A 114,286-nucleotide genomic window follows, 5' to 3' on the forward strand; every position below is an offset into this window, starting at 1 on the left:
AGCCATATCCAGTTGAAAAACTAAATTTGCAAAATTGTTCGATTTTTCAAAATTTTATAAGGGGTTAAAATTGTCAATTGTTTTTTTTAAATCTTAAATTGAGTACGCAGATTTATAAACCTAATAAAAACTAGCTTAGGAAAGCTTTCCGAATTGTAATTAATGCATTTTTGGCTTAGTTATGATATTTGGAAAACTTAGTTTTACCCAAAAAAAAATTAGCATGTAAATACATTGATTTAATATACATATTTCAGGCTTGTATTTAACCTTGTCTTGTGTTAAAAAGTAAATAGATAATTCTAAAAGATACAGACATATATAATACCTGTATAGAGATTCCACTTAAATATTTTAAATTAACAAGTAATTTCTAAATAACATACGAATTCATATTGAACCAGATGTCATAGTTATTTCCAATAAATTCGGAGTAAAACCACACCCTTTGTTGCCCAGTGTAATCGGATTAGGCTGCATTTCCCTAGCCAGCTGTAGTAGGGAAACAACAGAATGGAAAAATCATAATTTGCGAGAATTGTCACACGACACGGCCACGGGCACTTTGTTCTGACTTATTTGCAATTTGCGAAATGGAAACGAGGCCCAAAGGCGGATGAAGGTCACTGAAGGCTCTGAGGGGGGTGGAGAGGCGGATTTTAGGGGTGTTGGACAAGTGCAACCCGCCAGACGGGACACTAAATCATGCATGTCAAGTCGAGTAGTTGTCCCGTTTGCATCTCTCTATCAAACTCATCATAATCGCCAAGTGCGAGTACGCATCATTATCGACGGCGGCCCTGTTCCCTGGGGTTCATCTCCCTGACCCCGGGTTCGTTTTTCGCTTAGTTCCGGCATGCGACAGATGCAGCCGACGTGCAGACGTCCAGGATGAGGGGTACCAGGATATGAGGATATGAGGATGTGGGACCTGAGATCCTGGTTACCGAGCGGGGGTTTTGCGGTGCAACCGCAAGCGGCTCTTATACAGAGTTAACCCCCTGCCGTTCCTCAAGAATAAAAAGAACCCCCCTTTGTAGCTGTCACTGCTCATTGTCAGCTAAGTGTCGGGGGGTGTGGGAGTGGCAGGGGCAAGGGTGGGTCAACAAGCCACCGCAAAAGCCCTCGGAAAAGCAGCAGAGAACATTTTCATTTTCAAGGGCCTTAAACCAACTTTTTTGCACTCAAGCAACCTGCCAGATTACGTTGATGTGGGAAGGTGGCCATGAAGAATCCGTACATGCACAGTGGGTCCAAAAAATAACCAAAAGAAATCAAGGCGATTTAAGGGATGTTTTTGTATTGCTAACTAAGTTTAATAATATATATTATAATAAGAAACCCTTGAAGTGCTTTCTATTTTTGTTATGATAGAATATTTAGTTATGGATTTCTGTCAGATTAAACACATTTTTCTGGCTTAATTTAATCTTAAGTGATTAAGTGATTAATATCCCAAATATTACACATTTACCACAGTTTCAGTTGTAGCTTTTATAAAAACCCCCACTAACCACTGTGGTTTCGGTGGGCACCACCACTTCAGTGGCATCGGGGGGCTTTAGGAGCAGCGCTGGCGATGGCGGTGGCGACACAACAAAGGAGACATAGACGATAAGACGACGATGGCGGCAAAAGCAGCCGGCTTCTGCTGCTTCCGGTGCACTGCATCAGGTACACTGGCAGAAAATGGCGGGTAAAATCAAGGCAATTAAATAAATATATTAAGAAAGATATTCTTAAACTTGTATAAAATAAATATACAAGATAATTATTCTATACCGTATAGATAATTATTTCAAGAAAACGATTACTTGACATTGACAATCAGAATATTGAACTAAAAATTTTAAAATATATAATTTAAGAAGTTTAAAAGCAAAAAATATATATTATTTAAAGTGAGACGTAGTACACAGTTTCAAATGACTTCCTAAATATACTGGGTATTATAATTTTAGTCAGAAGCTTGAAACACAGTTAAGGAGTCATTTCCAACACCATAAATCATATATATTCTTGATCAGCATTAACAGCCAAGTCGATTTAACCTTGTCCGGTTAAAAAATAAAATTTCCAAAATTTTATAAGGGGTTACATTGTTAAAATTTTCTAAATTTGCAAAAATTTAAATTTTTTAAAATTGTAAATTGAGTATGCACATTTTTTAGCCCAATTTTTTAACTTAATAAAACTTTACATAGGAATGCTTTCCAAATTGAAATTAATGTTATTTTAGCTTAGCTATGAGATTTTTAAACATCGATTTGTCCTAAAAGTTTTTAAATAAAAATATTACTATACCTAGTGTCGATTTTTTCAAGTGCAGACGACTGGAGCGACTTAGGGGGAGGGGCAACCGATGCAGAGGGGGTGGAAAAATGATTTTCCACAGCGGGGTATGGCGGCGGGCAAAGGCAGCCGACACCCGACAACAACAAAAGCAAATTCAATGCGTTTTGTGATAATTTCGCACTACACGAGGAACGATAAACCCGGGCAGGAAAATAAGAGAGCTATGGAAAGAGAAAACGCTAGAGCCGTAAACGAGCAAATAATAAAAATTTTATATACAGCGAAAGGAGAGAAAAAAAAAATATAATAATAATAATACGGCGATGGTAGAGAAATACATGAGTGTGAATAGTCAATGAGGGTCGGAAGTGGAAGAGCCTGAGAGTGCTGGGGTGATGTCCTTGGGTTCCTGGTATTCCAAGGTGTCGAATTGCCCTTCGGAAGGATGTGGTGGCGGTGGTGGGTGGCATGTTCCTCGAGTGGTTGCAAATCAAACGGCAACAATGCAATCAAAAAATGTCTGTACCTTGGTCGGGTGCAAATTTAGTTATTGTCCCGAGTCCTGTTCCTGTGGTCCTTTGGGATTCCGCCGGCCATAATTTAATTCGACCGTCCCATTATTTCATTAGTTCAAGGATGGCCCCTGCAAAATTGTACAATTTATGAAGAGGTGGCCAGTGTAATTTTGGATAAACTGTAAATGGCAGCTAGACGCATAAATTAGTAAATTTCGATTTTGATTTTGCCAGTTTAATTGTTTGCCCTGCTGGCCTCTGTCCGATGCCCGACAATGGTAATTGTTCTTGGCCAGCCAGACATGTTGTATCTTTGTATCTGCATCTGCTAGATAGGTGTTCAGGCGTCTGTCCCTCCATTATTTACTATATATGTATGTATATTCTCTATGTAATTAACATTTATGGCCAAAGAAGAATCTGTGGCCAAGTCAACACCAGAAGCAGTAGCTCCTTTCCAAAGTATTTCAAAAAAAACAGCCTAAAAGTATGCCTTTGTCCAAACGGATGGCAAACTCCTCTTGCCCCGTCAGAGATTTGAGAGGTTTTTCTGGTGTTGAAGGGCCCATAGAATTATGCAAGCAACTCGCTGGAAAACGCACTTGAACTTCTCCACCGTCCGGCGAGTGCAACACAAATGCATAGGAACAATGAGAATTATAGTGAGTTGATGTAAGCAAATGCAAAACTTTATGCAAATCACCGGCCAACACACAACACAACGCACAAACAGCAGAAGCTGTCAGTCAGCCGGTCGAGAGCAGAGACCAAATGGGGAACCGATTCTGGCCGAGATGCAGATGCAGATGTACAGATGGAGATGGATTCAGCAAAACAAAAACTATATTAAACAAGTTGGTTAGTCAAAGGGAACTGGGAAAGGGTTGAGGGAATGCCTCCACGGATTTATTTACCAGATTTTTGAAGTATATATTATGAAAGGGATTAAGTGATTCAAGGGGTTCCAATTTATTTTGTTATAAATGGCTTTAAAATCAGCCTAATAATGTGTTTAGCTAACATACCAAAACACTTGATGAAAGCCTTTAAATTTTAGCTGTTTTATTAAAAAGAACTATTTGATTTGTTTTACAGATTAATAAAGGTTCACAGATATTGAATTGTTAACAATTATTAAAAATATCATAAAATGATTCAAGTTATAGGTTTGAACGAAAATATACTCAAGTTTACCTTAAATGAGTTCTTCTATACTAAACTAAATTATATTGTATTCGTATAGGATACCACAATCTTTGAGGAATTGTGAAAGAGTGTACCTTTATTATAATGCACAAGTATCCTACATATTTCCCCACAAGAATACGTAGAAATCTTCTTATAATTACAGCAATAGACTCTGCAATCTTTCCAAGCAAAATACAATGATTTCCTGCGAAAGCAATATAACCCCTGAACATGTCAGGTTGCCTCGACCACTCATGCCTTGTAATAAAAAGGTTGACAACGAAATCCATCTGTTTAATGGTTTCGCTCGAGACCCATCCAACCACACCGGTCCTCCTCCTGCCCTGCAGTCTAATCCCTGAGATTACAAAAGCTCTGCCGGCTAACCTCGCCACAAGTGAGGGGCAAAACTATTACGCTTGATAAATTCCAGATTAAAGTGCATTTGCAGCCGGGCACAGGATATGTTGGCCGGGCCCAAAAGGGCATACGATTTATGGCCATACATTTGCCAGAGGACTTCTTTTGCCTGCTTTCTTTGGGGCCACCCTAGAGAGAGTCCTTTTAATTATCACACGTAATGACAGCGGCAAATGCAATTGCTAATTAATTGCTTCGGACCAGGGGTTGAATGGGGTTCGTGGCTTATACAGCATTATTATTCCAACATGTGCGGTTATGGGGAGATCTAGATCCATATATTTTCTCTTGAGGAAGTGGTTGATTCGTGGGCGTTGCTAGGACAATGGGAAAAGCCTTCATTAGTGCACCACCACCCACCGAAATGCAGACCAAGATACGGATAAGAAAGTCCCCAAAAATATACATCCGATAAATAAATGAACCTTCGAATAGAACGCAATTTATTTTCAGATTCAGCTTGAACTTGAGACGCGATGAACTTCGTATTTCTCCGGGGGGGCTAATGACGATAATCGCTTGGCCGCTGTCAAAATTGCCACAGAATATAATTGCCAGCCATATAGCCATAGAGAAGCGCTCGGCATCCCATGATTAACGATGAGAGCATTATGAAAAGGCCCAAAAACAAACCACAGAACAACAACACAGCTAGATACAATGGAATCTCCAAGATACAGATACGGCGGAAACGGCATCAGAACAATCGCAAGAGATGCCAGCCAACCGATTAAAGCCAATTACTGGCAAGGGGATTGAAGGGGATTGAATCGTCGCAAGTCGGGTGTTCCGACTTACGCATTTCGTTACCTGCTCAGGTGCAACTGGCCCCACCCACAAGTGCACCAGAGGCAACTGCAACAACTCACTCCGGGCCGAGTCAAGATCTTATCCGCAAAGCCCTAACGAGCCGTCAACAACAGAAGCACACGTGGAGAAAAATTATTTTCAATCCATATTTTTAAAACAATTTGAAAAGGAAATTTGAAATTAAAATCTAAAATAGATTCTTTAAAATACCTTAAAGTTCTGCCTTTAAGAACTATCTATTATAAATTACATTAAGAATATTGCATGGTTTTAAATGAGTATCTTTTACAAATTGCATATTAAATAATGCTGAAAAAGTATCCTTTATAAAATGAATTAAATATATTACTATTTCTTAAATATCTTATGACTTAAAGACTTTAAGAAATTTAAAATACTAAGCTCTTACGTTTCTTTTATTTTTTAAGTTATAAATAATTAACAGAGAACAAACTCTGTTTCTCTTTGTGCACAAACCATCGACATCAAGTGAAACTGAAATAGAATTATAAACAAAAGCTGTTTTTTTCTGCTCTCCAGCTTCGTAAGTTAATTTTAATGAATCGCCGTTGATATTCGAAGTTAGCTTTGGTTGTTTTGCATCGCTTAGTTGTTTGTCGGCGGCTTTCAAGTGCGCACACAAGACGCGCTCCACACTCGAGAATTGTTCGCGAAACTCCTTGGGGAAAAGCCCATTATCGGGAAGAGCAAAAAGTAACAAGATGCTGTCAACAACGCGATCTTTCACCGCCTTCTGCCACTTGTTAATATTCTGTGGCCTGCTGCTAACTCATCACGGTGTCCAAGGTTGTTGAGAGCAATTGTTCAATAATCAATCACGCGGCGGGTGGCAGAAGCTCCTCCATGAGTTAGCAAATCGAACTCTTGAAGCCTTCCTTTCGTTCCGCACAATTTTTGGGGGAAATTCCATTAGCGGGGGAACTACTATATTTTGGGTGAAATTCAAGTTTCACGGTGATCTTAACTGATTGTTTATAATAATTAAATTACTTTTAAAGCTGAAACAATACAAAAAAGTGATCAAATCCAAGCCTAAAGTCTCGGAGAACTTTTGGGAAAAACACAAGATTTACATGGCATTGCAAGAGCGTTCCCTAATCATTAAATTCCTCTGGCGCACCTCTGCAAACTCTGCTAAATGTTTTAATATTCTTTTTGTTTATGTGTTAATTTTTAATATATAATTTTAGTATGTATTTTATAATGTTTGGTGACTCTCCTTGGCATGTGATAGTGTACTCTGTTCTGGTCTAGACTTCTCTCCCATCCCTAAGCAATGCCTTAATCGGGGATTCACTTTAATATTCAATTCCTTGGTATTATTGCTAATGAAAAAAGAAGAAAGTAAATATGAAATATACAAGATTGATTTGCTGCTGCTCACCTGCGATGGCTTGAGCAGCGAAAAACTTGACATCCACATCCCTATCCGTGATCAACTTGTCTAGAGTGGGCTTCAATTGGGCATCGATGACACTCTCCTCCAGGAAGGGGAAAATCTTCTCCAGGGTTTTGGCCACATTGAAGCGAATATTGGCGACAGGATCGCCGGCGAGTTGAAGAACTCTGGGTAGCAGAATCTTGGTGTTGATATCGATGCCGCAAATCTCGGCCAAGAAGTTCACGCAGAACAAGTAAGTCATTCTGTACGAATATTCCGGGTCGCAGGGCATGGTCAATATTCCAGGAATGACGACTTCCTCGGCCCAGAGAACTCCAAAAGCCGCGACTAGCTTCTTTAGATTGATAACAGCAGTCTCGCGAATCCCATAGACAGGATCTCTGAGGGAGCCCATAAAGAGACAGGTTAGGTTCTTGTCAAAGAACACCTGACCGAACTGACCGGCCAGAGTGGGCATTACGCCAATGATGCCCAGGTGGATCTCAATGCTAGGATCCTCGTATAACTCAACGATGGCCGGAAGCAGCGAGTTCGACAGCTGCTGGATGCCAATGATTTCATTGACGCTCTTCAAATTTGAGATTAAATTCAGGCGCACTTTCGGATTCTCGTCCTTAACCAGAGTGTAGAACATGGGCAGCAAGCGCTCCACGGTGTAAGAGGCACCCAGGATGGAACTCACGTTCATGATGACAGAGGCCAGAGCTGACCTAACATCCACATTCGGATCCGAGACCAGATCACGAGCACAGGGCAAAATAGAGCTTAGAATGACCTTCTCATGTTTGGCCTTGTACAGGTTGCCGCAGAAATCGCTAACCTTGGAGGCCGCCGCAGTGCGTACCTTGACCTCAGTGTCCTTGAGCAACTTCTGGAAGACTTTCACCAGCTTGAGTAGCGTCGTCTTGGGATAGACTGCCTTCTGCAAGTCCACAATCTTTTCGGCCACCATATAGCGCGCGGCCCACGATGACTCTTTGGCGCATCGCCTTATTGTGGGCCAGATCAGGAAATCCACTTCAATCTGGGTCAGGAATTGCGCAACCATGATATAAGACTCCACGGCCAGCATAGCAACAGTGTCATCCTTATCCATAGTCAGTACGGCACAGCTGGGAAGGAATTCCCACCTGCTCATTCCCTCCATTACCTTGGTGAACTCTACCATACTAATGGCCGCCTCCTTGCGCACAATGACCTCCGTGTCCTTGCACAGGATATAGAAGCTGCTCCGGAGCTGTGCCTTCACCTGCTCGCTGACACGTGGATAGCAGGTCGCAAAAAGGCCGCAGGCTGAAATGCGAAAGGTGAACCAGCTGCCGTTGGTGAGGCGTCGCATCATCGGAATCACATATTTCAGCAGGTCCTGGGCACTGTGCTGGGCGATCACGGTGCACAGAGATTCAATGGCCTTGCTCCGGACCACACAATCCGTGACGGTGGCCAGACTCTCGAGTATTGGAATCAGGTACATGGCATTTTCGGGACCGCCAACGAGACTGGTAAACTTGCCCAGTTGATCGGCCAGAACCAGCAACACCTCAGTCTCGTCGTAGATGGTCTCGTTAAGGAAGGGTATCAACTCGCCTAGAGTGCGTTCCTTGCCCAAACACAAGGCAATCATCGGCAGCCTCTTGATGGCATTTATGCGATGGTTCAGATCCTCATCATTCAAGTCATCCTTAAGAATGTCGATGGGACCCGTGGAAGTGTCTCCTAATGGCATTTTCTCTGCTGCTTCTCACTCGCACTGAAAATCGAACAAAATATTCTCTGACAAGTTATCAAGATGACGGAATTGATACGAATGACACACCATATATAATTTTTCACTTCAAGTGACAGAATTAATGTGTGACCAACTTTAAACTTACAAAAAGGACATAAACTTGTGATTCACTTGAATCTAATTAATGATTTAATATAACAATAATACTTAATCCCGGAACAGAATAAAACTTTCATAAAATTAAGTGAGCAAAATACAGTAATTGCAATCCGCAACTTAACATACATAGTAAAGACCTCAAACCCCCAGGGTAGTCACTCCCATCTAAACCGATTCTGATTGCAACTAATCCCATAATTGGGGCTATATTCAAGTGCGATTTCAAATCGGAAAACCCGCAGCTCAAGTTCCAGATTAGTTCAGTCATCTGAATCACTTGAGAGCGGTGCATATCCATAAATAAGTCACTGTGCGCTAATTGCATCACTTATACGCCATGGACTCGGTTACGCTCCAGTTCCTCCAATTGAGGTCCAAGCTGGAGATGGAAATGGGAAATGGGAAAGGGAACTGGCAGAGGGTAAAAGTGGGTCTGTAGTGCTTACATAACTTTAATTAAATTTCTGCTAAATCTAATTTCCATGCTAAACCGAAAACAAACAACGCTGGCGCAACCAGGTCAGGCGAATAAAGTGTCCTCCAAGCTGGATTTCGATGAGAGCAACGGGAGCAACAATCAGACGGGCTTAACCGGACAGCCGGGACAAGGGCAGGTGGGTGGAGTCACTGGCAATGGGAGCTATGACCAGGGCACAGGACGCAGCTTGAGCGGAGCTGGAGGAGGAGGAGGAGGCACCACCGGGGGAAATCGACCCAAGATCCATGGCGTTCGGGTGACTGTCGATACGGGCGATGGACAGCAGCAAACGAAAGGTAATTAAATCCGCTCACACCTCAGCTGGTCAACGAGACCCATTCCCTTTGGGCCCAAAACCAACAAAAAAAAAGAAAATGTATATATATATTTGTAAAAAACAAATATAGAGTCCAAGGAGAGCGTGGAAATTACGGATTTGGGCAAGCACAAGAAGCGTGTGGGCATCCACACGGACATCACGTTCGAGATAACCTCGGAGGCGGATGGAAACGAGACCAGCTCCGCCCAGCAGCAGGGCGACAAGGGTGAGTCCTGGCATCAGCCAGAAGGTACTTTTTAATTTCACTTTCACTTCAAACTGTCACTTTGGGAGAAAAAGAAGAAATTAGTGTGGCAGTAAATGTTTGAAACCATATTAATTATCATTTCTTTTATTTATACCATTTCTAAACTTTAATTCTTTGCATCTTCTTTCTCAGAGGACGCCAGTGTCCCCATCTACAAGGGTCGCGGTGGCAGCGACTCCAAGCACAAGACTCGGAAACCATATGATCCCAAGTCCCAGTGGAATCCCAACTTCTCTGGGGAACAACGAGGCTACCAGGGATCCTCCAGTCGAGGTGGCGGTGGCTACTATCCACACTACTATCCACAGAATGTGTACACCGGCGGAAGTTCAGATGCTGGGAGTGTCTATCGGAATGGTGAGACCTGGACACACTACGTTCCCGTGTGGACCACAGAGCGGGCACCGCAGGAGCATGGACAGACTTATCGTCGTCCCAGCTGGAAGCCCTGCTATTGCATGTCCTCCGGGGATTTTAGGCGCCGTCGGGACAACAAGTCCTGGGAACAGCATAAAGGTGTCATCAACAGTGGTGTCGTTCAGGTGGTGGATGGAAAGCTAGAGAAACCCTTTTCCTGAGACGTCTTGAATTATATATATCATTCGTTTCATAATAAAAAGTGAGTAGGATTGATTAAATAGAGGGAATTCAATGGTGTTTAACTAAAAACATTTATACAACTCAGTAATGAGAATCACTTGATTGTATTGACCCTTTTCGGGACCTAAAGACGTTCTTATCTACCTAACTAACTATAGAACTATGTGTGTTTCAATCCATTATTTTTAAATTTTCCTCAATGATACCTTTAACAATTATAGTCTTTCCAGGTTTTTTAATAAGTACAGTTGAGTCTTACATATTTTGTTTATATTTTTTATTTTCACATTATTTCACAATAACATTCAGATTATGACTCATTCTCTAAGAACACGAAAGGCTTCTAAAATTGGATTTAGATAAGGTTTTGAGAGCTACACCTCTTAGGAGTGGACACTGTGGGTGCCAATCTTTCCGTTGTCATCGACAGTGGCAGTGGCTGCATGGTAGCCGGCCTCCTTGCCATTGATGTTGACCTTCTCGCTCTCACCGGTGGCCAGATCCCTATAGTTCTTCACCTGACCATTGGAGTCGAACTGGAACAGAGGAAAGAATCAAGAAATCAACGAAATTTTCACTATAGAAAGTGTGCCTACGCAAATAATTTGGTTACACTTTCATTAATCAAGCTGAATCTAATTTTGAATTCATCAATTTATACAATGATGACTTTGATCCTTACGTTAATAATCTACTTAATCCAGAAAGTTAGAAAAAACTAAGAATATGTAATGCAAACTTACCTCCGACTGGGAGGACCACTTGGACTGCTTCTCCCACTGCTTGGTCTGGTAGTTGCTGCCTGATTGTCCGGCTCCAAGTCCAGCTCCAAAGCCTGCCTGCAGGCCACTGTTCTGTCCCAGCTGGCTGCCGTGCTGGCCAAATACTCCGCTGTTGAGCAGAGACTGACCTCCGAACAGAGATCCCTGGCTGCCACTGAGCAGGGAAGCACTGTTTCCGGCATTCAGGGAGCTGGCCGAGTTCAGGGAGCTGGCCGTGTTGAAGCCGTAGCCCGTGTTGAAACCGCTGTGGGTGCCCGCGTTGAAACCACTCTGGGTGCCCTGGTAGCCACCGGCCTGAACCTGGTTGCCGGAGACGGAGCTGGAGCCAGCCTGCTGACGAGCGGTCTGTTGAACCTGGTTGACCAGCTGCGACAGTTGGGAGTTGCTCTGCGAGCTGAAGCCGGTGTGTCCCGCATTTAGTTGGCTGCTGAATCCGCTGTTGAATCCGCTGTTGAATCCACTGCTCTGACCAGCGGTCAAAGCGCTGTTCTGTCCCGCAAAGAGTCCGCTGTTGGAGGCCAAGTTCTGACCGAAGGAGCTGCCGAGCTGCGAGGAGAAGGCCGAGTTGCTGCCAAAGTTGGAGGCCAGGTTGGAGCTGGTGCCGTAGGTAAGGCGGGCAGAGGGCTGCACCACCTGGGGAGCGGAGGCGGTGGTGGTCACCCTACGCTGGTAGTAGTGGGCGGTCTGTGCGGGAGCCTGGTAAACCTGGACCGTGGGCTGCTGCTGGACGGTACGCTCCTCGTGGCGAATGTACTTCTCCGAGGAGGCGGGGACGGTATAGGTCACGGGGGCGGCGGAGCTCACCTTCTCCTCGCGGTAGTACTCCACATTGCCCTGGGCGGCGGGAATGGAGTGGACGGACTGGACGGCACCCCCAACGAATTCGGCGTCCACAGAGTTCGAGTTGGCGCCACCGAAGTTGACCTTGGTGCCGGCATTGGAGTTATCGGCGAACTCCACGTTGGAGCCCAAACTGTGGCCAAAAGTGGAGGCTTGGTTGGAGCTGGACGTAAAGGCGGCGTTGCTGGAGAATTGGCTACCAAAGGAGGCGGCATTGTTGGAAGCGAAGGATGCAGAATTATGGGCTCCAAAACCGGCAGTGTTCTGGCCGCCAAAAGAGGCAGAATTCTGGGTACCAAAGGAGCCAGAGTTTTGGCCACTGGAGGAGCCGGTGAATCCAGCACCACCGCCCACCTCAGTGCCGCCAATTCCGGCACCCTCGACCGACTCCGTCACGCCCACGGAATCGTAGGAGCTCTCCAGTTTACCCAAGCTAGCGGAGCCATCGACCTGGCCAGAGACTCCTCCAGCATAGCCGCCACCCGAACCGTAGGCATTCTTGCGGGCCTGCTCCACAGCCTGGTTATGACTTGTATAGTGGCTAAGGGAAGAATTTGGGTCTTTATTAAATATTGTAAATAAAATATTATAAACCATTTCATAATTCAAGAATGCATTTCTTTGACAGTGCTTTACAATCCAATCTTTGAAATCATTCTGAAATTAGGAAGTAGTTTTTTTAACGATGTTCCATTAACCATTTCAGTAATTTGGATTAAAAATTTTGAAGTGCCATGCCAGCCAATGGGGGAAATTTCAATTTTAGCCAATACAAAATGAAAATTCTTCAACATTTGCCACATTTGCACTTACCGAGCATGGAAATCGTTCCTTTTTTGTCTAACCATTATACCAAAATTGAAAAACATATCAAAGGTTATGAGCAGAAATAAATACAATTTCCTAGAAGAACTTACCTATTCTGGAAATCTGAAAGTAAGAGAGAGAAAGTTAATTAGTATTTCAATTTAAACTTCTTTTAAAATATATTTCAATTAATTTATGAAGCTCTCTTTTGAACACACTCTCTTTTAGTTAACAATCTAAGTGATGTAATCCAAAGAAAATGTATATATTATTTCTAATACTTGAAAAAAATCACACAATCTCTTATCGCAACACGCGCCACAATTACACAATTTTCCAAGGTGTTGTGTAAATATTTTCATTGAGGGAAAATCCTCCCATGGCAATGACGACATCACACTTCCAACGGAGCTGATAAGGCTATCGTTGATCGATTCAGTTTGGACAGGATATAGCCGCCAGCTTGCATTACTTTAGTTTTTTTTTAAAGAATTTATAAAAATCGCGCACTACCTGCACAGACCACACCCAGGCACAAGGCCAAAATCAGCAGCTTATTCATTTTTTTTCTTTGGGTATTGATTATTTTCCTCCGGAAAAACGTTCGACGCTCGCGATTGAAATCGAACTAAGGAATCCGGCGATTCGGAGCGCGCTTTAAAGCCCCAGACATTGGCGATGATAAGGCTCTCGCATATAAGTCAGACTTGAACCGATTGATTCTTGACCTAGAGAGGATGCCACTCTGGGCCGCGGCACTGATAATGTGTACTATATACCCAGCGAATTGGAGCTCGCAATTGGTGCAGAAAGCCGAGTGATGAAAGTTAATTGCGACATCATCTCCCTATATAGATTACGGTTTATTTCGATTTATTGTTGTTCGCGGAGGAACCTTGCCCAAAGACATACCTAGTATATAGTTGCCATGTTCGATTGCGAGATTAATTATTTATATGTTTATAGGTGGAAGGCGATGGTAATGAGCTCACTTTGAACTTAGAATATAGCGTTGATCAAGGTGAAGGAATATATAATAGACCTTGGAACGTAAATTATGTTTCAGGAAGTATACATTTCGCTTTTCGCTCTATTACTATTTGCGGATTACGTTAGTTTTGTAAACAAACTTGGCATGAAATGCGATGTAGAAATTTCCAGGAATTTCATTTGAGATTATAATCTATTAAATCTAAACTGATTAAGAAGATTTTAGGCTAGTTGTGATGTAAGATTTATAGGTTTCTTAATTCTAGTTGTTTCAGAGTGTTTAAAGTTTGACAATCTGTATTTATTTTTAGAAAATGTGCTAAATTTGCATCTAATTGATGTGGAATGTATCTCAATCCCCTCAAGATGTTAAGATTATTTTTGGATGCCTAAAAATTCTTACAAATTCCGGATACACAATTCTCCAGAGCTCAACTTTGACTGAAGAATTCCTTCCTTGGAATTTAGCCATTTTATATTGAATCAAACCAACTGAGAGATAGATCATTTCCTGTCACCTTTGATAAGCTCTTCCATCCATTAAGAAAAGGAAATGTCAAAGCAAAACAAACAAATAAAAATAATCATTTAAATATATAGCAATATATTCATAAAATAAACCCCAAGTATATAACACTTTATCGCGAAATGATTTATTTATATACAAAATCTAATAGAGCACCAAAAATCAAGGTCAATATACAAAAAAGTTGCATATTTTGTGCGTGAAAGGGAGAGGGAACTTTCTAATAAAAGAAAGCTTCGCCGCTCTGGAAATCCCACAGATAAGAAAGTCGGCGAACATATAATAAAATACATGTATGTTTATATATTTATTTTATACAAAATTAATTGGGCTCGGTCAGCTTTGACAATCTCGGAATAGAAGTATTAGAGAAGTCAACGATTCCCCTAAGAGTGCACCGAGTACGAGGTAACCTTTCCATTGTCATTGACCGTGGTCTGGGCGCCACGTCGGCTGGTTCCATCTCCATTGCTGTGGCTATAGGATGATACTGAGACGCCCTTGTAGCCACCACCACCACCGCTGCCGCCTCCAGAGCTGCTGGAACTCGAGTACGAGGAGCCACCGCCGCTGCCGCCGCCAAAGCGGTTCACAATATTGGGAGAGGCCTGTAAATAAAGAATTATAATTAGAAAGATGTTTATATTATTTTTAAGTGTATTTTAAATACTTTTTGAATTCGGAATTATCAGGTACAAAACTAATATCTCAATTTAATTGATTGTATTAATATTTTGTACTAGTAAATGAATTACTTCACTATAGTGTGACTTATATTTACAAAGTTGGTACAAGAGTTATTTTGGGTTGTATAGTTCTATCTTTAAGAAGAAAGAAAATTAATTTCAGAAAGCCAAAGTTTATATACTCTAGCAGCTTGCCATCTAATTATAGGGTCGATTGGAAAATCGATAATTATCGATTTGTCTATATGACAATTTTTTCGAAATACCAAAGTTAAAAAACTCACAACTAAGCCAAAAATGCACCAATTTTAGTTCGAAAAGGTTGAATATGTTAGGTTTTACTAGGTTAATAAATCTGCATTCTCAATTTAAAATTTTAGAAAATTTAAATTTTTGTAAATTTTTGAAAATTTTACGATGTAACCCCTGGTAAAATTCTGAAATTTAGAAAAAATTTTGAAAATTTATTATTTGACCGGACATGGCTAGATCAACTGTGGTCGGAAATGACTCTTTCACAGTTTTACAAGCTTCTGACTTAAATTATAATACCTTGCTATAAAAATATAATAATATAATAACTGGATATACAGATCAATTAGTATCTATATATTATAAATTAGAGACCAAAACAAGCTACCATTTACATAATATTCTAATTAAATAACACTATGATCCAATTTTGATCATTCGAAGTAATAATTATTGTAGTTCCTCTTTGTATTTTATGGAGTTGAATGTATTAAAGCGAAAGCTAATATAGTAATCCTAATTCTTTTAGCGCAGAAATATATTTTGCCATGGATCAATAGTTTTTACATATTTGTTTTTAAATAGATGATCCCTTATTAGTATATTTCTTATAAAATAAACTATTTAAACTAAGATCCAAAAGGCAGGACTTATAAATATACATATATATAGACACTATATACCATAAACTTACCGGATTGGCTGGGTTAATATAGGCCGTCTGGCGGTGTCCATTGGGTCCGATGGATCCGGAAGCAACGGCATAGCTGGGAGCATAGCGATGGGAGTTGTATGACGATCCACCCGATGATCCTCCACGGTAGCGATTCTGACGAACTAGGTTGTCATGATAGGCCTGCTGGGCGGCAATCTGTTGCTGGATGCGACTGCAGAGGATATAAACAAGGATTAGTATATGGAAAAGATCAGACTGATCATTAGTTTCAAGTTAAGCTCAGAGATGCTCCTAAGTCTTCGAGAGCCTTGAGGCATCCTGCAAGCTGCGTGGCTCTTAAGGACCCTATGTGAGCAACTCTGATTAGGTTAGTAGTAATTACATATCATTGTCGTCGGTTAGAGAAGCATCTGCCGATGCAAAAGCATTGCCAGCCGTGGCCAGACCCGTTACAGCTCTACAAGAATAGACAGAGGTCAAGCGTTAAGTAAACCCAAAAGCCAAAGCCATCCATAAACCAGCCAAGACCCCAGGGACAAGATCAATGCTCACTGTTGGTTGGCATAGTTCTGGGCCAAAATGTGATTCGTCAGCTGCTGATGGAAGAGGTACGGGTCGATGATGCCAAAGTTGGGTGAGTTGCCATCATAGTCATCATAGTCGTAGTAGCCACCACCGCCGCTGTTGTAGGTTCCCGTGTAGCCACCAGTTCCTCCACCACTGCTGGCATATCCTCCAGCATATCCTCCGGCATAGGCCCGACGTGGTCGGGATCGCTGCCTGTTGGCTGAAAAGCAAATAAGATATTCATAAATTAATATTTTTGCTTAGTTTAAATCAAATTAAATTCATGCTAATTAAGAAAGGAGGGTTTAACTCATTTACAAAAAAAAAATCAAACATACATAAAAGGAATTATAGTTAAAATTTAAAAAGGGTTTAGGTCCTTAACCATTTAATAATTATTTATGCATCTAAGTAAGAAAAACTCGAAAGATTTAACCCATTAAGTGAAAACTAACAAAATACTAAACATCAAAGAGATGATGACAATAATTTAGGCTTCTTTGAGTCATTATAACTCTAGTCTCTTAATTCAATGTGGTTTCAAATCATTAATCTTTAAGAACCTTATTCAGGAGTTTTAAGAAAAAGTAAATCCAAAATAAATACAAAATTAAACTCCCAGTTATGTGCGCTTTAAAATTAATCTCATTCTGGTTTAACAAATAAGGAAATAATATATTTTTTTAGGTAGTCTTACCGCCAGATGACTCTCCATTTAGGGAACTCATCACCACACAAATCAGCAGAAGCTTCCACATTATATTTCACTTCGATTGAAGTGTTGATCTGTTGAGACATAAAACAAAGGATTCATTAAGAACTGGTTGGAAAATTAGTGTAAAAATAACTGGTTAACAGCCAGCGATGCATATTTAAGATACACAAATTTGGAGTGTAAATAGCAGAACGGAAATGTTTATACTAGAATGTAGAAGCCAAGATGAATTCTTTATATATAAGATCATGTATTATAAAGTCTGTAGCTAATGACTGAGGCCCTTTGTTTCCCCCAGAGTTCGCATCCATTGTCATTAGAAGACCCGGGGCCAGAATCCATAAATCCGCTTGCATAAGCCGGTAATCTGTGCGGGGAGCCACAAATCCCATGTAATCAATACCCTGGGTCATTGGCTTCACTGCATCCCTCCCCCACAATGTTACTTACTATGTGAATAATAATTCAAAGCCTGCAATTACAGGCATTTCATAAAATGTGCAACCCCCTCAGCTGAGGCAACTAATTGCCTTTACACGATTTTTCAATAATGAATTGGCGAAAAGAAATCGCGGCTATGAAAGCCGCCCGGCCTGATGCCAAATCGAAAGCGGAAACCCCCAAAATGTAAATTAATGGATATATTCCATATGACTCTATATATATTATGGACTCAATTTGTTATTGTCTAAGGGGAGAACAAACCGGTTTCTGCTAATTTTGTTCGGCGTTTAGAAATGTATATTATTATTATTTTTTGGTTTGCTTTTTTCCCTTTTGCCTTTTATATTCCATATGAATTTTGGATGCGCCATTTATATTCCAATTTGTTTACGCTTTTGCTTGTCATTTTTTTACAAAAAAGATCTTATCAAGTTTTGCCATCGAAGCGGGGATTTTTTGTTTTCGGCAATTGAGGTGTTCTAATTGAATGACTTTTGAAGCTGAGCAACCGGTCCGCTGTGGATGATTTACAATTTTCATTTTTTGGTTTCTTTTAATAATTAGCAACTTTTTTGGCACATTGCTCGGTTGAAACAAAGGAACCGGACTGAGTAGCATACACATTTTAATATTTATATTTCCCCTGACACGACTTTGATGATGATCAGTCTCTCATGGAGCATCATTATAAACACATTTGCTGATAAGTTAGAATGCCGACGAGCACTTTTTTACCACATACACTGCCAAATACGGAACCAAAACTGCGCCACAAATTGGCAAAACTATCAAAGTTATACACATTACTGGGAGAGAGAGAGATGCCTCTTTCTGTATACATATATATTTCTCTACATTGAATCATTTGTAGGGTTCTCTATTTCACAGATACAGAAACACTGTGAGCACGACTCACTTGATTTGTTTATGAATCAATTCCCGACCTGTTTTTGTGTATTTGTTTTTATTTTTTCGAGCTCGGATTTCGGATTCTCCGCGGTCTTCTTCACTGTGCGGCAACTGGGCAACGTCTGGGTCCGGTCAGGTGAGGACAGGTGCTCTTATAAACGATCTGGAGGCACCTGTGGTGGTGATGACGGCACGCTGGCTGCCTCGGGGATTTAATGTAAGAGAAGAGGAGGCTCGTTGACTAATTATAATAAAAAATAGTTTGGGTTTCTACTTCTCGATCGATGAAAGCTTTCAACTGTTTGATTGTTTAAGCTTGTTTCTGGGTGATTTTGAAGTCAAAAATTGACAGGGCATTTATGACTTATGGTTCATAAAATGCCAATTTAGCGAAAGTAATTAAGTTCACGAAAATTTCCCGAATTTTTAACAAGGGTTATCGAAACGTAAATTATTCTGGGTTTTTATCAAATCTCTTCATTCGATGCTTATTAGGTGTTTATCAGGAAAGTCTTAATTACTGACTGAGTTTAATTCTGACTTGATTCTGTGTAGAAATATAGAAAGTAACTGCTTGACTAGGTAAGGGATTTTTGTAAAATTTTTGATTTACAATCATTGTTATAGCTAATTGTTTTGTTCATCTTTATATCACCTTTGTACAAGCAAAAACCTTTCTATATAATTGTGATCTTAACTTACATAAAGTACAGAGTCTTAGAGGATTATAAAAACCCTCTATTACCATTTTACTTTACTTAAATACCAACAGATACTTTATCTTACAGGTAAGATGGTTCCTTAATTTCAAATTTCGCTGAATTTCCATTTATGTTAATCCTTTAATTTTAATCAAGTCTCTAGCGCTCTCTTCCATTTCAAACATAATTCAAAACACATCATTAAAACTTTGTAATCAACTGATATCATTTAATGTTTACACATAACTTGTTAACCCGTATGCTAGTAACAGATTTGATCTTAAAATACTCGAGTGAACGTTACAGTTTATGATGGAAAGTGTTTTCTACGATCTATGCGAATGCAATTTGCCTTTAATACCTGATAACAAATGTGGCAATCACAATTACAATTACAACTTGGCCAACTCCCTCCCGTTACCAAGTTCCAGGCACTAAATGAAGAAATCGGTGGGTATCCTTACAGTTTCGACTGGGCCTGCGGTATGATGACATCCCGCCACCAAGTGGGACGTTGGAATGCCCCCTCATTGGTCATAAATTCATTTTGCAAATTCTCGTAGAGTAAACCATCCGCTCGGGCGATCACCGAGTTCAGAGCAAAGTCGGGTGGCGATATGGCATCCGCCACACTGACAGCCACATCCTTCAGCTTCAGGCAACTGTCGAGCAGTAGCTTTCGCACTGCAGCCGCGAAATCCTTGCCAGCTGCAAATCCTCCCACATAGAAGGTGGTCATGTGCTTCTCCAGCAACCACATGGCATAAACATCGAACAGCAGACGCAGAACGGAGGCATATGGCGCCTCCACATTGAGCTTGCGAACATGATCGACATAGCGACTCAGAGCATAGTACTCGGCATAGGCCAAGGACAATTCCCGAGCTCCAGCCACCTGGGAGTTGTTTCTCGCATCGAACCGGCTGCCACCTGCCGCCAACTCGCCCTCAATGTGAGCCGTGGTATGAGCCATTAAATGACACAACAGCCACTCATAGCAACGGAGAGAGACTGCAAATTAAGGGAGGTATTTATGATGTTTCCTGTAAATTATTTAGATTAATATTCACTCACATTCCCAGCTAGAAATTTGAGTTTGCTGAAGTAGGGTGGCATATTTCAGAGCCAGCAAATCATGACGTCTCTCTAGGAACTTTACACTGCCAATGGGTGTCTCCAGTTCCTTGGCACTCCATTGACGCAGCAGCCAGTTGGAGGCCTGCTGTCCCAGCACATTGTTGTCACCCTCGTAGGTGCACAATGGATCATGATCGGTGCGGATTTGACCCAACTTGGCAGCTGCCAAGTAACCATGACCACCACATGCCTCACGCGCCTCCTGAATGGCATCCCGAGCGGCCCAAGTAATGAGGGGCTTCGAGGATGAGATCAAGGCATGAATCTCAGCAGCATTTTGGGTCTGAAAATTAAGAAATTAATCAATAGGAATATTAATAATTCAACCAAAGACATACCAAGATTTCAAAGCCATTGGAGTCTGCCTGGGAACGGGCTATGATCTCCATATAGGTGATGGTCAGCTCTTCGACAGCAATTTTCTGGACACAGGCAGCAGCAAGATAGGGGAATATGCGATATTGCTGAAAGATATTACAAAATCCAAGGTAATTAGTTAATAAATATTATATTTTCCGTAAACTTGACTCACATGCAACTGGTACTCCAAGATGGCCATCTCCTCACCCTGTCTCTCTGGACCAAATTGCTTACGAACTGCCGCATATCGAACAGCAATGACAGCAGCACTACACAGAGTATTGGCCGATTCCTGCATAATGCCAATACGTCCAGCTGAGAAACTCTCGAGAGCAGCTCCCAGGACCTTGCCGGGCTCCGTGAAGACACTTTCGTAGACACCTTCGGGTGACACATCACTGGTACGGTTCAAGAGATTATCCCGTGGAATGCGATAGTTGGTAAAGACCACAAATCCATTATCAATGCCATTCAGGCCGCACTTCTCACCAATGTCACCCACAAGGACGCCTGGGTAGGAGAGAAGGGTCTTCGGGTCACGTATGGGGATCAAAAACCCATGCAGTCCATGATTCTGACCATCAGCGGTATACAAATTGGCAAAGGTCATGGCCACAGTGGCCATTTTGCCCAGATTTCCCACCCAGCACTTGGCGGCCTCAAAGTCCGGTGTATTGATCACAAACTCCTGGGTGCTGGGATCATAGGTGGCCGTGGTCCGGATGCTCTTCGTGTTGCTGCCATGCGATAGTTCTGTGATGGCCAGACATGTGATCACCTCCCGATTCCAAGCCGCCTCAATATACTTCTTGTGCTTCTCGGTGCCCATGGCCCGGATGGCATTATTGAACAGGCCCACACCCAAGGCGATCTTCACCGAGAGACTGGGCGAATAGGAGGCCAGGGCCTCATTGATGTACATCAGGTACTTGGTCTTGGCCGAGAAGCTAAGATTCTCAATCTCCTTGGGCACCAGATCCAGGTGCTTCATGCGATTCACCTGCATGGCGCAGAGACGCTTCTGCTCATCCATGGGCAGTGTGCGGGAAGGATGAGCAAAGAGGGGATCGTTCTCCAGGCGACGCCAAACATTGTACTGGAAAAACAAGGGGAAGATTGAGTAATATTTTATATTTCAGATATTTAATAATCTTATATTTATTAAGGTTCAAGGTGATATGCTTAGGAACTTATTCCGAAGACCAATAAGGCTAGGACCCAAGGACCACCGATCAAGTGAGTAGTTCTGTCAAATACTTTACGAGATACAATATAAATCTTGTAAATATCTCAATTTTCCTTTTACAACTTAATTAAACTTTAATTTTATTAAAGCAAATTAGAGCTCACTTCAAAATCTGTTTCTCACAGTCTACGTCTGAAAGTTTTTACTTAAAAAAACGCATTGATCTCGACAATTACTTCAATTAAACTGACTTTTGGGGTCAATTAAGATGTCAAAGCCTGGTAATTAGCTTCACTGGAATTTCTCAATGTTCGATGACATTCGTGGGAACCCTTAATTGATCGCATTGCACTCACCTTAATGCGTAGTCCCTGCTCCTTTTCGAATATCAATCGAAGTCGCTTCCAGTCAAAGTTGGCCCTCTTGCGATAAACAGCCAGAGGTCCGCCGGTGGGTAGATCGGGAATGAAGCTCGTGTCCTCGTTGGCCATTGTGTGATTCGATTACTGTGAACGGTATGAATGAGATATTTGTTCAGTGAGTCACTTGAATTATACCAAAACATATACAAATAAATAATAAAATATTTATTAGACCCACTGGAAAGGTGATGACGAAGACGAACCCATCAAGTGGAGCACTCCAACTGCATTATCTGCAAGCGTGCAGTGAACTGAAGCCATAGTAGGGGAAAACCTCAAAAGTACGAGGTTTGAGAGTCATTATGTTCCACTAAAGGGTTTGCGTATTAGCTGTTACTTTCGGGTAGAGTTTTAGTGCAACTGGGAAGAGTTTCTGGGTTTGAGCATTTGCTAATTACAACTGGGAACGGATGCAAAGTATCTAAGTATCTTTGCATTGCAGCTTAAACTGTAATAAATGCAGTTTGAGAAAAAATAACCAATATAACAAAATATTTAAGTAGCTGTAATTATCTTATCTTTGCACAAATTGTATATCCCTAATATATTTAGTCTTAAAATTGCAAAGCTACTAAGAACTGTCATTAAAGCTTGGCAGTAAAAATAGAAAATTGTGATTTTTTTAAGGCAATATAAATACCTTAGCAACTATACCTAAACAGCTATATTAAGGGGCGGAAACCAAATGCTTTAACAAGAACGAAAGTGAAATAAACTATTGTACAAGCTCATAAGTCCTAACAAAGTATATGTTTTGTTTTCTCTTGGGAATTAATTTATAAACTATAATATTATTATTATTTTGAGTAATACAACTGTTTTGTTAAAGAAAAACACTTCATTAAACTTCGAGTTGAGCATTCTACGATTCGTATGTATAAAATATGTTATAGAATCGAGCCTAAAGATTTTCTCAACACCTGATAGACTTATAATATATTTAATAAACATTATATACGGCTTTAAAAATAAGAAACTATTCTAAGAAATCAACCAAATACGAATCTAAACCAAGTAAACGTTTCTTTTCCATCTGTTAGGTTTTACATCTGCCTTTCCAAAAACATCAAATATTTTCCACAGTGCACAAAGTAAACACTTTTACTCAATCCTGACCGAGGATCATTTATCCCCATCATGGATATCCAAGCTCAGAACGAGATGGTTCGGATACGGCGCCAGTTGAAGAGGAATCTACCGCACCGGACCTTCCGCGAGATCTGCTTCGATCGTGACATCATCCGGGAGAGCATTCCGCCGATCACCCTCGACGATGCCCGTAGGGTCAAGGGTCCCGTATACGAGGCCCTGGAAGATGAACTGCGTCGGGCGGGTTGCACAATGGTGCCAGAGTTCGTCAAGTGTCTGGCCTCCAAGGAGAAGGCACTCTTCGAAAGCTTGAACATCCGGGAGCGTTTAGCCGATGACAAGGAGCTGCTCTTTGCCATGGTGGCTAAACTCCAAGAGGCCGAGCTGGCCTACAAGGTGACCAAGCAGCGGGGTCTCAAGAAGCCCTTCTCCTTGTTCTACGAAACAATACAGCTGTTGGAGCCATACCGCCAGAAGTACCAATACGCATTGGTGCTCCTCAACGAGCACATCATCGCGTTGTGCCACAGGGTCTCGAATCAGGAGCGGGGCCGGGAGGCCGCCGAGTCCATCTCCCGCATCTATTACACCTATGCCCTCTACCTCATGAACACGGGTCAGCGGGCAGGAGCCCTCAAGTACCTCCAGATTGCCATGACTATGGTGCGTGGTCATGTCTGGACCGCCCAGATAGGTATGCCCGCCGGTAGCCTTACGTTGCACGAACAGGTGGCCCAGGATCTAGCCCGACAGTCTCTCATCCACGGCGAGACCATCGTGCGCCAGAATCCAGAGGAGGCCATTGCCATGGCCCGGAGGGCCACAGTTCTGGTGGCCGAAAGTGAGTATAATTATTCTTAGAAGATTAAATAAAATTAACGAACTATTAACTGATACTATTCCCCTTTCAGTTGGCAGGGAAAAGAACTTGGAACTCTTCTGTGATACTTTCCTTCAGCGTGCCAGCTTCCTGATGGAGATTGGTGACTATAACCTGGCGCAGCAGTGCCTGGATCAGATCAAGACCCAGATACTGGCCTGCAAGGAGTACCGCTTTGTGAAGCTGAACATCAAGTATTATTTGTTTCAGGGAGAGTGCTCGGAAATGTAAGTATCTTAGCAGTTAACTCCTCTTCGATTCTATCAATAGATAACCCTTAAACTCGCATTTCTAAATAGCTTTGAACATACAGAGAAAGCTATCTCAAGCTACAAGCGTGCCCTTCGCCTGTCCCGCATCTATTCCCACCGGGATCTTGAGGCAACCCTCCTTTTGCATCTGGGCAAGATCTTTGCCAAGGATCCAAAGATGACGAGCATTGCCAAAAAGTGCTACGAACATGCCAAACGCATTTACGTGGACTTTAATGACCAGCACAGCCGCAAGATGGCCAACTATCTGCAGGCCAAGTTAATGGCCGATGAGATCACACCGCTCTATATGGCCATGTTGAAGGCCTCCTCCAGCCGTTACTGCGCCTTCTTCAACCTTCGCCAGTGGAAGAACCGCTGTCGTCCCTTCTGGAAGCGTCTGGGCGATGAGATTATCAAACAGGAGACGGACAACATTTACTGTCTCCTGGACGAGGAGAAGGAAGATCCTGGCCACGATGTTGCTCTGTATGATAACGTCGATCTCAAGACATTCAAACTGGAGGACACCGACATATAAGCTGTGCTCTTGTGCGTTCTCAGTTGTATAAATTTTACTCGTTACATGAGAATCGTTAATTAAAATTCATTAAGTAATCAAGTAAGGGAATTAGTTATAAGGGAAGCTCAAGTATTTAGTGGGGACATTAAAATAAAATTGTTAAAGATGATTAAGTATTAAGGTTTAAACCAAATAAGAACAGTCTTTGTATTTCCATAAATTCTTTCTAAGATGCTTAATGTTTTATATCTATTAAAACAAATAGCTACTTTATTTGGTAGACTTTAAAGTTCCAAATATTTATCAGCTAACTAAAAGCACGCTTTCAACAAATGTGTGACACTTCTTCTGGCTCTGAAATCCCCTCGTTCAAGTGGAATCATAAAAACGACTCATGCATGTCAAAATATATCGAAGATTATCAAGTTCTTAAGGAATGCATGACTTTATTGAGCACCCAATATCTTAGAAATTCGATCACGCATTCAATGCAATGCAAACCTATCTTTGAAGTATAAATAAAAGTACCGAACACGGATCGATCATGCGGTGATTTGCCAGAAAAATATTATCTAACTCTGAAAACAACATGAAACATCAAAGCGGAAAATGATGGATATGGATAATCTCTGAATAATTTGGCTTTCAATGCCATAAGTTGTGCGAATTTTGATAGCAAATTTGGTTTAATTTTCTGTGATCGATGCTGTAATAAATAGAGTTTGGAGTTACTGATACCTATCTTAAAGCTTAGTACAAATATACAAATATAAGTTTTATTTACTCAAATGTTTTTTTTCTTAAGAATGCTGTGAGTATGAATAATTTACCTAAAATATACATATATGCATTTCAACAAATATATAAACTAGTGAGAATTATAGCCACTGATTTAATAGCCATATAAATTAGAAACTAACTTTGGCAGTTTTATGTTGATTCTGCTTGTCAGTTCATTCACAATTCCTCTACTGATATAAGAGATATTGAGCTATAAATTTGTTCAGATCTTTTCTATGGAAGCAGAACTTAAAGTTCAAAGATTGAACTTCAAACTATAACATAATAATTATATTTGATTAAGAAAACAACTCAAAAAGAGGAAACGACAAGAAATGTGTTATAAAACCCCATTGCCAGAAAACATGATTCCCAGATAAGGCCAACAGCGAATGGCCGATTCGGTGACAATTATCGGCCAATTATAACAATTAGTAATAATTATATATGTAGCACCGCACAAACAGTCACAGTGATAAGTTCGTATTGTCTAGGTTCGGGAATTATTCGGTCGAGTAAGCGACCATAAACTGTTTTTATTTTGTATTTTTATGGATTTCCCAGAACGTTAACTGCTTCACCTAATTAGCAACTCGATTCGCAATCTCAGATATGTACTCGCACCCAAGAGTGCCCACAATCAGTACATTCCCGTAATCACGAGGAAACTGCGATACACTCGAAACTATATTTGCTTACACTTGGCGGTGAGAGTAGAACCATTATACACTTACTGGGTACTTTAACTTTAGTCAGAAGCTTGCAACGTATTGAAGGAGTCATTTCCGACCCTATAAACATATATATTCTTGATCAGCATCAACAGCCGAGTCGATCTAGCCATGTCCGGTACAAAATTAAATTTTCAAAAATTTTTCAAAATTTTGTAAGGGGTTACATCGTAAATATTTTTAAAATTGATAAAAATGTATTATTTTTTTAAATCTAAAATTGAGTGTGCAAATTTATTTACCTAATAAAAACTAACATAAGACAGAATCCCGAATTAAAATTAAACATTTTTTGACTTAGATAAGAGTTTTTTAAACTTTAATTAGTCCGAACAATTTTATCTAAAAAATATCGATTCAAAATACACGAATATTTTGAGCTTAGTTATCGATTTCCTATTCGATCCCATAAAATAATTTTATACTGCAAGGGTATTTAAACTTCGGCTACCCAAAGTTAAGTTCTCTACTCGTTTGTTTATTTTTGAATATAGAAGATATAAGGGAATATTGTAAATTTACATATTTAGGAAAATATTTTATTTGATATATATAAAATGTTGCTAAAATAAATACTTTTGCATTTAAAAAAAGCTAAATACTTTTAGATAAACTTAGGAAAAAAATAAACATATATATCAAGAGGCGTGCCTGTCCACAGCCGGAAAAAGGCAAATAATTATTTTATATGGCAGAAATCTGAACAAACCAGCAGAAAAAAATATATATAAAACCCCCCCAAAAACTGATAAGTGTCCACCGAACGGTTGGAGCAGCACTGTGCAGCTGGCCAAGTGACTGCCAAACCCTTGGCTTACGTGATAAGCTCCCTCAAAACAAAATTGCTGCCAGGTGAGCTGTAATGGGCAAAAGCCATTACTCCCACCCTTCCCCCCGACCAATCGCCTTTGCGTGTCGCTGGAAATTGTCCCAATTTGTTGTTCCAGGCACTCCACAGGGTGTGCGCTGGCAACCTTGAACCTGAAAATAGCCGGGCGACTATTTATATACCCTTCCCTTCCCTTTCGATCAATTGGAGCTGAATGGGCAAGCGGGGTGAGTCTTTAAATGAATTACAAAGCAATTTGCGATGGCTAATTTCACTTTTATTTACAAATCGCACTGGCACTTGGACAAATTAGCGCACAATCAACACTCCCGCACATAGGGCCCTCCAATTGTGGCCACAATAAGACCAATTGGGGCTGATATCATGGCACAGTGAGTGCTCTCTACACCGTACACTTTGTACTTTACATGCCCTGAGTATTAATATGTTAATACATCTGTGAATTTTGTTTATCTATAAAAGAGATTCTTTGTGATTCAAAGAAACTTTATTATATGTACTGTATCTGTATCTTTCATACAGCTTCCTCTATAGTCAGTAGTTACTGTCACGGTTAGTGACCGGCACACCCTGTACGGGACATGTTTGGCTAAGGACTCGGGTTTAAACTGTGGCTCATATTACATCACCGCGGAGAGAGCAAATTAAGGCAGAAACAGCTATGTTTTGGCCCCAGATAAAGGCCAGAGAGAGCGAAAAGTTAGAATTGGAGTGAGGCACGTGAGAGATGCTCTCACTGATGGCCCTCAATACCCATGTATTTGTGTGTGTGTTTGCACCACCAACCTGTAGCGCTTCGTTTTGGACCGCACTTTTCCCCTTTTCTCTCCACACACGTTTTCACTTTCCGAAAAATGTTTAATTAAAAACTCTTAGCTGAGCTCATGGAATAATGGTAATTAAACGATATATATTAATACATACACACCCACGCTGAATCGGACGAGCACCAATAACAACAACAACAACCGGCACACGACCGCAAAGACAAACCGAGAGCGAGAGTATATAGAGAATCGGAGAAAAACACAGAACCCGGAATTGCGAACCGAATCGGCCAACGGATGAAAAATGAATGAGCGAGAATAACGCCGCCTGATTCATAGCTGTATCGAAACCCTACGGCGTTATATAGGGGCGAAGCGAACCTCATACGCACACGTGCCCACGCTCACACACACACACAGACACACGCACGCACGCCCCTCTCTCATGGGGATGGAATTTATATGACGAGGAGGGGGTGCGGCTGGTGGAGCATGCCGGTCGATGTCGCTCTTCCTCTTCTTCTGTTGCTGCCCCAATGTCAAGTGGCGGTTGTGGGAGCGAGAAGGCAAGCACACCGGCCGGCATCGTTGTTCAACTGTGTGGGTGAGAATCGTATCCAAGGTGAGAGAGCGGAGAGCGAGTGCAAAAGATGCAAAGATGTTGGTGAAATATTCTTCAAAAAAAAGATACACAAAACAGAGAGCGATGCTAGCGTGGGTTTGAGTCCCGGCTAACGGGTTAACAGAGCAAATATAAATGAGGCAAATATATATGAGGTATGTATTCTCTAGATACTCTTTGTTTTCTAGAAGGATCGGGATTCGTGCACTTTCGGATATGGTGTGGGTCAATTTCCCAACCATATTACTACTATCAAACTTTCTAAATTATTGAAAAATGCCTGTAATAATCTGGCAAACAAAAAAACCTTATTGAGCAGGAGTAGGAGAAGACACCATCGTTGTTGGTGACTGGGGTGTAGATTTCCAACAATTCTTAATCCTTCTCACCTATTAAGCTATTTGTATACTTTACCAGACTTTTCTTAAAAAGCCCAACAGATTTTTTGGACCAGTAATAAGACTAATATATTCTAGAAATAATTTATTAAAGAAAATAAAATTGATTTAAAGAATACCAACAAATATTAGCGCTGAACGCGCATGATTTCTGAGCAGGAAGGGCTTTATCGAGTAACATATCTATTGAATTAAATAAATACGAAGGGTTTAATTTTTTTGTAATATTATAGTTTAATATTGTTTCAAATAAAAAAACCGAACCGGATAATATTATTATCAATAAATTAAAATTTTTTTGCCATTGTGATCTTCTAAAGAAATAAAATTAATTTTCCTACATTTATGAACAAACCCTTGTTAACTAATTTTTTGTTTTCCTTTATCCACGACGCTTTTGCTGGACCAGTATTCACTGCACTCCGTCGAATTTGCACTACGAAAAAAAAACTGAGCTTAACTCAGTTTTATTGCTCTTTTTAATTCGGTAAAACGAATTCACTTATTGTCAGCAACTTTCAAGTGCTGTTCCTTCTAAGATGAACATGTATACAATAACACAAAATAAATAATAACAATAGAACTTTGGCCGTTTTGCGTGTTGTGCGTCGGATATATGTAAATCGGTACTGCTTACATATGTACATATATGTAACTTAAACATAAAATAATGGAGAGTGAACTGAAAAGCTTTGAGTCTGGAACTCTGGAGGGAGAGAGAGTATGCTGGACTTCGTAAAACGGGACATTTCGAGACGTTTAGCTAGATCACACTGCCTCCTGGAATTAAGCACCAATTTAGAGTGAATAACAATTAATTAGAATTGTTTAACTAAAGTCTAACAATATACACATAGCGTCGATATTTTTATCTTACAGCATTATAAATGCATCATAGTGCTTATCTATATTATCTTTAAATGTTGTAGAACTACAAAATCTTGACGTCATTTAACATTCCTCTATATGCCTAACATTACAAATAATACATTTCCTATTTGTTTTTTATTTCTCTTCAAAAATTATTTATAATAATAATTAATAAGTTGTATTTAACGTGGTATAAGATTTAGTTTCAAATAAAATTGGAAAAGTTCCTTACGCAATTGCGCAGCCCAGCATTAGGAACACGTTCATGCCTAAAAGTATGCTACATATTCGAAAGTTTATGCAATTTTTAATTGACAATTTTGAATAACTATTAAATTTTATATTTCTAAGACTTTTTTACAATACTCGCAAATGTTTTTGTTTGAAATAGATTACTAGAATAAATTATTTTAAAACTCGTAGCTTCTCCTTGTTCACTAAAGCAATAATACAAATTGTACAAATTTTATAATACTTGAAAATACAGGATATTTCAAACAATTAATTCCAAATACATTATCGTTAAATTGAGCACATAAAATAAAAAGTAATTTATAAGTCATTTGTATAAATAATTAATCAAGAAGTTCCAAATTCAAGAGGTAAAGCAAAACCCATAATCGCCATTAAGCTTCATACCATTTAGATGTGTGTTTTTTTGTTTATTTTCTCATGTTTATTTATCATTCTGTGGTCTTTTACTTGTTGAACGAGTAGCAAATACCAAAGTGACCAACATAATTGATTAGGATTAGTGTCCGCTAATTGATTACGATTGCATTTATTATCGTATCCTGTCGATAGGCGTTAATTAAATTACTAATTTGACTCGGTTATACAAAAGCACAGATGCACGGTAAGTAGGTGTACGTGTGGTGTTTCTGGGTCATGTGCTTCAATGGGGGGGGGGGGCTAGGGTTCGTAAATCGTATAAAAAACAATATTTATATCCGTAACTAGGGTTTGGCAGCTGCGAATTATCTTCATCCGAATATCTTGTCAAAGCAGACGTGGCAGTATGGCTTATCCTTTTGCTCCTTGAAGGTTCCCTTGTTCAGCTGCTTGAGGCAGAAGGCGCACACAAAGTGTTCCGGATGGAATTTCTTAAACATGGCCGTAATGCAGCGTCCAGTGATCGGCTTGGAGCAGCCGGCACACAGGGATCCACGCTTGGCATGGTAGTGCGTCTCACAATAAGGCAATCCCTCGTGGTCGAAGAAGGAGCCGCCCTGGAAGGGCTGTCGGCAGTCCTGGAAAAGATAAATAAGTATTAATTGGGTTCTGTAACTAAGGTGGAGTTATGGAGTATCTTAATTATGTATCTTATGTGTTGAGGTGAAGAACAATCAAACAAATCATTTTTAAGGAAGGATTTATCCTTTATTCAATGACTTAAATGCGGATTAAGAAGCCCAGTGCAGGATAAACTTATAAAAAGATGACTTACGCCATTTTATGTCTTTGGTATAAACCTACTAGAAATATTTACTACGCCATAAAAGTGAAACTACAAAATCTTGGCAATACTTGGACTGAGGTATGAATATGAGATTCGGAAATACTTATATATGAGAGGTACTTGGATGATGTATTGTGGGCCAAATGTTTGTGCAGCCTCCGTCTGAGGCTAATTACAACTATAAATTAGTTGCCATACAGCATGACCGGACCAGCAAAACCGATCGAGAATCGTCGGCAACATCATATTAGTGCTGTGCGAGATTTTACGCCTGGCCTGAGGAACCTAATTAGACTGACCGAAAGTGTCGAATGGACGGCGCAGATACCCTGGCAGAATACACAATGGCTGGCTAATTGGAAACGAAAATTCAAGATTGTCAAAAAGAGACAAGCGAGCAAAATTTCAAATATGATAAATACAAGGCAAGTCGCATTTGTTTTAATTTATTCGAGCTTTTGGAAAAACATTTCGCGAGAAGCAAGACAGCAACAATTGTCCCACGAAGACAATAACATTTTGCGCACGCTTTTGGCCAGCATCCAAGGAGAGAATGGATAGAGGGAGCAGGAGAATGGTATCATCCAAGGAAAGGATCATTGCGAACGTGATATCTGGTGCGGGGGAGAACTCTCACCCCTTTCCCAGCCCACGCAAATCAATCATTCCATAAACAACAGGTGCAACGATTTCCCCCGAAGCGTTTCAACAATTTTCTTTGTTGATTTAATGTATATGCAAAGGAAACTCGAAAGTGGGGCAGCCCAGCAACAAGAACAGGCGAACCGAAATAATCAATATCGATATGGACTAAAAATACACCACGACACGAATAATATTTTCACCAATCATCAGAGAATTTCAATTATTTAATAAGTAGCTGCAAGGCAAGTGCACTTTGGAATTTATTTTAAGCTATTTTTGGCAACAAATATTTTGCAAAAATACATAGATTAGTTTCCACCGATTGACGAATATCTATAAATTCATTTAGGCTAATCAATTCAATTAACACCCCAGGGAGGGGCTTCCACTAAATCTAAAGCAATAAACATTTTAAAAAGATATATCTGCTCTAGTACTTGTACGATCATAGTGAGAACATATAGACGCATCGTCAGCAACGAAAATAACATAGTCTCGACTAGGGAAATTATAGCTTTAGCTAATCGCAAATCTATATCCACAATATTGTAATTTGTTTATCAACCAAAAGCACAGAGCAACATGAACCAAACAGAGCGACGCCCACGCATGTGTCAAGGCCAGAGCACTGACACTGACCTTGACACTAACATATATGTAGGTGGCCCTGCGTGGGTGATAAAAGGGGGGGATGCGTGACTCTGAGGTGCCTCAGGGTCACAGCAGCCACCTTGAAACGATGAAAACACTTTTCAACGTTTCATTTACCTCCTTGAGTGTTCTTGTTGCTTGTTTTTTGGTTGTTTTCTTTTTATGTTTTTTTTACTGTTTTTTTTGTATGTGTAATTATTAAAATTTTATTTACAAAAACAAATTACAATATTGTTGGTCATTTTCATAAATGAATTTAAATTTAAAAAGTACCTACAAACTTAATCCTACAAAAAGGGGGCGCATAGAAAAGTTCAACAACAAGTCAGAGTGGGGGTCAGGGGCTCAGGGGCGAAAGACCATCATAGAGGGCTAAGAACCCTAATCCCCACCCAGCGGCACCTGCCCCTTCAAGGAGCGGGCCAGCCGGGCGGGATTAGAGTGGGTTAAACAAGGGTTTTGCTGTTGCCGATGTTGCTGTTAATGTTGCTGCTGCTGCTGCTGTTGCTGCTGCGTGTTGCTCCTAGACCCACAACGAAAATAGAACAAGACGGACGGCGGGCAGCTGGTTGCCGGTTCTCCTCGTGACGCTGTTAGTGGGGAAAGTGGCACGCAGCTAGATACAAAAATGTATCCGAAACCGCTGCCACCCGGGTCTATTTTCGTTTTTTTTTCCTGCTGATGAACTTCAGCAACTAGTTTTGATGCTGATGCTGCTGCTACTATGGTTGGGACTCCTCCACTTATTCCTCCTCATCAACGCCCACGCACTGTGGACATACTGGCTTGCCCTCCATGGCATAGAAGGATTTGCCGCGCACGGCCTTCTTGCAATCCTAAATGATAAATGTTACCAGGATGATCGATTAAAATGGGCACAAGTTTATCAAAACAGATGATTGTATGATTTGGTGGGGGTTTTGGTTCTGTAAAGCCAAGATTTTGTAGTAAAGGAGCCAAAGGTGTTCCACCAACTTGTTAATCTAGCTAAAATCCTTGTGTCAGTGGAACACCCTTTTTCAAATATGTTTTAACTTCCAAGTAAAAGGAGGGGATATTATTCTAAAAGAGTAATGGTAATGATAAACCTACCCTGCAGACGAAGCAATCCGGATGCCACTGCGAGTTCAGCGCAGAGATATAGTTCTCCATGATGGCCCTGTTGCAGCCATTGCATTTCGGGGCAAACATCTCAAAGTAATCGTTGCGGCAATATGGCTTGCCATCACGCTCATGGAAACCATCCTCGCCAAACTGCTGGCCGCACTGGGCGCAGAAGAAGTGCTCCGTGTGCCAGGTCTTGTCCAGCGCAGTGACGCACTTGTCCAGAATGGCGCCATTGCAGTAGGCGCAACGCGGGCTAAAGAGATTATGGTAATCCGGCTCGCAATATGGGAAGCCATCGCGCTCGAAGAAGTTGCGGGTGCCCAGCTCCTGGCTGCAGTGATTGCACGTAAAGTGCTCCGGATGCCAGGTCTTGCCCAGGGCGGTGATCACCTGGCCAACGATCGGCTTCTCGCAGGCATTGCAGCAGCCCTTCTGTACGGTATTGACTCCTTGGCGACTCATATTGGCTTGTAAATTGCCTAGCATAGAATCCAACTGATCCTCGCGACTGTCCTCGACGATGGTCGTCTCCTCGATCGTCTGGGTTAAATGGGCCTGCTGGCTGCCCTTGTTCGGTCTGGCGTAGTCGGTGACCGTTTGATGTTGCAACGTCGACGAGTGCTGCTGCGGATGGCTTTCGTTTCCGTTTCCGATTCCGATTCCTACACCGTTGGTTCCGTTGCTGACCTGCAAAATGGTAGGGGTACAATGGAGGCGTATTAGTCGAAATTATCCTTTTGCGGCTCCTGTGTGCTGGTCCCTACGTTGATGTGTCTGCCTCGACTGAATCAAAAGTTGTGCGAGCGCTAGCACAAAAACTTTTGCTTTTAGCCGTCGCCACCAACCAAAAAAAAACAAAAAATCAAAATCAAAATATCAAAAATAATGCTGCTCTTCCTCTTCCATCTTCGCACAGATTCTCCTGGCCGAAGAAGAACTACTATATGTGTTTGCGCACGACGCTCTCCTCATATGCAAAGCATTTTTCTTCAACGTTGACGTAGTTTTCGTTCATTGCCAAAAATACAAACGAAAGAACGAACAACTGGCCGGGAGAAAAGCTGGGAAAGTGTGGAAGGAGGTGTGGGCGGCGGGCATTCTCTCTTCTCTGTTCCACCACCTCTTCTGTATGTGTGTGTGTGTGTATATGTGGGTCTTGTCTGTCGAGTCTCCATTTCAATATTCAATTTTTCTTTCATAAACTTTGCGTTTTCATTGGGCGTGCTTGGGTTCTGCCTCCCCCCCTAACCTACCCACCTTTGCCCGCCGGCTTTAGTCTAACTAAGTAGACGCCTAATTGAGCGCCCGCTGCTTTGCCTTCTTCTGTGTAAGGTGCAGGATCAGGCCCAAAAGGGGTAAGGTCCATGGTAACTAGATAATTCTATTTAAATTTTCTAGTACCGAATACTTTTTATTAATATTTAAAAAGCCGAAATAAATATTTATACTTTCTTCTTCTTAAACATACTCTTTTGATTCCGTCAGAACGCTTAGGCATTCAATGGAAAACGTTTAAAATATCATTAATCAATAATATTTGCTCGTCAAATACAAGAAAGTATAATAAATATCAAGCATTATAAGAAATCTTTGAGCTATCATCGCACTCTATATTTTTTAAAAAGGGTTTTGAACGTGACTTGAAAAATATGTAAATGTGTTCCTTAATACCTTTGAATTTATCGACTCAAAAAGATAATACTATTAGAAGATAATTTTCTATTATTCCACTGACAGACTATATAATTATAGCCTTCCTAATGCTCCACAGGTATTCTAATAAGGTTTAAAATAAGAACTCTAAATCTGCCAGATGGAGTTCTTGTGTTGAATTCATTTGATATATTTCTGATCTATTTATAGTGGTTTTTAATAATAATAAAGAGATCTACACATCTCCAGAAAATGTATATATTCTAAGCATAGTATTATATACAGCGGGCAAAGATAAACATGAATATATAGATCCTAATCAAGACTATATATACAGAATACTAAAATACACTTAAGATGAGTAGGTACCTACACTTAATAAGCACTTCCTTTTGCTATGCTTTTATTCTAAAATATTTGGTTATTACAATAAAAAATATAAATTCGAGGTATTTATTTTAATTATATACATAGTATAAAATAAATTTACTTCAAATCGCTTGACCACTGCTCAACCCGTTTCACCAGAAATCCGCTCCTGTTTTAGGCCAAAAAAGAAACCAATTGCTTTGGCGTTGGCGGTCTAGCTTCTTATTTAATATTTTTGTTGTCTATTTTAAGAATCAAATCGTACACAATGCAGACCATAGACTATAGACCACAGAATAGAACCTCGCTGATATCGTCGCTTGACGTGGAGTATAAAACCGAACGTCGACCGACTGGCCAACAGGATTTCCCCATAAAAAGCGCATGAGCATGTTCGGCACACGCTTTTCCATCCAAGAGGAGGAGATATGACCAAGGGGGGGAGGAGACAGGACAGGACAGGAAGCGGGGTACCGAGGAAATCTCGATCAATGAAAATGGGGGGAAAACGCGACTGCGAGTGCGGTTTTAAGCAGCAGCAGCAGCACATGATGGCAATGAAAGCGCAAACAGAAATATAGACATCACAAAACGCACACACGAATGCCAAATGGATCGTTATGGTTATAGAAACGAGGGAAAAATAGAATAAAAAACGCCTTCTAAAATAGATATGCAAATGATTTGCAATGAAAAACTATAGCAAAAGCGGAACGTTGTGGAAAAAAAGAGCGTTGACAAGCAGGGGCGGGGGCGAGGAGGTCGGAAAATGGAAGGAGTGGGGGGCGGGTAACTGTCTGAACGCCAGGGAAAATCCGAAGTGCCGTGTGCAATATTGTTTATATCCGAAATATATTTTTATTTTGCTTTTCCTACACACACACACACACACACACACAGACTAACGACGAGGGGCAGAGAGATTTTCCTATTTAATTTTCGTATTTATCATATCAACAAAAAGTCACGGACACGCCTATACCCGTTCTGACGGCTGGCAGAAAATTGAAAATGATATTAAATAATTAACAGGCCCCGCCGAATATGAATATATACTCGCACTCATACTCCTTATAAATAAATATTCACGTCTGCCATTCGTCAATGACATTGAATTGCAATTTACTCAAAGAATTCAAGACTCAACTGGGGGGACTTCCCCGTTTTCTGTTTCTCTGCTTGGCCATTAAGTGTCTGTGAGCTAATTTTGTTGCAACGATGACCATCAAAATCAATGTGCAGAATATATTTTTCACTTAGTAATTAATTATTAATTAATGCGAGTCGAATAACTTGGCGACAAACTGACAATTTGCCGCATTCCGTGCTGACAGCTTGACATTTTTTCGAAAAAGGTCTTTTGTTTCTGGGTTTTAGATTGTGTTGAATAGCTACAAGTACTTTAAAAACATAAATAAATTCGAGTTAAAAAGTTGTCTTTAAATTCAAATCGTTTAATAAATTAACTAGTTTAAAACTTAAACAAAAATGTTCGTTTAAATAAAAACGATGCTAAACGTCACGTCAAAACGTATAATCAAATTAAAAATATTGCCAATAAATCTTATAGACTAAGGCGGCAAAAATGTATTTAAATATATTTGCTAAGGTGTCTGTCACAAAGTATTAAGATATACTAAATATATATTTACTAAATATACTTTAAGGTAAAATTTATAATTCAATAGATCCTTAATTATGAAAACAAAAATAATGCTTGGCATTGTCAACATTTTGAACTTGAAAATCTAGAAACTATTTTCAATAGAATTATTATAAGGCGTTTAAAAAACACTGAACTATTTTCAAAACAATTATTATAAGGTATTTCGTATTAGTTCCACGTATTTTTACAGTTTTCTCTCTATTTTTCTCGTATTAAAATTTATTTTCCATTTAAATATGATGCATTTTCCTAACCAATGATTGATGTATTCCATTAACGAACTGACCCAAGGACATTTTCAATAAAAGGAAACTTCCCCCCTGCACCCTTGGCACAAATTTATGAATAAAATGAAAAAACCCGGGCATCCGGAGAACTGCAGTATATTAAAACAAGCTCATAAAATGAAAGCTAAATAAAAAGGCATTAAAAAGACGAAATGAAATGCAAAAGACATCTGCTAAGATACATCATCCGCATAGGCGTTCTCTTTAAGATGTCCGAAAGTTCTAAAAACAAATGTCAGACATGCGAGAAAACGTGGCAGGGCCGAGTGCTCGAAAAACAGGCTAATCCAAATCAACGGAAACAATGTTTTCCTCTATATATACATACATATGTACATATTTATACATTTAAACGGAGATGTGCAATGAATATTTTGTTTACTCGATTTGCCATCCAAAATTGATCGATGGCTTAATGAGATCCGGATAGAATAAAGAAAGATTTGGGTATATGTAAATGGGGGTGGGATGGGGAAATCTGGTGTCTTTAAATATTTTAGCGCCGTGTGCAATAAATCGCTGAAATGTGACAATCAATGCTTTCCCCCATAATCAGACTTTGTTAGCCAAGTCAATTTATGTTGCCCATTAAACTATACCCAAAATTCATTCACCTTCAGACTGCGTTGGCAGATGTCAAAGTCAAGATCTCTCTCGGATCCTCTGAGACTTTTGCTCTAAGGGATCTTCATTGGGTCCCATGGGCCTGGGTACCGGGACCTACGGATCGACGGTGTCATTAGATTCGCACCATTGCCTGGCGTCACACGATTTGCGATGATAAATCTGTCCATTTTATGATTTTTATTACCAAGAACAAGCACAATCTAACCGAGAACATTGGGGTGTCGTCTGCTAAAAATACATATCATCCACGAAGATAGCACAATGGGCGAAATAAGGTAGGCGATGCTCAAGAAAAACTACAAAAGCAATTCCTTCTGACGCTGTTCAAAGTGAGCGTAACACTCCGACAGGTGGAAAAGGTAAATAATTTGTGAGTGCTCGATACAAATCATTGACAAATATTATATTCCAAAATAGACACAGAATGGGATTTAAGAATAACACGCAGAATAGTTAGATTATTGTATTTAGAAAGATAAAACAAAAGAGTTTTAAGCTAAATACGTTGCCAAATTACGTTATTCATTTGATTTTAGTCATTTTGGAAAGATCAACCCAAAAAGTTTTTTAGTTTTTAACTAAATATGAGTCCAGTGAAGAAGTAAAATATTAAAAGAACTATGGCGGCCTATATTAAATCGAATATATCGTGGTGATATATTAAAATTATAATATCAAAAATATTGAATTTGAAGCTAAGTTAGTGATATTGTCTATAAAATTGGACACATTTGCGAAGATTAAATATAATTTATTCGCATTTTCTACCGACTGCTAGCTTTAAAAATTAACTTTTTCGATAGGGTATTATATTTATATATTGTTTTGTATAAGCTTAGGCTCTTCTTTGACATATCAGTATATCAGTAAAAATGGCTATTTATCCCACACATATCGCAATGTTATAATATGTTTAAAGATAAAACTGTATTTAATTTAAATATCAATACACTTTCAATATATAGATATTTTCTGACATCTCAGGTCGAAATAAAATACTAATCCAGAGATTATATATCAGTATATTTAAATAAGCGAAGAACGCATAAATAAATATATATTCTTCTTTCAAATTCATAAAATAACATCAAACTATCATAACTACGACCTAAGAACATTAGTATTGAAATAAAGTAAATACCTTCTAGAAAGAATGCAATAATTCATAAAGAGACCCGACTAAATCGAACCCTCAATTAATAAAATTTTTAAAATTTTCCTTTGCTCTGCTATTTTCAATAAAAACAGTTTTGTAGTTTGAACCCATAAAAGTATTAGATCTTGATTAATTGATAGTAAACAAATTAAAGTTTCCCAACCCCCTTTTTCTCTTTAAATGACTCACCTTAAAATCAGATAGTGAGGCCATTAGGTCATCGAGTTCCTTGGTGGCCTGTGACGTGTATGCCTGATGAACAACCTGTTGACCGGGCACCGCATGGTTGGGTGTATATGAATCTTTTTGCTGCACGATCTGCTCCTCCACCGTTCCAACTGCAAACATAAAGAGGAGATCACCTCAGTTAATATCAGGGTATTATAGTTGAGTTGGTAAATATATACATACCTGGTCCATCGGGACCCGTCAGCTTCTCCGTCTTGGTTTCGCGCACAGTGATGGTGACATGGCGACCGGGCGTTGGTGATTTGTGCGCAGATCTGTTAAAATAATAAAAGTCACACAGTTAATCTTAACGTCCGCAGGTGGGATTATCATTGTATAGTGTTTACCCATTGGGCACGGCATAGATGTGAGCATTGTCCAATTCGTTTAGCAGGCTGTCCATGGTGGGACGCTCCTCCACGGTGGCATAGCTGTTGTATGTATTGTATTTCGAGACTGGCGTACTATAGTTAACCGGAACATCAATATCTGAAGAATAATAAACAATATGATTAATATTACCTTATTAGTAGTTAAAAGAATATCAATTTTAATAGAGTTAGGTTTTTAATTTGTTTCTCTTTGCTGGGTATTATAATTGTAGTCGGAAGCTTGTAAAGCTATAAAGGAGTAATTTCCGACCCTATAAATCATATATATATATATATATTCTTGATCAACATCAACAGCCGAGTCAATCTAATCATGTGTGGTCGAAATATAAATTTTAAACTTTTTTTTTTTAATTTTATAAGGGGTTTCATCGTTATAATTGTGAAAATTAATAAACATTTTAATTTTCTTAAATTATGAGTATGCAGGTTTATTAACCTAGTAAAAACTAACATAGGAGAGCTTTCCGAATTAATATTAAGGCTTTTTTGATTATGTAATGAGTTTTTTAAACTTTGATTTACCGAAGAAATTGTTATGTAAAAATATTGATAAATATCTGTTCAATAAAATCGAATATTTTGAGCTTAGTTATAATCAATTTCCGATTCAATCTTATAATTTAATTGCAATCTGGCTTCCCGAATTTAGTTTCCTTTCTTGTTGATTAAATGTTTTTATATAATTCGATTTTGAAAACGTTTAATTTCATGATAGCTAAAAGCCAAAAGTTTGTCTCCCAATTGTCTGGCCCAATGTGTATTAATATAGAATGAATAAAGTTTTAAAAGCTTTTTTCTTTCTTTTAAACACTATGAAAAGTATGATATTCTTAGCTCACCCTTCTTTTCAGCCCCATTGTATCGGGCATTTTGCAGATCCTGAAGCAGTGAGTCCAACTCTGACAGTCCGGAGCTTCCAGGTGCCGCCTGTCTTGGCAGGGATCCCTGGTTGGCATAGCCGGGAGCAGCAGAGGAGCCATTGAAGTCACCCGTTGCCGTTGGAGAGCGTGTTTCTACAGTGTAGTGATCTTGGAACTGCAAGAAAATATATTGAGTTGGTTTTATTTGTTAGGTATTATTTAAGTAGTGATTACTTACCACCTGAGGCTGGGCCTTGTCCCTGAGACTGCCATAACCTGGAGTATTGTCCACAAACTGCTGCTGTTGTTGCTGCTGTTGATGCTGATGCTGATGCAGAGGCGTCTGCTTGGGCTGGACAGTTCCATATTGCGATTGAGGTGGTTGAGGTTGACCTGGCACACTGTTCTGCAGATCAGCTAGGAGAGCATCTAAAAGAAGATAACAGATGAAGATAAGTTAGTGATGTAATGTACTGTCCTTCAAGATTGAAGAATGTTCCAAATTTTATATAATTGTTGTTTATTATTAAATGGTTTCCATTCACTAGGAACATTAAGTTTATCACATATATGTATTAATTTATTTGTAAAACCCTTATTTCAGTAGGTTATTAAATTCATTGCACTATTTATAAAGCTACCCAGATTATCGTAATCTCCATAGTTGGCCATGGCTATTGTTCTTCCGATTTTTCTCAGGTATTTTCTCTGCCAAAATTCCAAGCTATTAACAGCACCTGTCACTGCAATTGTGACGCATAGCTCGTTGTTAACTGAACGGAGATTCCGTTGCCATTTTACCTTCGGCTACCTGGCACATATCTCATAGCAAAAGTTTCTGATAACACTTTATTTGTTTTCTTTTGTCTTGCAAGATATAGCCCAAATAATACTGGAAATGATTTCATGGGTCTTGTCTTCGGTTTGTGTCCCGGCTAATTGTCATTTGGGGAAGAATTGAAAGCTTGTTTCGACACGATAATAAGCTTAAATTATGGGACATATAATTTGTTATCCAAGGCGGAAGAGAATATAGTTTAATGTTCTTGAAGGTTATAGTTGGAGACATTTAAGATAAAAAAAATATGTATTATATTTTGCAAAATAGATGTTTTTGCTGCTCTTTGTGTTTGTTTCTTTAACATTTTGGAAGGAAAGTTGGTATATTTTAGAATCTTGTTAAAAAAGGTCAAGGAAAATCTTATCAAAATATATGAAGAGAGTCTCAAAGAAGGTTCCTGAGATTCTTTAAAGTTGAGCATTATTTGAAATTAATTTTTCCTATTAATAAATTGTCTTTTCAGCATCCAAAGTGAAAGTTGCAATTGGCTTGCACTTGACCTTGCTGCCCAGCATGGTTTATACATATCTCTATCTGTAGAGACTCCACCATTAACCCTATAACGCCCACGCTGCACTTGCTCCCCCATCAAACATAGCGTCACGCGTCCAAAACTTACCCAAACGTCTCTCGAACTCGCCCACTTTGAAGCAGTCGCTGAGGGGCGAACTGTGGAACGACGATGATATCAGTTTTGAAGACATTTTCACGCACTAAATTTGGCCAGAATCGATGTGATCGAAATGTTTCGTTTGTCTGTCACTCGATTGCCTTCCTTTGTGGTGTGCGAAATTCGATTTTTTAAAGACCACTATAAACGGTAGTTAAGTTAAATATTTTTGACCGATACGGCATACAGCAAACGCACATCAGCTGGCTACAGGTGGTACATGGGTAACGAACTCGAAAGTTCAGTTGCCAACTGACCAAATTAAAGCACTAAAAACTCAATCCAAACAAAGTCAGACCAAAGAGACACCCACACTGCAGCCAAAACTAGCCAAACACTGACTGATCATAGCATATATCAATATATATATTTATATACACACAGTTTTTTTTTTGATTCAGTTAAGGTGGGACGAACTTGTCGAACGGGCCAAAAATCGCACCAACTCATGAAATATCGCATTCACTCGATGCCATAATAACTGCCGGTGTATGAGTATTTCTTTATAGACAAAAAATATTTCATCAAATTAATGCTATTTGCATTATGTTTGCTTTTAAATCAGCTAAAAGGGGAAATGGAAATGGGAAAGTATCTCAGAAGCATGATAATGAATAGAGTGGGAAAAATAATCATATATACTAGAAGAGTACTTAATATACATCTATAAGAAGATTTTCTATTCAAAATAAATTATAAGAAAAACATACGCATAAAGACCTGTTTTTCTGTTCTGTTTTTTATAAGTTAATTTGCGCTTATATGTATGTATATAAGCATACATAAATATTTGGAAGCTTTAAATAAGCTTTCGATTTATATAGTTTTTAAATTATCAGAACTAGAGATTTGTTGTCAAATATTAAATTCAAATTTAAATTACACAATTTGAGAAAGATTCTATTAATTATCACAAAATTAATTGCATAGTTCATCACTTTTTCTCTGTGCACTAGGCCCAAGGCTCCAAATCACTTTGAGGCTTGCCGAAAGTATCTTTCGGATGTCGTGCCATTTCTGCTGTCATATAATCGCACTTAACGCCATTCATTTGACCCGCCCATGAAGCATGGAACAACAACAAATCGCTAAACACACTAGGAAGACATGACAGCCGGCGATTAAGCCATAAGGCCAGAAAATAAATCAAACAAACTCGAACATTTCATCCAAAAGTTCAAATGTTCTGGGGGGTAGGGAAGTGCGGAAAAGACACACCTGTAACTGGGCCAATGCCAAAAAAAGAGAACGAGAAAATAGAACGTTGAGAGAGAGAAAAAAAAACTCAACATTATACTCAATAATATGTATATGAGTTATATAAAGCGAAATAAGGTGTGACGCGATTTATACATTTTGGCAAGCGAATTCATAACAACAAGTATGTAAGAAAAACATCAAGCAGGCACCCGAGGAGGCGATGCTCAATTTTATATTCGAATACATTTTGCATTATTGGGCAAGAAAATCAGCCAAATTATTTCGCAATATATTTAAAAATAGTCCAAAATTGAAAGATCGAACATGTGGTTGACGAGAAAGGCGTTTAATTCACCATATGTGGGGTCTCTACGCCCATTTCCCAAGAGTTCCCCGTCGGGGGGAAAGAGGAAGGGGACTGTCTATAAATAGGACAGGGCAGGGTTATCAGAACGTCACGGCTCAGTGGGTCAACGTCTACAAGGGGGGAAAGACCCGACAAAGAAGCGGAACAAGATTCTTTAATTTATAATCCCAAATCGGAAGAAATGTCCATTTTTCATCTTGGCTTTATCAAATTTATAACAATTAAATGTCAAAGCGGAACAATATAGAAATCAAACGATTTACTTGAGGATTTTGAAGATCATTCATACATATATACAGATGTATATGATCAAAAATCAATTCAGAATAAGGTAGTAAGGAATCATTCTTCTAAGAAAACAAAAAAGTTTTTTTAAAGAAATTAAAGAATGATGCATATCCTTACTTTTCTGGGAATTCTGATTATATCACAATATTTAATGTAGAAATATTTTAAAGTGTCCTTAGTTAATACTTGACATAATTGTTCGTGGAAAATTTTAATTTTAATAATATTTAAGGTATATTAATAAAATATTGCAAGGAAAAGCAATCAAGGAACTGAAATTTGATGAAAATCGTTTGGTATTTCCTAGAAATTTAAAGAAAATTCTTTAAACTGTACAATATCTTCAATATAAATCTATAAATAACAGATAACAAAATATGATTTTGATCATAAACAATTTTATAAAAAACATGTGCGCCTAGGGAATTTTTAGATACGGTCTCGAAATATTGAAATTGCTTTTCTAATAAAAAAATGTATATATTTAAGGGGTTTGTTCAATAACCAGAAGGAGACTTTTCATTAAAAAGCCATTTCACACATTAGATTCATAGAGTGCAGTGGCAGAGACACTTGGCTCTTGATTAAAATGCAATTAAAATCAATTAAGAGACACCAGAGAAATGCTGCCCAAACTGTTTGTCAATGGCGGAGTTGCAGTTGGGAAAACTGCAACTCAGACTCAGTTTTGAGTTGAATGCGAGGGGGTGGGACAGAGACGGGGGGGAGTTGCCGCTCGTGACGACAGCTGTTGAAATGGCAATGACAACTGCAGCGAAGGAGAGATAGAGAGTGCGAGTGGGAGCGGAGAGCGTGGGTGAGAGAGCAGGTCAAGTCACTCGCGAATTGTTGTTATTGGACGACGCTCTCCCTTTCGCAATTGTTGTTGACATTGTTACATATTTCTCTGCTTCTTCGCCTCTTTCTGTTTTGACTCGTTTTTGGGGAGCACTTTCGATTTTCATTTTGGCGGCTTGTTTGCGGTTTATTGCTGTTGCTGCTGTTGTTGCGATGCTGCGATCGATTGCGGTTGCCTTAATTAAATTCTTCACACACACACACACACACACACACGCAACACACATTCGCACGAATATCTCACACACGGGCAGCAGCGGCACAGGAATTATTTTTCGCTCGGGCAAAATCTTAAAAGCAACTGAACAAGACGCTCGACAACAAACGCCGCTGAAGCTGCGCGCGCTCGATTCCACTCCCGCGCTAATTCCACTCAAAGCATACTCACTCGACGGCGCACAGTGGCTTATTTCTTTAAACACTCGTTGCAACAGTGGATATTTGGGTTGTCCTTCAGTAAGGACTTTACCAAACTATTAAATACCTACAATGAAATTTACACATATTTTTTATATATTATATTTTTAATTATTGTTTAAATTGGGAACATTTTTTTATTCTTTTTATGGTTTTCATTTTCGTAATTTGGTTGATAGTTGAGGTGTAACTAACTTCAAAAAGAATTCGTTAATTTGAATTATAGCTCGTATACAATTAGAGGTAAACAAAAATTAATTCATTGAAACACTGTTAACTTCACAATTTAAAAATTGTAAATATTATCTATTTAATTTTAGAATTATTATTAGAATTATAAACACGAGAATCTATATTTAATCAATTTGAGCTCAATAATTCATAGTGTTTTGACTCAAAACATTTGAGCAAAATAGCCACTGTGCGACACCACTCGAGTGCAACTCTAGCGCTCAATTACAAAACATTTACAGTTTGAGCATGGAGCATGGCAGAGACAGAGGCGCAAACAGGAGGTGTTGAGTAATTATTGCCATTCGTTGTTGTGTGGGCGTTTGTGTCCCATTCTCGGCGGCGCCACCTGGCGTCCGCCTTTCGCAACACGCTTTTCACTCTCTATTTTTGAGTGCGTTGCTTTTGTTTCTTGTTTTATGTTTTTGTTTGTGTTTTTGTTTTCTTTTTTCGGTGGGTGAATGAATCACTTGACTTTGAAACGAAAACTAAAATTAGTAGTAGAACAACAAAAGCAACAAATGGCAGCAAATTGTTAAGGTTTTTGTTTGGAATTGTTTTGATCTTTTTCGCTTTGCGTCGTTGCTTTTAACTCAATTGATCTGTGAGCAAACACACAAGAGATTATCGGTCAACACAAATCGATGGCCACGACCTGTGTCAACTGAAAAGCTGCCTAACGGGTTCTACCTCGCCTGTATCGTTATCGTTATCGTTGCGGTTGCCATGGATCCACGCCCAACATCCAGCTTCCAACTTCCGTAGTATCCGCCAAGCCCGGCTTATGAGATCAACCACTAGAGCAATCAATCAATCGGGTTTCAGATGCCCTGAGGTGATCACCTCGGCAATTAGAATAACTTGCGTAATGCCAACCCAAACAGGTGTATACACCCAAAAGGTAACCTATGAGACGAAACTGAAATGCTTACAAAGACAAGCTAAAGGTGTGAAAATATTATTTGATCTTTTAGGTATTTATTGATTTATATTTCTTTGATATATTTATTAGCTAAAGGTCCTTAATATTTCAGATTCCTAAGATCTGTTAAACTTAGTAGGATTAAGTAGATCCTCAGTTTCAAAATGGTTAAGAAATTTATTCAAGAGTTGTATTATTTAAAAACACAGGTTAGAATAAATAAACCAAGATAAACATTATCACAAAACATGGTAATAGAAATATATTGGTACATATATATTTATACTGATTTTTCATAAACATTTTGGAAAATGGTTTTACCAACTCTAAAGTCTGCACCTATTTATAGAACTCTTTTATATATAAACATACATAAATCCTAGAGCAAAACACATATTCTTCTTGCTAGGTATTTGCTAATCTTATCATTGCGAAACGCACTTTATCCACACAGATTATACATATTCGCTGGCAAAGTGTCGCGTCTGGCAATAAATAGAACACGAATCGAATGGAAACCACTGACGCCCACTGCCGATACTCGGAATCTCAATGGGAACAATGATCTAATGATCTAATGAATGAAACGCGTAGTAAGGTCAGCGACTACCAACGATTGTAATGCTAATCCCACGCTTGACAGATTGCCGCTTACCGATTTTCATGTCACTTGTTCCAACTGTGATCACTTATTAAAATTTTTGAATCCGATGAATACCGCTCGACGGCGCAATGCAAACTGAATTGAAAATATTCAAATCGAGTGCTGACAACTGGAGAATCCGATGCTAATGCAAGCGAGGTGTTCGTCTGTGTGCAATTAACATCACTTCGGACAAAATGTAAACAAAGCAGTCAGGCAATTACACTTGGAAAAGTTGTTAAAGTGATTGCTTTAAGAATATGTTACAGATACTTTAAAGAAGTAAATGTATAAAATAGTTTAGTTTGCTATATAAAGATGGTATATTTTTTAAGTAAATAATTGAACTATATTCTGTTCTGTATGATGTATGAAAGGTGACTTTAAAATATTTTCCTTTAAAATATTAAGCTTCATTAAAGCATTAGCGACTAGTCTTATATTGGAGTCATATATTTTTATACCCTTGCAGGGTATTATAATTTCAGTCAGAAGTTTGCAACGCAGTGAAGGGGGCACCTCCGACTATATAAAGTATATATATTCTTGATCAGGATCAACAGCCGAGTCGATCTAGCCATGTCCGTCTGTCCGTCTGTCCGTCTGTCCGTCTGTCCGTCTGTCCGTCTGTCCGTCTGTCCGTCTGTCCGTTTCTACGCAAACTAGTCTCTCAGTTTTGAAGCTATCTGAATGAAACTTTGTAGTTAGCCTTCTATATACTCTCACTCGTATATATGTCGGAACGGGCCGGATCGGACGACTATATCATATAGCTGCCATAGGAATGATCGGAACATTTTTACAAAAAAAATTATAACATTTTTAGTTTTCAACAGAATTTGATCAAATTTGAGATATAGCCATTTCATATTATTCTACAATTTTGTGTTAAATTTTATGAAAATCGGACGACTATATCATATAGCTCCCATAGGAACGATCGAGAAATTAATACAATTAAATTTATAACTTTTTCAGTTTTGAACAGATTTTCATCAAATTTGAGCTATGGCCATTTTATATTATTCTTAAATTTTGTGTCAAATTTCATGAAAATCGGACGACTATATCATATAGGTGCCATACAAACGATCGTTTGATGTAGAGGAAAAATGCAAATCTGTGAATGTAAAACTGCAAATATAATATGTATAGGGGAATGAAATGAAAGCAGGTATTACTTCATTGTTTTTAACACAAATATATATAATTTATATTGTATAGATTCCAATTCATAGAAGTTCTATCTGCAAGGGTATATAAACTTCGGTGTGCCGAAGTTAGCTTCCTTTCTTGTTTTAAATTTATAAACCGAAAACATAAAAGGAAAGCCTTAGGAAAAGTGTATATATTTTTTTGAGTGACTCAAAGGTGTGAATTGAAAGCGGAAAAAGCAGCCAGGGAATAGCAAAGCATCTTGTAAGTTTATAATGTAAATGTGCCTGTAATGATTACGTCATCCGTTGCGATTGAGATAATACATTTGTTTACTTTGCCTTTTGTTGCTGTTAAGTTTTATGACGCTTTTCGAGGATGAACTTGTTGGAAATTCAATTTGCAAACTCAGCCACAAAGATAGCTACTTTTAAACAATTCTACCAATGTCGTTTTCTGTCTAAAAGTAGGCTTCATTATTTTAGATAAGGGATTTCGAATTTGCTAGCAAACTTAAATATCAAACTTGTAACCTTATTATTACCACAATTTAGTAAATTAATAATTATTATTTTGTAAAATTTAACGGTATTTGGTAATAAAAGATTTATCAAATAAATCTTCAATGAATTTTAGCTAAAATGAACAAATTTAATTTATATTACTTGCAGAATTCATAAGCCGGTTTATACCGTTGTACATATATACTAAATAAAAACAACCTTATCAATAACATTCAGTAAACTCAAATTAAACATTTTAAACGTTCAAAGAAAACATACCAAAGAATTGGAATAAAATATAAGCTACAAATTAGCAATGTTAATTGAAAACTCAGTGTCTCTACTATATATATAAAACCTTCTATATATAAAGCGTGCTAGCTCTTTGGGTGTGCTTCAGTGTTCACAACAATGATAAAGTCTGCAGTTCTATTTCTTGTATTGCTGGCCAGTGCAAAAGTTAGTTGGGGTCATGAAAAGTTCACCATTCAAATAAATGAAGGTAAATGTATATATTTCAAATCTATAATACAATTTGCAATTATTTTGGAACTTGCTTTTTTATAGGCAATGCCATTGATGCTATAATCAAGTCCGAACCCTTTGTAAAAATCAACGATGGATACTACTTTTTTGGAAGAGAATCTCTCAACTGGTATGAGGCCTATGAAAAGTGCCGGCTTCTAGATTCCGAACTTGTGACATTTGAGACGGACCCAGAGTTTGATTCAGTTTCCAGTTATTTAATGGCCAACGATTCGAGGGAGAACTACTGGACTTCGGGTAATGATCTGGGCAAAACTGGCACCCACAAGTGGTTCACCAGTGGCCAGATCATCAGCACCCTCAGGTGGGCAGTTAACCAGCCGGATAATGCTGGTCAGAGGGAGCACTGCATCCACATGGGCTACATATACCAGGACTCCAAGAAGTTCCAGCTCAACGATCGACCCTGTTCCCAGGACAACAATAGTTTGTTCAAGTACATATGCGAGGCACCCAAACTGGAAACCATATCCATTGTGGTGTGGAAGTAAATCGCGAATATTTACTTCAACTTAATCATCATTAAACAAATAATAATATCCTGGACGACATAGTAAATACACTTACTAATTAAATGTTTATTTAGCCAATATCAAATACCTTGTAGAAAACGGAGCCACCTTTCATCAAGTAACTCTTCTTATCACAAGTCATTTAACCCGTACAACAAGTAATTAGCAGCCAGATAATACAGAGAGTATAAATAAGCTGAAGGTACTTTTCAATCGCATCAGTTTGCAACGCAATGCAGAAGGTGGCAGTGAAACTAATTTTCCTCCTGGTTCATTTGAGCCTTGGATGGACAAGTGACAGATACAACGTCGTTGTGAGTCCTGGTAAGTACTTGTAGGGAATTTCTGTTAAGGATAAATACAAATCATTTAAACTTGTTTTGTTTTGAGCTTATTATAACAGCAGGAGTACTGAAAATCCTCTTTTTTATACACATTTTTCAAGGAAATCCTTTAAACATGGCCCTTGATTCGACTCCTTTTATCAAAATCAACGATGGTTACTATTACTTTGGAGCGGAGAAAGTGAATTGGTACATTGCATATGAGAATTGCAGAAAATTGGGTGCTGAACTGGTGACCTTTGAGACCCCCGAGGAGTTTGATGCCATTTCTGGATACTTGAAAAATAAAGGAGATCGTTCAGATCATTGGACTTCTGGCAATGATCTTGGAAAAACTGGAACACACCTTTGGTTTTCCAATGCTCAGCCTATAGACATCCAAAAATGGGCTCCCAGGCAACCCGATAATTCTGGAGGAAAGGAACATTGTATACATTTGGGTTACATCTACAAGGATTCCACGGACATTCAGCTTAACGATCGTCCTTGCAGTAACGATGGAAATAGTCTTTTTAAATATGTCTGTGAAGCTCCTAAACAAGAAACCATTTCAATTCTTGTATGGAAATAGAAAGCTTAAGTAAATTTGTTTTATATATTCTATAAAGCATTTAATAAAAGTGTTTAAACAAAGTTTGAATAGTTTACAAGGGTCTGTAGCAATCAGAGGATTAAAAAATATGAAATATATGTATTAGTATTAAGCGAAATCCCATTGAAAATAAAATATATAAGGTAATAAGGGAATTCCCCCAGATTTTTATTTTTAATTATCAGCCAAGAAGTCTTATCGGAGTAAAATATTAGTTATCAGAGATTGTTATCTTTTCAAGTCATTTAGTATCAAGAGAGACAAGACAAAACAATTTAATGCCAGTCGCCAATTGAAACTTGTAGGAAAATGTCTAGAGTTCTCCTTATCTGTCTCCTACTGTGGAGTGTCGTTATTTTAGAGGCCACTCCCTTGCAAAACAAAGGTAAAAACGAACAGTTTCATTGAAAAAAACTACTTTAACTATTAAATATATGTGTTTCAAAATACAAAAAGGCAAATTTATTACTGTATTACTCTCTCTCATGTTGTTTCCCAAAGGATTAGATATTATGATTAGTGGAAAAAATTACTACATTTCTTCATCTAAATGCAATTGGTTCGAAGCTTCCAATCGATGTCGTCAAATGGGAGGTTTTTTACTCAATCTGGAGAGTAAGGAAGAACTGAAGTTTTTGACCCCTTATCTCCACCCAGCCCTTAGCTACTGGATATCCACTAATGACCTTGGAGTTCGGCATTTCTACGTATCCGAGGCCACTGGAATCGAGGCACCTTTTTTGGACTGGTCAGTCGGACAACCGGACAATATCGAGGGCAATGAGCGGTGTGTGGAACTTTGGCCATCGACTAGCTCCTTTCAGATGAATGATCTTTCCTGCCAAAGACTGGTGGGTTTTATTTGTCAGGTAAACTAGGAAAATTATGCCCGATAAGAATTTATAGTGCAACAGGTAACCTTATCAGAAAAAAAATTGTAGTAAATATTGGAAGAATGTTTAGCGTAACAAGAGGCTATGGAATTCTTAGGTAATGCTTGCAAAAAATAACTATACATTTCATTGTCAGATATATCTTAAAATAAATGTATAATTTTGAAATCTATTCCCTTTTAATTTCGTTTTAATTAATTGTAATTATTAATTAATTATAATGCTTAACTTTCATTATTTTTGTAACATCCTTTTGGGAAATACTTACATCCTGGCAGGATGCCTTTGGTACGAGCCGTGCGGTAAGGTTGACGTGCACCTGGATCTATTTTTCCATACATTGTTCTATCCATAATGCCAGTTGAGATTCACTTCACAATTCTCACAAATTTTCTTATATTTTAAATACTAATGATTAATCAAGGAACTGTTAAGTGACATTTTAATTAATATTTTTTCAAAGTCTTTAGTTTTTTTTTTTTATTATTTCGCTGCGATCGACAATAAAAAGCAGTTTCATTTGAATTATTTATAAGCGCATTTTTATTTTTGGCATTTCGGGGCTCGACGACGGATTTGTCGTTTTTGTTTGCGTTGAGTTTTAGCCTGTCAGAGGAGTCGTTGTAGTTGTCGTTGTCGATGTCGATGTCGTCGTTGTCTTTGCCTGTCTATCAGAGCTTTGCCCCAGTACCCACCGAGAAAAAATAATAATACAAAATAAAAAGAAACTAGTTTCCTGCTCCCCAGTGGAAGTCCCAGTGATTTAATGTTGTAAAATTGTTGCCAAGGGAGTGCTTTGTGCCTTTGTAAACTGTTCTATTAATTGACTGGAATTAATGATATATGGAATTATATGATGGGGATGAGCTGATAATCCCCGATTGTATGTAAAACAAAAGGGAGGTAAAAGATATTTATAGGGAGAAGGTGGTGAAGTATCTTATCTTCTATCAATGCATCTATATTTTTACAGTTTTGTAAAGGTAGTTTTTTCCTTTTCAAACATTTAAGAGAAAGACGAAAACTTAGTAATCAGAAACTATAAATATATACTCTAAATAACGAAAGACAATTAGGCATTGCTATCATAACCCATCAAAGTATTCATTTCCTTAAACGGATACCATAAAACAGCCATCATTCAGTCAATGAAAACCTCAGACATGGACAATAAATTACAGGTAAATCACTAATTAAATCTTTCTGGCTTTGATTGTGATCTAAACTGATCAAACAGCCAAGATCCCTAAACAAGAAGCTCGACAAAGAAGTCTTTATAATCTATGTGATCTAAAGATCAAAAAGGCAGCAAACATGATCGATAAATTAGCTCAAAGATTTGAACCAAAACAGAGATGCCCGGAGATACATTCACTCTCCGACTCCCAAAATGTGTAGGTGAATTTTCAATGGATGATCTATGAAACAAACAAAATTTACGATGGCCTGTAGATATACTAGACCAGATCAAGTTGATCCAAACGATCTGGTGAGACAGATTTATGGAATCATAAAAATACCAAAATGAACATGCAGGCCACATTTCACATTTGTTTAAAACACATAACGACACATTGGAAAAAGAAGGTAAAAAATAATAAACATAAATTCACAAAAACTAAAAACAAAGCAAGCCAAGCCAAAAATACTGAAGCCGGCGGGAGGGAAGGGGAATCAAGGTTGCCAAATTACGTCAACACCATGATCGCCAACTAAAAATATCAGACTAACGAAAAAAAATAATAGGAAAAACAGAACTTTTAGCAAATCAAAGGCGACGTTTCAAAGGGAGATAGAGAGAGAGAGGAGAGAGAGCGCTGAGCTAGGGAAAATGGGGAAATTAATTGAAAATACAACGACGAGAGATTTCCGCAAGACGTTGCCAAAAAAGAAAACTCGCTTTCGTTCCAGGTCTGTGCATAGCAAATCAGTTTCCCTCCACACCTGAGGCATTACTCAGTCGGTGTATAGGATGACGTCGGGCCGAAAATTGTGGGCAATTGTTTTTATTTTCCTTCGCTATATTTAAAAGTCCAAGGCACGGATACGTTTCTTTTGCCAGAGGGAAATTCCAAGCGATCGAGCCTCGGCCGATCGCCAAGATCTCAATATAAATATTTTATTAGTAAGTAGGTAAAATGTGTGTGAAATGCGAGTGTTGACCTTGCTGAAGGCGCAAAGGTGAAAATGCGATGCGTGGCCAAAAGAAAGGCCAACGAAAATTTAAGCTGAAAATCCAATGTCTCTCCTGTGAGAGCTTCTTCAATAAACTTGGCCAATTTATGCCGCTGTAAGAGGTATATACATTTATCTTTAACACTTTGCCACTGAGTTTTGTTTAGGAATCTTGTGATAAGATAATGGGTCTCTTGGGAAGTGCTGCCTTACACGATGATCAAATTAAGTTTCAACTGATTAGAGTATTGGTCGAAAATTGGAAAGGCAAGACTATAGATTGGGTTAAGAAAAGCGCCATTGATTGATTACGTATGAATTCTAAAAGAAGTTTTACTTCTTAGAACAGTATCTTGTGGCTCTTTTATTGGGAAATCTATATGCTAAATAATTTCTAAAAAATTGTTGATGCCTAAGTATAAAGATATACTAAGCATATATACATACAAAATAAAAACCCAAAAATCCAAGTATCAAAATTGTTTTCTATTGTTTACTTTTCGGAACTTGTTCCCTTGCTCATCCATTAAATTCTGGGTTCTAATTACGCAACCAGACTCTGTCAGCAATTATAGATTTCGAAATCTTTCAAAAGCCCCGATCAGAAGAGCGCAGCGTCTTTCTCAAGACAATCGAAACAACACACACTAATTGAAATTATATGAGTTGGCGATAAGAATCAAACACTGGAAAGAGCATATTGCTCTTTATAAACTTAGGGGAACTTTGCGAACAATCGAACCTAACGATGAACTCATTGCACTGCCAAGCCAAAAGGTGCTAAGTAGCTGAGACTAAAATAAGCTTCGAGTTTGTGGTGGAATAAACCGGCAATCTTCTGGAGATCAGTGATTGCTATATAGTTTGTGGTTGAAGATGGCTTCGAGAGATACAAAGAGAGAAGCTGTTTGGCCGCAAACCAAGCATATCAGAAAGATAGAAAGATATTCGAATATAAAATAGAAAATAAAACCGAAAACGAAAGCGATTCTCATACAGCAAGCAAAATGTTCATTTGTGAGCACTTTGTCCGACGAGTTTACATCATTTTTCCAGCATTTCCATTTGGCTGTCGTAACCCGAGATACTTTTACGAGAAGGGGACGGAAGTCCCCTCTCCGCGAATGAATGCACTTGGTTTCGAGTGCTTGAAATATGTGAAAAATGTCATAATTTTAATAGATTAAGTGGGCACAATTTAATTGCTTTTGTTGCTTGTATTTATTGTTATTTTATTCCGAGCATTTCCCCTCCAGAAAAAAAGATGAGGAAAACGAACGAAACAACATTTCCATCACAACCGCCCACGACTTTAATCCGCTCGAAAATGAATGGGGCTAACCGAATTTCTTTGCTCCGCCAGATCGGGGCAAATACCTCATTTATTTGAATGTCTCAGTCCGTTGATAATTAGTTCCATAATTAGTGGGGGAAATGCTAATGAAATCGAAATGTTTTTCAAACAAATTGGCGCAGAGATTTGCCAAGAATTAGCAGAATCTTAAGGCGGGTGACATGGATACATTAATCTAGACAAATTCCACTTTTATCGTTTATCTGGGTTTCTCAGTTCCTTGCTATCTTTCAGCTGTTTGTCAACTTTTTTTGAGTTGAGGTGAGTTTTCCTGCTCGCAGTTTCCCACGCTCCAACCTGCCGCAAGTACATGTGTAATGTCACTAGCACAGTTCCACCGATTTTTCATTAGATTTTCCCGCCTCGATTTCGCACCGATATATAGTTTTGTTTGTTGCTGTCAGCTATCTCCACACTTTTCCATGCACTTTGACAGTCTGTTGCCTTGTCACATATTTTGTTATTGTTTCGCAGGAGAACGGAGCACAGAGACCCGAATCGGAATAGGAATCGGAGAGACTGATATATGCGCGCTGTGGTCGCGTCTCCCAAACAGAAACAGACCCAATAGACTGAAATCCAATTGGGGAACCAGCGTTGGGGCTCCATTAGACGACGACATGCGTCTCTCTGGCTCTCTGGATCTCTCAGCCCCGAAGAGCACAGAGCGAGCAAACGTGAGAGCTCCAATGTTTGAGAGAGTAGGTAAACAAAGTGCACTTAAAGAAATATTTCAATCGATTTTTACAAAATATTTTCAATATTAATGTGATAATAACAAAAAAGGGAAATAAGTTCTATTAAAAAAGAAATAGTTAATCTACTTCATATACACAAAAATTATTTAAATACATTTAAAGAAATAAATATAAAAATATACAACTTTTGGTTACTATTTTATTCTTTTCTAAAAGTTTAATAAGAGTTATGATGCTTAGATGCAATTTTAAGCCACAATTGATATACAAGTTTTAAAATTAATACAACTGCATACAAGATATTAAAAAACAAAGAAATTGAGTACATAAAAAAATGAGAAATAAGTAAACAAAATAATAAAAAAACAACAACAGCACATAACTCATTCTGAATAGAAATATTTTCTTGAAACGGATAACTCATCTTATTTTAAATTTATGTAGACTTCCTTTGTACCTTACTTTTAAAAATTTGATTAACTCAAGAACCTGTTATAGAATCCCTATTTGTTATTTTATTTTCTTAGCTGCTGATTATTTTCAGAGTGATAAGAAAGCAAATAGAGAGCGAAATAATCGCAACAAATGTAGCTTTTCGTCTTGCTTGCTGAGTGGCTTTTCATTTCGCATTTCTCAGCGGCTGTCTGAAGCATCTCGACCGCAAGTGGGAGGCACAAGGAAAAGAAAACCATCGGGGAAATATTTTCGCCCGTTTCTCTGTTTTCTTTTGTGTTTAAGTGAGAGCAGCAGTGTGCTTAAAGCTAACCGATAACAGCAGCTCATGAAGAGCTAATATAATAAAGGTAAGTCTAGACAAAAAATAATACTTTTAAGCTATTCTCATTTAACTCTGTATGGCATTAATAAGTATTAATTTTAAAAAATCATAGTACCAAGAAAACCTATAATGAATTTAGTACCTATACAAGGAAATGAATCTATTTTGGCGAAACCAAAGTTTGTTTACACTTGCAGTTTTCGATTTGATTATGAGATCAAATGGGGAAGTCTGTATACATTTATATCTAAAAGATATTCCTCATTTTAAGATAGTTTCCTGTAAAAATCTATAGAAATCGTAATGGCCCCACTGTGCATATCTGTTATCGCTGTCTTCAGTTGGAGCACAACCTTCAGCCGATCTCGGCAGATCTTCACATCTCCTTTCATCCCGAGCAGACAGCCGGAGTCAACCGCTGTTACAGTGCGCACACGCAACACGAACCAGAGTGGTTGCGTGTCGAGTGGGCAGCCACCGATGAAGTGGGCGCACACTCGCTAATAGCCGCAAAATTGATGCAATTGAAGCAGGAGATCAAGATGGAGCTGAAGCCCCAACTTCCTGTATGAACGAACTTGTTAAGCGTCGAATTTCCTTAGCTTCAAGCTGGAGACTTGGAAATCGAGATGCAAACAATGGAAATGAGGGTTTAGGTTTGAGTTTATCTTACTAAACTCTTGCACAATAACTTTTCAAATAATTTATTAAGATTTTTGAATTTAATAAAAATAAATATTATTCAATGCCGGTTAGAGAGCTTTGAAAAGTGAAAAGTTTTATCAAACCGAAAAAGAATTTAGAATGCTATTAAGCCCAGAATTGCTCTGCTAATCTAATACTTTTTCTTCTCGAAAAAGATTTGACAGACAGTCGAAACCCTCTTAATTTTGGCTGTTAAACTATATTTTCTTATCACAGACTTTGTTTTACTCTGCAATCATAAAAAGTATACGAGAAACCTGTACTAGCTTCAACCTACAAACGCAGGTAGATTTTTTAAACAAAAGTTTACATTATTTCATTTCAGCGACAACACAAAAATAAGTTCATAAATGCAGAGTACATTTGTTGAGGTTATTTTATAAATATAAGATAAGGAAAATAATCTAATAGAATCGCTACTTAAATGGGTCACAGACCACTGTGCTGAGGTGGAGTGCCGGTCAGCTGGCATTTGTCGAGGGTGTTTGTGACCGACCTGGCCTTTACTCATTTCTCAAGAATGTCTGATCAGAAAAAACAAAAAAACAAGATTACCCAAATCCACTTATATACATACAAAAATACGTTTATATGTAGATAGTTGGCTGCATTTGTGGCTTTATCAGAAGACGCTCCACGAATAACACGCAGTGGGACTGGTAAACAGCAAAGAATTGTGTCATAAAGAGAACGAAGCAAGAGATGGCAGATACACTTTTATTTCGCTGATGATGACTAAAAGTGTGCTGTGTGGCAGCAAAAGAAAGCAAATAAAGCCGGCTCGATCGCTCTCCGTGATCATTCACTGAATGTCCAAGGGTTCGCTCAGCTAAGCCACGCCCTCAGGCGTTGCCGCAATAGTGAATGATCTCACACACGGGAAGTGACGGCCTCGAAGTTATACATTCGGTTTCCAGGAATGCGAATAAATCATAAAGTGCAAGGAATGCAAATTGCATTAAATGGAGTGTGTAATGGTGTGCGGAAATCCTAAATAATGTACCCATATACTGAAATATGTGTGTAGTATTTACTGCTAGCGATAAGATGTCACTTGGTATTCATCATCGAGAAGAAAGCGGCACGTAAATACTATTTAAAATAGTGATTAATGCTTGTACATAACGTCAACGATAAGAATTGGGAAATGAGCAAATAGGTATTATTATTAAACATCCTTGAAATGTGTTTCTTAATTGTATTGTATTGTATAGGGTAATTAACTTATTCTCTAACATTTGAACATTCATAGTCCAAAAATATTTATTTTCAAGGGGTTCTCTTAAACGCTTTTTACTTTATGCTCGATTTATCAAAACAATTAAAATAATTCGGAAACAAAGGTGAATAATAACTAACCAATGCAACCATCTACTGTTTTTAGGTATAGTACTATAGTTTCTTGTAGTAACTTTTCACTGTACCGAATATTATTCATCCGTGAGATTTCCGCCCTGAGGTGTCGCCACCTGGCGGCCACACCAACATACATTCGCAGCATTCTAATTAACTCCAATTAGCGACCGACCTTGAAGTTGGAGCATAAGTTCGCGGTGTCACTGTGTGCGTGTATGTGTGTGCTGCGGAATGTTTTGAGGAAGTTTTCCTCACAGGAAAAGCGGACTCACCCAAGTCGTCCATGGCGTTGCCTTTCCCTCGACGGGCCGATGTGTGTGCGTGTGCTTCGGCTGCTCTCCAATTGGAATGCTCACGGCAGTGGGCTAGTTCTGGTTCAGTTCAGTTTTCGGCCCAGGCACACGCGCAGCTAATTGATGTTGATTGAAGAGGCGAACGAAAACCGTGGTCCACGCAAACACTTTTCACTCGTGGCTCGAATACGGATTCGCGGAGTTGGACGTTCGCTAGTGTGATCGAGACTAATTCGAGCAGTTGGCCAGTAATCGCGCTCTTCGCCGCGAATTGGAGACGAGTTTCATATGAATCACTTCGGTTTTGGAGCGGCGGCGGAGCGGCCATAAACAATATCCCCAATCTAGAGCTGGAAGTAACGTCGATGTCACATCGATACATCGATGTTTCTCCAGCTGTTGTTGGGGCCAGCTTGCATTAGATTTGCATATTTCCCGCGTTGTGCATCGTCAAAAACATCGTAAAGCCACAAAAAGGTGTGTTAATTTAAGGGTTATTCGTTATTTTAAGCACTATTTGTTTGAGAGTTGGCGAAGAGCTGAGAGCAAGCGCGAGAGAGCAACAGCTGATTGGTTATCGATAGGGAAACTATCGGATGGGCGAAGTGATACAAGCTAGCTATTTTCCCACTAGATTCAGTTCGTTATAGATTTGAATTCCACATTAACACAACTCTATCTATTACGATAAACTCCCGAATTAAATTTGTCGCAACTGTTTTTCACAATGTTTTGTGTATTTTAGGCTGTTTTTGTTCAGCTTTAGCTTTTTGTGTACCGAATAGTTGGCAACTCTGGGTGGGGAACCACAAGTTCACTAGTTCACATCTACAGTAACAAGTGGCTACAAAAAGATATTTAAACTTTTACAAGAATTTTACAAAATATTAAAATGTATAATTTGGAAAATTTTTAATCATCAGTATATTTATTTTAATATAATTTTTGTGTTATAACTAATTATAATTCCTGGCTTAATCTTGTCCTAAATTTTAATATAACACAGTTAGATTATCCTCAAACGGAACAATTAGATAGCTTAATAATCTTTCCAAATATATATATGTAAATTAAATTTTTGTAATTTCTTTTTTATTGACTTTTTAAATTATGTTTTAACATTTTTATGGAATACTTCCTTCAACAATTTTCATTTTAATTAACATACACTTTATTGTATTATCACATGCCATACATTTGGCATAGCTTATACTATATTTTGCTATATATAAACTAATTAAATATTCAATGCACTAGGAATTCTAAAGTTGAACTTATGGAAGTTTGACTGTAATTAATTGTTCTTACAAAATCCGTAACTGCTGCCTCAGTCTCATAATTTAAAACCGACTGGGAAATACTGAGAACTCCAATGCCAGTTTCGTTTATCTGTCTATAAATTGCCTTTTTATCTGCGGTAAACAATGATTAGTTAACAATCTGCAATATATCTCGCATTTTCAGTCTGTATAAAGATTAGGCAGCCGATCTTGACGTGAGAAGGAGACAAAATGGAACGAATAACTGATACACCGATCAAAAATAGAAAAATCCGGAAACTGAGCAATGTGGAAATGACGGAAGTGCAACTAAATGATGCCAGAAATAACGTGGAAACTGGAAGCTCTCATGGAACCGAAGAAACCAAATTCAACGACAGCAATGCAGAGGAGCCCCCATCAAAATGGTTTAGGTCCAGACTCTTCATCATATCGCTCGTCTTTTCGTGCCTCCTGATCACAGCCATGTGTATTGGCTTCGTGGTCCACTATGGGATGGCTGAAGATGTGGGCGACATGGATACGGTGAACTATTGGCCGGTGAAGCTACCCAAGGAGCAGCAGGAATGGTACGATCAAGGAATTAAGGAGCTACAGAAAGCCGTCTCGAGAGACTTTAATCGGCGCCGTGCCAAAAATGTTATTCTTTTTGTTGGCGACGGAATGGGTCCGAATACAGTGACCGCTGCCCGAATATATGGATTCAAAGAGGAGGGTCTCCTCAGCTGGGAGCACTTTCCCCACATGGGGCTACTAAAAACTTACTGCGCGGATAAACAAGTGCCGGATTCCTTCTCGACAGCTACGGCTCTCTTTGGCGGCGTGAAGGTTAATTACGAGACGGGTGGAGTGGACTCTAATGTGCCTCTGGGAAACTGCACAGCCTCCTTGCAGCAGGACCACCACGTACAGACAATCCTGCGATGGGCTCAGCTGGACGGAATGCGTACGGGCTTTGTGACCACCACCAGGGTAACGCATGCCACTCCCGCTGCTCTCTATGCCCATGTACCGGATCGTCGTTGGGAATGTGAGACTGGAATGACGCCAGAGGCCCGGGATCAAGGTTGCATGGACATCGCACGACAGCTAATCGAAATGCCCACGGGTCAAAAGATCAATGTAATTATGGGTGGAGGTCGTCAAATGCTTGTGTCAAATGTTAGCCACTCGGATGCCGATCCCTTGGACACTTGGGCAAGCAAGTCAGCAGATGGGCGAGATCTCATCCGGGACTGGAGACGGAAGAAAGAAGCTGCAGGAGAGGCACATGCCGTTATCCAAAACAATCGTGAACTATGGAATCTCAATGGCCAGGAGGTTGACTACCTTCTGGGCATCTTCGCCAATGGACACCTAATGTACGACCACGAACGGGATCGAGGCGATTCCGGAATGCCATCACTTTCGAATATGACCCTCAAGGCGCTCGAGGTGCTGGGAAACAGTGACAAGGGATTCCTACTTGTCGTGGAAGCCGGGTTAATCGATCAAGCTCATCATAGGGGTAAGGCTCGCAAGGCCCTTCATGAAGTTCTCGAGCTCAGTACGGCGGTAGAATCTACACTTAAGTTCCTCAAGTCAACAGACCGTCTGGATGAAACACTGGTCATTGTGACCGCCGATCATTCGCACAGTCTGACCATAAATGGACACCCAGATCGGGGCTCCAGTATACTGGGACTGGCGGGCAAATCAAAGACGGAACAGACACCCTATACCACACTCACATATGGCACCAGCTACGAAGGATTCCAAGTGGATCCCACCACTCAGAAGCGCAAAAATCCCACAGAAAGCAATATTCAGGACTGGGAATACACCCAACAGGCAGCCATTAATACAGATGAAAACCTACATGGCGGATCGGATGTGACAATCCATGCCGAAGGTGCCATGTCCTACCTGTTCCATGGAGTGCACGAACAGAGCTACGTGGCCCACGCCATTTCCTATGCCTTGAGGATCGGACGATTCCGAGACAGCTCCATAGCTGAAACGCTGGCTGAGCTGACGCCGCTTTAATTTTTGTAATATGTAAGCTTAATACTATCACTTCTTGCCAAGTTTAAAATCAGGGATTAAAATACTTAAGTTAAGAATTAGAAATGGTTATGGTTTTTGGTTTCTTCAATTGCGTGAGGGCTCCCATTATACAAAGAAATATATTATAATGAGAAATGTTATTGAATTACTTAATAAATATTTAAAATGAAGAGATTGAATTTTATTTAAGAAGAAATAAGTATAAGTAACAATATATAAATATGTTACATGGAATGCGGATTTTAGTGAGAGCAAAGATTAAAGCTTTCATTTAATTAGACTGCGGACAAATAATATTCTTATCTAATTGCAGTTTCTTATTATCATTTCCAACTTTAGCTGAATTCATTATCTTAACGAAAATAAATCAAAAGTACTCACAACTAATTCCTGGCGGTGTTCGATCTCAAAGGTTGGGTATTTTTAAGGGGATTCAACTGTTAGCTTTGAATAAATGTATTAATTTCTTTTATATTTTAGTTAAAAATGGACTTGCTGCAACTGCACGACGACTGTCTGGATCTTATCTTTGTCAACTTTAAACTGGATGAATTACTGCCATTATACAGGGAAATTCACAATCGCTTTGATGAAGCCATAGAAAGGCAACTCCATCGGTTTAGGGATCTGGAGTTTAGCATGAGGCTGCCTCCCCCTTTTCACGAAGATCTGATGATAGCCTTGGGTCGCCACCTGTACAGCCTTCACATCAATGTTGGATACTCAACCAAGGACCAGGACATTCTGCGATACCTGAAGCCGCTGTGCCAAGGTGCCTCCGAAAGCCGAAGATTGCGGGCTCTAAAGCTGGACCATGCCAAGTGGTCACCCGAAATATTGGCGACCGTTCAAGCTGTGGTTCCTTCGCTGTTCTTCTTGGACATGCGTCACTGTGATGTGCGGGACTACCAGATAGCACAGCTCTTGGAATCGGCCGATAAGTTAAAGGCCCTCGCTCTGCTCCATGTTAACAATCAGACTGGAGACTCTTACCTGCAGCCTAGTATACTCAATAGGTTGCCATCCCTGAGACTCATCCACATCACAATCCTTGGCCCATTGCCGTTCTCCGCCGAGGATCTCGCCCAGCAGTGCCCAAATCTGAGCCTTCTTATAAGTGATCTGATTAATAGCGAATTTAAAATATACGGACCTCCTGGTTACCTGCAAAAGTATTATAAATACTATCATGAGTATTTTAAGAGTCCTTGAGAAATAAATTGATTTATTTTGACATTTTTTAATTGTAGATATATAAAACTTTTTTATTACCAAATTATTTTAATAAAGCGTTTCTGTGACCCTCTGTATTTTTATAAAAAATCGTATTTTATTATAAATTTAGGAAATCATTGAAAGATAATTTAAATGATAACCAATTTAACTAATTTAATTTAATAAAACTTCAATTTTAAAAGTGCATTCGCTTGACAAGATATGGAAGGCGCCAAAACGATTGCAACTATCACGATAGTTTCAAATTTATCGAAGTTTGCCGGCCGGCCACATCTCTAATTGCCAAGTAAAATGTAAAAAAACATATGGGCAAATGCAAAAGCTGATGAAATAGCAAGCCAATAAATAGCATTTCGTGACAAAGAAGCAAGAAAAGTGAACTCCTAAACTCCTCACGATGGTCGTGCGCTCGTACAACGATGAGCTCAAGTACCTGGAGAAGGTGAGCGACCACTGCTGGCGGATCAAGAAGGGATTCCAGCCCAACATGAACGTGGAGGGATGTTTCTACGTGAACAGTCGCCTGGAGCGTCTGATGCTGGAGGAGCTGAAGAACTCCTGTCGTCCGGGAGCTGTAGGAGGCTTCCTGCCTGGAGTAAAACAGATCGCTAATGTGGCAGCACTACCCGGTATCGTGGGTCGTTCAATTGGGCTGCCCGACATCCACTCCGGCTATGGATTTGCCATTGGAAACATGGCTGCCTTCGACATGGATGACCCCTTGTCTGTGGTGAGTCCCGGAGGCGTTGGATTCGACATTAACTGCGGCGTCCGCCTGCTGCGCACAAATCTGTACGAGAAGGACGTGCAACCGGTAAAGGAGCAGCTAGCCCAGTCCCTGTTCGATCACATACCCGTGGGCGTAGGCTCCAAGGGCATCATACCGATGAACGCCCGCGACCTGGAGGAGGCCCTCGAAATGGGCATGGATTGGTCTCTGCGGGAGGGCTACGTCTGGGCCGAGGACAAAGAGCATTGCGAGGAGTACGGTCGAATGCTTAATGCCGATCCCGCCAAGGTAAGCATGCGAGCCAAGAAGCGTGGTCTGCCCCAGCTAGGAACTCTGGGTGCTGGTAACCACTACGCCGAAATCCAGGTGGTGGACGAGATCTATGACAAATGGAGCGCCTCAAAGATGGGCATCGAGGAGAAGGGCCAAGTGGTGGTAATGATTCACTCCGGAAGCCGTGGCTTTGGTCACCAAGTGGCCACCGACGCTCTGGTGCAGATGGAAAAGGCCATGAAGCGAGACAAGATCGAGACCAATGACCGGCAGCTGGCCTGCGCTAGGATTAACTCGGTAGAGGGACAGGATTACCTCAAGGCCATGGCGGCGGCGGCCAACTTTGCTTGGGTTAACCGCAGCTCGATGACCTTCCTTACGCGTCAGGCCTTCGCCAAGATGTTCAACACCACACCGGATGATCTTGACATGCATGTCATCTACGATGTCTCGCACAACATTGCCAAGGTGGAGAACCACATGGTCGATGGCAAGGAGCGAAAACTGCTCGTTCACCGAAAGGGCTCTACGCGAGCCTTCCCTCCGCATCACCCTCTCATCCCTGTGGACTATCAGCTCACTGGACAACCCGTCCTGGTGGGTGGAACCATGGGCACCTGCAGCTACGTTTTGACTGGAACAGAGCAGGGCATGAAGGAGACCTTCGGCAGCACTTGCCACGGAGCGGTGAGTCACTCTTTATTTCCTATTAAAATGCTTATCTGTAAAGTAAGATTATTTCGTATTTAAGTAATTAAATTGAATCAATTTTTATTTGCGACTTGTTATAATTTGTTTTAATATCTATAACTTAGTAATTGCTTTTTGTTTCCAGGGTCGCGCCCTTTCCCGTGCAAAATCTCGCCGTAATATCGATTATAAGGAAGTGCTGGAAAAGCTAGATCAGATCGGTATCGCCATTCGAGTAGCTTCGCCCAAGCTGGTCATGGAGGAGGCTCCAGAGTCGTATAAGGATGTCACCGATGTGGTCGACACCTGTCATGCGGCGGGCATAAGCAAAAAGTGCATTAAATTGCGACCAATTGCGGTTATAAAGGGTTGATAGATACTTCTACAGGCTGATTAAATCTTAATTTATTTAACGGAATTAAATATAAATAAAGATTTGTATGTTAACATAAATATTCCTAGAGAATATATTTTGAATATAATTTTTTTGAATCTTGAGACCACTGTATGTTTTAAAAATATTTTTAATGACCATATTGGTTATATTTTGAAATTAGGTATTGATTTTTTTATTTTTTTAATGGTTTATTCTTAACATTTTCCGATCGTTCCTATGGCAGCTATATATATGTATATATAGTCCACCGATTCGCCATGCTCCGATTTATATGCTAGTAAAATTATATAGAAGAATAACTGCATAGTTTCATTCAAATAGCTTAAATTTGTTTCAAAACAAATCTCGCACATCTGTGCATATGATTCTCAACTGGTTCTAACATCCCCGGAACGAAGTGACTTCTGCCGGCCAAGTCTCAGAAATGTGTTGTGTTACAAAAGTTGCAAGTCATTGTTTATTAGTGTTCAAAATTAGTAACTTATTATACATACTTAGTGATCATAGATACTTTCTGATCATAGTTAGTTGCTGGTCATAAATACTCACTGTTCAGAGTTAATTACTGATCATAGTTACTTAATGTTCATTGATACTTACTGATCATGTTACTTAATATTTAGTGATAGTTACTGATCATAGTTACTTACTGGTCGTAGATACTTAAAGATCATAGGTAATTGCTGATCATAGTTACTTTATGTTTTTTGATACTTACTGATCATAGTTACTTACTGGCCATAGTTAATTAAGTAAGTTACTGTTGAAAGATACTTTTTACTCTCTGGCAGTTATATAATATAGTATTCAAATTTTTATAAAATTAAAAACGATATATAAGATAGCTTTGAATCAAATTAGATAAAAAAAAAATTTTTAAAAGCTGTAAAAGTTATAATTTTTTTTGCAAATTGCTAATCTATAATATATATACTTTATATAGTTGGAAATGAATCCTTTACTGCTTTGAAAACTTCTGACTGAATTATAATACCCTGCAAAGGTATAATAAAGCATCTATCACTTTAGCTTTTTCCAAACCACAGGTTGGCAGCACTATCCATTAAAAAGCTTTCTGTTAGTTGTCAGCTGACAGCCCATCCAATTGGACTTGCTCCCCGGCGCGGATTTCGGTTGAGCCCATATTTTGCATTCAAATTCGTTCAATTAAATGCGGTTTTTGTGTAAAGTGCACCGCGATTGTAATTATAAAATCGCCAGTAATCGATCATTGTTGAGTCGTGGGTGAAATTAAAGCTAATCAAAGGCCGGGGAAGTGCTTAAGCAATTTTCAGCTGCGCAGTTTGGAGACAACTAAAGAAATACACACACCACATCGTTCGCCATCCGTCTTAACTGGAAGAGTAAACAAAACACCAAGCAACATGACAAATATGCGCCCGCAGAAATCCAAGTTGCTGAAGGTCGTCATACTGGGCGATGGGGGCGTCGGAAAATCCGCCCTTCTCACCCGCTTCGTTTCGAACCGCTACGAGGAGAACAATTTCCACACCATCGGCGTTGAGTTCATGAACAAGGACATAGTTGTCGATGGCGAGCGATACACACTACAGGTCGGTGGTGGTTCTTATTTGAGCTTTATTTAAAACTATAAAGAAATAATAAATATTACAAAATCAAAAGACCTTCAGGTTTAGGAAACTTTTGAAAAGCCTGCAAAAAACCTGCAACAGTTGGGCAAGACTAACGACTAGCCAAGCGTGATTCCTTCTACTCCTCCAACTGTCTGATCCTCTTCCCCTCCAGTTTTATTGCAAAATCATCAGAATGCACCGACCGGCATTTTGTTAATGTAAATACTTAAAAAGTGAACAACGATCTAGCTTTGTTTTTCTTTCCCTATCATCGGACAGTACAGTGGTCAATCGGAGATAAAAATCAACTAAAATCAAGATCAAAATCAAGCTAAAAGTAACTTGAAAAGCGTTTTACAAAACACCAATAGCGATCAAAACAAAATAAATGTACAAGATTTATATAAAACAAGAAAGGAAACTAACTTTATTATATAGCTTTCGAAAGGCCTTCATTTTAATATCTTATATTAAAACACTCATTATAGTTTACCAATCTTTGTGAGATATTCTAAACTTTGGTTTCAAAAACTTAATAAATTAAGAGAGATCTTATTTCTGCGATACCACTGTACTATTATTATATGTTCGGTATCTCTTCCATCTGCCCCCATACCCACTCACACTCACTCACAGACAGACAACAAATTTCTACTCAATTAACGTACAGCTTGGCATTGCAAAAAACAAAAAAAAAAACTGAAATAATAACAATAATGATAGTTTCTCTACCCGGTCGGTCGGTCGGTTGATAGTTGGGGCGAAAAGCGCAGAACTTTGTTTCATTCGCCGCCACATTTTCTGTTCTCAATCCCGTGTGTGTTTCGTAATTGTTTTTCATTTATGCTTGTGTCGCCTGTCTTCTAAATTATCGAAACCAAAACAAAATATTGTTCACAGTTCGCCAAGCTCGGATTATTGACGACGGGCTCATGAATATGTAGCGTCTCAGTGAGTAAGCAAAGTGAGTGCAATCGAGGTGGCGGCGACTCGGAATAATGATTCTAATTGAACCAACAGCAACCGATGCTCCAAGTTCTAGAAAGTGCAGGAATTCATCTTGTTAGGTGACTAATCCCCGGGGAATTTAACATTTTTTGTGAAAATATACACCGAATTGTCTATTTAAAAAAGGTGGTCATTTCCCCTAATCTCATAGAGGTTCGTTAGGCTGGAGAAGAACTTAAAAAGCAGGGAATTACCAAGCCAATAATAAACATTACTGGTTACTATGGGAAGCCCCATATATGTAAATAATTATATTATATATGCATTCTGCTCGATTTCGATGTGAAGCAAACGTATTTATTGGGTCAATGTTAATGAAATTTTCTTCTAAATTAAATTATATGGCCTTCAGGTGACATTTATAAATTAGCAGAGTGGGCATAAATACAATAAATTCATTAAACACAGAAAACTGAAATAATTAACTAGAGTAGTATGATACCATATAATGAATAAGATTCGTAACTCGCTGATATTTTGATTACCATATTTATTGTACATTCTATGTATGTATATTGCTTAGAGTGTGACCCAGCCTTAAGATTTAATAGAATCTAAGAATTTTATTATTGATTAGAGTAAGCCAACAGTTATTGATTTTTTAAAACCAAACACTTTTCTCTTTGAAAGTATATATGGTATACATATATGTACATATTAATATTTATAAGTCTCTTTAAAATTCTTTTTGTGACAGTTATTTACAAATGATTTTCCCATTCAATTATGAAAAGTTTAATGACAAACCTTGATTTGTTGAAATACTATCAAGCTTCAGCTACCTCTTTAATTACTTAGAATCCAAGTCTTAGATATAATGTTTGCACTTTGTTTTTATTATGGTGGAATGCCCTTTTTTTAGAGGTCTCTTGTTTGGCTTATTTGCTTATCACTGCCAACTTTGTTATCAGTTTTAAGCACTGACTACCTCTAGAACCAAATATTTACCTGTCCCACAAACACGAGTGTAAAGGTGCCGATGTAAGTGAGTCAGCTGGGTAGGTGCTATAATTTTGGATATATGCCCTGGTTGCCACTCTCAAAAGCATGCGAATTGCCCAGTTCAGCTCCTGTATATTCTATTCTAATAAAGCTTTAATTGAATCAAGTCAATTCAATAAAAATTAATTGCTGCATCTGTTTGGTTCTTCTCTGGAAACTAGATATGGGATACCGCTGGTCAGGAGCGTTTCCGGGCGCTGCGAACACCTTTCTACAGGGGATCAGACATTTGCCTGCTGTGCTATGCTCTCGATGATCGGGACAGCTTGAATGGATTGAATCTATGGAGGAATGAATTCCTTAACTATGCGGATGTGGATGCCGAAAAATTTCCCTTCATTGTGGTGGGCAATAAGGTAAGATAAGTATTGTATTTCACTAAAATTAATAATGTTCTTTTGTAAATATTCATTATCAAACATGTGGAGTACACTGTAAACCCTTAATGATTGATAACTGATATCACAAATTCGCTTCTTCTGTTTTCAGAACGACTTACCACAGCAGAAGCGCCAGGTGAGCTACGACCGCGTGCAGCAATGGTGCGCCGACCAGAAGATTGCCTCCCACATCGAAACGTCCTCGAAGGCGGCCACCAATGTCACGGATGCCTTCATCCTGGGCCTCCGCCAATGGCGGCACATGGAGTGCGTGGCGGAGGCGGAGCTGCGACAGCATGGCGACACTATTGACCTCACCCGCCCCATTCGTCTGGTACAGCGACGCATCTGTTGCACGGGTGGCGGTGGTGGTCAGGATGGGGATGGGGATAATGACAGCGATGCCGCCATGCGGAGTCCGGGTAAAAAGCGCAATGCAGCAAAGGCGCCAGACACCAATTATCGGCTGTGAGCAGACAGACTTTCAGTTGTTAGGGAATCTACGCTTAATTTAACCACTTATCGAGGTCCTGACCTTGAGCCTACTCCCAGCAAGTGCATTCCATTCTAAGCAGGAAAAGAGACAGACCAAAAAAAGTTAACAAACGATAAATTAATGGTACATACATAAATATTCTAAAGAATGTTTTCTATGATTCACTTTTTGAAGTAACTAGCAAACGAATATATTCTAATATAACAGCGAATATTAGGACAGAAACCAGTTTTGTCTTTAAATTTATATAAATTTTAATTTATGAATTGATTTAAGATTATATTCAACAAGTTGAATGAACCAAATAATATGAAAACGCTTTTCAAATAATACAAAACGAAATATATAGACTCTTGTACTGTAAAACAGTTAAAACAAGTGTCTTAAACAATGGAAATAAATGAGTTTTTTCCTTAAATAATATACAGAATACGCTAAATCACACTCGGGTTACTTTTAATGAACACTAAAAATGCTTTGATTGTAAAAATGTTAGCCTTTCGATGTGCCTTAGGAACTAAGACCAAATATTGTTTCAGTATATGAAAACAATAAAACACTCAGTACGTACAATTTAACTCAAACATCACCAATATTATTAAAAAAAAAAACAACATATTTTGACTGCTACTTACCCCACTGTTTATAAATGAATTATTTTATGAATATTTATAATAAATTGATGTAAATTTGGAAAATAAACCATGTTTGAAGTTCGGGCATCTCATCTTACAGTCACATTGACATTATGACTTTTTGTCAACAAGTGTTTTAAATTTGAAATGTATACTTTTTATAATTTTGAACAATTTGAAACCCTTTTAAAATTAGCTTGTTCTTGAAACATTAGGCACATTGAGAGACCATTTTTCTGCACAAACGTGAGGTTATATTTCAACAAATTTGGTTTAAAATGTATAATAGTAACATGATATAAATACGCTTACCCCGGGACTAAATATAATATGTGGGTATAACACTTTTGCTGGATTCGATCGAAGCATCGACCCTGATTAAGACTAAGGCAAACTCTAGGCGCTATTCACTAACAGGACAAGCGTATAACAGATCGAGTGCTTAACTATAATGTGAGTTATAAAAAACTATTGGGTAGCTGATTATCACTTGCTTCCGGCGGAATCTACACAATGTTTAGAGCGGATACAGACAGTTGATCACTTCTTCTTGTAGCCGTACGAATTGATGGCATCGAATTCGGAATCGCACTTGAGGAGCAGCTGGTACCATTGATCACTGTCAATCCGGCTGGACTCAAGGATACCGCCGTAGGCGGTGGGCAGGCACTTGGGCGACATATACTTGTGCAGGGACTCGCGATCTGTGCCATGGAAGATGATCCTGGAGCGCAGCTTCTCCCTGAGGAATGGCTTGAACAGAGCAAATACCACATTGAAGATCTTCGGCTGGTTCACAATGTGAATGGCCTTAATCCTAAGTGGTACAGAGTCCTGCAGCCAGTCCACGATCCGCTTGGCAAATGGCGGTGTAAATTGCCAGGTCTGCTGCAAGCTAAGGCCATCCATGTCGAAGATAACCACTGCACCGCAAATCTGTGTTTCCGGTTCCAGCATGGCCGCCTCCAGGAAAATCACAGCGCCCTTAAAGACCTCATCCAGGGTGACCTGCTTGTGCTTCCAGCGCTCTAAAATCGAAATTTGAAAAAGGATTAGTCAATGCTCGTTTTTAAGTGCCTCTAAATGCGTTAGTCACTCGATTATTCTAACTTTTAAATATATCTCTTTAACTGTTAATCTCTTATAAATGAATGATTTAATATTAAATTCCTTTTTGGTTATTTGCACTTACTGCCCAATTCAAGAACCAAAATACGTCGCCCACACTGATCTCTATTGGGAAAGACGGTGAGTATATTGTGCTTAAAAATGTTGGACTCTCTGGACGGCTTGAGGTTGTTGTACACATCCGAATGCTTCACCTTGAAGGCGTAGTATCGCTTGATCTAATTCAAAGTAAGATTTAATGTCAATATCTGTTATGAACTATCAATAATTTAAATTAAAACATACCAAGTCGCGGGCACTTTCTGGATAATACTTGCAGGGGCGCAGGTATCGGATCAGCCACTCGTCGTTGTCCTTGGGATACAGTAAATCGGTTTCCGCTAAAAATAGAAATACCAAATTACACATATACCATTATTAGTAATTAAAACACTAAGTTTAAGTAATTATCATTTAGATGCAATTATAAAGGAAATTGATTTAGTTACAGAGTACAATTGCACAATAACTCCCATCGAGGGCGTCTCGCTTTAAGCTTTACTCTATCATTAATGACACGAAATGTTTATGCAGTAGTATGAAATTATAGTTTATAGTTTAAAGTCTTCAAATCGATTTTCTATATTTAATGACCACTTTAAGTTTAAGATGTAGAAAGTTATATTTCATAACGAGTTATCTTCAAAGCAAACTACTTTGAGCTAATAAAGTTCTAGTCAAAAGTACTTTTTATAATCCAGAAATAGAATGATTATGGATTAGCTTTAAAATTCCTTAAACTATATAAAATTAAATTCAATTATTTTTAGATTAAAAGTAGAAACTATTATTATTATGGTAAACTATAAGTTTAAAGTGTCATTGAAAACGATTGCACTTTTAGTATATGGTATAATTATATACTGATTGCCTCCGTCACAGATAATAACTTAATCTTGAAAGGTCACAAGTGATTAAAATATTAAAACCGGGGAATTACTGAAATATTGCAACTTTTTAAACTCAAAGATCAAATTCATAGCCGGAAACTAATAAACTTTAAATGATAATTTTGTAATTAAGTATCTTTATCATTAATGTTATACAACACTTATATATCCCATTAATACCTAAAGATCATCGCTTACCCTCTAAGAGCCGAGCCAGCTCCTTGATGGCCTCCTTTTGGCGCTCTGGCGTTTCCCGAAGCTCCTTGATGGCCACCTCCTTGCCCTGGGCGGAAGGTTCCTGAAGGTCGAACTGGAGCGTGTAGTCCCCCACCTGGAGTGTGGGCAGCTGATCTAAGTCCGACAACATGGTGGGAACTCCTGAAAGGGCAGTCATTAATATTCAATTAGCGATAGGTAGCTTCTGTACTTTGAGCTCGCGAGATGCGGGTTTTTTTTGTTCACTAGATGCACTTGGAACTAAGTAACCTCAGTTACTGCACTTCACAATTACTTACTCATTTTGCAATTGTTGCTGACTGACTGCTCCTCGAACTAAATTATTCTGGTGTAAGTTTCAATTTGTTTTGTATAATATTTGCGATCTCAGCCTATAGAGCACTCTATTCAAAGGTAAATGGGTGGAAAATTTCAAGTTATTAATGAGACAGACGACAGACGCGCACCCATTAAGTTTTGATCACTTTATTTATCACCTGGCCAACCTTCACCTTGACATTCGCAACTTATAGCGGAAGGCGAAATTAAAGGTTTTGCAGCATCGCAAAATCGCTGACCATCAAAGACAACGGATCGCGACTAATGCAATTCTTGCAGAGAAGAGATGCTATTGAGCTGTCATCTCAGGTGATAAAAAGGGGGGAGGAAAAGGAAACCTTGAGCTGGATTCTCCAGACTCTTGACACGTTCTACTTGAACGAAAATGTAGCTGAACTAGTTTCGAATTTCAACACTAACAACATTTTCTGTGAGCTTTAGTTAACTTCAATACAATTGAGTAAAATCTGACTGCTTGATGAACTCAAAAAATTAGCCCCGTAAATGTTTCCATCTTGTTGCGCAGTCGCAATGATCCCAAAAAAACAAAAGATTTGGAAATTAACATTAAAAACATGGCATTGAAAATTTCTACCATTTTCGATAAGATCGGCCAGGTGATATGCTAAAGATCTCGCATATTTTCGCATTCATAAATGACACACACCCTACGACACCTTTGAATTGTTAATGTTTTTGACCGAGCTGCTGATGGCTGGGAAAATACGAAATCTAATCGAAGTACTACACAAGGAGGGCACCGCACAAACTTGTTTTGGATTTTGGCTAACAGTAATCCGCGAGGGCCAAGACTGCCGGAGACGGTTAAGAAGCAGCAGGGAGACGCGTGCAACAGAGCCAAAAGCTCAGATGAAACTGTTGCGGCCAAGAGCGCGCTGGGGAGATTTTATGCCAGGCCAAGAATCAAAACTGGATTTGGCAAGAGAGCGTCAACAGAGAGTGGGCGACGGAGACGCGCTTAAAGCGCAGTGTTGCCAAAACAGCGCTTTTTCCCGCACACTTGGCTTAAACATTTAGTTGATAAGTGAAAAGGAGCACAAGTTTTAAAGACAATCAATCCATGACAAACATATGTATCATTAGATTAGTCTTTTGGATCTTAACTTCTTTTTTTTAATGGATTTAAAGTAAACTAACTAACATATAGACACTTTCATCTTTAATTTTGATCATGTAGAATTCCTACAGAATTATAAAACTAAACCTTATTATTTGATATGATAGAAATAATCAAATATTTAGTTTTAAAGAAAAAAACAATACTATAATATCATTTAAATAAAATATCTCTTCAATTGAATACAAAATATATATAGTTTATTTATATTATATTATAAGATTCATGTTAAAAGTTCACAACTCTAAAGAAATCTGAACTTGAGCATGACATTCATGATATTATATCGGAGAGAGAGGGGCAAGAAACCGAGAGCGAGTGCATCATCATTGGGAAATTATGCCACATAAAGCCGGTTTCAGTTTCGCTTTCAACTCCAAAGTTTTCTCACCTGCCTCTAGCTAATTTATTCGGGTTTTCTTTGAGTGTAATTGCCCAGATCTGAGGGCGCTTGAAAATCCCTTGGCTTAGGCATTTCCTACAACGACCCTGAAACTCCGTGCTCTGTGCCATCCGGTTTCAATGCTGCCCCGCTCCACGCTCTATGCCAATTAGTGCTTACACCTGTTTGGCAAACATACACCTGGGGTCAAGTCAATAGTGATGTCAGTGAAAGGGATTTTGATATGTACTTTTTGGAAGAGACTGTCGGAATGTAGTTTATAATTCTGAACAGGTACAGGATTGGCTTAAGTCGAATTAAATCCCGACTTGTACAGAAAACACTAAATAACGTATAATTACTTTTAAAATAACTTTAAAAACAAACAAACTTTGATATTAGGGAAAGAAATAGTCATATCTTGATATATTTAGAAAGACTTCTGTCCCTAGAGAACTCTTAGTATTCAATTATTTTGGTTTATTTTATTTTAAACTAAAAACAATGACAAATACCATATGTGATAAACTTATTCCCTGCTTTTAATACCCTAACAACCACACTTAAAATCAAGTTCTATTATTATAGCCCCGTCTATAAACATCGAATATTTGGTAAAATTAACACGTCCCAAAGCTCAGCACCCTGTGTGTTGTGTATTGTGTTGTGTTTTGGCGTCCGGTTTTGGACAAATCGGTTTAATCGCACGATCGCACGTGCACAGACTTCGGGCCATTCATGGTTTTACGCTTCGTTATACTCTCGTTTTCATTTTGGCCAGATTTGGGTGCCTGTGAGTGTGGTCTAATATTAATAACAATCTTGAAGCGAACGCACACAAAAGCTGCGGTCTACGAAACCTCTGCGAGTAACCCTTTTTTTTTTGGTTGTAGGGAAAACCCCATTAGTTCCAAAAGGGAAAGCCAGCATTATGCTAGTCATTCTGGGGTTAAAACCCATTGCAATGTCAAGTAACGCCCTTCGATTTTTGCGAAACAGAAAAAACCTACATGAGAAACTGGATTTTGAAAAGCTGGCGACAATGGCAAGGGCGATCCCAATGTATAAAGTGCTTTGACCTTACTTTGTGCGGTAATAAAAAGTACAAGAAACATAGTTGTAAATATAAAATAAGAAACTTACAACATGTTAAACATGGTAAGGGAATTTATAGGTAAATAAATATCTCTAAAAGGTGTAACTTGAGAGGGGAATTATAATAATATGACTTTAATCACTTAAAATTATTGCTCAGGCATTGATCGATTTGCTTCAGTATTCAACTTGACTTGTGACTTTCCAATAAAAAAACAGCTTTATAAAACAATTAACAATAATTAGTTTTTTACAGTATCAGGGATTGTTGGATGCCTTGGGTTTAATAATACTTTAAAATCAGAAGGGAAGATATCTTAGAAAAAAAGCACTACAATATAGTCGTCCGATTCTATTAAAAGTTACAACTTTATGTTTAAAATCATATTAAACAAGAAATGAATTTAGCTTCGGTAAGCCGAATTAAAATACCCTTGCAATTTGAAATTAAATTATAGGATAGAATCGGAAATCGATATTCGCAGTACTTAAGTACTTATTTAAAAATATTCGTATTCTAAAAAGTTTTAAAAACTGATAACTAAGCCAAAAAAGTATTAATTTTTTTCGGTAAGATTTTCTGTGTTTGTTTTTATAAGTTTAAAAAATCTGCATACCCAATTTAAAATTTAAGAAAATTAAAATTTTTCTTTTGCAAAGGCAAGTAGAATCTGACGAACGCAAATGGCTAGATCGCCTCGGCTGTTAACGCTAAGTAAGAACATACATTTATGAATATGTTTGATATTTCTGACTTGATTTAAACAATACAATACAATACAATAAAAAGAGTATATAAATTATCACTCCAACAACTATTTGCTTGTTCTCACCCACATGGCATCGGTTCGGTGGAACGGAGGAGGATGAAATGCCCGGCTGCTTTGGCAGACAGGGCATGGCAGCAGCGGCGGCGGTCAACATAGTCACGATGGCGATATAAATGGAAAACCGATACTACACGGTCCGCGAAAGCGACAAGTACTGCATATATGCAAATGGCAATGCAAATCAAATGATATTTTCTGAACACTGCTTCGATTACGCCGGGAGCATCGGATCCCGCACACGGTAAATGGGTCAATGTCGGCAAGTTACTGAACTTTACATCGAATTCTCGATCGATCGACCAAACCGAGCAAAGCACGCAAAAATAATGAGGAAAAGGCACACCAAAAAAGAAACTTGGACAGTGATGAGCTTTGTTTTAGGTACATTTACAAGTCAAAGTGAAATAATACTCTCAAGGTTTTCTTTAAAAAATACATATGTATAGTATTTATACCTTTTAGATCATGTCATTATTATTTTCATCGGAGCTTTCATTTCTAATTGAATTATTTCATTATTTTGCATACTATATCTTGAAAATACCATGTTTTTAAGACTTTGTGTCTTAGCTTTAGCAATAAGTCGAAACAGGTTAAAATGCGAATTAACATCTTACCAGATGTCTGTACATAAGACATTAAAGCAATGCCTCAGAAATCTTGTTTAATTACTTAATTGCACAAAGTGATTAGTAATTCATTATAGTTGTGTGGTTTACTTCGATAGTGAACATTTGCAAAACTGAATAAGTTAAAATTCTGATAATAATTTCAATTATTTTTGCTACTTCAAGTTTTAAGAGGGAGTAATACACGTATTTCCAGGAAAAAATCTAAGCTTTCTATTTTCAATTTATTTTTATTACACTTTAAATTTAGTTGCGTCTGCTAAACTAAGTAATAACCGCATTTGCTTAAATTAAAACTCACCTTAGGTTAATGTGGGTCCAGCTAGTCCAAAATTGTCGTAGATTTTTTAGGATTCCCTTAACAGCTTCCTCTCGACTCCGATCCGACGAGTTTGGAGCAATTGTTTAGACTGGAAATATAAAGCTGCGCGTCAAATCGTTTTATACCCGCCCCTTTTATGTACAGAGAGTCCATATATATAAGAAAGTTATAGTGTATATAAGGTCAGCGCGATTTAATAGGTCATTATAACCGACCACAGCACAGACTGGTCAAAGAGCGTTAAAGAGCACGTTGCGAATTGACGGTGGGATCTTTCGATTCGTGGCTTCTTTAAAACATAAGCCAAGGAATTGTGTATTCAGCATAAAATTTATGCTTCTCTCACTATTTTCGTTAACAGGTTAGGCGACGTCGGAAATTTCTTACAGTGTAGCCTAGTTAATCATCAGTGTATAGCAATTAACATTATTAAATGTGTTATTAGATTAAGTACACTGAAGCACGATTCTCAACTTCAAAGTTACCTTTACTCGAGCTTCAAATTTTAAATTACATGATGTTCAGTTCTTTATAAGAAATTTTTAATTATTTGAATTTTTAAAAATGTTTAATTTTCTCAAGAGAAATAACCCGAAACTAAAAGCACTGGGGTATTTTTAATTGATCACTAAATATTAAATATTCCACTTTTACTCTGAAACTGAAGAAATTAATTCAGTTTTCGACACACAAATATTATTTTTTAATAAAAGAAATTCCACCCAAGTAGCACTGAAGACTGTAATTTTAAAACTTAATACAATTATTCACAATTCCGTCCAGTGTACCGCGAATAATCTTCTGTTGGATACTTTTTACATAAGTAAACGCCGACTTGGTCGTAATTAAACTTGAACTTTTGAACGCTCCCGACACACAACTAGTTTAGAGTCTAATCACCTGTGTGTGACTGAGTAAAAAACTTGTTATAAATCTCTCCGTCAGCAAAAAAAATCAAGGCAGGACTTGGACCCAGGCATCCTGCTAAAACGTTCTTTATACACACAACTTAGAGCAATCCGGATAGTTAATAATGCGGTTATCACACGATTTTCTGGCAGTAAGTAGCTTTACGTTCGACTTGCGTGTCCGCGATCCACGATCAAGTGATCAACTGACGGGGCGATGGATAATGGAAACTCATTTGCTTTTAGTTTCAAGCGCGAGCAATTAATTAAGTATTTCGCTGCTTACCGCCGTTTCCAAATGTATTTCAATTTCATTTTCTTGCACTTGCTTGCGCCCATTCTTCGTGTCGAAACGTCTGACGATCATTCAGTTACCTTCGCCCATGGAGAAGCTACGTCAGCCTCTAAAGTCCGTCCCGATTACTGCATTCAGCTGCTTAGTCAAAGTACAGCACGCTGAAAGTAAAAAGTCGGGTCTGTGGATCGAATTAATCAATTTGCGAACACGCAATCCCAGCGACAGCTGTTGATTCGAAATAGACAATCAATTATCCACTATTTACATGCATTTAATTTGAATGTCAAATTCATTTGATCGTTCTAAGCCTACCCTATTATGACAGTTACAATTATTGAGTGTGGTCTTAGGTCTATGTCAACTATCTGTGTGAATAAACTTATGCATACATCGAATTACTCCGTATTCATTATCTGTATTGTCGAGTATAAAACGTACATTTGACTAAACCAAGAGATATTGTGCAGACAATTGTTGCTAGATATTGCTTACTTACATTCAACTAGAGAAGCGTTTTCTCCGGTTTTACACTACGTATGTATGTACCAAAGGTTCGATTATTAAATATGCCAACGATATTCACTGCTAAAGTCTTTAGTGTCGCTTAAGAGTTAAGGTTGCCCTTTAAGTACAGGATCAAATCTCAGGGGGAATTGCGCGTATTTACAATACAAACATAAGAGCCTGTTCACTACACACGAGTCAGGGACCTGAGTCTGGGTCCGCGGCTCCGACGGCGACGCCTCTGCAATCATTTTGGCCGTATCTTTTCGTACATGAACCTCTGCAGGTGCTTGTTGTCCGGCTGCATTAGCTTCTTCTTGTTAAACTCGAACTGGGCGAGTGCAAACTCGTAGAGATCGTTTTCCATTTGCCAGATTTTTGTCTTTTGAATTGCTTGAATTGTGAGCTCGCTCGGTGGCAGCTTGGACGAGGTAACTCGGAGATGAGATTTATTTGAGTTTTGATAGTGCTCGCGAAAGCCATGGAAAATTCTAAAAATATAAATAGATAAGGTGACATGTTGCTTCGAATTAAAATAATTGGGAATAATAAATAGGCTATGTATTAATCTTTAGAGCAAAACAATTCTGGCTCTTACCTTGGAAGTGACCTCTCTAGGAGATCGACAAATTCGTACATTTGCTCGGTGACGCCGACTAGAAAGTACTCGTTGACCAGATTGTGCTTAGCCTGCTCCAGGGCCCAAGTGCTGCCGGGCTCCCAGCACTCGGCTGCATGGCCGCAAAAGAAAGGGATTTGCAGCCACATGTTCTTGGGATCACAGTCTGGTTGTTTCTGCACCACGCACTCGTCGAAGGTCTGTGAAAAGACATTAGCATTCCCTTGAAGAATTTCGGGATAACACTTACTATTTTATTGCCCGCCTTCTTGCGCACTAAATTCGGTCTGTAGTTGTCGCCGAAGCGAAGGAAGTAATAGTAGGAGACAAGTCTGTCCAGGGGCTTACGCACTAAGTTTATGTAGATGGGTTTCTGGGCGATTTGGAACCTACAACGAGTGAGCTTGCCTTAGAACTGGCATTAACAAGTGTTGGCGCTACCGGTTTCTTACTTGGAGAAGTCCAAGAACGCCATGTGGCCATGAAAGAGGGCTGGTCTCATCTCGTGCCACCGGGACACGTTGCGCACGAACTGTATCTGGTTTGGCAGCGACAGGACGTGCATGTTGGCAGTTACATTGATGTGCAGGACGTGGAATTTGTTTAGCTTGCACAGGTCGTAGGCAATGTTCACGAAGCTGGTGGACCCTGTCTTTGGCACGCGGTTATACAGCACCACTAGATCCGCATCGTAGTCAAAGTCGTCTGCGGGCGAAGCATGTCCATCTCCCAGGGTGCTGCCACTGGCGGTTAGCTTGGACAGTGGCTTAAAGGCTGCTTTCGAACGAAAGATTAGGCATTGAGACATCTCACCAAAACAGCACCGGGCACTTACCGTGTTCGAAGCGAACTTCCGACCAAAGCAACCAGTATCCAGCGCAGGTGAGCACGCACAGGGCAATCAAGAGCAGCCAGTGGGTGGGACGCAGCAGCACCCACATCCTGAGCAGTTTCCTAAACATGGCTCCTTATCTAGTTTGCACTACTGGCGAAGTCTGCAGCTCATTTTTAGCGGTCGCTTCGCCGCAATTCCTTGTTTTGCATTGTTTTCCAATTTTTCTGGAATTGCTTCGTTGTCAGTGTTGTCAAACGAGCGCAATCAGCTGATGACCAGTGTAACCAGTCCTTATCGGTTCTGGCAGATAGAATTTATCGAACAGTCACTACAAAATCCTGACTGCCGCCTTTTCTGACAGTACGCCGGTTTTAAAGAAGTTTAGAATAAAATCGCAATCCCTTGGTTTTATAACTTTTTTTTGTCTGTCAAATTAGCGTCGATGAGTTAGCGTTGAAAAGGAACGGTAGTTAAAAGGAACATGGAAGAGATCTTTAATTTTTCATTTATTTTGTAATTAAGGCACTATTCAAATAAAGTTTTTAAGTTCCAAAAAATGAATTTACTATTGTTTCTTACTGGGTTTGAAAATATTTGACATTTTGATATATTGAAAAAAGGCATGTAAAAATCGTGTTTTCACGGATTTCTTAATATCTCGGCTAATCAACCGCGTGCAGCAATACCCGATATGCCAAAATCAAGGACATTTATTGTAGTTTTACCTTACCATTTTTCAATTTCTTCAAACTTTCAGTTTTTGAGCAAATCGCATTACAGTGATCTAACCTTGGGGTCGGCTCAATACAATATAGGGTATCCAAAATTGTAAGTCTTATAACTTTGATTTACGAATGCGTGCACATATGCACGGTATATAGGCTTACTAGGGAAAGATAAACGAAGATTTGGTGAAATTTTCAATGGATTTTAACCCTCAAATTTCGAGAAAATCGAAAAATAGTGGGTGGTGTATTTGGGCTGATAGCTAAGGCGCGAACTATGAAAATGGAACCAGATGGGAACTATCAGAGAACCATTCGCTGAACCAGACCATGGAACCGTGTTAAGAAAAATACTAAATTAAATAAAAAAATCAAATTGTTGAATAAAACGAACGCGTGCAAACTTGCGCGTTATCTCAAACGATAGGGAATAATATTTTATAATTTCGATTAAAATTTTCTTTTTCCGATCTCATTCATAAGCACTCGCTTCATATCGATAGGGGCGCCTCACACACCCTATCGATAAATATCCCGCCAGAAAATATTCCTATTGACCATTTAAGCAATTGTATAAAATATGCGTGGCCGATGAATGGAATTGACATTCCAAGCATTTTGGTAGATGTTTCATCAAAATCCGTTCAGCCGTTCAAGAGAAAACATCACTTTCTCATTTATTTCCATAAATGTTCCTTTGAAGAATAAATATATCTGGCAGCACTGTCTGCCTAAAATTAAGTCAATTTGATTTTAACTTTATAAAAAAAAACATATTTAAAATGAAGATCTTACCATTAAAGGGATCGCAATTATGAACATTTTGATCCACGTTTCGTCAAAATCCGTTCAGTCTTTCATAAAAAATCCCGACTTTTTCATTTATTTCCATTTATGTACCGGTGAAATATAAATATATCCGGCAGCCCTGCCTGCCTAAAAGCAAGAAAACTTGATTTAAACCTTATGGTTAAACCTATGCAAAAGGAAGATTATCCCATAGACGGCATCGCAGTTCTGAACATTTTGATATATGTTTCATCAAAATCCGTTGAGTCGTTAATGAGAAATCCGACTTTTTCATTTATTGCAGTTGGGTACCAGGGGTGCACAGTCATGCGTCCTTAGTATATAAATTAGTAATTCAAATGTTAATTTCTCCAAAAGTACTGAATGGATTTCGATTAAACACCTACCAAATTGCTTAGAATAGTGATATCATTTATTGGGCAGACTATTAAATGTTATTTCGAAAATTTGCTTCTCAAATCTAGTGCTGCAATGCCCTTGCTTTGTAATATGATTTCAAGTCAAAAATTTGCAATGCAGTGAATAAATTATTTCCGACCCTATAAAGTATATGTATATATTCTTGATCAGCATCAACAGCCGAGTCTATCTAGCCATGTCCATCTTTCTGTCTGTCCAATTATAAGCAAAGCAGACCCTTATATTTAAAGCTAAGTAAATAAAACTTTGCAGTTAGTCTTCTATATACTCTCACTAGTATATAATGGATTAAAATGTTCAGAACTACAGTGCCGTTTATTCTATTTGCATACATACGCCCTACCATTAAGTTTAAATCACATTCTTTTATATAATATTTTTTCGACGAACATACACACATATGTACATACATATGTACATACAATTACGGCAGTAAATGAAAAAGTCGGGATTTCTCATTAACGACTGAACGGATTTTGATGAAACGTATATCAAAATGTACAGAATTGCGATGCCGTCAAGGGAACAATTTTCATATTGCATAATTTTTTTATTAAAGCTAAAATCAAATTAACTTTATTTTAGGCAGACAGTGCTGCCAGATATATTTATTCTTCGAAGGAACATTTTTGGAAATATATGGAAAAGTGATGTTTTCTCTTGAACGGCTGAACGGATTTCGATGAAACATCTACTAAAATGCTTGAAATGTCAATTCCATTCATGGGGCATGCATATTTTGTACAAATGCCTAAATGGTCAATAGGAATATTTTCTGGTGGCCTATTCATCGATAGGGTGTGTGAGGCACCCCTATCGATATGAAGCCAGTGTTTGTGAATGAGATCGGAAAAAGAAAACGCTAATTTCTAAAGAACTGTGAGTTAGATTTAATAGAGCTTTAATTCGAAATTATAGGATATTTTTCCCTATCGTTTGAGATATCGTCCAAATTTGCACGAGTTAATTTAAGGGCGTAAGATTTTTGTAAAAGTTTGCGTCGATTTTGCTTGTCTGGGGAGGGGCATAACATTCCACTGGGGTATATACTAAAATAATCTAAAAAGAACGAAATAGGTCATTTTCCCTAACTTGATGTTGAAAATCCCACCAAATTGATTTGAATGGCTTGTCTTAATGTTTTAATCAACAATTTGCTATTTTTATTTAATTTTGTAGTTTTTTCAACATGGTTCCATGGCTTGGTTCAGCGAGTGGTTCTCTGCTGGTTCCCATCTGGTTCCATTTTCATATTTCGCGCCTTATCTATTAGCCCAAAGACAAGAAATCCGTGAAAACACGATTTTTCACATGCTTATTTTTTATATATCCAAATGTCAAATACTTTCAAACCCAGTAAAAAAAACAATAGTAAATTCATTTTTTAGCATTAAAACAATTTTTTTTATTCGAATTAGTGCCTTTATTACTAAATAAATGAAAAATTAAAGATCCCCTTCGTGTTCCACTTTCCCGCCGTTCCTTTTCGACACTAACTCATCGATGTTATTTTACGTACAAATTTTTTATGTTATTTATTTATGTTTTTATTTATGTTTTTATTTATATGTTTTTATTTATTTCCGCAATAGTCAGTGTTGCCAAATGAGCGCGATCAGCTGGTTGCCAGTGTGACCAGTCCTTATCGGTTCTGGCAGATGGCATTTATCAAACGGTCACTTTAGAATCCTGTGCCGCCTTTTCTGACAGAACGCCGGTTTTAAAGAAGTTCGTGTAAAATAAAAAGTTAATCAGAACCAGAACAACTATGTCCATAGCCAACTTCAGCTTTGTCAACATGGCGGCCCAGCTTAACGAGGAGCAGGGCATTACATTCCAGGACAAGGCCCGCACCTGGGACACCGCGGTTGACGGTGAGTGAAGTGACGCCGCCAGGCCTTTTGAACAATTAACTTAGGAAATACTTTCTTCTCGAGCAGCCCAGGAAGTGGTGGACTCGCTCAACAAGCAGTCGACGGTGCACTACCTCAACCTCGATGGCAATACGCTCGGCGTGGAGGCTGCCCAGGCCATTGGCGAGGCGTTGAAGCGCCACCCGGAATTCCGAAAGGCGCTGTGGAAGAATCTGTTCACGCGCCGCCTCAAGACCGAGATACCAGTGGCGCTGCAGCATCTGGGTGCGGGGCTAATTGCGGCTGGGGCCAAGCTGACGGTTCTCGATCTCAGTGACAATGCCCTGGGACCAAACGGAATGCGCGGCCTGGAGGAATTCCTGCGCTCGCCCGTCTGCTACTCCCTGCAGGAGTTGCTGCTCTACAACTGTGGACTCGGCCCCGAGGGCGGCACCATGCTGTCCAAAGCTCTCATCGACCTGCATGCCAACGCCAAGAAGGCGGGATCGCCACTCCAGCTGCGCGTCTTCGTTGGCGGGCGCAATCGTTTGGAGAATGTGGGCGCTAAGGCTCTTGCCAACGCTTTCAAGACGCTCCAGACATTCGAGGAGATTGTGCTAATGCAGAATTCAATATACTATGAAGGTGTCCAAGCGCTGGCTGAATCCTTCAAGGAGAACCCGCACCTCCGAGTTCTGAACATGAATGACAATACCCTGAGGGCCGAAGGTGCCGGCCTAATAGCTGATATCCTGCCTTCCCTTCCCATGTGAGTCGAGTCGGTTAAAACGAACAATCACGTTATATTTAATGTATGTTTGCATATATCATCCGATTGTATTTCTTTGCAGGCTTCGGGAACTAAACTTCGGTGACTGCCTGATCCGTACCAATGGCGCCTATCATTTCGGCGAGGCTTTGGAGAACTCAAACGAGAAACTGGAGGTGGTCGATTTGAGTTTCAACGAAATAAACAGCGATGGCGGCCTGGTCCTAGTGGCGGCCATGCAAAACAAGCCAAAGCTTCGAGTATTCAACATCGACGGCAATTGCTTTGGCCAGGAGGGCTGCGAACAGATAAAAGCTGAAATGGCCAAGCTAGAAAATGCCGCTGCCTTGCAACCATTCGAGGAAGATGGTTCTGAGGACGAAGATGGAGCAGATGAGTCTGAAGATCAAAATGGTGATGATGATGGTGATCAGGATGATGAGGAGTACGATGAGGATGAGGGCGAGGAGTACGACGAGCATGAGCACGCTAACGATACCACGGAGGAGGCCGACGAGGAAGACGAGGAATATGCTAATCTGGCCGAAGAGACTGCCTATGTCACTACCAATCCCTACGCGACAAAGGTACGGGCGATTTTTGGAAAGAGCTGAATTTATAATTTTAATCATCTTTTAGAAAGCCAATTATGTATTCAATGAATGAATCTGTCACGATTTTGCTCATCAAACTTTTTTTTAGCTTTTCAACGAAACAACCAACTCGGTGACCAGCGATACCTTTTCCGTGGCCAACAAAACGATTAACACTATTATTACCCCCGAGAAGTTTTGCCTCAGCCAAAAGCCATGCTCCCTGGACGAATTCAACTCTTTGGACTCTGACAATAAGTTACAGGATCTGCAGGGAATCTTAAATGTAATTAAACTTGATTCGAGCTTGATAACCGAAACTAACTTTATATAAAAATCTCAATTAGCAATTCAATGATGATAACCATCTTCTGCTGCTCGTCTTCACCACTCTGAAGTGTGCACATCTGTCACAGTCATCGAAGGCCGCCTTGGAACTGGCCGTCTCTCTGTACCAGCTAACCTTTGACTACGCCATCAAGACCAAACAGGAGACCCGTGTCACCAACTATGTTCTCAGGCAGCTATGCCTACTGCGCTGCGAGGAGCCCTTCAAGTCGGACTACAACATCAAGAGCTGCCGATACGCATTGTCCGAGGCCCTCAGAAGTCCGCAGTTTGCAAACGACAACATAAAAAATACCTTCAACATGTTCCTAAAGAACATCGATGTTTAAGCTATAGTGGATACATTGCCCCGACCAAAAAGATTAATTACTAATTTATTATTATACGTTCCAGATTATAGAATGTAAAGTTCTTTGGCGTGGAAATATATCTACTTGTGGGCTTTCAAATAAAAGGCAAACGAAATTTATCGTTTATATTTCTTTATAGAATATATGACTTAAGGGATGTTTTTAATATGCCTTATTCGTAAAACTAAATACTACAAATTAATTTATCTTTCTATCTATCCAGATATTTTTGACCTTATAAAGTATATGTATTCATGATCAGCATCAACAGGCGATTCGAACTAGCCATCCGATTATTTAAAAACAAGTCCCCCGGCTTAAAAACTATCTGAATGAAATTTTGCAGTTAGTCTTCTATATACATTCACTAGCATATAATTCGGAACGGGCCGAATCGGACGACTATAAAATTAACTTTTCCAGTTTTCAATATATTTTTATATTATTTGGGATATAGACATTTTGTATTATTCTGGAATTTCGGTTTAATGTAATGTAAATCCGACTTCTATATTATATATGTAGCTGCCATAGGAACGAAAAAGAAATTAATGGAATAAAATAATAACTTCTCGAAGTTCTTAAAAAAAATGTAATCTAACCAGAGATGTAGTCTTTTTATAATATTTCTGAATTTCAGATATCATTTTATAAATTATGTATTGGTGACTGTAATAAAAGTATTCATTTCTTCGTTGTTTTTAACATAAATATATATAATTTATATTGTATTGATTATTAATTACTAATTGCTATCTGCAAGGGTATACAAACTTCGGCGTACCATTGTTAGATTTCTTTCTTGTTTTAAACTTTTGTTACTTATTTTTCAAGAATAGAGAAATTGTGCTATTAATCAGTAACCCAACAGAAGATTTTTAACCTTAGCTCAATATTTGTCCAAACAACATAGGATGTCTTCATACTTAGTTAGATCTACATATTTATATTAATAATAATAATTAACCCTTTAATGCAATGATAGCTTCAAAGCTCACGAGAAATAAGAGCTCTTAGTATATTCCACTGGCTTATACGCTGATTGACAAGAGAAAACCGTTTGATTTGGTTAAAATGAATTTATTTACATAAAAACGTTTATGAGAGGACTAAGAACTATGTTTATAAAACATGGGTAAGGGGGATACATCGATTTTATGCTTATGTATGTATTTATTCCTGTTGGTGGATTAACTCGCTGCTCTGGTCTGGGATACAGAGATCAACTACAGCAAAAGAATGTAGCGAAGTTGTTTACTCCTAAGGTATAAAATTAAAACACGAAATAGAAATAAACATTAATTGATGTGTGTGTGTGTGTGTGTGTGTGTGCTGCGAGAACATTTAAGGTGCGTAGGAAATAATAAACAATTGTTGCGGCGAGTTTTAAGCCTCCGAATATAATAGCGCCAATTCCGATTCCATTCCAATTTCCGATTCCATAGCTAAATATAATATAAAAATACTATAGGCAAAAAAGAAGAGCAGTTCGAGGCAGGCGAGACCCTGCTGATGTCGATTCAGTTGCTCAACATTCGAAATCCGAATCGTCATCAAGTTCGATAGGTTCGTCATCGTCATTGTCACTCTCGATGACGGCCCGCCGCTTCTTTGGCGGCGCCTTCTTTTTGGGTCCTCCGCTGCTGTCTTCGTCGCGAGTTCGCTTGACTGGGCGCTTGATGGGCGTATCCTCATCGTCATCAGCTGGGCTGTCATCATCGCTGGAACCCACATTCCTGCCTCCCTCTTCATCGGAGAAAAGAGAGCTGTAGTCAATTTTCTTGCTGGCTGCCCGACGTCCCGGGCGTTCTACCCGCGAACCAGCTTCTACCACATCGTCATCATCAGAAATATTGACACTCTTTGCCTGAACGATAAATAATAATTTAGATATTTTATGAAACTTCAGAGAGACGGATAATATCACTTACCTTGGCCTTGCTAAAGTCAAGTTTTCCCTGCTTCAGTCCGTCGCCATTCTCCTTCTTTTGGCGCGGCTTCTTCTCGGCCGGCTCCTTCTTGACAGCAGCAGCAGCAGCCTTCTTCGTCTTGGGCGAGGCCTTCGTGCCACTCTCGACCAGAGCGTCGAAATCGTCCATCTCATCGGCCTCGGATTTAACGGCCTTACCCTTTGGCTCTTTCTTCACCTTAATCTCCTTCGGTTCCTTTCCAGCCTTTGAAACCTTGGCCGCCTGAGCCATTTTCTTTATAAGATCATCAGTGACCTTAAATTCAACCCGCTCGCCCTCGGGATCGGGATAGACATCCCCGCCGCCCTGTGGCGCCGATCCCTTCACCTTTCGACCCTTGGCGGTTGTGGTGCCCTTCTGGTTCTTGAGTGCTTTGGATGTCTTTAAATTTATGCCGAGCTCCTCCAATCGCTCCTTCTCTTCGACCTCGTTTAGTTTCTGGTCTAGGGCATCCAAATCGTCCAGCCAGAGCAGTTCCGGAGTCTTTTTCACCAAATTATCCAGCTCGGCGAGCTTGGAATCGCGCTGTTTGAGCAGCTCGTTCTTCTTCTCCTCAGTCAGCATCCACATGGACATGCCCAAGAGATAGTCGAACTTCTTGACATCTGTCAGCTTCTTGAATGCCTTATCTGGATCTAGCTCCTTCTCCTTCTTGACCTTCGAGCTGGCACTGGGTGCTGCCTCTGCATCCGCTTCGTCGTCATCCTCCTCGTTGTCTTGTTCGGCATCTTCCATTTTGATCCGGCGCTGCCATTCCTTGACGGGATCGGCACGATAGCCACGCTTCACTAGCTCATCGCACATAGCCTTCCGCTGCTTGTTCTCCACCACCAGCTTCTTCTCACACTTCTCGAGGATAAAGCGTGCCTGATCACTGAGGCGATCGGCCTGCGCCGTCAGCATTCCCACCAAGTAGTCCTTACGGCGCGCATAGTACTCAAGCCGCAGCTTATAGAACTCGTTGAGCACATCGATGGCGGTGGGGAAGCGGCGTAGACAGTTGTTCTCATCGAAGGCGTGCATCTGGTTGGTGGACATCGTCGTCGTAAGCTTGAACACTCGGAAGAAGCCTCCATCCTCGTTGCGGATGCGATTGAACTCTCCGGGCGTGAAGCTGACCACAAAGCGCACTGTGGTGTCCGTGTGATACTCCCTGTACTCGGAAATCACGGCCTTGATCTTCTCAGTGCCATTTGACAGCGGCTCCAGTACATTCTCCTTGTAGGTCTGCGTCCAAACGCCCACTGGTAGCTCGGTGATCTCAATCCGATCGCCCGGCAAGATCTGAATGTTGCCACTGACCACATAGCGGCCATCCGAGATGTATTCCGTATGTCCTTGGAAGTTTTTATACCAAGGATGCATGATCTGTGGCTCCTCCCCGTTGATCATCCGCTTTAGATTGCGCATTATTTCGCGGGGATTGTGATTGGCTATCTTGGTGGACCAGCCAGTTCCAATGCCCTCGGCTCCGTTGACCAGCACCATGGGAATAATTGGCAAGTACCACAATGGCTCTATACGCTGGCCATCATCGGTTTGGTACGCCAGAAGCGGATCGTCTAGGGGATGGTAGATGAGACGTGTTAGTGGCGACATCAGCGTGAAAATGTAACGAGCGCTGGCCGAATCCTTGCCACCGGTCAGTCGCGTACCGAACTGACCACGGGGCTCCAGCAGGTTAATGTTGTTGGAGCCGACAAAGTTCTGGGCCAAATTAACGATGGTCATTTGGAGCGAGACCTCGCCGTGATGATAGGCGGACATTTCGGCCACTGAGCCGGAAAGCTGCGCTACTTTCACCTCCCGCTTATCGTTCCTCTTGAAGCAGGTGAACATCACCTTGCGCTGACCCGGCTTAAGGCCATCGACCAGGCTGGGAATGGAGCGTTCGTTGTCGGCATTGGAGAACAGCACCAGCTCCAGGTTGATAAAGTCCGCGTAGCTTACGTGCTTGGTGCCCTTGGTGTAGAGATAGCGTTCCGGCAGGCCCAGCTCCTTGCGTCGTTTGACTTCGTCCATGTGGTTGGTGAGCCATACCTTTCGCGACTCGATGTGCTTCCTAGAAAAGGCCATCACAATACTCTCATCGTCCACCGAGCCGTCGTATCTGAAAAGGATGCGATGGCGATCCATATCCTGGAAATACTCCTTCGCCTCCTTGGATGTGGAAGTACCCAGACCCTTATAGTACTTGATATTGTAAGTGTGATGATTGGCCGTATCGTTCTTCCATTCCTCGAACTCGGGAAGTGAGTAAAACGACAGCTCCTCGTTTTTCTTCGTGGCCTTCACAATCGGCGTTATGAACTCCTCGAGGAACGGCAGGCGCAGCAGCTCTGGCCAGTTGGTGTGAACGAAATTGATAAGTAGGCCCTTGATGTGGGAACCATCCTGATCTTGATCTGTCATGATCATAACCTTGCCGTAGCGCAGGGTCTTTAGATCGTCCTCGGTCAGATATTTCTTCTTGTACTGCAGTCCAATGATCTTGCATAGGTTGTTGATTTCAGCGTTCTCAGACAGCTGCTTGAAGTTGGCCTCGCGCACGTTCAGCAGTTTACCCCGAAGTGGAAATACACCGTAATAGTTTCGACCAATAACACCCAAACCGGACACAGCCAACGATTTGGCTGAGTCTCCCTCGGTTAGGATGAGGGTGCAGTTGATTGAGTTCTTTCCGCCCGCCTCGTTGGCATCCTCCAGCTTGGGAATACCCTTGATCTTGCTCGACTTGCGACCGCCCGTCTTTGCGATATCGTTTTGAGCCTTGAACTTGGCCCAAGCCAGCACCGACTCAACGATGCCCGACTTGGACATGCTGGAGATAAACTTTTCAGACAGCGTGCACTTGGAGCCAAAGCTCTTGGCCTGCAGAGTCATGTTCTCCTTAGTCTGCGAGTCGAACGTTGGGTTCTCAATCAAGCAATTGACAAAAACCCACAGATGGTTGCGCACCTGGAAGGGTTTAATGTTGATGCCACCTGCAATTGCAAACAATACAACTCGTAATCATTCTTATTCAAGGAAAGATTAAAACATCTCTAGAGGAATCAAAGAACTCACCCTTGTTCTTTTTCTTCAGAACCTCAATGAGCTGCTTGATGACATTGTCGACTACATGGTCAACATGCCGACCGCCCTTGGTGGTGGCTATAGAGTTTACGAAGGAGACCTGCTGGAAGCCCCGGTCCGACGGACAGCAGGCAACTTCCCACCGCTCGTTGGCCACCTCGTGAACGACCTTAACAACTGGCCCATCATCGTCTGTCTTCACATGCAGATCGATGTAGTCCTTGAAGTTCTTCACCGTGAGCTTGGTTCCGTTGAGGAAGACGGAAACACCCTTCGAGGAAGCGGCCACATCGTAAGCACGACGCGACATAAGCGCCACAATATCTTCGTCGAGGCGGTCCATCTTGAACTTGGCCAAATCGGGGCTGAAGGTGATGCGGGTAAAGTCAGTGCCATTGAAGTCCTTGATCTGGTATGTAAGTATTATAATATATTATAGCATTATTTAAGAGATTATAATATATGCATTCGAATGTACCGTAACATCGGAGGCTTTGCCCATGTTGTTGCCCCAGGTCTGCTTGAAGCTCTTCTTGTACTGCTTCGTTGCCGTCTCCACGGTGAAGCTGTTCGAGAATATGTTGCAGAGCTTCGCTCCGTACCCGTTCCTGCCACCAGTCACCTTCTTCTCGTCGTCGTTGTAGTTGGAGGAGGTCAACAAGTGGCCAAAGATCATAGTGGGAACGTACATCTTCTGCTCCTTGTGCATGGTCACTGGAATACCCTGACCATTGTTCCAAATGGACACCACATTGCGTTCCGGATCGATGTCAATCTTAATGGTGTTCATGGACTTGTCGCGCTGCTTGTTGTCCGCAGCATTCACCAGAATCTCGTCGAAGATCTTGTACAGGCCCGGCACAAATGAGATCTCCCTCTGGACCATCCGATGCTTCTCAAAATCGAAAACCCACATCAGCTCCTTGGTGAACTCCACGGATCCGATGTAGGAATCCGGTCGCAGAAGGATGTGCTCCAACTGCGACTTCTTTTGGTACATCTGCTCGATGGACATGCCGCTGCTACCGTTCTCCATGGTTTTGCTACTGCTGTGACTTAGCTGCCTCTTCTGAAAAGATCAAAACAAATTTCATAATTAGTAAGCGAGGCAAACTGTACGCAGTAAAACTAAAGCTTAGAATACAGCCTTAGGCGTTTTAAATCTATCGCCTTTTTCATTTATCTTCTACGCTTTAACCACAGTAGATATTGACACGTGAAAGTATCTATCAGATTCAAAAATAGAAAAATCCTAAATTATGTACATATGTATGTATCTGACTGTTTTTTCACTTTTTATCTTAATAATATTGTGACTCGAAAACGTTTTTTATATAATCACAAACTATTCCTTTTCTTCAATTTAAACTGTTATATGCATATTAACTTGTATAAAACATAATTATTCACAAATTGAAATATTCTAGTGATAAAAGACACCCTTATCTGATAGCTACTGTACCTCAAGATAAAATAAAAGAGAAAGAAACGACGCGCGCGCGCTCTTGGCCTCTCCACCTAATCCCTCGCGATGAGACTACCTCTCTAATGATTACGTTAACCTAAAGGGTATTGCTGGATGCACTTTGTGAAATCATTAAACTATACGATTCGTTTAAACAACTTAGATTTCCGCAGCTGTTACTGTACTCCGCACATAGTTCGGCGCGTCGCTTTTGAAGCCCCGACTTTGGCGGCATTTCGGCGTCTGTCTGTGCGCGTGTGTATCTGTGTGTTGATTTGCCGGCTCCTCGCGGAAACCCAAACTTGGCTCTATTTCTACGAGTTTCCCCCAGTTAAAATAAACAAGATCAAAGGCTTAATTATGTCAGACCTGACTAGGAACGCGTGGTTTTTTCCTGCAGCGAATATCAGCACAATGTGTTCTCTATACCGGTAGCGCCATTTTTAATTTGCATGCGAAAAAATAAACGAGGTTTGCGAAAAATCTAGCGGCGTGAAAAGAACGACGGGGCGGTTTTCCTGCACTTTTCATAACAAATACTTTGCGATTTCCCGGTTTTAATTACCTGGTTAAAAAGTTGCACACTTTTTGCGGTGTTTGGTGGCCTCGCAACAACAATGCACAAACGTAGGTGATTTAGCAGGCGACGCACTACAATTTTCAGTTTGTAGGTGCGTCCTTTTGCGTTCTAATGCACTAGAATTGATTGCCAAATCGCACTCTTATATATTTATTATTAACATTTATACCGGAGAATCTTTGGGGCGCAGTTGTTGTTGAAATCAAAAAAATTAATTTGTTTTTAGAAATACCAAAGATTCCATATTTTTCTTTTGCATTTTTTGATATTTTTTCTTTGGTCACTCTAAAAGCCAAGGCTGTTACTTATCATTTTACATCTTACGCGCCTAGAAAACCGTTCTACACGTTTACAGATATATGAGGTCGAATACTCGATTTTTGGGTAGAATGCTCATGTATAATGTGGAATTCCCTTGTATAATGTAAAATATGTAACATATCCTCTCTCTGCTCTCTCGCTGGCTGTTGGGTGAATGTTAATTAACATAATTCTCTCTCGGGTGCTTTCGGTTGTCAGGTCGTTGTTGGTTGCTGAAAATTTATCAAATTACCAAAAATGTATTTATAATATATATTTTTAATAATTTGTTTCTTATCACGGAGATGATATTTAATATTTTACGGGACAAAATAACATTTTTACAGATACATGTAGAATTCTCATGTAAAAATGTAAATACATTAACATACATTTCTGGTCATTTTGAATTCCAAAGCTGTTATTTAACATTTAAGTATCCTAGTTTGACAAAGCTGTTTGAATTTTCGATATTATTATAAAATAAATTATACCAATTTAAAGGAAAAGCTTCAAATTGTAAAGAATTAAACATCTAATAAAACAATTAATTTTATGTAATCGTGGATTTCACACATAAATCTATATTTTAACTTCCCTTACTGATATTTGTCATGAAGTAATCTTTTGTTTTGCAATTCCTGCAAATCCTGGATTTCTTTTAAAACATATTTGGCGTTTTTCTCTTTTCTTAAAATAACCAGCATTACAAAAATAAAATGTACCAGTATTTATATACATATACCATCTTCGTGCAAATGTGTCACAAATTGCCCATTTGGGTAACTTATGTAGCAAGTATTTTGATTAGGGTTGAGAATATATCTTAATACCAATTTATCGATAGTGATATTTTATATTATTATAATTATTTAAAAAAAAAGTTTATTCGATATTATTAAAAATATTCGACAACTCATTAAAGTTTTTGTGCCGTTACTAATAGGAGAAAAACCAAGGGAAGGGTACGTAAATTTTAAATAATTAGTAAAAACAAACTCGCTAAATTATAAATTAAACATTCATTAAAATAACAATAGTAATTTTTCAATGTAATATGTATATATAAAATATGTGCATGGTTTAAAAAATCGTAAAAACATCGGGAAAATAGATGGTGGAAAACATCGATCTATTGCCAGATCTACTGTCAACTTAACTATTTTCTGCCCATATGATACTATCGAATATTTTATTTTCGGTCGATCATCGATTAGGTTCTGTTCGTTACTAAAGGTTCGCAAATTTGAAATTACACGAAGTAGCCCTATTTTTACATTAAAAATAACGTATTTGTATATCCAACAACAGCTTTTGTTAATTTAAGTTTAACCATTCTTCAATATCTTTATAAAAATATACAATTACTATTTTTATATACAGACAAGTGCTTGAGTATAAATTTAGAGATTTTTCGCTATAATTTTAAATAAATTTTTAATTATATATTTTAACGTGTTTAACTATATTCTGTTCATTCTTTGTAGACAAAATTGAATATTTCTTAAGAATTTGATTTATATTTCCAATAGTATTAATTAAAAATGTGATGTGAAAATGTTAGGTGAGTATCTCAATAAACGCAATAAAAATGTTTTTAATTTAAAATCATTGCATTCAGGAATTACTGCTAAAAAACAATTTTAATTAAAGATGATCATAGTTAAAATTACAATGTCGGCATGTTCGTAGGAATTGAGTAACTTTGTAAAAATGGACTTAAGAATTTAAATGCTTATTCATTCTAAGCTCCAAGGGTTTAAAAGTTAAAATAACTATAAATCCCTGTACTATCACCTTTAACCAGAAAACTTTATGCATACAAAATAGCAGATATTTTTCACAACTGTTGCATATTTTCAAAGTAAAAAAAAAGTACTTCATGAGCTTCTGGCAGTTATTTACATTTTATTAGAGATTATAGATTGAGTCGCTTTCTACTTCTAATCCCATATGTTATGCAGATTGTTTTTCAATTAAGCAGCTGGTGATATGAAAATTTCAAAGCCAATTGCTTCAACGGTCAGAGCTAAGAGCATGGAAATAAGTGAAACTGGTTTTTTTTTCAGCTTTTTTGCTTGACCTTGCCCAACGAGAAAAGGGGCAAGTCTTTCCTCCCTCCCTGCCTCCCATTGCAGTTCGCTTGCAGAATCTGATTCAAGTTTAATATGACATCGAGTATATTCTGGACACACGAGATCCAAGCTCTGTTTCTCTGGACCGATGCCCTTGAAGCCTGTGAGTAGGGATCAGCGGGAACCCTTCAAGTTGTGACGTCACTGGAGCTCATTGAACTTAACCAGCAGATCTTGTTCAGAGTTGTTCATATGCTCCCGCATTTTGCTGGAGAATTAGCTGAGATCTTGCACTGACTCTGGACTGCAGTTTGTACCCTAACTCAAGTGGGGAATTTTGCCAAGCGGGAACACTTTAAGAAATTCAAAAAAGTATTGAACGAAACGCATAAAAAAGTAGATAATTACTTTTTTATTCTATATTAAGTATAACTTAATTGTAATACATTAAATAATATGATTTATAAAATAAGAGTTGAGTTGAAAATATATCTTTCAACTCCTACTTTCATTCTGCAAGGGTATTCATAGATTCGGTTTCAAAATATTGCCTGCTCCCGTCTGGGTTAGTCATTCTCCATACTGGTTTATAGTTATTACTGCTGCGTTTTTTCTCAGCTTTTTTTCATTAAGAGTTCTGAGCTTAAAACATTTTGTTCTAAGCGATCTGTAGCTCAGTTTCAGTACAACCTTCTGCACCGACACTTGTGTCAGCTGCGAGCGCGATCTTTGTCAAGTTTTCGGGTTCGGGTTTCCCGTAGAGTTAGCTCCAGTGCGTGATAACTGGCAATATCAGTGTAATACCAGGTAATGCAAGTGGAGACCCCGAACTAATGGGGTGCTAAAGCCAGGTGTTAAGGCGAACAAAATAATTGCTTATTACAAACACTAATGGAGCCTAGTAATTTCTTTGATTACCTCCAATTGTCTGGGGACAATTAATGACGCCCATTGTAAGGGGGTGTTTTGTTCATTAACTTTTGAACTGAAGACGAGCCGACGACACATTGGAGTTTTTACCACTGCAATTGAATAGATCCCTCGCTGGCGAACTGTGTAATTAGTCGGAATTTGTTGAATGTAATCAAATATTGGCCCCGGCACTTTGCACATCACTCCACGAGTGTGCTCTGTGTTTGGTAGTGGTTCTGTGGGTGCTGCACTTTGAGATCGCGGTGGCATCATCAGTGTTATCTCTGAAATTCGCAACCGAGCCAAGTCGCCGCATTGCACTAGACCCCAAGCGACCTGATTAGCCATTGACGATTCCGTGCCAAGCTTATCAGGAGAGCCCGGGGTCCAAATACCCACACACTAAGTAATATATATTTGTTTTGCGGGGTTCAGACGAGGGCGAGTCAGATTCTCGGGGATCAGGGACTTGGGATGGGGCCAAGGGTGCCACGGAAGCTAGGCAGAAGCACTGAACAACAAGCTATTGCCAGGAAGCGCTTGCTATTTAATATTTTTTGTTATACTTTTTAAAATTTGTATCTCAATATAAATATGCCATATTAACTCTCTTACTTACCAGAATCGAATGCAATTTAATTTTGTAAGTCGGAAAACACGGAATCCTACTAAAAATAACTTTTCCTATGTGACATACTGTTATCGCCCGATTAGCTGTCTCCCTTACGCTATCGCTATAGCTTTGTCGGATCCAGTGTTGTTCGGTTTCTACTTAATATTTAATGGTCGCATTCATGGGACTGGGAACATTTGGCCTGATTCCGTTCGGGGGCTCAGTTACACACTTGAAGTCGAGCGGATCGCAACCCATCCAAATGGTAACCAGAAAAACGTCGCCCATCAATAAATGTTGCATGCGAGTGTTTAGACTGGAAATTGCAATGTCAAAATCTTGAAAATGTGGTTAACAATGAGACGTGTGTGAGGTCGGGTATTTAGTGGATTGCCGTATCGGAACAGGTGCTATCTGCCACTGGTGATATTCCCTCCACCTGTGCTTTATGTGGGGTATTCTGGGGGAATCCGTGTGAAAATTGTTTGGCCGAAAACATTGTGTACATGTTTTTATATAGCCGCATAATAATTAACGCTGACTACGCCCACTCTTTGTTGTTATTCAGACGACCAGCAGCAGTCCCCGGACCCGCACAATGCCCACCGTCGAGCATAAGCTGAATATTTCCGAGGAGGAGATACCGGAACAGATACTCCGGCTGGCACAGGAGCAGGGCGAGAGCTCTAGCACCGAGGCAGCGGTCATCGAGCAGTTCCGCAGCTACATTTTGGGTGGGTATACTCGGCCACATCCCTGGCCTTAAGCTAGTGAAGCTTAGTTATCAAGTCCGTAACGAAATTCCGCAGAACGAAACGAATGCCAGCCACACCGCAGCGATGACAAGTATCTGAAGAAATTTCTGCGAGCCCGCTACTGGAAGATTGAGAACAGCTATAGATTGGTGAGTGAGATATACATATTTGATATTTCTGGAAATTTATTTAAGACTTCCTCTAGTTTTACGAACCAATTGTGTATCATTTTGGTATAGAACTTACAATTCATAAGATGTTTGTTTTAATTAAAATAACAAAATATGCTTACTTCTTAGATTTGTTTGTTTTCTTTACAAAAGAAAATGTGTGTTCCACTCATACAATAACAGTTGTTTGTCTAAGATTATAATCCCTTGTTTAAGATTATGTTCAAGTTAATCTGGCAATCCATTGCAATATTATATAAATACATATTACTCGATTTATTAATTGGAAGCAAAACGTTGTCTTTTAAGTTCATTTAGGTATAAAAAAACTAATTTAAATGGCACTAATTATTGTTTTACATATTAATCTTGCAGGGTATTATAATTACAATTAATATCTTGCAACGTAGTGAAGGAGTCATATATATTTTTTATCAGCATCAACTGCCGAGTTGATTTAGCCCTGTCCGGTAGAAAAAAGTTTCTTTTTACCCATTTTTCGAAAATTTTATAAGGGGTTACATCGTTAAAATTGTAGAAATTTCAAGAAAAAGTTAAATTTTTGAATTTGAATTTTTAAATTTAATATGCAGATTTGTTTGGGTAATGAAAATTAGCATATAACACTTGTCTGATTAGAAATTAATTAATATTTGGCTTAGTTATGATCGATTTTCACTGCTTGGGTGTAGAAATTTCGAGTCCCCGAAATTAGCTTCCTTTTTAATAAACAGTTGGTTTTCAGTAACATTTTAATTAAATTCCAATTAAAATCTTATTTGAATATTATTATTATAAACTAACTCTGGTTAGTGTGCTTTTGAAATTCATACTTACATTTTACGGCAGTGGTTAATTTTAATTTCGTTTATTTTTTAATAATAAAATGAATACTTTAACTACTCCTACTTAAAGTTTTTGGCTGCAATTAAATCTCATACAAGTAATTCTTTTATTTACATTTTCTAGCTCTGCAGTTACTACAAATTTCGGGAGCACAACAAAAGCTACTACGAAAAGGTTCGTCCTCTGGATCTGCGCCATGTTGGAGAGTCTGACATCCTGTCAGTGACGCCATATCGCGATCAACACGGTCACCGCATACTCATATATCGCTTTGGACTATGGCGACCCAATCGTGTGATAGTGGACGATATTTTTCGAGCCACCATTGTCCTGCAGGAACTCGGTAGCTTGGAGCCCATCTCCCAAATAGTGGGCGGAGTGGGTATCTTTGACCTGAAGGACTTGGGACTAGAGCACATATTTCACCTCAGTCCCAGTGTGGCTCAGAAAATGATTGCCCTGCTTGTGGTGAGTCTGTTTTGAATATTACTTATACATTGTTTATTTTAAAATGTAGTTTATTTACCAATTATTATGATGATTTTATTTTGTAGACCTCCATGCCCATCCGCACCTCCGCCCTTCATATTGTGAACCAGAATTGGGTTTTCAATGCAGCATTCAAGATTTTTAAGCCCTTTCTGAATGCCGCAATGCGAGAGAAACTGTTCATCCATGGTAGCGATATGAGTTCACTGCACAAACACATCGATCCTGAGCATTTACCTAAACGGTTAGTATTATTTATATCATCTTTTATTAATTTTAATATTAATTTAACTTTTACTCACTTTCAGTTATGGCGGCTTGCACGAAGATTACTCCTATACGCTTTGGCTGGACATGCTGAAGGAACAGTGTCCGACTAATGGGGTGCAAAAGGATATGGAGCAATTGGGCTTCATCTTTGACTAACTCTCAAGTTAGTTAGCTTTACAAAGTAAGAAAGGGAAATTTGAAACTGATAATAATTTTAGTCTGCTTGCCTTATTTTATGATTATTTAAAGTTATAAGGAAGGCGTCACAAGAAGGTTTTATTTGAAGAAAATAAAAAGTATATACTGTAATTTTTATCCTTTCTTTAATAATCATAGCTCGACTGTGTTATCGATAACCATTTCTGTATCAGGACTCCAAGTAATTTGAGATCCGGCATAAACAATAATGCTTCGCACATTTGCCGCCCAAAAAACAGATCGTAATGCGGCCACATCAACGACCACTGACGACCCGAGCGCTCAGGGTAATAATAATTTGGTCTAACCGAATCAAATGGCAAAGAAATTCCGTCCACCCAATATTTGTTCCGGTCAGGGAAAGCTAAGCATCTTGACCATATTCGTTTTATGCGATTTGTATGCAAAGTGCGGTAGGTGCCAGAGCGAGACAACTAGCTGGCAGGACCATTTCCCGTTATGGTAATTGAGTGTTGGACAACGCATAAAATGCAGTCGGCGGCCATAAATATGTTTGCACTCGGCCAGTTTCAGAATGTGAGGGATAAAGGACATCCTGGAGAAGGGAATTCTAGATGGAATGGGGAGGAAGATTCCTCGTTCTGACCGTTACGAATATGTTTGATATTTTTTATTGAATCCCGTTGTCTCACCCTCAACCCCCGGCCACCGGAAGTCGTTGCCGTCTGTGTCCTGCTCACAGAACCGTACTGTAAAAAACAACAGTATATTTTTAGGGGAAAGGTTGAAATCTTAGATACCCTTTGATAATTTGTTAATATAACTATTTTAGTGAAAAAAATAATAATAATAAAAGCTATAAAATATACATATGTAAAATTTATAAAATAATATTGGAAGTCCTTTAAGAATTACCATTAAGGCAATTAGTAATATATAAAATATTTAATAACAATGCATTTTTTATTGCTGTCTTATAGTTTCCTTTGATTATATCTTTAAATATTTTAAATTTGGAAATGATAAAGATTACGTTACGGATTCCTTAACTCATAGGTCTATACAGGATACTCCATATTCGTTATATTTCCCGCCGCTACTGGCCTCCAATATTCGTTCCTCGCCCTTTGGTCAACGATAGTGAAATTGATTTTGCTTCTGCCGAGGGGTCTAGGTTGACATTGTGGCAGCGGGCAAGGCTCCGAAGGGGGGAGACGGACATCCATAATCTGGGTACGTGTGTGTGTTTGTGCGCGTATAAAAGGCAGCGACATTTGTGCGATTAAAGCGACAAGATTAAAAAATTTATTGCGTAAATATTTATGGGGGACAGTAACAGTGGCAGTCGAATGAGTCGAAAAAAAAGGCAGGCGGTCCAAAAAAAACATACACATCCCATAGCCTACATTTGGGAGGCATGACCGCTGTCCCGTTATTAGTTGGCTTCTGGCCTTCTGGCTTTTGGCTTCTGGCAACACGTGTGTGAGTCGAAGTCGAAACTGGACATAATTTATTGCCTGCAAACTGAATTTATACGAATTTTATTGAAAAATAAAGAAAGCCCACAGCGGGCCAAGGGATTCATCTTCTGCAGCATGTTACCTCAAACTCATATATGCAGAATACATGCGGACTTAAGTGCCTAATGTTAAAATTTCTCGCATTTAAAGAGTATCTGAAAATGTATATAGTGGATCTATGTAAGGATACCATATATCTCTGATAAATTTAATGTTAATTTATTGTGTACCTAAATATAATCCATTTTGAATTGGTTATCGCTTTGCCTATTGTGTTCTGAAAATAATTTTGAGATCAATTTCCACCTCTGATTTATTATTCTAAGGACAGACAACTGCAATCCCCTTTAAGTAGTTCCTTATTTCCAACTCCGTTACACTTCACTCCCATTATTAGCCGTATTATCCAGAGAACACATTTGGGGGCGTTGCCTCGCCTGTCAACTGTCAGTTCGCAGTGTCAAACTGACAGCCGTTGACATCCGCTGTCAGAGGACCTGACCTTCAATTTTTCCAGCCGAAAGGGGTGGTGGCTGTGCTTGGAAGTTGCAACCCTAAAGGCCTTAAACGTATAATTGCTTCCTAATGAGCTGGCGAGGGTGACCCAACCATGTAAACCCCCGAAAGTCGCTTACCCTCAGTCGCTGGCTTATCGTGGAAAGCAGTTTATCATTCAGCGATTGGCAGGCACATCCAAAGCTGAAATCAAAACAATGGGAACAAATAAATTATGTCCAGCGATTTGTAAACAAACATCAACTGGTCTAAGCGGGGGTCACCATCTCCTCCCGCACAAGAACAAGGGAATGTTTGGGGATTTCCATAAATAAGGACCAAGGCAGAATAATTGAAATATTTGCTGTCAATTTGTTGACTACGAAAGACGCTTCCGGGCCCTGAGGCGAAGGTGTAAACGGTATAAATGGTGGCTCGTTATGGCCTTTGTTGGTGCCTCTGACACCGATTTCCACAGGTCCTGCCGCAGGACGATTCCTGTTTGCACAGAGACCACCCAAGTTGATAAATGGTTGCGAAATTTATTTTCCTTGCACTACCCACTGGGGACTGTGTGTGTGCTAAGAAAATCATCGTAGATTAAGGCGAGATTGAGACATCAAGGACGAAAAATAAATTGTTTGTTTTTCGTAAAATATAAAATAATACATTTTTCGATAGCTGCTTAATCATTTTAAAAATGGTAAATAATAGTACAAAGGTAATGCCATGCAATTTTTTCTTTTCGACAATTAAAGTTGAAACAACCGTTTCTATTGATTTACATTCTATTTAGCTTGTCCAACCAATCACAAAATTATTAAATATTTCCAGTAGTTAAACACTCGGTTCGGAATCATTTCAAAATTCCAAATGTCATTGAAAAAATCCTGCTAGTCTGATTCCTCTTCTCATGTCATTAAACTCATCGAGAAGAAATCGGGAAAAAATCCATGGCCTAGAACACAGGCGGCGACCCCCAGCCGAGGTGCACTCATGCTGGGTTTGCAAGATGAAGGGGCATGTAAATTGACTGCGACATGTCAACGTTTCTTTGCTTTCTTTCTTATATATTTTTTAAATCGATTTCCTGTAGATTTACCAGAAATTATTTGCGATAAAACACGATGCTACTTCGTGCTTTAAGTGCACTCCAACCGATGATCCTGGGGACAGGCAGGAAGCAGGGAGCAGGAGAACCCGGGGACAATCAATCACATCACCACATCATGCCAGACTGGCTACCGAGCTGAGCGCCTTTTTGCCGTAAGTTGTAATGCTGCCTAATCCGGCGTAATAAACATTGTCAAACGCGTTCTTTCGCTCGATGCGGGAGGAAATCATTATTGACATCATAGAACACACACATATCCGGATCCGCATCATCATCGTCGACAATTGAAATGCAATTGAAAGGAATCGCGGGCAAATATTTGCGCTTGGATTCAGGGATTGACAATGATGGCGAGTCCTTCGGAATACGAGTAGATGCAAATGAGGAGCTATGGATATCTCCTGCAGGAGGCTAAACTTTCAATAATACAACTCTGAGATGCTGGCATATTTCTGTAAGTATCGGTTTAACGATATAAGGTACGTTAAAAATCCTTTAAAAGGTTGTCAAGAATAATCCTTGTTGTTATACTGTTTAAATCGGTCGTTTATACCAATTATTTATCTAAGTGTCTTATATATGTATATCTCATAAAATTATATATTTTCTAAAATCCTTCCTGAAATGTAAGGATACACTTGTTCCAGGAACTTTAAGTTACCTTAAATCATTATTCCTCATCTGATTTCTCAAATTTACAGCATACCTTATTCATAGCATACTTTTTGGCATGGGGCTAAGTGCAAATAAAAGAATGGAAAAACTTGGCCAGCACGTGGCTGCCTGCTGATGACCCCGCTCCCCTGTGGATTGCCTCTCTCGAGTTGATTATTAAACATATTTTTAATTGGCCACAGATAAATATTTGCACACCTTTAACCCTTTTTAATATGCCTAAGTGCTGCTCCTGCTTCTGACCGCACTTTCGTCCTTGGCAGTCCGCCCACTCCCTTCCTTTTGGGGGGAACCCCCCGCATTGCTGGAAATCAGCACAGACAGCCAAATGGAGCATGCAGAGGATAATTCGATTGTGTTCAATTTAATTTTGACAAGCTTCAATGAAGCCTAGAACTTCCCCCACCGCCGCCGCCGCCGCCGCTGCCGCCGTCTTTGTTTCCCTGAATTTCCCTGCATTTCCCAACAGTTGATTTGATTTTGTTTTATGTTTTTCCCGCTGGCAGAGGGCCTAAGGAGAAGAGAAGAAGCATATAAAGCACACCCTCGCCCACGCCCACACCCCTGGTCACCCGCCCCTTTGCGATTCATTGCGACACAAAACCAAGAGTGGGGTAATGGGTGTGTGTGTGTGCGTGTGCGAGGGATGCTGCGGCATAGACTGGGAAGGGGTTTTAGGACTAGGGGTTCTCTTTAATGCCAAGTTTCTGCGGTCACTTTTGTGGCTCACAAAGCTGACCAAAATAGTTGGAACAGTTACTGCGGGAAACTGCGTTCACTAACAATGTCTAAAAAATAGGTGAGAAGGGAAAACTATGATCCCAAATTGTTATGGTTAGGTATTATCTTTTTTAGTCTCAACTCCATAGAATAATTATTATAATTATTTCAATTGAGGCTCTAAAGAATATATTACAATATGTTATTCAGTAATTGTTAATTATTTAAAATTAGTTACTTTAATTACATTTAAAAGCGATTGAATATACTGGGCTTTATTTTGATAATAAGCAAGAGATAAAAAAAGTCATCGAAATAAAAAAAAAACAATGAAATAAGACTTTTAAATGGTTAAAAGTAACATCGTCTCGAGGTACATATGTGTATTTTTTAAATATAATATAATATTTTTCTGTTATTCCTCTGGTACCTATGTAATAAAGTGGATATAATTTGTATACCTTTGCAGGGTATTATGTAGCTTGAAACGCACTGAAGAAGTCGTTTCCGACCCTATAAATCATATATATTCTTGATCAGCATCAACAGCTGAATCGATCTAGCCGTGTTTGAAAGAATTTATTTTTTTTTTAATTTTTTGATTAAAATAAATTAAAAAAAAAAAAAAAATTTTAAACTCAATATGCAGATTCTTTAACATTGTAAAAACTATTACTGAAAAGCTATCCGAATTGAAATGAATGCATTTTTTTCTTAGTTATGATCGAGGGTAAGGGTATAGACACATGACCTCCCAAAGTAAGCTTCCATTCTTGAAATTGAGCATTTTCTCAATTGATTCTATACTGTTGATCAAAAATATTTTATATAGATTTTCTTGGAGGGTATTATAATAATAATTTTAGCCATAATTTGTATTAACTTTATAACTTATTTACCTTTTATCCGAGTTACGTATTATAGATCGCCCAACTGGATTTATTTTGAATAACAATTTGAAAGACATTCTTTTGTAAAGTCTCATTTCAAAAGTCTTGAATTTCTTGTTTATGAAATATATTTTGTCCATTGCTGCCCCATATTCCAAAAATATGTATATGTTTATATAACTTGTTGCACAAACAAGGAAGACGTCTCCTGATACATATCCTGCCAGAAAGCCCTATTACATCAGAGAAATCTGTTTGGCCAACGAAGCCAAAACATTTGCCCAAAACAAAAAAATATATATAAAAATACGAACAAAAGGAAGCGAAATTAAAATAAACCAAGGGAAGTCCCGAGCCCAATCCCTTTCTCCTACTAAGACGGGAATGGCGGGTCCGTGTCCATTTTTGCTGGCTCAGCAACTACATAGGTGCACCTGTGCATCGAGGAATCCTTTGCTTAGAGCAAACACACAGATACACACAGATACATAGATACAGAGACAGAGGGACAGGCAGGCCGGCGTGTATTATATACGAGCCAAAACAAATCGAGCGACTTATCTCAGCTAAAACATCTCGCATTGACTTATGCACTGGAAAATGGAACAGTGGACGAGGCCAAACAGGCTGTCTACCACTCCTCCACTCCTCTCCACTCCACTCCACATCCTGCTCCAGTTCCAGTTGCGCTTCCAGCTTCAACTTCCCCCAGCGATGGCCAGCCAAACGAGACTGGAAGCTTGGCTTTGTAGGAATTTCCGTGGTAGTTGCTCATAAATATTCACTCGCACACAAGCTCACACACACACGCAGTGGGCAAGTGGGCGGAGCCGACAACAGCATGAGGTGTATCTGTGTATCCGTCCGGGCATCTATGTGTTCGCTTGTGGTTGTGCCATTTTTTATGCGCTCCATGGCAATTCAAAAACGCCTACTTCAAGAGCTCTGCCAAACTGAGCCGAACTGAACAACAACAACAGCGACGACGACAGTAATTCCACCACCCAAATGAGACTTCAGATGGCAAGGGGGAAAGCGGGCAAGGGAATCGCAGCATAACTTGGTGTTCCTGCACAGTGGCCAACGCTTTAATTAATCAATATCAATATCAGCATCACCAACCAATTTGATCTAGATCTTTCTTAATGGAGCAACATATTTCTGAGACTTAAGGAGCTAACGAACAAAACTCTTGGTGACAACGCCTCAGAATAAGTTTATTTTAAAACTTTAAACCTTCTCCTTAAATTTCTTCTTCTTTTATAGTTTAATTTATTATTTGCATATATATTTTTGTGAAAATAGTTTTAAAGTAATCCTAAAAGGTTGTAAATAAATTTTTAATCAAGTCCAGATCCTTAACTTATATGCCAACTGTTTCACTTTGAGTAATTTGTGTATCAATCCAGATATTAAATTTAAGTTAAGGTTTTAAGGTGTTAAGAAGGTTTGAGCTTCTAACCAAATATAATGGATAATGTAATACTCTAACCCAACAATTCATTCCACTGTGCAGTGCAGCGGTGTTCGAAGCTTTCTCGGCTTGATGTTTGTTGTTCTACGCGAGAGAGAGAGAGAGAGCTGTTGCCGGCAAGCTAACAGCTAACAACAACAACATCAGCACGAACGGGTGCTGGGGGCTCTCTCTCGACAAGTGCCTTCCAACTGTAAAGTTCCAGCAGGAGCCCGAGCCCCCCAGAGAAAAAAGCCATCAGCGAATGGCGTTCGAGCTTGAGCTCATTGTTGTTGTGTTGGTCGGTTTTTTCGGCACGTCGCTGTGGCTGTGTGGGTGAGTGTCGAGGGCGATGCGCGCGTCGCAGCCATTCTGCCAGGAGCTTCGGCCACCCTCAGGCGGCCATCCAGTCCATCCAGTCAGTAAGTGCGCCAGCAGCAGACCCGGATCCGGAGTTCAGTCGCCAGTCGCCACCGTTAACTCTTTGAAATTGGACGCAGCGAGCGGCGAATACGCGTTCGCGACCACAGTGAGCGAGAAGGGAAGAGATAGAGCGAGAGCGAGCCTATTGATAATGCCCTAGAGAAAGTGCGGAAAGTGATCTGAAAAAAGTTAATTACAATTGCAATTAAGTTGATAACAGCAAAACTATCTGAATCCCCCACAAACGAATTGAAATTCGAATAATCTAAACAGAAACTTGGGCTTGCAAAGCTTCCTATCCTAAAAAATAATCTACAAATATAATAAATATAATTATAATATTCAAACACTTAAATCATAAAATACAAACCAAGCAAAACAAATAATAAAATCAATTAGAGGATTATTAAGTAATATAATAATCCTATAACTCACCTCAAGTTCCATTTGAAACTTAATTAATAAATTAAACTAAAGCTTGGTCTCTGAAAGACAGGTAAAAGAAACTCAGTGTCCGCGGCCCCTGATCCTCGATCTCCCATCAACGCCGAATACCCACACACCTTGCATGTGAGACCCGCCACCGACCCTTTCCGGTCCTGGTCCTGGTCGATCCAATGAAAATGGAAGATCCCACCATAAACGACACGTACGTGCAGGAGTTCGATCTGCACCACTTGGAAGTGGGCGGAGCAGCCGGAAACGGAGCTCCCAGCACCAACGGCGGACCATCGGTGGCCCCCATTGGTCACGTGAAGCGCGAGGATCACAGTCCGCCGCAACCGGTGGCGGTCAAGTGGACAACGAATACAGAGGAGGGGCCGGAAGCGTTGCCCCTTTCTGGGCCCGAGCCCGCCGGAGCCGTAGAGGTTTCGCCGGCGCCTCACATCAAGCTCCGCTCCTTCTCAGGTCACCATCAGTGGCACATGGACGAGCGACGGCTGCAGCCGCTCTCTCCGCCACCAGAGCAGTACGGTCCGCTGCCCGGACAGGCCATTCTGGTCAACACATCCTCCGGAGCAGCAGGAGCACCAGGTGTACCCGGCGGGGTGCCCTCCACGCCGCCAGAGACGCCGCCTGTCGTGGGATCGCCCACAGGCAGTAGTAGTTGCCCGGCCCAGACCTATGCCCACCACTATGCCCGGACGCCGGGTGGCACTGCATCCGCTGCCGTTGCCGCCTCTGCCGCGGCAGCCGCTTCCGGAGCGGCGGCTGTGAGCGCCGGACTGAGCCACGACATGATGTGGCTGACGAATTCCATTCGGGCGGAGCAGCAGCCACTGGATCTTCGTCCTCTGGCCTATCCCGGGTCACAGGAGGAAGCGGAGGAGTGGGATCGGCAGCGGGACTATGCTCTACAGGCGGCAGCGGCCCATCATCACCACCATGGGCAGCCGCTGATGCAAGCACAGCACCATCCGCACGGTCACGGCGGTCACCCGCACCTGCAGCAGGCCAAGTACCCGCACCACCACCACCACCACTTCCACAACCTGGACCTGACACCCATCAACATGCACTCCCACGCGAATTCCTATGGGGGTGGGCTCGGCTCGGGATCGGTGACGCCCACTTGCTTGCCCCAGGTGCCGAGCAATGGCAGCGGCAGCAGCAGCGTTGGCGGTGGCGGAGGAGGAGGCAGCGGTGGTCCGGGCAGCGTCGGCGGTGGATCTTGCGTGATCACCCGGGCAGCACTCCAGCCCTGCCGCCCACTCTCTGCCAGCTCCACGAGATCCTCGAACAATATGTCGCCCCGAACGTGCTCCGGGGCCTACAGCACTGCCACTCTGGAGGACTGCATCAACGACGACATGTTGACCACGCTGACGGTGCGGGAACTGAACAAGCGGCTCCACGGCTGTCCCCGGGAGGAGGTGGTGCGTCTGAAGCAGAAGCGGCGCACCTTGAAGAACCGCGGCTACGCCCAGAACTGCCGCTCCAAGCGATTGCACCAGCGACATGAACTGGAGAAGGCCAACAGGCAGCTTAACCAGGATCTGCATCGCCTTAAGCTGGAGTACTCGCGGGTGTGCCAGGAGCGGGACGCTCTCATGCAGCGGTTGCAGCGCGTAGGTGGAAACGGAGGAGGGGGCGCAGGTGCCGGAGATAGCCAAAACTCGCCGGAGTTCTACCTCTGACGCCAGCTGGCGGCGGCCAGTGGCACCGGCTCCTCCACATCCGCATCCGTGTCTACATCGCAGCACCACCAGCTCCACATCCAGCATCGGGGTCCCCAGTGGAATCCCCAGCAGTTGGTCAACTAAGCGAAAAGCATTCCGGGTGTAAGGTATTTTCCCCAAAGAGGTTATTTCTAGGATTCCATTGAGGTTCTAGTGGTTCATCAGACTATAAATAATTTGTAAAGGCAATTGTCGGAAAGAGAATACTTTGAAAATCATTTGCTGAAAGGTTTTAGTTTCCCAAAGTAAAGTAATCTGAAACAATTAAAGAGCATCAATTTAGTTATATTTCGGAAATGAACAATATTATTTAAAAGTTAGTCTTACGTTCAGTAATGTTTTACATCTTTCCTCGCAAGGAGTAAGGTTTACTTTTCGAGAGTCCATTTTTGCATTCCCATTATCACCACTGTCGATATTTATTAAATCAATTTAGGTATATTAAGAAACTGCTTGAATTTTAAATTCATCCAACAAAGTTCATCTTAAAATGACATTCAATTTCTCGCATTTGTTTTTCACTTACTAATAGTTTTCAGGGAATTATTTACAGGATTATTCGGGAATTTTGAAATTCTGTTTAATTTTAATTGTGACAATAAATTTCAATTGAATTTGCGTTTGTGCACTTTGAAAGTGATCGACAGAGATTGATGATATAGTGGGACGGAACTATTGCTGATTATCAGTCTGACTAAGGCAAAAATCGATTATAAATAAATTTAATTCGAACGTCTATGTATAAAGAACAAACATTGTATAAAACAAAGAAACAAAAACAAGAACAAATCAAGAGAATCAAACTTGCAGCTTCTGATTAACGATCGCTACATTATTACAAATTACGAGTTAGTAACACACGCTTATTTGTTGATTAGTTCTAGACTTAGTTTCTCTTCTAGTTTTAAGCGAGAATGGATGAGCGTAAAATAATAATATCATAGAAGCAATAGTTGTACGCAAAGTTGTTCTTAGAGGCCGTGTTTCCGTTTCCGTTTCCGTTCAAGCCCCACTCCACTCCTCAGTAAGCAATAAAATTACTAAAACTAAAGGTTGTATTATGTTTAAATACTGCAGAAACAAATGAGCAAAAGATGTTGTATGTATAAAGTGAAGCTGATCTGAATCGAAGAGCAAACTCTACTGAAGTAAACTAAACAAACAAGTCCTATACAATGTAATAAGCACTAAAAGGAACGAAAATGTCATATGTAAATACACCCAACCAAATATATGAAAAAGCTACAAAGCCGATTCTGTATACTTTAAGGCACTTAATTGCAAAAGGATTTAAATCTCGTTTTGTAAAATCAAAAGGCCGGATCAGATAAGGGGAGACAACAAATTTAAGATAATTAATTACTAATTACAATTGTGAGTAGTTGATAAGTGTGCATAAAACAATTTAGTAATAAATAAATCTAAAATTAAAGTAAAATGCTGGATTTCTATTTATTTAAGAAAATTATTTACAATTGGTCCTCTTTTACAGAAAATGAAGCAAATTGAGTTAAGCTAGATATTCAGAGGTGGGTTAAATCGATTCTAAGCATTCATATAAAGGCGACTATGAAGAGTTCATCAAGCTTTTAAATGTTTTATGATCTTAGTTACTTTCAGATGATTCGAAACCTATTATATGATATATATATTATTATTATAAATTTTTTTTTATTATTAAATTGAATAACTTGTATATGAATCCCATAATTCCTTGAAGACTATACCCAGATGTAAGCCCAGACATAAAAAGGGATCTGGCAAACCCATAAATTGAACATATTCTTGATTATGATTCGCCTTCTTTAAAACTATATTTCTCATAAATTTATACGGCAATTTTGTCGTATAACCAAGATTTAAAATGCTCATAACTAAGACATAAAGTAATTTATTTTAATTCGAAAAGCATTTCTATGCTGATCAAGAATATATATGGATAATAGTGCCGGAAATGACTGCTTCGCAGGTTTTTGATTAAAATTTAAAGAAAGAGTATAATAATATGAATTTAATAATCAGGCTACTTAAAGCATCTTTTTAGTACTTTCTTTATATTCCTAAAAATATCAATTGAATTTTTCGATAATCAGTGTGGCCGCTATGTATCTTACATATAATCTGAATAACGTACAAATGGATCAAGAACATACATATATGTTTTCATATCTGCGGTATAAGCTGGAAATCCCTTAAAACTTTAAAAGTTTTTTAGAGATCTTCAAGTAACTTAAGAGCTCTACCCATATTTTAAATGATTCATAGTCATCCATAAAGAATTGTTTACTTATTTAAGCTAAGAAAACTACCAAAAGTAAGTGTCCCCTTTCAGCATAGATTTGGAACCAGGATCCGACATCTCTCGATCAATTTCAAAGAAATGGCCATGGGTGTGTGGTCTGTCGGCATGGATAAATCGGCTTCCAACTGCAATGGACCACCGCCAGCAACAGTTTAGGAACCAAAATAAACACTGCAAAGCCTCTGAAGAGCTGAGGATCAGAATGTCAACAAACATTGGTCGCGTAATGGCGCATGCAGGAGCAGCAAGAGGGCGTTGGAGCCTCGGCATTGGGTTACAATCATCAACATGGAGGAGATCAACATCGGCATCAGAGGCAATCACCATCTGCCGGAGATCCAGGCGGCGTAATTCGGTAAAGTGTCGATTCAACTGGGATCCACATCCCCCTCTCAAACCAAGTCCCTCTTGCGGCTTGTAAATGTTCATTAACAAAAACTCAAGTCCTCAGAGTTTGTTTGTTTTGATTGCATTTCTGATTTGATTTGGCGGCGGCTGCGGCGGTCTTTTCTGATTCTGCTCTTGAATTTATTATTTTTATTTTGATTATATATGAATTTCCTGCCCTACCAAGAACTTAAACCCCTTCCACCCACTCTTTTTGGGGTTTATGTAACGAGACGAAGCCACTCGATCGACCGACGGATTGCGCAAGAAGTTTTGTTGAATTCGAACTTTATTTTCCTTGCCCGAGCCAACAATGACGATCGCCCATCAAGTGGCCATTTTTATTTGATTTTCTTTCAGTTTTTTTATTTATTTATTTTCTAGCTTCATTCTCGGACAGCAGGAAGTGTCAAATATCCACTGATTTCGGCATATGCCAACCGAAAACGATGGAAAAAGAAAACTATAGACGAAATTTGAGACTACCAAAGGAAATCGGTTTAATGTAACATTTAAAGTTCTTTTACAATAAGAATTAATATAGTGTGGAATATGATCAATTTGATTAATTTATAACATGTCTTCACTGGAAGTATGTTCTGTATCTGCACAGAAATTTCCTCTTCAATTGTAATTCCTTGAATATTTTAGTTAAAATGTAACAATGCAGACAAAATTCTGCCTCTTGGCTGACTACCAATCTGATAGCAAGACTATGTCTGAATCATATTTTCTATCCGATGAAATCTCTAACATTTAGGAGCTTTCCTTCAAGTGCAGATTAAACAATAATTATGAAATTCTGATGCAAATCACTGGCGACCGAAAGTCTCCTTCCTTTTGACCCTCCGCCTTAACCATTATTGGTTCGAGAGTTTTCTAAGCCTCAGGCCAGACACAAGCGAAACACACTGGCAGCTTGAGTGGATGTCAAGTGTGGATGAGCCGGGCAGGAGAGATTCCAAAGGGGAAGTGCTGAGTGCCCGGCATTTTGTCAAATGAAATTTATAGACACGGCAATGACAATCGGTAAATTGTCATGGCCATTGGGGGCTGGAGTTCATCTCGGCATAATCAGTGCTTAGGGGCAGTACCCGTGCCGGTGGACAACCGTACCCAAAGCGAAGTCATCTCGGACAACTGGGATGATTGTCAACATTATTATGGTCCACACACACACACACACACACCGTTTGATTATGCTGCGCATTTGGTCGGGGCACTCTTTTTA

General features: G+C 39.5%; 20 protein-coding genes and 1 long non-coding RNA gene across 67 annotated transcripts; 12 read left to right on the plus strand and 9 right to left on the minus strand.

Annotated features, from left to right (window-relative positions):
- The first annotated feature begins 5,805 nt into the window (after window positions 1-5,805).
- On the plus strand, window positions 5,806-10,251 carry LOC110181398 (uncharacterized). The gene is made up of 4 exons (XM_020949132.2): window positions 5,806-6,035; window positions 9,059-9,313; window positions 9,425-9,562; window positions 9,737-10,251. Exons 1-4 carry the CDS (start codon window positions 5,951-5,953, stop codon window positions 10,180-10,182), a joined length of 924 nt encoding a protein of 307 aa, XP_020804791.2. The 5' UTR covers window positions 5,806-5,950; the 3' UTR covers window positions 10,183-10,251.
- Window positions 6,202-8,628, minus strand: LOC110181397 (serine/threonine-protein phosphatase 2A 65 kDa regulatory subunit A beta isoform-like). Its single transcript, XM_020949131.2, has 2 exons — window positions 6,634-8,628; window positions 6,202-6,574 (listed from the first exon to the last, which is right to left on the minus strand). The coding sequence occupies exons 1-2, from the start codon at window positions 8,375-8,377 to the stop codon at window positions 6,555-6,557; spliced, it is 1,764 nt and encodes a 587-aa protein (XP_020804790.2). The 5' UTR covers window positions 8,378-8,628; the 3' UTR covers window positions 6,202-6,554.
- Window positions 10,252-10,466: 215 nt separating the features above from the next.
- fon (fondue) lies at window positions 10,467-13,285 on the minus strand. Its single transcript, XM_020949069.2, has 5 exons — window positions 13,147-13,285; window positions 12,744-12,756; window positions 12,640-12,666; window positions 10,948-12,367; window positions 10,467-10,740 (listed from the first exon to the last, which is right to left on the minus strand). Exons 1-5 carry the CDS (start codon window positions 13,193-13,195, stop codon window positions 10,588-10,590), a joined length of 1,662 nt encoding a protein of 553 aa, XP_020804728.2. The 5' UTR covers window positions 13,196-13,285; the 3' UTR covers window positions 10,467-10,587.
- A 1,142-nt stretch (window positions 13,286-14,427) lies between these two features.
- Window positions 14,428-18,617, minus strand: LOC110181366 (uncharacterized). 12 transcript variants are annotated; one of them, XM_086837288.1, is made up of 6 exons: window positions 18,434-18,617; window positions 17,028-17,116; window positions 16,316-16,550; window positions 16,146-16,220; window positions 15,782-15,974; window positions 14,428-14,757 (listed from the first exon to the last, which is right to left on the minus strand). In XM_086837288.1, exons 2-6 carry the CDS (start codon window positions 17,086-17,088, stop codon window positions 14,536-14,538), a joined length of 786 nt encoding a protein of 261 aa, XP_086693414.1. In that variant the 5' UTR covers window positions 17,089-17,116; window positions 18,434-18,617; the 3' UTR covers window positions 14,428-14,535. The 12 variants fall into 12 exon arrangements, with proteins under 12 accessions (XP_086693414.1, XP_020804749.2, XP_020804752.2 ...); XM_020949090.2 differs by having other exon boundaries at window positions 18,406-18,615; XM_020949093.2 differs by having other exon boundaries at window positions 18,232-18,522.
- A 683-nt stretch (window positions 18,618-19,300) lies between these two features.
- On the minus strand, window positions 19,301-29,726 carry LOC110181391 (peroxisomal acyl-coenzyme A oxidase 3). 6 transcript variants are annotated; one of them, XM_086837296.1, is made up of 7 exons: window positions 28,233-28,412; window positions 28,095-28,151; window positions 22,139-22,288; window positions 20,769-21,692; window positions 20,575-20,700; window positions 20,174-20,519; window positions 19,301-20,110 (listed from the first exon to the last, which is right to left on the minus strand). In XM_086837296.1, the coding sequence occupies exons 3-7, from the start codon at window positions 22,271-22,273 to the stop codon at window positions 19,560-19,562; spliced, it is 2,082 nt and encodes a 693-aa protein (XP_086693422.1). In that variant the 5' UTR covers window positions 22,274-22,288; window positions 28,095-28,151; window positions 28,233-28,412; the 3' UTR covers window positions 19,301-19,559. The 6 variants fall into 6 exon arrangements, with proteins under 6 accessions (XP_086693422.1, XP_020804782.2, XP_086693423.1 ...); XM_020949123.2 differs by lacking the exons at window positions 28,095-28,151; window positions 28,233-28,412 and adding an exon at window positions 29,451-29,726; XM_086837297.1 differs by lacking the exons at window positions 28,095-28,151; window positions 28,233-28,412 and adding an exon at window positions 29,437-29,502.
- On the plus strand, window positions 22,611-25,050 carry LOC110181392 (uncharacterized). Its single transcript, XM_020949127.2, has 3 exons — window positions 22,611-24,134; window positions 24,205-24,400; window positions 24,473-25,050. Exons 1-3 carry the CDS (start codon window positions 23,342-23,344, stop codon window positions 24,963-24,965), a joined length of 1,482 nt encoding a protein of 493 aa, XP_020804786.2. The 5' UTR covers window positions 22,611-23,341; the 3' UTR covers window positions 24,966-25,050.
- An 880-nt stretch (window positions 29,727-30,606) lies between the features above and the next one.
- On the minus strand, window positions 30,607-59,949 carry Pax (paxillin). 16 transcript variants are annotated; one of them, XM_086837300.1, is made up of 10 exons: window positions 45,537-45,595; window positions 42,778-43,080; window positions 42,529-42,720; window positions 41,307-41,497; window positions 41,048-41,243; window positions 40,161-40,302; window positions 39,997-40,088; window positions 39,775-39,923; window positions 33,813-34,514; window positions 30,607-31,215 (listed from the first exon to the last, which is right to left on the minus strand). In XM_086837300.1, the coding sequence occupies exons 3-10, from the start codon at window positions 42,611-42,613 to the stop codon at window positions 30,949-30,951; spliced, it is 1,824 nt and encodes a 607-aa protein (XP_086693426.1). In that variant the 5' UTR covers window positions 42,614-42,720; window positions 42,778-43,080; window positions 45,537-45,595; the 3' UTR covers window positions 30,607-30,948. The 16 variants fall into 16 exon arrangements, with proteins under 16 accessions (XP_086693426.1, XP_086693428.1, XP_086693431.1 ...); XM_086837302.1 differs by lacking the exons at window positions 42,529-42,720; window positions 42,778-43,080; window positions 45,537-45,595 and adding exons at window positions 52,319-52,477; window positions 55,955-56,154; XM_086837305.1 differs by lacking the exons at window positions 42,529-42,720; window positions 42,778-43,080; window positions 45,537-45,595 and adding exons at window positions 52,319-52,458; window positions 55,955-56,153.
- On the plus strand, window positions 49,537-50,287 carry LOC110181372 (Galactose-specific C-type lectin). The gene is made up of 2 exons (XM_020949101.2): window positions 49,537-49,665; window positions 49,731-50,287. Exons 1-2 carry the CDS (start codon window positions 49,575-49,577, stop codon window positions 50,198-50,200), a joined length of 561 nt encoding a protein of 186 aa, XP_020804760.2. The 5' UTR covers window positions 49,537-49,574; the 3' UTR covers window positions 50,201-50,287.
- Window positions 50,317-51,198, plus strand: LOC110181371 (C-type lectin 37Da-like). Its single transcript, XM_086837316.1, has 2 exons — window positions 50,317-50,545; window positions 50,667-51,198. The coding sequence occupies exons 1-2, from the start codon at window positions 50,455-50,457 to the stop codon at window positions 51,134-51,136; spliced, it is 561 nt and encodes a 186-aa protein (XP_086693442.1). The 5' UTR covers window positions 50,317-50,454; the 3' UTR covers window positions 51,137-51,198.
- Window positions 51,398-52,222, plus strand: lectin-37Db (C-type lectin 37Db). 2 transcript variants are annotated; one of them, XM_020949142.2, is made up of 2 exons: window positions 51,398-51,542; window positions 51,659-52,222. In XM_020949142.2, the coding sequence occupies exons 1-2, from the start codon at window positions 51,467-51,469 to the stop codon at window positions 52,033-52,035; spliced, it is 453 nt and encodes a 150-aa protein (XP_020804801.2). In that variant the 5' UTR covers window positions 51,398-51,466; the 3' UTR covers window positions 52,036-52,222. The 2 variants fall into 2 exon arrangements, with proteins under 2 accessions (XP_020804801.2, XP_086693443.1); XM_086837317.1 differs by having other exon boundaries at window positions 51,434-51,542; window positions 51,665-52,222.
- On the plus strand, window positions 56,882-62,905 carry Alp12 (Alkaline phosphatase 12). 2 transcript variants are annotated; one of them, XM_086837315.1, is made up of 2 exons: window positions 56,882-57,080; window positions 60,874-62,905. In XM_086837315.1, exon 2 carries the CDS (start codon window positions 60,921-60,923, stop codon window positions 62,712-62,714), a length of 1,794 nt encoding a protein of 597 aa, XP_086693441.1. In that variant the 5' UTR covers window positions 56,882-57,080; window positions 60,874-60,920; the 3' UTR covers window positions 62,715-62,905. The 2 variants fall into 2 exon arrangements, with proteins under 2 accessions (XP_086693441.1, XP_020804800.2); XM_020949141.2 differs by lacking the exon at window positions 56,882-57,080 and adding an exon at window positions 59,488-59,886.
- A 230-nt stretch (window positions 62,906-63,135) lies between these two features.
- On the plus strand, window positions 63,136-63,971 carry LOC110181370 (uncharacterized). The gene has a single exon (XM_020949098.2). The coding sequence runs from the start codon at window positions 63,222-63,224 to the stop codon at window positions 63,945-63,947; it is 726 nt and encodes a 241-aa protein (XP_020804757.1). The 5' UTR covers window positions 63,136-63,221; the 3' UTR covers window positions 63,948-63,971.
- A 242-nt stretch (window positions 63,972-64,213) lies between these two features.
- Window positions 64,214-66,117, plus strand: RtcB (RtcB RNA ligase). Its single transcript, XM_020949107.2, has 2 exons — window positions 64,214-65,661; window positions 65,810-66,117. Exons 1-2 carry the CDS (start codon window positions 64,369-64,371, stop codon window positions 66,035-66,037), a joined length of 1,521 nt encoding a protein of 506 aa, XP_020804766.2. The 5' UTR covers window positions 64,214-64,368; the 3' UTR covers window positions 66,038-66,117.
- A 472-nt stretch (window positions 66,118-66,589) lies between these two features.
- Window positions 66,590-72,154, plus strand: Rab9 (RAS oncogene family member Rab9). Its single transcript, XM_020949088.2, has 3 exons — window positions 66,590-67,635; window positions 69,828-70,022; window positions 70,156-72,154. The coding sequence occupies exons 1-3, from the start codon at window positions 67,447-67,449 to the stop codon at window positions 70,516-70,518; spliced, it is 747 nt and encodes a 248-aa protein (XP_020804747.2). The 5' UTR covers window positions 66,590-67,446; the 3' UTR covers window positions 70,519-72,154.
- Window positions 71,409-80,026, minus strand: LOC110181345 (alpha-tocopherol transfer protein-like). Of its 13 annotated transcripts, none has more exons than XM_086837328.1 (8): window positions 79,888-80,026; window positions 79,380-79,569; window positions 79,192-79,299; window positions 78,165-78,273; window positions 73,433-73,612; window positions 72,591-72,685; window positions 72,370-72,523; window positions 71,409-72,205 (listed from the first exon to the last, which is right to left on the minus strand). In XM_086837328.1, the coding sequence occupies exons 5-8, from the start codon at window positions 73,599-73,601 to the stop codon at window positions 71,718-71,720; spliced, it is 906 nt and encodes a 301-aa protein (XP_086693454.1). In that variant the 5' UTR covers window positions 73,602-73,612; window positions 78,165-78,273; window positions 79,192-79,299; window positions 79,380-79,569; window positions 79,888-80,026; the 3' UTR covers window positions 71,409-71,717. The 13 variants fall into 13 exon arrangements, with proteins under 13 accessions (XP_086693454.1, XP_086693453.1, XP_086693448.1 ...); XM_086837327.1 differs by having other exon boundaries at window positions 79,086-79,299; XM_086837322.1 differs by having other exon boundaries at window positions 78,165-78,287; window positions 79,086-79,299.
- Window positions 79,642-81,922, minus strand: Hs2st (Heparan sulfate 2-O-sulfotransferase). Its single transcript, XM_020949065.2, has 5 exons — window positions 81,350-81,922; window positions 80,967-81,288; window positions 80,765-80,903; window positions 80,494-80,714; window positions 79,642-80,386 (listed from the first exon to the last, which is right to left on the minus strand). The coding sequence occupies exons 1-5, from the start codon at window positions 81,474-81,476 to the stop codon at window positions 80,143-80,145; spliced, it is 1,053 nt and encodes a 350-aa protein (XP_020804724.1). The 5' UTR covers window positions 81,477-81,922; the 3' UTR covers window positions 79,642-80,142.
- Window positions 81,923-84,100: 2,178 nt separating this feature from the next.
- On the plus strand, window positions 84,101-87,332 carry RanGAP (Ran GTPase activating protein). Its single transcript, XM_020949085.2, has 6 exons — window positions 84,101-84,183; window positions 84,897-85,178; window positions 85,245-85,926; window positions 86,009-86,513; window positions 86,629-86,805; window positions 86,867-87,332. The coding sequence occupies exons 2-6, from the start codon at window positions 85,073-85,075 to the stop codon at window positions 87,194-87,196; spliced, it is 1,800 nt and encodes a 599-aa protein (XP_020804744.2). The 5' UTR covers window positions 84,101-84,183; window positions 84,897-85,072; the 3' UTR covers window positions 87,197-87,332.
- Window positions 87,333-88,281: 949 nt separating this feature from the next.
- Top2 (DNA topoisomerase 2) lies at window positions 88,282-94,562 on the minus strand. Its single transcript, XM_020949112.2, has 5 exons — window positions 94,293-94,562; window positions 92,741-93,331; window positions 92,254-92,671; window positions 89,149-92,171; window positions 88,282-89,084 (listed from the first exon to the last, which is right to left on the minus strand). Exons 2-5 carry the CDS (start codon window positions 93,296-93,298, stop codon window positions 88,746-88,748), a joined length of 4,338 nt encoding a protein of 1,445 aa, XP_020804771.2. The 5' UTR covers window positions 93,299-93,331; window positions 94,293-94,562; the 3' UTR covers window positions 88,282-88,745.
- A 2,517-nt stretch (window positions 94,563-97,079) lies between these two features.
- LOC147643026 (uncharacterized) lies at window positions 97,080-97,838 on the minus strand. Its single transcript, XR_015272675.1, has 2 exons — window positions 97,601-97,838; window positions 97,080-97,523 (listed from the first exon to the last, which is right to left on the minus strand). It is a non-coding gene; the product is annotated as an uncharacterized LOC147643026 (long non-coding RNA).
- LOC110181368 (alpha-tocopherol transfer protein) lies at window positions 97,302-101,046 on the plus strand. Of its 2 annotated transcripts, none has more exons than XM_020949096.2 (6): window positions 97,302-97,489; window positions 98,776-98,941; window positions 99,017-99,111; window positions 100,102-100,446; window positions 100,533-100,711; window positions 100,776-101,046. In XM_020949096.2, the coding sequence occupies exons 2-6, from the start codon at window positions 98,806-98,808 to the stop codon at window positions 100,891-100,893; spliced, it is 873 nt and encodes a 290-aa protein (XP_020804755.1). In that variant the 5' UTR covers window positions 97,302-97,489; window positions 98,776-98,805; the 3' UTR covers window positions 100,894-101,046. The 2 variants fall into 2 exon arrangements, with proteins under 2 accessions (XP_020804755.1, XP_020804754.2); XM_020949095.2 differs by lacking the exon at window positions 97,302-97,489 and adding an exon at window positions 98,309-98,472.
- Window positions 101,047-108,064: 7,018 nt separating this feature from the next.
- On the plus strand, window positions 108,065-111,804 carry tj (Maf family bZIP transcription factor traffic jam). The gene has a single exon (XM_020945889.2). The coding sequence runs from the start codon at window positions 108,804-108,806 to the stop codon at window positions 110,322-110,324; it is 1,521 nt and encodes a 506-aa protein (XP_020801548.2). The 5' UTR covers window positions 108,065-108,803; the 3' UTR covers window positions 110,325-111,804.
- Window positions 111,805-114,286: the final 2,482 nt, after the last annotated feature.

This window comes from Drosophila serrata, unplaced genomic scaffold (assembly GCF_035046125.1).
Source record: "Drosophila serrata isolate PLE 108 unplaced genomic scaffold, ASM3504612v1 contig_302, whole genome shotgun sequence".
NCBI lineage: Eukaryota > Metazoa > Arthropoda > Insecta > Diptera > Drosophilidae > Drosophila > Drosophila serrata.

Bases quoted from the DNA above. Each gene is read 5' to 3' on its own strand.
- LOC110181398 (XM_020949132.2), top strand. From the start codon at position 5,951: ATGCTGTCAACAACGCGATCTTTCACCGCCTTCTGCCACTTGTTAATA. The intron at 6,036-9,058 runs GTTGTTGAGAGC...TGGCGCAACCAG, and splicing joins AACTCATCACGGTGTCCAAG to GTCAGGCGAATAAAGTGTCC. The intron at 9,563-9,736 runs GTGAGTCCTGGC...CTTCTTTCTCAG, and splicing joins CCAGCAGCAGGGCGACAAGG to AGGACGCCAGTGTCCCCATC.
- LOC110181397 (XM_020949131.2), bottom strand. From the start codon at position 8,377: ATGCCATTAGGAGACACTTCCACGGGTCCCATCGACATTCTTAAGGAT. The intron at 6,575-6,633 runs GTGAGCAGCAGC...TTTTTTCATTAG, and splicing joins CGCTGCTCAAGCCATCGCAG to CAATAATACCAAGGAATTGA.
- fon (XM_020949069.2), bottom strand. From the start codon at position 13,195: ATGAATAAGCTGCTGATTTTGGCCTTGTGCCTGGGTGTGGTCTGTGCA. The intron at 12,368-12,639 runs GTAAGTGCAAAT...TTCTTCCCTTAG, and splicing joins AGGAACGATTTCCATGCTCG to CCACTATACAAGTCATAACC. The intron at 10,741-10,947 runs GTAAGTTTGCAT...CCTCTGTTCCAG, and splicing joins AGTGGTCCTCCCAGTCGGAG to TTCGACTCCAATGGTCAGGT.
- LOC110181366 (XM_086837288.1), bottom strand. From the start codon at position 17,088: ATGTGGAAGCTTCTGCTGATTTGTGTGGTGATGAGTTCCCTAAATGGA. The intron at 16,221-16,315 runs GTGAGCATTGAT...CTATTCTTGTAG, and splicing joins CAGAACTATGCCAACCAACA to AGCTGTAACGGGTCTGGCCA. The intron at 15,975-16,145 runs GTAATTACTACT...TATCCTCTGCAG, and splicing joins CTAACCGACGACAATGATAT to TCGCATCCAGCAACAGATTG.
- LOC110181391 (XM_020949123.2), bottom strand. From the start codon at position 22,273: ATGGCCAACGAGGACACGAGCTTCATTCCCGATCTACCCACCGGCGGA. The intron at 20,701-20,768 runs GTGAGTCAAGTT...AATATCTTTCAG, and splicing joins TCTTGGAGTACCAGTTGCAT to CAATATCGCATATTCCCCTA. The intron at 20,111-20,173 runs GTGAGTGAATAT...CTTAATTTGCAG, and splicing joins TCAAATTTCTAGCTGGGAAT to TCTCTCTCCGTTGCTATGAG.
- LOC110181392 (XM_020949127.2), top strand. From the start codon at position 23,342: ATGGATATCCAAGCTCAGAACGAGATGGTTCGGATACGGCGCCAGTTG. The intron at 24,135-24,204 runs GTGAGTATAATT...TTCCCCTTTCAG, and splicing joins CACAGTTCTGGTGGCCGAAA to TTGGCAGGGAAAAGAACTTG. The intron at 24,401-24,472 runs GTAAGTATCTTA...ATTTCTAAATAG, and splicing joins CAGGGAGAGTGCTCGGAAAT to CTTTGAACATACAGAGAAAG.
- LOC110181372 (XM_020949101.2), top strand. From the start codon at position 49,575: ATGATAAAGTCTGCAGTTCTATTTCTTGTATTGCTGGCCAGTGCAAAA. The intron at 49,666-49,730 runs GTAAATGTATAT...GCTTTTTTATAG, and splicing joins CACCATTCAAATAAATGAAG to GCAATGCCATTGATGCTATA.
- LOC110181371 (XM_086837316.1), top strand. From the start codon at position 50,455: ATGCAGAAGGTGGCAGTGAAACTAATTTTCCTCCTGGTTCATTTGAGC. The intron at 50,546-50,666 runs GTAAGTACTTGT...ACATTTTTCAAG, and splicing joins CAACGTCGTTGTGAGTCCTG to GAAATCCTTTAAACATGGCC.
- lectin-37Db (XM_020949142.2), top strand. From the start codon at position 51,467: ATGTCTAGAGTTCTCCTTATCTGTCTCCTACTGTGGAGTGTCGTTATT. The intron at 51,543-51,658 runs GTAAAAACGAAC...TGTTTCCCAAAG, and splicing joins CACTCCCTTGCAAAACAAAG to GATTAGATATTATGATTAGT.
- Pax (XM_086837302.1), bottom strand. From the start codon at position 52,403: ATGGATAGAACAATGTATGGAAAAATAGATCCAGGTGCACGTCAACCT. The intron at 40,303-41,047 runs GTGAGCTAAGAA...ATTATTCTTCAG, and splicing joins CAATGGGGCTGAAAAGAAGG to ATATTGATGTTCCGGTTAAC. The intron at 31,216-33,812 runs GTAGGTTTATCA...TATCTTTTCCAG, and splicing joins CGGATTGCTTCGTCTGCAGG to GACTGCCGACAGCCCTTCCA.
- Alp12 (XM_086837315.1), top strand. From the start codon at position 60,921: ATGGAACGAATAACTGATACACCGATCAAAAATAGAAAAATCCGGAAA.
- LOC110181370 (XM_020949098.2), top strand. From the start codon at position 63,222: ATGGACTTGCTGCAACTGCACGACGACTGTCTGGATCTTATCTTTGTC.
- RtcB (XM_020949107.2), top strand. From the start codon at position 64,369: ATGGTCGTGCGCTCGTACAACGATGAGCTCAAGTACCTGGAGAAGGTG. The intron at 65,662-65,809 runs GTGAGTCACTCT...TTTTGTTTCCAG, and splicing joins GCAGCACTTGCCACGGAGCG to GGTCGCGCCCTTTCCCGTGC.
- Rab9 (XM_020949088.2), top strand. From the start codon at position 67,447: ATGACAAATATGCGCCCGCAGAAATCCAAGTTGCTGAAGGTCGTCATA. The intron at 67,636-69,827 runs GTCGGTGGTGGT...TCTGGAAACTAG, and splicing joins GCGAGCGATACACACTACAG to ATATGGGATACCGCTGGTCA. The intron at 70,023-70,155 runs GTAAGATAAGTA...TTCTGTTTTCAG, and splicing joins TCATTGTGGTGGGCAATAAG to AACGACTTACCACAGCAGAA.
- LOC110181345 (XM_086837318.1), bottom strand. From the start codon at position 77,328: ATGTTGACCGCCGCCGCTGCTGCCATGCCCTGTCTGCCAAAGCAGCCG. The intron at 73,613-77,237 runs GTGAGAACAAGC...CTGCCCTTTCAG, and splicing joins ACCGAACCGATGCCATGTGG to GAGTTCCCACCATGTTGTCG. The intron at 72,524-72,590 runs GTATGTTTTAAT...ACTTTGAATTAG, and splicing joins CAGAAAGTGCCCGCGACTTG to ATCAAGCGATACTACGCCTT.
- Hs2st (XM_020949065.2), bottom strand. From the start codon at position 81,476: ATGTTTAGGAAACTGCTCAGGATGTGGGTGCTGCTGCGTCCCACCCAC. The intron at 80,715-80,764 runs GTAAGTGTTATC...GTCTTTTCACAG, and splicing joins AGAAGGCGGGCAATAAAATA to ACCTTCGACGAGTGCGTGGT. The intron at 80,387-80,493 runs GTAAGAGCCAGA...TTATATTTTTAG, and splicing joins CTAGAGAGGTCACTTCCAAG to AATTTTCCATGGCTTTCGCG.
- RanGAP (XM_020949085.2), top strand. From the start codon at position 85,073: ATGTCCATAGCCAACTTCAGCTTTGTCAACATGGCGGCCCAGCTTAAC. The intron at 85,927-86,008 runs GTGAGTCGAGTC...ATTTCTTTGCAG, and splicing joins ATCCTGCCTTCCCTTCCCAT to GCTTCGGGAACTAAACTTCG. The intron at 86,806-86,866 runs GTAATTAAACTT...AATCTCAATTAG, and splicing joins ATCTGCAGGGAATCTTAAAT to CAATTCAATGATGATAACCA.
- Top2 (XM_020949112.2), bottom strand. From the start codon at position 93,298: ATGGAGAACGGTAGCAGCGGCATGTCCATCGAGCAGATGTACCAAAAG. The intron at 92,672-92,740 runs GTACATTCGAAT...CTTACATACCAG, and splicing joins GCAAAGCCTCCGATGTTACG to ATCAAGGACTTCAATGGCAC. The intron at 92,172-92,253 runs GTGAGTTCTTTG...TTGCAATTGCAG, and splicing joins TCTGAAGAAAAAGAACAAGG to GTGGCATCAACATTAAACCC.
- LOC110181368 (XM_020949095.2), top strand. From the start codon at position 98,377: ATGGTCGCATTCATGGGACTGGGAACATTTGGCCTGATTCCGTTCGGG. The intron at 99,112-100,101 runs GTGAGTGAGATA...TACATTTTCTAG, and splicing joins TTGAGAACAGCTATAGATTG to CTCTGCAGTTACTACAAATT. The intron at 100,447-100,532 runs GTGAGTCTGTTT...TTTATTTTGTAG, and splicing joins AAATGATTGCCCTGCTTGTG to ACCTCCATGCCCATCCGCAC.
- tj (XM_020945889.2), top strand. From the start codon at position 108,804: ATGAAAATGGAAGATCCCACCATAAACGACACGTACGTGCAGGAGTTC.